The sequence below is a fragment of the Zootoca vivipara genome, chromosome 1 (genome assembly GCF_963506605.1).
Source record: "Zootoca vivipara chromosome 1, rZooViv1.1, whole genome shotgun sequence".
In the NCBI taxonomy this organism is placed as follows: Eukaryota; Metazoa; Chordata; class Lepidosauria; order Squamata; family Lacertidae; genus Zootoca; species Zootoca vivipara.
This window is the reverse complement of record NC_083276.1, coordinates 63,814,170-63,958,348: the sequence shown is the minus strand read 5'-3', so window position 1 is coordinate 63,958,348 and position 144,179 is coordinate 63,814,170. Positions and strand designations below refer to the sequence as shown.

The window sequence follows — 144,179 nt, the reverse complement described above, 5'->3', positions numbered from 1 at the left end:
CTACTTATGTACTTGCAAACACAAAGATCAATAACTCAAGGTATCATCATTCTAAATGAATAGTGAGTGCGTGATTCAACTGAGTAACTTTATACGTTTGTCTTATATGGGAACATCAGAAAATCATTTAAGTTATATTTCCATTTTCTATTGTTAGATGAAATGTACCTGATAACCTGTCCTACTTCAGTCTGGCTTACAGCACCATTCTGTACATGTCAACCCAGACATAAAAAGCATAAAAAGCCAACTTAAAAAACATATGAGCAACAGAAGATCCCTGCTGGTTCAGGCTAATAATAATAATAATAATAATAATAATAATAATAATAATGTATTATTTATACGATGCCCATCTGGCTGGGTTTCCCCAGCCACTCTGGGTGGCTCCCAACAGAATTAAAAGCACAAAAAAATGGCCCATCTAGTCTAGCATTCTATTCTCTCTGTCAGCCAGTGGTTTGGAAGATGTCCAAAATCAAGAGAAACAACTGAGGACCTTGCGGTATTAATGAGTAATTTCAAACTAAAGGTAAAGGGGCCCCTGACCATCAGGTTCAGTCGTGTCCGACTCTGGGGTTGCGGCGCTCATTTCGCTCTATAGGCCGAGGGAGCCGGCGTTTGTCCGCAGACAGCTTCCGGGTCATGTGGCCAGCATGACTAAGCCGCTTCTGCCGAACCAGAGCTACGCACAGAAACGCCGTTTACCTTCCCACCAGAGCGGTACCCTATTTATCTACTTGCACTTTGACATGCTTTCGAACTGCTAGGTGGGCAGGAGCTGGGACCGAGCAACGGGAGCTCACCCTGTTGCAGGGATTCGAACCGTCAACCTTCTGATCAGCAAGCCCTAGACTCTGTGGTTTAACTCGCAGCGCCACCTGGCTCCCAGTTTCAAACTAGTCATCCCTAATATTCCACTGATTAAGTTCTGAAATGTCCCTTCCATCTGCATGCATAATATTCTTGATTTTAGGAACTAACCTGCTCCTATGTGAATTTCTTGCAGAAAGGAATTCTAAATTAAACAAAAGAACTGACCAAAATTAGATTTCATTATTGCATTCATGCTCTGCAGTGGCTGAAAACATTCATAATCTCGAATTGCATTGGTCCATGGGACCTTTAGAGATGCTGACAATGAAGACATCAAAGGCTAATTGGGGGGGGGGGTTGCCAGTGTGGTTTAAAATTGCAGCTTCTTTAATTACACCTTCATTGTATACTTTACATTGTGAGACTCACAGTGGACACTGTAAACATATTTATTTCTTGCTTACGCTTTCCCTCTAGCCTCTCAGGCCATTCCCTGTGTATCTATTCATAATTTGCAGTCCAGTAGCACTAACCCCAGGCAGGTCTTTAGTAGGTTTGACTCCCTTCTCAAACTCTTCCTCCTCCGGGTTCTGCTGGTCATTCTCATTTCTCTCCTGATGATTTTGTCACTTCATTTTAATGTAAAACTCAGTGGGATCTATGAGACTGCACACTACTACGGCGCATCTGAAGTTGGAGTCACAGCTTGCTGTGGCTGCATTGTGCTTCATTTATCTTTCTCATTCCATTCATATCTCCCAGTAGGGCAGATTGCACCCTCTCCCCTTCTGATGACCACTGGGCTGACATCCCATCCATCAGGCTCTGTCCCCTCCAGCCCACTCCAAAATATGTTACCTTTCATTCTGGAGACTTCCTCAAACACCACTAAATCTTCTGTGTCTTCTCTAATTTTTTTTTTCTGAGTGCTACATGACCTCTAGTTGTTTGGAAGGCTAAAAATAACACCTCTGGACACACACACACAAACCCTTGGCAACTTTAAAAACTGTTTTCTGGTATCTCTTCTGTCAGCAGTTTCGCAGCATTTCAAGACCAGTTGGTGTCACAAAAGGGAAAAGGATTTCACAGTAAGGGTGAAATCCTACAGTCAGTTTCATAAACTCATTCCTTGAAAAGTCACTAAAGTGAAGTGTGATGTTGAATGAAGTGCTCAAGTGATGCTCTTTCAGATTTCTCCAGACTGAAATGGTCATAGGCCTTGACCGCTTTGTCATATGATGGCAGAGCCTCACACAGAGGTTCATGTTGGCCAAGAGGGAATCTGCATAATACCCAAACCAAGAACACCATTTTATTTATTGATTTTGGTTCTTGAAAATGGAGTACCATTTGGGCTTCATTCACCAGTGAGGTACTGTGGCTAATGTTCATCCTTATTTGCAGCATCCAGGTCCAAGGTCATCATATTCAGATGACTCACAGGCCACAGGAGGGTCCTCAGCACTTCCTTCTACCCCATTCTGGCCTGAGGACCTGGTTCTATTATCACCCTCTGGGATGCCCCCCCCCCAATAGCTTCTCTTCCTCTACAGGCGAATGCTCAGCTATGGAATCTTCAAGAATTGCAGGCAGCTATTTCAGTGGGGTAGAACTGCTGGAAGGGTAGGCTTGAGCTACCTTCTTAAACCTTCAGAAAAATTTGACCATTTTCTGATAATACCGTCTTCCAAAGCTCAGTCATTAGGACTCATTGGGAGCTGCCCAGGGTCCTGAACTGCCTAACCTGGCTCTGACTGGAATATGCTTTGGCAATTCCTGTTGGGGCCCGAGGAGAGGTCCAAGGACCTGATAGAGAGGCCTGGAGGACCACATTTGGCCTCCCAGCCTGAAGTTCATCACCCCTGCAGTAAGCCAGTGGAGAGGAGTTGAAAATAAAAAGGAGCTTTTCACCTGACAGTAGAAGAAATCTTCAGACCCCCATAGTCAAGATGTTCTACAAAGCAGGTACTGTACTACGATACAGAAAGCCTCAGTAGTCGTTTCTGTTAGGTGGTAACATTTCAGTAAATGGGGAACCCAGAGCAAGTCTACATGACCAGCTCTCAGTAGAAGAGGGGGAAAAGAGAGAGGCATTCCCTATTTATCAATGGTGACTTTAGAGCTTCCTCTTTCACTCATAACTCCGAAAGAATAGTCTTTGGCCAAGAGAGACATTATCAACCAGTGCCCTGTTGAGGAGCTACAAAGCACAGAACCATGCCTGCCCATCCAGCCCAGATCATAGTCATCCCTGCTGAAAAGAAAGTTCCAGAAACATCTTTCTGAGAGTGACAGATTCAGAATTGAAATGGCAAATGATAGCTTTGACTCAATCACAGTGTCTATAGTTCCGAGAGATTAATACCAGGAGACATGGATGATTCTCTTTCTCTCTGTTGATACATCTGCAGAATACCGTACATGCCAGTTATGTGACTAGGAAAGAAGGCATGTCAGAGAGAGACAGATAAAATCTCTAGCATGAATAAAAAGGCATCCTTCACACATTTCTTTTCCCAGCTCAGCAGTGGAGTGCATGTTTTCTATGTATGGCAGCAATGATGAACCTGTGTCCCTCTGCATATGGTTGTACTCCAACTTCTCTCAGTCCAAACCAGTCAGGAATGATGGGAGCTGTTAGTCCACCAACATCTGAAAAGCCCCAGATTGGGTGAAGCTGCTTTATGGCGTAGATGAGGACAGGTGCCTGTCAATGGGCTTGCCAATTGGAATTAAACACAAGGGAGGCAACAGAGGAGGGGGGGAGTTGGATCAGGGATAAAAGAGAGGAAATAATATTTGTGTGAGGATGTTAAGTAATACATTCCTATCTTAGATATGTGATATTCTTGGCTACATGTATTTACCAGGCTCCTGAAGAAAATGTTGCCCTTATTGTTAACATTTCCCAGTCACTTTGTACAAAACAAATGTGACTTGACAAGATAGAAAGCAACAAATAAAAGCAATTGAAAACCAGATTTTTCCTTTTTAAACAGAACAATACAAAATACATAAAATGTTCATCTAGTAACCAATTAATAAACACAAGCCCTACCCACCACCCCACTAAAAACTGAGCCCCACTGTAATTCTAGACATGCAGATAGCTTTAAATTACAGTACTTCTTGTTTGCATGTGGCTGGTTTCAGCCCAGCTTTATTCCACCAGCATACCAGAAAGTTCTTCCCATGCTGCCCCCCACTTTTCCAGGGTAGAGAAGAATTTGACTTCTGATGTGCATCACAACAGTAATAACCTTTTGCTTTACCATTGATCCATAATCTTGAACCTTCAAAAAGACAGACAGCAGTACCAGTGTGAGTGATAGGCCATTTTCAATATGAGCGACATGAATTGTCAGTTTTGGGCAGACTGTACAATACATTCTTTTTTCTTTTGCTCTCTTTTCAAGGCTAGTTACCAGGTTTGCCTGTACATGGTTCACTACAGCAGGAATTCAAGTAGATATTTGCCCAACCGTCCCCTCTGCTTCCCCTCCCCCTTTTGTAGCTGGTCACACACATTACTTAAGCTCCATTCCATCACACACTTCCTTTGAAAAATGACACTCTATTGCTCCACTGTAGCAGTGATAGAAATTTAATCAACACAAAATGACTTGAGTGAGCAAACAAGTGAGTGGAGCATGGAGTACTTAAAATAGTGCCATGAGGGTATTGTGGTCGAAAGCCTGTCTTTGTGGAGAGCAAGTTATTGATTTCTTTAAAGGATTATGCTCCTAGCTTTTGTTTTCTCTCTTATCCCTATTGTTTACTTTTCAAGACTGCAATGATATTCAACCGTAAATCACTATGCTTTTTGAGTTATTTTTAGCTACTGTGGCCGGTACACCTGCGTTAGAAAGACAAAATGGCACAGAAAGAGATGGGCAACCCTGTTTATGCTACAGAGGAATACAAAGAGCACATGTAAGAAGGGCAGGATGGAGCCCACCAACCATGCCTCTGCTCTCTGCACTTTCTGTGAAAAGTCTGAACGGAACCTAGACATATGCAGTTCTAAGCATATTGACTCTCTCCATGTAACCAGGAACCTTGTGTGGCTCAGTCACATGTACAGACCCTATACACATTCAGCTCTGCGTGTGTAGGCTTCTACATACCTTTAACTACATACATGGACCTTTAACTACATACATGGAAGTTAGGAGTAGGGCCAACAGGTATGATCCTCATCTCCTCTACACACACACACACAGAGAGAGGGGGGGCGTTTCCTGTACATGCTATGTCTTATGAATGTGGCTCTTGATTCTTGGTCAAGCTTCTCTAACCTAGTGCCCTCCTACTGTTTTGAACTGCAACTGCCATCATCTCAGAATGTTGGCCATGCAGGCTGAGATTGATGGAATTTATAGTCCAAAACATTGGCAGGGCCTCAGGTTGAATTATGGTGCTGGAGGAGACTCTTGAGAGTCCCATGGACTGCAAGAAGATCAAACCTATCCATTCTTAAGGAAATCAGCCCTGAGTGCTCCCTGGAAGGACAGATCGTGAAGCTAAGGCTCCAATACTTTGGCCACCTCATGAGAAGAGAAGAATCCTTGGAAAAGACCCTGATGTTGGGAAAGATTGAGGGCACTAGGAGAAGGGGACGTCAGAAGACAAGATGGTTGGACAGTGTTCTCGAAGCTACGAACATGAGTTTGACCAAACTGCGGGAGGCAGTGCAAGACAGGAGTGCCTGGTGTGCTATGGTCCATGGGGTCACGAAGAGTCGGACACAACTAAACGACCAAACAACAACAACAGGTTGAAAAAGCCTTCGCTAAGCTAAAATGAATAAATCAGAATCGGATTTGTGTTGGAAAGGTAAAGAAATGGAAGGAACCTTTTTTCATATGTGGTGGGCATGAAAAATAGTTAAAGAATATCAAGAAATGATATATCATGAAATGGAAAAAAAAATATTTAAAACAACATATCATACACACACACACCCCAAAAAACCCAGAGGCACTCTTGTTAGGAATGGGGCAGGCAGAGGTACCCAGGTCTCAGAAAAATCTATCTATGTATGCAACAATGGTGGCTCGGATCTTGTTAGCCCAAAAATGGAAGGTGAGGGAGGTTCCTAGTTGGGAGGACTGACAACTTAAGACGATAGAATGTGCAGAGTTTGCAGGTCTAACAAGTAAAATAAGAGAGCAAGAAGAACAAGTATTGAAAGAGGAGTAGGGATTTTTTGCTGAGTATGTATAAAATAATTGTACACAGTTGAAAATATTTGCAGTATTAAGGTAAATTCAACAGTGTAATATATTGCAAAGGGATGTAAGGTTGGAGAACTGAATTAGATGGATATACAATATATGCAGGAATAGTGGGTAAATTAAAAGAACATTGGAAGGGGAGGGAGGGAAGTCTTTGAATGTATGGTTATAATGAAAGATGTCTATTTTGAAATGTATAATCTGAAAATGTAATAAAAATTATTTTAAAATAAAAAAGAGAAAACCTTCTCTAGGTCATTCTGAACATCACAGGCCACTATACCCAGCAATACAACCAAGAAGAAGTGTGGTATCTGAAGAAATGTGCATGCACACAAAAGCTTATACAGTAACAAGAATAAACTTACCAGTAGTTGGTCTCTAAGGTGCTACTGGACAAAATATAATTATTTATTTATTTATTTATTTATTTATTTATTTTGACTGCCTCAGACCAACACAGCTATCTGCCTGAATACAACCAAGTGTACATCTGACAGCTGCAGGCAGCCCACCAGGCCTTAATGTACAATGCATCCGTTTGTCTCATTCATACATTACATTTTTAAGTGTACACTTTTAAACCATAGGTGTTTGCTTTTTAAAAAAAGGATTGTATGACACTTCTATAGACATATGTCTTGCCTCTGCTAAGAACCTTTCTGCTGGTTAAGGACATCTTTGCGTCCTTGGTCTGAAATGAACTCTTTATAGGAGTTAAAGAATCCATAAAAGGGTAACATGTCTGTAGGTTTATTTGTCTTGCTAGCCTGCCAGTCACCTTTGAGTTCTGATTGCAGAAATCCATTCACCTAACATGCAAAAGAGAAAGTTCTAATGTGCCCAATTTCTGTAGCCACAGGAACACACCCACCCAGTGAAACCATCTATTTAATGTAAAACTGCATACAATCAGTTTATAGTACAAACCTATGCATATTCACAAGTTCAATGGGACTGCAGCCTTATTATGAAATAAAATCCAGCAGCTGGCACTGAAAGCGGCAAATGTTGGTTTCTCTACAAATTCACTAGAAAACTTTAAGCTTCAGGCATGTGGGGGTGTCATATATCTGTATCCTGGCACCCCTTTAAACACTCAGTGCACATTAAAAATTAGCATACCATGGACAAAAGGTCTAATCTACCTCTTTCTTTGAAGTGATGCTTTCTATGATTAATAAATATTATTTATTTGTGGATGTGATCAAATAAAAAACCTGTCATTGAAACTAAAGAGTCCTGCAAGGACTTTGCTCTGTGATATTGTTGAACATATACCTTGGCTGTTCAATGAGCATGTGCTCAAAGAAAGTCTCTTCCCCACCTCAGGGGGAGGAGATATTGTGGGCGCCACGAGGCCTTCACGTGGGGGGGGATGGTTAGCATTCCCCCCCAGCCCATTGGCCAGTTCCCCGCCGCGGCGCGCCCCCAGCGCAGCCAATAGGGACGTTCTGGAGGGGCGTGGCTCGCCCATTTAAGCGAGAGCGCGGCGGGGACTCAGCCTCGCTTCCTGGATCCAACAGCTGCGTTTCTCCCTCCCACCTCCCCCACGTAGGCAGGGATCCTTCGTGACAGTGCTATGGACTACGGTTGATCGCCTATTGGGGCCTGGTAGGAGTTTTTCCCACTAGGCAAATTGGCTCTGGCCTAGTGGTTTTTCGCCTACCTCGTAGCTACTCGTCACAACTTGGGTTTTGGCGGTAGGCATTGGATTATCTCGTGAAGGTACAGGCGTGGGGGGAGGTTGCGGCCATCACCTCCCCAAAGTGCGGAAAGGTACTCCCTTAAGGAGTCTGGGGGCATTGCCAAGTCCGAAGCCGTGGTAGGTGAGGGCCAGAGGGCACGCCCCTAACGGTGGCCCCAGGATGAGCTCCTAGTTGATGTGCATCGCAGGACTCATCCAACGGTGGTTAACCTTTCACAGACTGCCAGCAGAGCGGGCTGGAGTCGGATATAGTCGGTTAGATCCAATGCCTAGGCCAATACCCCTCTTCATCCGTAATCAATAAAGTTGTGGCCTTTCATGCCCATTAACCTTATGCAATGTGTCTGGTGTTTTTATTTCTCGGGGAGGCATCGAGGTATCGCCACACAAATCCACTTTGCATATATTTCAGAATTGACCATAGACTATATAAGTGAAAACAAAAACAAAAAATACTACATGTGCCAATTCATAGAGAAAGTGAAACCAACTGTTCATCATGCTAAAATATTATATGTTATTCTGAGAGAAGCTAAAGCAGATTCAGAAAGAAAAATCCATTTTAAAAGGCCAAGTAATAATTATCATGTACAGTAGACTAGCACATGAAAAAATAGGCCATGTCTGGAATAATTTCTGTCAAATGCAGCTAAAGACTGTCCTCTTTAATATACGTGAAGCACCGAGCAGGTATTAAAACCTATAGCATATAAATCTGTTGTGAAAGTTTACAATTCACTGAGTCTCAAGTGTCGCAAAGTTGGTATGTGCAAAGGGAATCCTGGATTGTCAGCTTTAAAAATAGCTTCATAGAGCATCAGGTTCCTGGTGTGAAAACAGACATGGAGCATAACTACGTAGAGACCCTTGATTGTTACTAAATGTCTGGGGAAAATGATAGCTTCCTTCACAATCTAGAGCTCTTAAAGGTGTGCACAGATTCTTTTTCAGAATAGAGTGGAAAGTTAGATAAGCATCTGCCTCAATTCACTACAAAGCCCTTGGGTTTGAGTGTAGGAAAACATATGGTGCCTGGCAGGTGAGCCTCTGTTTCACCTGCATAGTGCTTTCCTCTACAACACATGCTACTGGCAAGCAATATGCACAAAGATAGCCAAAGATTGTAGTTTAGCATTTTTGATCCCCAGGTGAGTTAGTTAAAGAAGCATCTATATTTTCATCACCCTGGATCACTGGCATGCTAAGCTGTCATGGCGTCATACAAACTAAAATGGATTTAAAGTAATTGGTTTCAATAGGTTTGCTTAATAAACCCATTGAAGTCAGACTCTGTGTTGGGCTGTGCTCAGTCTTTAGCCTGCATGACACAAGCCTACAAAGTCTCAGCTAAGAGATGCTAGATGGCATCACTTAAATAACTCTTGAGAGAGGAATAATTTGGCATCCTTGGGTGGGGGGTGGGGATAGGGGCTCCCTAGTAACTTATAGCAGGGGCAGCCAATATACTGCAGATACTATTGGATTAAAACTCACATAATCATTGACCTCTTTTGCGCTCTCCTCTTTCACCCTCATTAAAAGGTTCTTTAATTCCTCCTCACTTTCTGCCATCAAGGTTGTGTCATCTGCATATCTGAGGTTGTTGATATTTCTTCCGGCAATCTTAATTCCTGCTTGGGATTCATCTAGTCCAGCCTTTCGCATGATGAATTCTGCATATAAGTTAAATAAGCAGGGAGACAATATACAACCTTGTCGTACTCCTTTCCCAATTTTGAACCAATCAGTTGTTCCATATCCAGTTCTAACTGTAGCTTCTTGTCCCACATAGAGATTTCTCAGGAGACAGATGAGGTGATCAGGCACTCCCATTTCTTTAAGAACTTGCCATAGTTTGCTGTGGTCGACACAGTCAAAGGCTTTTGCATAGTCAATGAAGCAGAAGTAGACGTTTTTCTGGAACTCTCTAGCTTTCTCCATAATCCAGCGCATGTTTGCTATTTGGTCTCTGGTTCCTCTGCCCTTTCGAAATCCAGCTTGCACTTCTGGGAGTTCTCGGTCCACATACTGCCTAAGCCTGCCTTGTAGAATTTTAAGCATAACCTTGCTAGCGTGTGAAATGAGCGCAATTTTGCGGTAGTTGGAGCATTCTTTGGCACTGCCCTTCTTTGGAATTGGGATGTAGACTGATCTTCTCCAATCCTCTGGCCATTGCTGAGTTTTCCAAACTTGCTGGCATATTGGGTGTAGCACCTTAACAGCATCATCTTTTAAAATTTTAAATAGTTCAGCTGGAATATCATCACTTCCACTGGCCTTGTTATTAGCAATGCTTTCTAAGGCCCATTTGACTTCACTCTCCAAGATGTCTGGCTCAAGGTCAGCAACCACACTACCTGGGGTGTACGAGACCTCCATATCTTTCTGGTATAATTCCCCTGTGTATTCTTGCCACCTCTTCTTGATGTCTTCTGCTTCTGTTAGGTCCTTACCACTTTTGTCCTTGATTATGGTAATCTTTGTACGAAATGTTCCTTTCATATCTCCAATTTTCTTGAACAGATCTCTGGTTTTCCCCATTCTATTGTTTTCCTCTATTTCTTTGCATTGCTCATTTAAGAAGACCCTCTTGTCTCTCCTTGCTGTTTTTTGGAAATCTGCATTCAGTTTCCTGTATCTTTCCCTATCTCCCTTGCATTTTGCTTGCCTCCTCTCCTCCGCTATTTGTAAGGCCTCGTTGGACAGCCATTTTGCTTTCTTGCATTTCCTTTTCCTTGGGATGGTTTTCGTTGCTGCCTCCTGTATAATGTTACGAGCCTCCATCCATAGTTCTTCAGGCACTCTGTCCACCAAATCTAAATCCTTAAACCTGTTCCTCACTTCCACTGTGTATTCATAAGGGATTTGATTCAGATTGTATCTTACTGGCCCAGTGGTTTTTCCTACTTTCTTCAGTTTAAGCTGGAATTTTGCTATAAGAAGCTGATGATCTGAGTTACAGTCAGCTCCAGGTCTTGTTTTTGCTGACTGTATAGAGCTTCTCCATCTTTGGCTGCAGAGAATATAATCAATCTGATTTCGATGCTGCCCATTTGGTGATATCCATGTGTAGAGTCGTCTCTTGTGTTGTTGGAAGAGAGTGTTTGTGATGACCAGCTTGTTCTCTTGACAGAACTCTATTAGCCTTTGCCCTGCTTCATTTTGAACTCCAAGGCCAAACTTGCCAGTTGTTCCTTTTATCTGTTGATTCCCTACTTTAGCATTCCAATCCCCTGTAATGAGAAGAACATCCTTCTTTGGTGTCATTTCTAGAAGGTGTTGTAGGTCTTCATAGAATTGGTCAATTTCACTTTCTTCAGCACCGGTAGTTGGTGCATAAACTTGGATTACTGTGATGTTAAAAGGTCTGCCTTGGATTCGTATCGAGATCATTCTGTCATTTTTGAGATTGCATCCCATTACAGCTTTTGCCACTCTTTTGTTGACTATGAGGGCCACTCCATTTCTTCTACAGGATTCTTGCCCACAGTAGTAGATATGATAGTCACCCGAACTGAATTCACCCATTCCCTTCCATTTTAGTTCACTGATGCCCAGGATGTCGATATTTATTCTTGTCATCTCATTTTTGACCACATCCAGCTTACCATTATCCATGGTTCTTACATTCCAGGTTCCTATGCAATATTTTTCTTTACAGCATCGGACTTTCCTTTCACTTCCAGGCATATCCGCAACTGAGCGTCCTTTCGGCTTTGGCCCAGCCGCTTCATCAGCTCTGAATCTACTTGTACTTGTCCTCCGCTCTTCCTCAGTAGCATGTTGGACGCCTTCCGACCTGAGGGGCTCATCTTCCAGCGTCATAACTTTTATATGCCTGTTGTCTTTGTCCATGGAGTTTTCTTGGCAGGGATACTGGAGTGGCTTGCCAGTTCCTTCTCCAGGTGGATCACGTTTAGTCAAAACTCTCCACTATGACCTGTCCATCTTGGGTGGCCCTGCATGGCATAGCTCATAGCTTCTCTGAGTTATTCAAGCCCCTTCGCCACGACAAGGCATTGATCCATGAAGGAGAGCGCAAAATATGGTCTGAAGCTCAACATCAAAAAAACCAAGATCATGGCCACTGGTCCCATCACCTCCTGGCAAATAGAAGGGGAAGAAATGGAGGCAGTGAGAGATTTTACTTTCTTGGGCTCCTTGATCACTGCAGATGGTGACAGCAGTCACGAAATTAAAAGACGCCTGCTTCTTGGGAGAAAAGCAATGACAAACCTAGACAGCATCTTAAAAAGCAGAGACATCACCTTGCCGACAAAGGTCCGTATAGTTAAAGCTATGGTTTTCCCAGTAGTGATGTATGGAAGTGAGAGCTGGACCATAAAGAAGGCTGATCGCCGAAGAATTGATGCTTTTGAATTATGGTGCTGGAGGAGACTCTTGAGAGTCCCATGGACTGCTAGAAGATCAAACCTATCCATTCTTAAGGAAATCAGCCCTGAGTGCTCCCTGGAAGGACAGATCGTGAAGCTGAGGCTCCAATACTTTGGCCACCTCATGAGAAGAGAAGAATCCTTGGAAAAGACTCTGATGTTGGGAAAGATTGAGGGCACTAGGAGAAGGGGACGACAGAGGACGAGATGGTTGGACAGTGTTCTCGAAGCTACGAACATGAGTTTGACCAAACTACGGGAGGCAGTGCAAGACAGGAGTGCCTGGCGTGCTCTGGTCCATGGGGTCACGAAGAGTCGGACACGACTAAACGACTAAACAACAACAACAATCATTGACCATTGTCCATGCTGATGGAGGTTGGAGCCCACCAACATCTGGGCATCTTCTACCCCTGACCTATGGGCTACAATATATTCAGTTCTTTCAAAGACTCTGATTAACCTAGCTTGTAGACAGTAGGCACTAAGAAATCTGACTTTTTGAAAACCAGCTGTTCTATTTTGCTCTAGCATAGTCCCAAGTGAGCACAAGATTTTGCACCTGCTGGAGAAGCACATCATAGTCATATTTATGTGCTACTTATGCCCAAGGGATAACATGGATGCAAAGGGAATGAGGGGGCAACACATTTAGCCCTGCCCCGTGGTTGCATGGCTCCTTTCAGCATCTCACATGTCAAGGAATAACGTCTAGAGGAGGGATCCTTTTTTTATCCATGTAGGCAACTAAGACTCTTAGGAACATGAGATTAGAGTTAATATTACAAAGGGGAAGCCCCTTTCGGTACAAAGTAGAAGCAGGGATCCCTTTAATAATCCAACCCACTGCCCATATGTGTTCTCGGTAAATGAAAACGCTGCTCCCTGAAATACATTATTAAGTTGCTTAGGAACTGGAAATAATTCTTTACTTTTACATTGTTTTTAGCACTTGGCTCAACTAGATTCTAACGATGATGCTAGAGCTCCGTCATCATTGCTCACCTTCCTCTGATGCCTTTCATAAATAAATTTAAAAATACAGATTTTGTAGCTTTGATAGTGCAATTCTATGGTGAATCTAGGCAGGCTGGAGAGCTTCAGGACACTGACTAAAGACCTCTGCAAATGTTTTCCTTATTTTGTTTTTGTTTTTTCCTACGGGAGGGGAGAGATACGTTGCAATTTAATTTCAGAATGTTGCATTTCATTTTATTACCGTGAGCCACCCAAAGAACTCATCTTATACAGAAATAAGAGAGCATTGTCTGAAAGTGCTGGCTATCCCTGCCCACAATGCTACACACATGTGTTGAGTAGCATCCACATCTATCATGCAAATGTCTGAAGGGAGGGAACTTCCATGCATATAGCTGTATCCAGCTTCCTATGTTCCTGTTTTTCTGTCAAAAGTTAAACTTCCCCTTCCACCTCCACAGTCCTGAGGCTGCTCAGCTTTGGCAGCCCAATTTCCTGCTTCATTTTATGACTGCATAGATAAGCTAAGCAACTGAGAGCAAAGGATGGAGCATCCAGAAAGATGTTGTGGATTGACTGCTTGTGTTTCCCATTAACATATCCTCTGGAACATATATCTTCAATCAGTCCATGGCTTTTTCTGCTGTTCCTCCTCCCTCACCCACTTCTCAGAAAGCCTTCCCTGTTTTAGCCTCAGCTCCTTGCAGGCACAAAGCATCACCTAATTTGGGCAAAAGGTTCATCAGACCATCATACAAAACCAATTAGCTTTTTTTAAAAAAAATGGATTTAAAACATGGTTGCTTGGGATTTTGTGCAAAACAAGAAGTAATGCTCTGTTCTTCAAGTTGGATCTGAAGCATTTGCAGCCTTGCCGCTGCACACCAGGTGCATATTAATACCAGACATCAATGCTTCAGAATCCAGCATCCTTGCTACACCTTCTTCTAAAGGCCACCATTTCATTTTTCCATCAGCTTTGCTGGCTGCCTTTGATGCTCTTAGAGTGTATTGAACCCTCTTTTGTTGCCCTGGCTCTCTTTTTTTTATCAAAACAGTCAGGCTAGTCCTCACAGTTGCTGTTTTTCTCACACGTCCACAGCATCATGAGCTATGATTTAATTTTCATATCCATTTTCTTGTTTTCATCTACCTTGTGCATGATTCCAGCTGAATACATTGCTCTTCAATCGGTGTCTGTTTTTGTCTCACTTTTAACATCTTATTAACTTGACGGTTGTTGTTTTTTTGCTTGCATTCCTAGGTAGCACCTTGCACGTATCGTCGTACTTCGCCATCATTCTGAATCTAACAGCCCAATTCTATGCTGCTGCTTTTAGGCTGTAGTAGCAGTATCTGGTGTGTGAGTCACTTCCTTCCAAAATGGAATCTGTACAAACCTAGTGTGTTTCTGCTGGAACCACATTGCATCACTAGCATAGCTGCCAAGTTATCCCCTTTTTTAAGGGATTTTTCCTTATGCTGAATAGGCTTCCTCGCGAGAAAAGGGAAAACTTGGCAGCTATGATCACTAGAGGCAAAGGGAGGCCCAGGCCCATCAGAATAAATGGCCTCCTGGCCCCCTTGTGCCTGAGCCAGATCCTATTAGACTCTATTTTTTAAATATATTTTATTCAAAGATGGGTTATTTTAAAAAAAAACCTTATGCAAGGCATGCAAAGTGTCAGCAGCCATTTTACGTCATCCAAATAGGAAGATAATCAATTTTTGGAGCAACTGAATTATATTTAAATCTTTGCTCACTCATAATACTGTTGTTGGAATCAAAGGCTCCACTCTCACCACTGCAATCACACAAATGGCCTGTGTCTGGTGCACAATCTCAGTGATTAAGTTCCACATGATTCAGTTAGGTGCAAAGTGAAAAAGTGCTAACCCTAGATGGGCCATGTCCTCTGGGTTATGTTCAGCTCAAATGTACTGGTCTTGTTATCAGAAACTGGCGATAAAAGAGATTTGTAAATTATGTTCCCTAGAGTTAGCCCAAACTACCTCACACAGGGATGTTCAGAATGTGCTGGTCTCTGGCATGGAGTGAGTTCTAATTCCACCAATCACTTGTAACTAGTCAAATTGCCCCAACTCTAAATGCATTGCATTTTAAATTCAGCAAACCACAGTCTTGAAATGAAGGCTGACTAGGTTCTGTTTTGTCCTTCGCTTGCTGCTGGTGGTGGTGGTGGTTGTTTTAAAGAAACCTTCAATTTTAAAATCACAAGAAAACATATTTCACACAAGTCTGCTTGCCCTCTGGTGGAATTGTTGTGAGATATATGTGTTTGCAAGTACTGTATGTCCTCCACTCGGGTCCAAGTAGATTCCAGAGTTGAAAAAGTAGTTTGGGGAGATTGTGTGACAGTTTTATAAAGGGGAAAAATATTTATTCCCCCTCTCCAGTCTCCTCTTTTCAATATTCCTCAGCCGTAGCCACAACTGATGCATTGCTATTTTTAACTGGAGGAGGAAAGAGTCCTGGGAGGGACCATACCTCAAAAAAGGCAGATACTGTACATGCATGCTTCTTTCAGTGGAAATTGTTACCGGCTGTTAGTCAGCCAGTAAATTGAAGGGAAATCCAGGCTTCCTAGATTTGTTAGAAATATTTGCTCAACATACCTTGAACCCAACATTATCTACGGTAGTACACTCCAGCCTCTATCACTAGCCAGGAGTCAAAGTGCACTAGGAAGCTGCACCTCCTGCCTCCCAGGACAAATGTCAGAGCAAGAGTGGAGGCCAACTTGGCCTCATTCAGTGTCAAGAAAAAGATCAGATGTAGGGAGATTGCACGCACACAGAGACACGCTTTGTAGCTACCGTAAGAACTAGGGCCCGAGTTTGCTTGTTCTCCGCCTCCTCCCTAACAATCCATTTTCCTTTTGCATCATGCCTTTTATATTGTAGGCTTATGGACACTAGTGACCATCTTATTAGTGGTCATTGTCAGACACTCTAGGAGCCTTTGTGGGGAGGCTGGAGAGCAAAGTCAATGTAGCCTAAATAAATACATAAATGGACCATATGATTGCTCTCTGCGCATGTTTTCATCCAAACTGCTCAGTTGAGGATCTGCTGCTCCTGATCCTTTGCCTAGCTGATCTCTGGTGCTAAGAACTGGAAAGTTCTAAAAGTGATCATATATTTAAATTGATTCTCATATATTCAAACAAACAAGGGGCTGTCCTTATTTTTACTAGATGTGGCATGGATGTCATAATGAGCCAAGAGGAATCTAGCAACAAGGCTACACTTTGACACCATTTGGTATGTGGTTTCCCCACCCCCTTCTTTTCCTCTTCTGTCTTTTATCTCTGCGCTATTTGCTTAAAAATTGCTTCAGATTTAATGTGAGAAGGAAATAGCAGGCAACTCCTCCTGGAAAAGAACTAAGCCCTCAAATTCCTTTTAGGCACTGTGTATATCAAAGAGCAGAAAAACTAACCTAAGGCTGCCCAAGTGTGTTTTGGAAATGCAATAATGACTAATTGACCTCTTTTAATGAGCTTAAATGCTATCAAGTAGATAATTACAATGGATATGACATTTTTTATCTAGAGTTCCAGAAACGCTCTGATAAAAATCTCCATGACAGGCTGTTCTAAAGATGAATCAAAAGCAATTGGGGAAAGAGGATGATTTTGATATGCAAACAAAAAACAAAAAACTATGCCTCTTCTTAAATTAATCCTTCATGGCCTGGAAGGAAAGAAATCAGAAATGTTTCACAAGGTTCATGTTATTCCTACCTTTTATTCCTACCTAAATGCAAAGAGCAACTGCATCCGTTGCTAGATTTGCTGATGATACCAAATTGTGAAGCACAGAATGAGTGGCAAGAAATATTCATCACAACTTAGGTCAGCTTCATAATTGAGCTGACACATGGCAAATTACATTTATTACACAGAAATGTGAAATAATGCACATTGTGTTCGGTATGGCAAGTATGAAATTACTGCAATAGAATATGACCCAAGAAAGCTTTGACAAAGGAGCTCTGTGTGTGGAATAGATCTCAGTCCTAAAGGGCCGGGCAATGAACAGGCAGTTATAAAACTGATTCTGGGGCTTCCAAACCACAACTGCACAGTGGAGACTGCTCTTCTAGGACTAATGGGGCACAGCCCTCCCAAAAATGTGAAGCATTTAAAAAAAACCCAAAAACAACATTGCCTCCAAAATCTGAAAACCACACACATACCCATCCCACATACATTTTATCTTCTGTTTGAACTCAGAGGAGCTAAGCAAACATGTCTGTCAATCTACTTTTCTCTGGCCAGTCAGGTCTCTACCATTCAGCCAACCCTATGGCAGAGGTCCCCACTCCATGTGTCTCTGGGCAGAAAAACCATGTGGCTGACATTTAAATTATAGGGAGACTGCCTCTTCTCCAACCCCTGCTCTGGAGGCTCCTTTACCAGGACGGCTGACCTTGAAGGGGAGTCTGAGCATACACAGAGCTGTTTTCTTGAAAGCCACACCTACAAAGAACATTCTCTGTAACTAACAAGGAGAATGGCGTGGCTAGTTTGAGCACTATTCCTTATTTATCAGTGTTACGTTTATATTCACTCCACCTTTCCTCCAAGATGTCACTCTCTATGTTATCCTCTCCACAACCCTGTGAGGTAGGCTAAGCTGAGAGAGAATGACTGGCCCTAGGATAGAGTGAACATCCCAAGCAGTCTGAGAAAATAAAATAGTAACCAGATTTCTGCCACCCCCACACCCCCGTTTTGTTATTCATTGTTTTTATGACCTAATTGGTTTAACTGAAATCACACTTATTTCTTTATGCATTTGTTATACAGTATCACCTTTTTCCCATTAATTTTTGCTTCCATCCATTCTCCCCTTCTTTTCTTTTAACTTTTGCTTTTGCCACTCTTATAATTCTGATCTTCAAAAGATCTGTCCATGACAAACTTCTTCATCTTTAAGGTTTTCCAGAACACTTTCGAATAGCATGTCTTCAATTTCACTAGCTAATTTTACGTATGTCTGAGGATGTTTGGGAAGGGGTAACACCTCTGGTGGGGGACATGTTGTGCTTTGGTCCCCACCTTGCGCCAAATTCTTATCAGTGGCTCCTAGAAGCTAGAAGCTGTCAGCCACAGCAGGTGCTGTGATTCTCCAGTGGTTTGACTTCACCCCGAGAGGTGCACTCCATTGTCTCTTGAGACAGATGGGTGCCAACAACAACAAGGTTTTAAGAAGTACTCATATGTGTAAATCTGGGGTTAGGAACTTGTGATTGAACTACAACTCCCATCAGCCCCAGCCAGTATATCCAATGGGAGTTATAGTCTAACACAGGGGTCAGCAACCTTTTTCAGCTGTGGGCCAGTCCACCGTCCCTCAGACCATGTGGTGGGCCCGGCTAAATTTTGAAGAAAAAAATGAACCAATTCCTATGCCCCACAAATAACCCAGAGGTGCATTTTAAATAAAGAGACCCATTCTACTCATGTAAAAACATGGTGATTCCCGGACCATCCGTGGGCCGGATTTAGAAGGCGATTGGGCCGCATCCGGCCCCCGGGCTGGAAAGCCTACAGGTTCACTGATATAAATAATGACTGTTTCTAGTTTATCAGCAGACAATATTTCTGTCCCATTATGAGTGACAGTGCTGTCAGTGAGGATAATGTCATTCCAATGCATTTTGTATTTTACATTCTGCAATGCTATTTCTGGCTTGTGTTTCCAATAAGATAAATTTCCTTGCGATTGACTTTGCTTTATATGCTATTTGTTGATGCATTATTTCCGCAGCTATATTATGTCTGCCAGTTAAAGTAAGGCACCCTGCTGGTAGATGTTTTATGGTCTCTCCTGGATTCGTACATAGTCTACACTTATCTGTGATATTTTCCCTCATTATAGGCTTCCGATAGATATTCGTCCTTATTACTTGATCCTGTATAGATACAGGGAAGCCCTCAGTTTCACTCCAGAGAGAGCCAGAAATCAGCCACTGAACACATATTACATCCAAATGCTTCCATGAAGTGCTTTGCCATCCCAAACATTTAACCTCTCCTATATATTTTTTCCCCCACTGGGTGATGCATTTTGTTTCTCTACATAATTGTTACAATTTGTCATCACTTACATCTGACATGGATAAAATGGATTGTTTTCTCTTATGAAATACTCCTGTACGTTGCCCCCCTCCAGCGATGATATCTCTTTGTTTGTTTGTTTGTTAAAAAATTAAACATACAACAGCAAAAATAGAATAAGAGAAACAATCAAAACTCTCTCCATTCAATTGCTCATTTAAGCTCAATTATCTCAGTGTAGTTTTTATAGGGTTTTCTATGAATTTCTGAAGTTGTCAACAGAAGGTGAAAATCAGCAAACTAGTAAGCCAACCTTAGGTAAGTGGAGAAAGAAAAGTCAGGATTGGGGCAAAAACAATGGACAAAAGGAGTTATAAAATTACTTAGAAGGGCAGGCTATGTACATACAACAGGAATACTTAGAATGGGATTTCAAATGTTGTACAGTACAGATGATGCTAAGAGAAGCTTTACAACTTTAGAGCTCTATGTGCAGAAGTGAAAAGTCCACTGGAACAGTCAGGGCCTCTTTATTTGGCAGCCCCTCATACTTCCTCCTTTAGAAAAGCGTTTTTTGAATTTATCACTGCCTGAGAGCCAGTATATTTTAGATCATAGACCAGGAATGGAGAGACTGGTTTTCATTAGTCATTAAACTTTTTTGCCACACCAACTTAAGGCAACTTGTAATATTTCAAGCAAACAAACAAACACATACATTAAAACCAGCATGGGAGGAAAAACTAAAAGACTATTATATGTTTTTAAAACTAGATTAAAACATCCCACCAAAGTCAAATGTCCATAAACAATTAAAACCCAATTTATCTCATTCCTGGTATTAATTGGTCAATCTCTGATCTCTCACACTGCCTTGCTGTCTTTTCTAGACTGAAAGCTCTCAGGGCACCAACTGCACACAACTAGGAAGTTGTACATTTAAATGGTAATAAAAGTAGTCACTATAAGAGCCCTAATAATAATGTATTTACCAAAATATTAATCTTTTGTTGTTATTAATTGTAGCCAGTGCTTTTTTCTTTAAGAATGTTTAGGGGTACTCTCATTTTGACTCAAGAAACTCACCATTTTATAGTTCAAATTGGGGGGAAAATAAATATAGTAAATGGACAAAAGTACAAAGATTCACAAAATGTTATGGGGTATGCGTACCCCTGCGTACCCCCTAGGAAAAAAGCACTGCTTGTAGCTATCCTCCAAGGGAGTGAGGGTGTGGTTTACAGGATCTTCCTTTGTAGTCCCACAGCAGCTGTGTGAGATCAGTTGCAGCAGTCAGCAGGACAACGCAGTGATGGCCTCCTGCCAACATCATTGCTGACCAAGCTTACCAAGACAGAGAGGGGCAAGGCAGTATTGAGGTCAGCATGGTGCAATCACACTGGCAGAGCTTATCCAGTGTTCCTACTGGTGCATCTGCACCATGTTGACCTCACCACTGCCTCTCCTTTCCCCTCACCCTCTTGGAAAACTGAAGTGACACCATTGCTAGAAGGTTAGGTAAGCACTGCTGCCCCACCCAACTCCTACTGGAGATGAGTTATGTTGAAAGGTAATGATTGGCCCATAGCCAGCCAGTGAATTTCATAGTTAACCTGGCAGAAGCTGAGGCAAAGCATCTGTTTGGCATGCAGAAGGTCCCAAGTCCAATCCTCTGCATTTCTCTCTATTCTGGAGAGCTATAACCAGTCAGTACCCAGCAAACCACACAGTCTTCCCCCCCCCTTTTGGGGGGATGTGTACTTTTTCTGATACACAGACTAGCCCAAAGCTAGCAAAACAAAGTAATTCCTAAACATTTCTAATAGTTCACAAGAAAGTCCTTTGGGAGAAAGGATGAGAGATGCATGAAATTAATAAACAAAACAAAAAAAATCATATCCCAGACAAATACATAGCTCCCTTCGGGATCTGCTTCCCCTCAGGATTCTGAGCCCTTCTTTGCAGGCATCCCGGCCTTCCGCTAGAACTGCGTTCTTCCATTTACAAATGGCTTGTTTACACAGGCACTGAGGTGAACTTAAATGTCACCTGAGAAACATCGCAAAAGGTAGGAGGCCTGTTTGAAAAGACACAGCCTCTTTTGCTTCATGTCAACACCACTAAATACACTGCTACAACCATGACTAAAACTGTCCAATAGTATCATCGGTGCCGACTGGTCAGTTAAAATGTTTGTGTTTTGTGTGTGTGTGTGTGTTTAATTGTGACTTGAATGTGCTTATCAGCTTCGCTTTGTGACATCGAAAAGACAGCGAGGGAAACACATGAAGACACTGTCCTTGAGGGAGAGGATTAATCATCAGTGAGTGAGCAGACCTAAGCAGATGGTCAGCCCTGCTTTCCTGAAGTCATTTCTTCTACCCACCATTCAGTGTCACTGCCAGATAGAAGAAGTGTTATCTTGACATTCAACATCTTTATAATAAAATCCCTAATTGGTGACTAATACCAAAAGTCTCCCCAGCTGTAAAATCTCAGCAGTGAGCTTTCGTTTAATAAATCCTACTTCCAAATTCTGCCCTTCCTCCTCGAGCCCTTAGGAATGTTATCATTTAATTATCATTTAGGGGATGTATTTTGCAGAACTTCAAGCTTTACACACACACACACACAAAAATGAAAGAAATTAACAGAGGAGGGACAGTTCTTAAAAGCATATTTTTAATTAAACTATTTGACTAGAGATTCCATTGGAGTTTTCGTCTCAGTTATTTGGCAACTCCGAAACATTTGTCAAAACAAATTAGCACTTTGGGCGGTGGAAATATATGTTTTATGAAAGCTGCAAATGTGTCAGCATTGGACGTTTGTGAACTTCCCCCTTCTTTATAGAGGGTTCTTTCTTTCCTCTTCTCATTTTGTTATTTCTAGCCAGGAGCATGCCATTACCATCAGCAGCTCCTGCGTTTTTTAAAAAGATAAATTCAGGATCTGCCTTGAAAAGAGTGACTAATTATGGCAGTGATCTGAACGTGTTTAATCACATAAATATAATTTCTTTCTTAATTATATTCATGCCATTCCCTCTGAGCCCTGCTACGACATATTTTCAGGCAGTATACCAAGGCGGCCAAATCCTGATTCCCATTTACACTGGGGTAACACTGAAATTGCTCAAGGATAAGAACACAAGAGGAATGGTCATCAGTGGTGTGATACTTCAAATGGTTACTACCAAGACATCCATTGGGCTATCAGCATTTAGTCCAACAGTGCTGAACTTTCTCCAAGCTCTATGTCAAGCTCCACGGAAGACAGGAGAGCATCTTCCATTCATTTTTAACATGCATTAGTGCACCCAATGGCTTCCAGATTCTCTTTTCCTCATGAGGCTTTTTATTTTTACCCCTTTCTCTTAATGTGTGGGGAAATTATATGAATATATTATGTCATAATATTATACATCCCAAAATGTTGGTAAATGGTTTTTTCCCAGAGATTAGAGCATTACTGGAAAAAATAATGATTAACCTTTAAAATCAGGTTGGCATTTCTTTTTTTCTCCAAATGTAAAATTAATACGCATTTTTTAATCATTAGTGTAATTTTCAGGATGATACTTTTGTTCTTTTGGCTGTTGAACTGTTACGGCTGCTAGTAACCCTTCAAATTGTTTGCTTCATTCAAGCATTCTTTTCTGAATAATTCATTAGGCATTATTATCCAAGCGTGGAACACCTCATTTAGCACTGGTGATCTTTTCCTTATGTGTAGCTGACAGGCAATCAAAGTTTTTATCAGTGCAGAAAATTTGCAATTCAGAAATGTAGTTGCTGCAATTAGTAGCTATCAGGTAGCATAGGAAGGACAGCTTCATAAAAAAGAGAGAGTTGAATGAGCTCAACTGATGTTCCGCACAAAAGTAATGGGTAAAACTAACCAGCTGTTTCTAAATTTACCAAATGGAACATTCCTGTCCCCCCCCCCTCGGTATAGAAGCTTTAATTAACTTTCTGCTATGAGGTGCTGCACAAAAGAAGTTACTAGGTGACAAGATGTTTGGTTTTCATTACCTTTCACTTAATAGTCTGATTTATTTGTGCGTGTTTTTAACAGAAGGGCACCAGACACACTGTGATATATCACAAGGATTCCAGAGTTTAAGCCTCGTGGTTTTTGGCCTGACCTCATTTGAGTGGTACCTTAGACTATGTTCTCAAGCCTCAGGACTCTTCCTCAGGTACAGAATGGAACAGACTTGGGCAACACTGGCCAGATAAGATCGGCTGGAAACATGAGGCCTTGTGGTTAGCCAGGCCTTAAGAAATATGTCTGGCTTTGCCTGGTCAGGAGAGCTTATTGCCACCTGGTTGTTGAACTTTAAGCTACACCTCAAGCCACTGAGCTCAGGGCCGCTGGCTTAGAAGGTCTAGGTTTTAGCACAGCCTTGCACTGGCTTTGATAGCTGGATTTTGTACAGGCCAAAGTGAAGGCATCAAGTACCAAAAGCATACAGATGAGGATTTGTTTGGTTTTCACAAGAGCTAGAAGAAGCCTAACCCCTTTCCTTACCTCTCTTCTCCTAAGACAGTTTTAGAAGCAGACAATACTCCTACTTATCTGTTAAAATTGCCAATTCTTTCCTAGATGGGACAGAGCTTCCAAAAAGTGCAAGTCTCCACTAAAGTCGTGCATAAAGTTTTCAAGATTACTAACAAAATATCACAGAATTTGGTATTTCATTCCCCTTTTGAAGCAAGTGCACAAGCATTCATGGGATTACAAGCATTCATGGGATTACAGTGTCCTGTCCTGAAACGCAGGTAAGTACTTAGCTTCATTTTAAGCAAGCAATGTCCTTTCCAAAGTCAGATAGCTCTAATGAACTAAGGTGTCTACACTACCTCCAACAGGTATAGCAAGTGCTGCCTTGAACCCAAAGCAGAAGACATAGAGAGTCACACACACATGTCCCCTTTGCCCAAAATTACCCTTGATAAGTAATTTGTTTGGGTGTGGGTGTGATACACACAAATACACATGTGCACTGCAGGTTGGGGGTGGGGGGAGAAAGGACAAATCCTGAAAGAAGCATTCTGCCTATTCACACTATTACACATACATACACATCTGATGTGAGTCACGTAAGTAAGGTTATACAACCCAATCAATTTTGTAAGTGGGCACCTTGTTGCATAAATTGGCTCAAACATTTCAAAATGTATTATGAACGCTACTGCTGACAAAGAATGGCAAACCGAACAAAAAAATGAAAACCAAAACTGTAGCAAACTGGGAGGGACTTGAGATTGCATGAAAGCCGAATGATCAAGCATGCAATATCAAATTATATCCCTTGCCGCCACCAATATACATAATACCTCCACTGTAGGAACCAGAATGCCTCTGAATACCAGTTGCTGGGAATATTAGGTGGCAAGAGTGCTGGACTGAGGTTCTACTTGAGGGCTTTCCCAAGGCACCTAGTCTAGTTGGGTGTTTATCTAGTTGGGCCTTTGGCCTGATCTGGCAGACCCTTCTTCTTGTTGTTGTTGTTTAGTCGTTCAGTTGTGTCCGACTCTTCGTGACCCCATGGACCATAGCACGCCAGGCACTCCTGTCTTCCACTGCCTCCCACAGTTTGGTCAGACTCATGTTCGTAGCTTCGGAAACACTGTCCAACCATCTCGTCCTCTGTCGTCCCCTTCTCCTAGTGCCCTCAATCTTTCCCAGCATCAGGGTCTTTTCCAGGGAGTCTTCTCTTCTCATGAGGTGGCCAAAGTATTGGAGCCTCAGCTTCAGGATCTGTCCTTCCAGTGAGCACTCAGGGCTGATAAACTGGAAGGACAGATCCTGAAGCTGAGGCTCCAATACTTTGGACCCTTCTTAGGTTAACCAAATTGGGGTATTGTGAATACAGTCATACCTTGGTTCTCGAACAGAATCTGTTCTGGAAGTCCGTTCAACATCCGAAAATGTTCAAAGACCAAGGTGCTACTTCCGATTGGCTACAGGAGCTTCCTGCACTCAATCGGAAGCCATGGAAGCCACGTCGGACATTCAGCTTCCAAAAAAAGTTCACATACTGGAACATTCACTTACGGATTTGCGGCGTTCGGGAGCCAAAACATTCAACTCACAAGGTGTTCAAAAACCAAGGTACGACTGTATAGGTATATGCTGATGTGGTTCATGATTGCTATGGGGTGTACCCAGGTTTCAGCTAAGCACACATCCACCTGAGTACCTTTATTCTTGTTTGTTTTAAAAGGTATTCCACACAACATACAATGGCAAGTTCAACAGTTAACAGAATATTCTTTACTTAGAAGTTAGTGCTGCTCCAAATGTTCTACCACAGTTCCACTTCAATGTTTGGGTCAAAATTACAGCTTTTTGAATGGACAGAATTCCATGGGTCGTCTGACACTGTAAGATGTCAACCATATTGTATAGATTACATTAGAAAGAGATTTCCAAATATGAATCGTGTGGAAGCTTTCTGGGTGGATAGGAGTTTCTGCCTATGTATCACATCTTTCTGCAAACACCTTTAGGTGGCTTAGGGGGAAAGAACCACATAAAAAACTTAACAACCAATATGTCAAATAAAAGAGCACTTATGAAAATAAAACAGCTAGGAAGCCATGGAATAAAAACAACAGTTAAAACCAAACAACAAACTTCATTGTATTACTAAATGGAACAGAATGGCATCCGGGGGCATGGTGACAATTGGCATAAACAGCTTCACTTCCAAGTCAGAAGTGTTCACATCAAAGGCGTGTATGTATGGAAAGAAACCCTACAAAATAGCTAATTATTTGCCCTCCTTCAAAATAGTCTGTGGCAGACAATTTCAATGCATTCTTCCCCTTCCTTGCTCAGATGACACAGTTTTCACTCTGTTGCTTCTTTGGGGGCAGGAGAAGCACTTCAATACAAAACATCCCCCCTTTTGAATTGAATTTAGTTTCTTTCATTCCACATGAGTGTTAAGGTGCAATTGAGATTCCTGGTCTTCTGAAATATACCCAAATATCCCCTCCAAACACACACACACAGAGAGAGAGAGAGAGAGAGACTATAATTACTATAATACAAATTATAGCTGGGTTGAGGAAGGAGAGGGGATTTTCTAAAAAGGTGGAAACTTTTTAACACCCACACTACATCAGAAAAAAGTTGTCACTTGAATAAACATTGCTGCTATATCATTAGAGATATGGCTGAATGAAGCAAAGCAATATTAGTAGGTGAGAAACTGCTTAGGCAAGCAGGTGAGACATCAAAATAATCCCTGAGCAATTTCCCCTAGTTTGTTGTTTAGTGGCATTTCCCACACCCAATAAATACTTTCGTATCTAGACTGGCAGATTCTTTTTTTAAAGGGTGGTTTCCTTGAGCTTTTCTTTTCTTTTCTTTTTTAAAGCAAACAAAGTAAAATCATACGACTTAGTCAGATGGTATTAGCTAGCTTACATAACAGGTTAATGAGAGCACATATAAAATTCACTTGGGAGGGGATATATTATGAGTGCTCTTGATATATAGAAAACATATGTCCTAAAAGAACACATTCTCCCATACAAGCATGCTCAGGTTTTAAGATCTTTCTGTATATTTGGAGGGAACTCAAGGTAAGAGAGGGCCTTATTGGTGGCAGCTCCCAGGCTTTGGAGCGCCTTACCAAGGGAGACCCATCTATAATGACATTCCACCAGCAGGTTTTTATCTAGAAAAGTCCTTAGACCATATGCTCATGTAGTGTGGCTTTTATAAATGTGGTGCAACTTATTTAATTTGTTTAAAAAAATTAATAGGAAATGTGTTTTACCTGCCTTGCTTTTATATTATGTTTAATGTTATTTTTATGAAGATTGTGATTATTTATTACCTGCCCTTCACCCTAAGGTTCCAGCGTTGCTTTAGTGATGTTTTATTGTAGTTTACCATTTTATTATTTTACCCTTGGGTCAACATCCAGGGTTCTAGGACAGCATCCATGGATTATTTTCCTTTTGTATATGGTTCTAGTTCAATTCCCCACTCCCAGAAAACCAGGTACAACCAATTTTGATGTCGTAGCAGTTTTGACCTGCCCCCCTTTCACATCTGTAAGGTAAAGGTAAAGGGACCCCATCTCGCATTATTGGCCGAGGGAGCCGGCGTATGGCTTCCAGGTCATGTGGCCAGCATGACAAAGCCGCTTCTGGCAAACCAGAGCAGCACATGGAAACGCCGTTTACCTTCCCGCTGTAGCGGTCCCTATTTATCTACTTGCACTTTGATGTGCTTTCGAACTGCTAGGTTGGCAGGAGCTGGGACCAAGCAACGGGAGCTCACCCTGTCACAGGGATTCGAACCACCGACCTTCTGATCAGCAAGCCCTAGGCTCAGTGGTTTAGCCCACAGCGCCACCTGGGTCCTCTTTCACATCTGAGATAGGGTTAAAAAACAGCACTCATTAAAGTTATCAAACAGTAGCACTGCCAACAAGAGAATTGTAACAAGGATGTAATCACAAGTTATCCCCACATCCAAAACTGCTCCTGGCTTCCCAAGGTCTAGAGCAGCATCCCCAAACTTTGGCCCTCTAGATGTTTTGGACTACAATTCCCATCATCCTTGACCACTGGTCCTGTTAGCTAGGGATCATGGGAGTTGTAGGCCAAAACATCTGGAGGGCCAAAGTTTGGGGATGCCTGGTCCACCCCCACCATGTGTGTTGACTGGACCAGAAAGAAGTGTGTCTGTCTTGCGCTATGCATAAACAACTAAAATACACCGAACTGCCAGATTCCTCAATTACGCTAGTGGAAAGTATGTTTACTGATTTCCCCTTCTCTCCTAGTTTTCATTCATTCCTTGTGCTGCTGAAATCATATCATGATGCTCCCTTTAATTTTTGTCTGCCTGCTCCCGAGCTCAGAACAAGATGTGCATGGATGCATTTGAGCTAAAGGCTGTTTGACACATTTGACAAGGCACGCACCATCACATGTGATGCTCAGGCAAGTGTCTGGTTTACCAAGTGTACACTAATTGGAAGGCTGTAATTGGCAGTGGGGTTCCCACAAATTACAAAACAGACAATTCTGTGGTCTTCACACATGGCAGTGTACACCAGCATACATACAGAGGCTTTTCTACCAGTGTACAAGCTAGGGGAAATTGTCACATGGGGAGCTGCCCTATATGAGGTGTTGTGAAAAGCAGACACAAACATCTGCAATGAATGCTTGCACTGTGTGCTGTGGTCTCCTAGATGGTATCCAACAGAAGCAACGGCCAAATTGTCATCCAAAGTAGTCTTTCAAACATCATGTATGGGGTTACAAAACACCTGGGCAGATATGGTACTGTTCTGTTTCTTAGGTGGATTGAAGAATACCCCAACACTGAGCTGGAATTAATGGTATCTAATTTGCTGGTTTGTCTTTTTAAATTATGCATTTAGAAGGTACAGCTTTTGAGATGTCACCAGGTTGCATTTCCAAGCATATACTTGTACTCACAAGGATTACACACATGCGTTTTACCATGAAAACTGTGGTCTTCAGAAAGCTAAAGCCTGCATCCAAGATCACATTTTGTACTGCTTCTTTTTATTCACTTGCAAGGAGTTACAGAATTCACCCAGCCCTGAATTTAGTCATCAGTTTCCATGTTAATACTCATTCTGCCAGAATGGTATCATGCCCACTGAAACCATCTTCATGGTCTACCCTTATCCTTCGAATTTCAAGCTGCCACTGTGAATTTTTTCCTCCAGCAACAGCAGACTCACTTGTCTTTGCAATTCCTCACATCTGACAATTTCAAGAAAGAAGGAAGCTTGTTTTTTTTATAACATTCTCAAGTATCAGTTTGACTAACTGGGACAATGAACATTGGGGATGTGCCTGCATGCCTCAGACATGCCAAATGCTCTTTAATGATCATATTCCTAATTATTAGTGTTATGCGCACCAAGTTTTCAAAGTTTATCTTGATGCTATAACCCTTCACCACCTACTTTGGGGATCACTGCACTAGTACCGGTATATATGGCGATTACATGCTCATAGTGATATGCCAGAAAGTGTGTGGACTGTCTAACTATCACCTGCTGGGGCTTTTTTAATCTCTTCTGGAATCTCTCCTGAAATTGATCCACAGGTTTGTAGGTTCTGTAGATTTTTCTTTCATGAGACAGTACTGACAACCAACTAACTCTACCATGTATGTCTGTGATTCTTGCTGTTGAACTCAGACTTTATTTTATCAGGTCTCCCACACCAAATATTTCCCACCTATAGTAAGATCAAATCTCTACTCCAATAAGTGAAACTAATACTGCATACAATAAATATGTGGACAATCTTCTTAAAAACTGATTATACCTCAGCCTGTTTAATCTCAGTCTACAATCATGCTAGGATCGATCTCAACTATCTGTCAAACAGATAATGTAATAAAGATATATAGAGTAAACTTTCTTTAAAGGCCTTGGAGGATAATTAAGTCCCCAGAAGGTGCAACTCTGCACTGCATTGGCCATAATGGTTCAGTTAGGAAAGGTGAACCATGGGCGACATTTGCATTCTAGCAGCTTACCATCCAACTAGCATAACTACAAAGTAAAAAAATATATAAAAGTATAAATATGCCAAATTGATGTCTTCAGTGGCTTTCATTCAGCTTTCCTACATTGGTAGGACTATAGTAAAACAACATATGAAGGGGGAGACTAAGGAGGGAGGGAGAAAAGAGAATGTGGTATATTTTCAGATTTCTAGCAATCTGTCCTTCAAAATTTAGGCCAGCCTATTCAATGTGACAGCCTGAAGTTATACACCTCTATCCATAATCAGCTACCTAAAGAAATGACCTAATTTTTAAAGGTCTTGAGTTTCAAGGCAACGAGGAGGTGCTCAACACTCTGAGAATCAAGCTTCTTGCAAACCTATCTTTGCTTATAAACACCTTCATGTAGCTCAAAGTTATTGATTCTTTTCAATTTACTGCAATTGAAAAAAAATCAGAACCACAGCTAATTAGTCCCAGAAGCTTTGCTCAATGTCATGGCTGAACTCTGGAAAATGTAAAGTCATAGAAGATAGCACATCTGAGCAAACACAGATTGCCTTTCTTCTACCAGTGAGAAAACACAGCCTTGCTTCATGTATCTGAAATTAGTAGATGTAGCTCCAGATCAAGCAGTATATTTTGCAAGAGTCCCTGTTTCTCTCCTTTTATAAATCAATTCACTGATTGGCCTTCATAAAATTGGAGTGGTCCAAAGTTGGAAGAGAGTTGGAACTCACCACACAAAGTCAGAACTCTCTAATAATAGTCCCAAATGGATCAGCCTGTAAAACCAGACCACAGTCTCCCCCAAAACAGAAAAGATGTACATTGCAAGAGCCTTCCAAATATTTTGGACTACAACTCCCGAAGGTCAGGTATAATAGGAGTCATTGTCTAACAACAGCTGGAAGCTGTCACACATAAAGTTCAAGGACTGTAACTCTCAAGAGCTGCTTGAGCTAAACTGGGAATACACAGGTCCCACCACTCAAGTCAGCAGTCTGTGGACTGGAAATATATGTTGCCATGCACAGACACACCAACTGATTCCACCGCCACCCAAAACTATTTTTTGAGCATCAGTCACCAGACCATGTTTATATATGCCTCTCCCAAAAATTCTGAGATCAGTTTTCTTATGAATGAAACTGGAGTATTTTTTCGCCAACCATACTTTGATTAAAATTTGTTAGGGCTGCCAGGAGCAAGATAAAATTGCTTCATGGGCCACTAGTTGGTGTAATTAAGTACTTAATTAATCACTTAAAAGCCATATGGTTAGTCAACTAAAAATCTTTCATCAGTGGTGAGTCCTACCGTGTTTCTCATATTTTAAGGCATCCCCAAAAAATAAGCCATGACAGGATTTCTAAGGGTTGGTGAAAAATAAGACATACCCCGAAAATAAGCCATGTCGTGTAGCCCCGACCGAGCGAGAGGCGAAGGCGCGGGACCCAGCAGGAGCTCCCTGCCTGCTTCCCCGAGCCGTCGCGCATCGGGGGACAGAGCCGAAGATCGGCGGGCGCTCCTTGCTGGGCTTGACAAGCCCGGGAAACAGCGCCCGCCGATCTTCGGACCTGTGCTGTGTGACAGACAGGGGTGGGGGGAAGCGGAGATCGTTCTCCGCTCTCCCCCCACCCCCGCCTGTCACCAAAGATCGGCGGGCGCTCCTTGCTGGGCTTGACAAGCCCGGCAAACAGCGCCCGCCGATCTTCGGACCTGTCCTGTGTGACAGGCGGGGGTGGGGGGGGAAGCGGAGATCGTTCTCCGCTCTCCCCCCACCCCCGCCTGTCACCAAAGATCGGCGGGCGCTGTTTGCTGGGCTTGACAAGCCCAGCAAACAGCGCCCGCCGATCTTCGGACCTGTCCTGTGTGACAGGCGGGGGGGGGGGGAAGCGGAGATCGTGCTCCGCTCTCCCCCCACCCCCGCCTGTCACCAAAGATCGGCGGGCGCTGTTTGCTGGGCTTGACAAGCCCGGCAAACAGCGCCCGCCGATCTTCGGCCCTGTGCTGTGTGACAGGCGGGGGTGGGGGAGAAGCGGAGATCGTTCTCCGCTCTCCCCCCATCCCCGCCTGTCACCAAAGATCGGCGGGCGCTCCTTGCTGGGCTTGACAAGCCCGGCAAACAGCGCCCGCCGATCTTCGGACCTGTCCTGTGTGACAGGCGGGGGTGGGGGGGAAGCGGAGATCGTGCTCCGCTCTCCCGCCACCCCCGCCTGTCACCAAAGATCGGCGGGCGCTGTTTGCTGGGCTTGACAAGCCCGGCAAACAGCGCCCGCCGATCTTCGGCCCTGTGCTGTGTGACAGGCTGGGGTGGGGGAGAAGCGGAGATCGTGCTCCGCTCTCCCCCCACCCCCGCCTGTCACCAAAGATCGGCGGGCGCTGTTTGCTGGGCTTGACAAGCCCGGCAAACAGCGCCTGCCGATCTTCGGCCCTGTGCTGTGTGACAGGCGGGGGTGGGGGAGAAGCGGAGATCGTTCTCCGCTCTCCCCCCATCCCCGCCTGTCACCGAAGATCGGCGGGCGCTCCTAGCTGGGCTTGACAAGCCCGGCAAACAGCGCCCGCCGACCTGTGCTGTGTGACAGGCGGGGGTGGGGGGGAAGCGGAGATCGTTCTCCGCTCTCCGCCCACCCCCGCCTGTCACCGAAGATCGGCGGGCGCTGTTTGCTGGGCTTGACAAGCCCGGCAAACAGCGCCCGCGTGCACTTTATTAAAAAATAAGACATCCCTCAAAAATAAGCCATGTCGTGTTTTTTTGAAGAAAAAATTAATATAAGACATGACTTATAATATGAGAAACACGGTAATAACAATCATAGTGAGATACACTAGAAGTTTTCCTTTCATTCCCATCACCCCATTTTAATTTATTCTTTATCTTTATTTTGCTCTTTCAATATTTTATTAATTCAACTTTCAATACAGAAAAGTTTAAGTAAGTTGCCTCCCAAGCTACACTACATCCCAGACCCTTAAGATATCAAAGCAAAGCAAACACCTTCAGATTAATGAATACTGTGATGTTTCCATATGTTGGTCCACATGATGTATGTCATTACAACTGTTGTAGAAAAATGACTGCTTATACATTAAAAGCGTGTTTCAAGATAGCGTGTGGGTGAAGTGTATAAAAAGCTTGCATGAGAGAAAGATCGTCATCTGTACTGGATCCTTGCATGTGCTTGTAAGTATTGCAAGAGCAAATATGAGGCATGGAAAGTGAAAGAAAAATAACATTATTCAAGGCATTGTTTTCTCTGTGAAGGCTGTTTAATGAGCCTGTCATTATATTACTTAGATGACATTAGCAAGGCAACAAGCTCACAAGCCCCTGTAGTAATTGCTTCAGAATTCATGAATGTCTATGTTTTACATCTTCACCTTTTAAAGAGAGGAACATCTCACTTGAAGAACTATAATGCATTCTCTTTCTAGCCACATATTTTATGTCAACAATTATAAAGGTAAACTATGGCATTTAAATGATCTGATAAGATAACGCTGAGGTTTATCAAAACAAGTCTCTCATATCAGGAGTCAGGCTGAACAACCTCCATTTTCTCTGTTGCCAGCATTACTGTTCTGCAGCATTTTTAAGATCTTAGGATTCACTAGCAAGAATAAAATGAGAACGTATTCTTGGTTGCCCGTGTTAATCTCCATATTTTGTTCAATGTTCTCTGGACGATAATTACTGAAGAGAAACACCTTTGAGGTTATGCACCCAACCCAGGACAAAAAAAGAAGACAAATCAGGCTACAACAATCCTATACCTCCTTACCTACCTAGGAGTACTGGATTGTACAATACCATACAATAAATAAAATATACAATAAATAAACAGTACAGTGCCTTGAGAGACATTGTGGCTCTGAAGCACACCTCTGCAATAACATTCCATCTCTGCCTCACCCTTTTAATGTGACAGCAGCAAACCTCTAGCATACTCAATATTGAGTCGTGCTGTGCCAAAATCTGCTCTTCAATTTCTTGATGGCTTCCTTCCTCTGCAAAAGAGGTTTCCCGCTTTCTTCCTCATTCTTGGGGCACTTGAGAACTTTTTTATAATTACTCTGCAGCCCATGGTTCCTCATCTGAAAAGCAGTCCCATGGGAGACATTACCTTATGATGTTTTCTCCAGTCCTTTAAATGAAGTACGGGGACCCAGGAAGACTGCAAAGCAGCAACCATTGATGAGACGATTTGTAGAATGAAACAAAAAACACTCACAACTAGCCATCAGCCACCTCCAAAATAAGGTGGCAAAAGTCCTGCAACCTACCCATGACATTTTCTCTTTGATCATTTCCAAACGCAATTTCTTTTCTCATTAGCTGATGGAGAATGGTTTTAAAAAACTGTAGGAGAATTTTTTGGCACAGCAATAACATTGGCTCACTTAGTATACCAGCCATTGCAGGCTAGCTGAAAGATGAAAAAGTAGGCCAGCGATGGGGAGGTGGATCCTCCTGTAGACCAGCTTTGACATTTGAGCACTCCCCTGACAATCAACAGTTGTCATTATGAACATCAGGTGACAACTTGATAGGGACTCACCTTTGAAGTCTGTTTGTGGGCAGTTTCAATACAAACCACATGAAAATGCACTTCAAAGTGACATCCTTAAGGGCCCATCAGCTGATTAGTGCTGAGAAACACCACCTTTGAAATCCATTTGCAAGGGGTTTTGCAAACATGCTTCAAATGTGAATGGATCGTGGCCAAGGTGTGGGGGTCAGAGGAGCCAAGCATAATTGTTCAGAACTCAGATAGAATGCAGAGCTATGCTATTATATGCCCTAGACTTGGATCTCTGCAGCTGAATCCAAAGAGTGCATGGAGCCTCTTTGATGTCCCCCCTGCATCTTGGACATAATCTAGTACTGACACCTGTGTGGGCCCTTGTAGTACCATCTACATGCCTTTTCGAAGTGTATTAGAAAGCCTGTGGAATTTGGCATCCATTTCTAATGTTAATATATTGTCAAACCTTTTGTCTACATTAGAACATCTCTTCCCCCACTGGTGCCAGACATTTTTAAAGAAGCAAATTTAGCTAAGTAACATCTTCAATGTCCATGAGGAATTTTTGAACTGATTACCATTCTGTATCACTTTACTAAAAGTGAAGATGTATTTTAGCAATATATGAAGCAGAAAAGTAGGTGCTACATTTTTCTATGTCACAATTTACCTCCAAATGGTTTTCTGTTTCATTAGCTCCAATGCAGGGCTGCTGCAAATAAATCATAAACTATTACCCAGACTAAATTTTCAAGAAGAAGTTGAGACACCACCTCATGAGACTGCCATATGTTTTTATTGACTTATCTAAAACACACTCAGATCAGTCCTGATAGTTCCATTAAAAGAACTTTAGATAAGCCATTTGAGTTATTTGTGCTGTGATAAAGAAGGGCTGACAAAAGGTTTGCCTTGAATCTTTCAGCTACTGTAGAAATACCTTTTTGACCCCACAGATGAATGTTGACAGTGAATTAATTTGCCTCAGTTGATTGGCAGCAAGGATATGAGGACTTTGGGGGGGTCTGCTCCCCCAAACACCTCACAACTATTATTTCAGTGTATTTTATTGTTTCATGAAGTATTATTATTATATGTGTTTCATTACAAGCAAACACATTTATACTATTGAAACTCACAACAACCGAGTGAAAGATAGATCACAATTCAACAGAGTTCTCTCTAATTGTTCTTGATCAACATGGTTCATTCCTTCTTACCCTTGCCTGTCTCATTCCTCTATTGCCTCCTCCGTTCACTTGCCTTTTGAAATGTTAAGTTCCTCAGGGCTGGAACCAACCCTCTTTGCTTACCTTACAACGATGTTAGTTACTGGACAGAAATAGATATTTTTGATACTTATCCAGCAATGATGAAATAAGTAATAGACAGGGTACCTCCATTGGTGTGATCCATGTTGCCATTGGCTCCTGACAGGGAAGAGGGGTGGTGCCAGCAACAAGCGATTCAATATCTTCCCATTCCTCCTGGTTCAAAGAGGTCTAACTTCAAACTGCATCAAACTGGGCTACTAAGATCAGGAATTATTTGCAGCCAGTTTGGTAACATGGAAATTAGCTGTGGCTTGAGATATGAAGGGACGCAGGTGATGCTGTGGGTTAAACCACAGAGCCTAGGGCTTGCCAATCAGAAGGTCAGAAGTTCGAATCTCCGCAACGGGGTGAGTTCTCGTTGTTCAGTCCCTGCTGCTGCCAACCTAGCAGTTCAAAAGCACGTCAAACTGCAAGTAGATAAATAGGTACCGCTCCGGTGGGAAGGTAAACAGCGTTTCCGTGCGCTGCTCTGGTTCGCCAGAAGCAGCTTAGTCCTGCTGGCCACATGACCTGGAAGCTGTACGCTGGCTCCCTCGGCCAATAAAGCAAAATGAGCGCCGCAACCCAGAGTCGTCCGCGAGTTGACCTAATGGCCAGGGGTCCCTTTACCTTTACCTGAGACATGAAGGCCTGGGGGTAGACCAGAAAAAAATGCAGGAAGACCATTTTTTGCTGGTTATTGTGTGTTTTCCCCTGTTTTTAGGAAGAAATAGTAAAAATTAGGGGGAATGGAGTAGTTGAAAAATGGGGGAGAAATGGTTTTTCTTTTCCCCAAGGCTTTCACATGTCTAACTATGGCAATTGTCATTCACGAGAAATTAGCCATGGTAAGTGCAATGTGATGTCATATGAGTGACAAGTGGGTGTGGTTTGCTGGGACAGGTCTGGTGGGCCAAACAGAGAGGTTAGGTAGGCAGAACAGACCCATAAGCCAGTGGTTCCCCACTGTTGCTCTAAAAGTACAACATAAATGTTTATTGTTCTTCGAGGTTGTGGTGTTGAAATGAGGGTTTTGCCGATTCAGAAGGTCGTCTACGGAGTTTTTAAATTCAGAGGAACTGTTATTTATATTCCAAATAACTCTGCCCTTAGTTACAAGCCCATATTTGTATTTTTTCTGGTCATTACAAATTTCTCATTTTCCATGGGAAAAGGGTAAGTATACATTTCAGCACTTTTGTTTTACTTTTTTTGTCCCTAGGCTTTCCAAGGATACTACTTTCTTTAAGGTAGCAATGACAGCTGTTTGTTTACATGGCAAAATCTGTTTGCCATTTCCAGCTGACAGCAGTGACTTAAGGGGTATTTATATGAAAGCTATAGCAACCTACGGCAACTTAACTTGAGTTTCATCCTGACAAACCAGGGGAAAAATAGAAAGCTATCTTTTACCTTTCCCTATGGTCCCTATCATGGTAACTTATGAGTAACTAGAACAACCCAAATCAGCCAGTCCCACACTCATTAATGACACAATTTACACAACCCAGAAACAGGTTTCCTTGAGAAGCGTTAGAACCAGCCAGGCAAAAATAGTTGATGCTTGTCCAATGATGGAAGCCACTATCTTCACAATGAATATGACCCAAGTAAAGAAATGTACACAAACTTATGTTTGCCTAATTCCTTTCAGATAATAGCTAGATGGTTCAGATAGGTGTGTTCAGTATAAACTACATAAATTGTCCCATCTTACAGTGAAATGGGAAGTGCTACCCTGCCCTGCTGGTGCCACCACTGCTGCCATTCCCATCCCTGCTATATATGCTGCTAACCCTACCAGGTAGCTCCAATTTCAGACAAGATTGCACCCCATATGGACACAGCCTTGACCTGAAATTGCCAGTGGAGGTGGAGGGAGAGGCAGGGCACCTGAGGGCGTGCCACCTGGGGGGTTTCTGCCGCCTGAGGCAGAAGCCTCACACTGCCTAATGGCTGGGCTGGCTGTGGCATAGGAGGGATGTGTGTGTGGCAGTTGTGTAGCATTTGCAAGATTACAAATGAATCTCAAAAACCGCATAAGAAGGAGCAAACCTAGCAGTGTGCTACTACCAAACTGTGTACAAAACAAACTACAGTATTCAGATCTTATCAGCTTTCCTTTCCCCGCTGGTCTCACCCAGAATTGATTCTGCCCCACCCCACATACAACCATTTCTAAATCACTTTAGTTCCTGCTCACATTCCAAGAGCCTCCAGTTCTACCCCAACCTTTCCTTGTTGTTCTGAAGTGGGATTCTAAGTGGGTTCAGCGAAATACACTTGGAAGCCTACCCATGATTGCGAATCCAGGTAACACAGGGTCCTCAAGTGGAAGTAAGCTTCCATGTGTGTTCAGCTGGAAGTACTTAAAAGCCCCCTTCGGACAGTCCTGCTAAAGACAGATAGATCAGAGGTGGCGCCAATGCACATGGGCTAAGGTGGCATCCATGGTAGCATGCATATAGATCACTGCAAGATCAAGTGAGGATTCACATATTTGAAACAGCTATTACAGAGCAAACACCACAGATAGGGAAACTACATGCTTTCTCCAAAGCAGAGACTTTTCAGTGGATGCAACTTACATAAATGGTTGTGTCTTACGGTTGGACAAGAATTAGTAAATACATGTAACATGTATTTAAAGATACCCATGCATGTGTGCATATAGCGCCCATATGTTATAAATTTTCTGCGAGAAACACTAGTATAATACAGATCTTTCCTACAGCTGGGCAAGCTCCTTTGAATAACCTACTTGAGTAAATCACTCCTTGGCTTTACTGCTTCCAAGTAAATAGATTGTAGCCAACACTGCCATTCTGCTTCGGCAACAGACTTCCACCTGTTCAATGGAACCACAACCCATTCTCTCTCCTGCAGCCCTTCGGCAAGGGGAGAGGTGAGCAGAACAGCAGCACTGATTATGTAACTCAGGGCCCAAGGGACAGCCTCTTTCTTATGCCTCCTGACCACTGACCACTGCAGGTAGTGCAGCACGTACATCTTACACTGTATAGTTGTTAGAATTTTCTAAACCATTACAGAGTTCTAAAGATTCTTGGCTGGAAATGTATTTCTTGAAATAGTTCAGAGATCAGGTACTACGTATCTAAAAGAATTACTTTGTGAAAGATTCGGACTAATCTATGAAGGAGAAACTGTGTGCTGGGAGAAAGTTTCAAACCATTTGTTTCACCAATGAAATTCTTTGAATAAACAGCTTGCGGGTCTATTGCGGGTCTATTGGCCTATCGCCTACATTTGTAATTTAAAAGGGAAAGAAGAACAGTGTTTAATTTAAAAAAGAGAAAGAAAATTATTTTCAGCAGGTTGGCTCATTTCAGTGAATTGGGCTTTGTTATAGTGGATGTATCTTGGCCTTAAATGTTGTGAAAGGTAGAAGAAGACTGTGGAGAAAAATTGAATGGGGCAAAACACATGACTGTTAGCCCCCTCCTAATGTGGTCTCTCAGAATGGATAATAATATAAACATTCATCCATTAGAAAAAAATCCTACCCTTTACTGCCCCCATTAAATACATTGGCAGTCTTATTAAAATACAAGTCAGATTTGTGTTTAATGATCTTGAAAGGAAAGTAATTGCTTGAGTATTACCATTCAAATGTTCTTACAGGGACATATAATATTTACTGTCTAAGCACCACTTCTGAATGCTATAGACTCCTGCAGTCTCCCCCATCTTTTCAAGAAACCCCGAGTGAGGGTACCTGGAAGTTTAGCTAATGACTTGATGCAAAGGGGACATTTCTTTAATATAACATTCAAAAATTGAAATTATTTTAAGATGCAATTAAACTGAAAGAATGACAGTAATCAAGTACTGCAAGAAAGAACAAAATTAAGGCTCAGTGGTAGAGCACCTGCTTTGCATGCAAAAAGTTCCAGGTTCAGCAATTTGCATCTCCTGTTAAAAGGAACAGGCAGCAGTGTATAGAAAAAGTCTCAACCTAAGACCCTGTCAGTCAAAGTAGAAATATAGGAGTAGATGGACCAATCTAACTTGACACAAGGCAGCTTCCTATCTTCCCTGTATTCACTGGCCTCAGTTCAAAGGGTTCAGGGAGCTCTGTAGGGGCTCTTATCTTCTATGACAAAGGAAATAGTGTGCTTTCAGGTGCACAAATCACAAAAAGGGTCAGGATTCTACACACATAGAAGAGGTATCCTTGGCATGTATGGAGCTCTGGGTCATAGCTAAGGTGCAGAGAAGTAATGAAGGTGAAGGGTTGGATCCAGGATTCGCAGGAGCAGAATTCCATCTCTCTCCATTGTCTTTTTTCCCCCTGAGACTGATAAAAAGGAATCTGGATGTAATGAAACAAAATCAACTGCTTTTTTTCACTGGAGACTTTGTGGATTACTGACTTGGAGCCATAGCAGAGTTTCACTAACCTCAACTTAAACTTTAATGCACCATCTCCCCCCAAATGGAGAAAATCAATTATGAAACTTTTAAAATATGCTGACTATAAAGCACTCAGGGCCAGGGTGCCACGATTTTGCTTGTCAAGCTGGTGCTGTAAAGCATTTTCTTCATTTTAATTGCATGTTACAGTGCTAGGAATCTACGTGATATTTTTTTTTACTTTATTAATAATTTCCATCAGTTTAGAAAGCAGTAGCTAAATTTATTGTGTGACATATTCCACAAGCAATCAGTGGTGGGGACTGTTGCTATTCCTTTGGGCAATGCTACTTGATTTGTTCAAATTCAGACCTGAATTCCAGCAGCACCTGTGCATGAGAGAGTACAGATGAACCTGGGGTTTCACTACACTGTCTTTGGCAAACTATAAACTACTTTTTTTTTTAACTCCCCAGGTATAAATGAGGATCTGGTGGTTTGGGGCTTGGAACTGCGGTAGATGAAAATAATTTTACATCCTGAAGGATGCAAATGATTCAAACAGATATGCTGTTGGAGAACGTCGCATGGGTGCTTTTTCATCTCAAGTTCATTCAACAATAAGACTGAAATCGGGATACTAAACCCATAACATGAAATGAATCACTAGAACCAAATCAGGGCCGTCTTAAGCGTATCTGGCGCCGTGGTGTGAAGATCCCTCCGGCGCCCCCCCCCCCCAAGCCATTTCGCAGCGCAGGTGTCTGGCAGGTGGAGCATGGCTGCCGCAGGCACAGCTGCGAGGCGCCCCCCTGGCGCATTGCGCCATCCAGCCTTGCCTTAGAGCCAGCCCTGAACCAAATAAACTCCCATTCACATGCTGGCTGTATTTCAGAGCCATCTATGGAACTCTGTAGAAGCTCTCTGACAGGATCAGTAATTAAGAGTGTTCCAAGATTTGACCATTTTCTTCAACTTCAACTTGCCTTTGGAACTCTTTGCCTCCAGGGAGTCATGGGATTCAGTCCCTTTCACTCTTTAAGAAGCACCTCAAGCCATTTCTGCTTTCCTAAACTTTCTCTAATCTGCTGGCATTTTAATTGGGGATATAATCCTATTCATGCTAACTTGAAATGGGCACAGGATTGCAATTAGATCCTACACACAATTACCTGGGAGTCAGTCCCATTCTGCAATTTAGGGGATTTAGGGGAGCACGACTAGTTGAGTCACACAGGATGCAGAGCCTTGGGGTGCTGCAGGGGGCGCTGCAACTATGATGCAGGATGGAAGGCAAGAGGCAGGGGGCGCTGAATTTGAGCGCAGCACAGGATGCCGCTGAAATTTGAGACCCCAAGGTAAACATGAATGCCTTCCTTTCCTCACATCTGTTTGCTTAGCTTGTCAGCCCACAGGCAGGGTTTTAAGGCTTTCAACAACTCTGTAAGGTAAATCAATATTATTATCCTCCATATTGCACTTAGAGGAACTCAGGCTAAGAATGAATGACTGGCCTAAGGCCTCATTTGCAGGCTGAAATTTGAACCAAGAACTTGCTGGTTTGTAGCACAGTTCCCTTAACCACAATGCTTTGGATTAGTGCAAAAGGCTGTCATAATAGCATGGCTCATTATCTTCTTTTGTGTAAAAGAAAACAAAAATAAACAATAAGCATGACTACCATTAAACTCTCACAAAGCCTTTGTATGTTTACAGGATGCCTGCCTAGGATGGCAGCATTTTTGAACTCTGGTCCTTCCCCTTTAAGCACAGCCTGGCATTTTGAAATCAGGCACGACAACCTTTTCCTTTCATGTGCATTACTGGCACATGAGCAGCATCAGAAAACCATCTGGCAACCCTGTTCCAGGCCTTACTCATTTTAAAACTAGATTTCTAAACACACAATCTGAGTCAGAAAACACTCACACCCATAAAAATGAACACGAGGGAAAGAGATTACACCAACTCTGGCTTGATTATTACTGGTTTTCCCCCTCCCTCCCTCCCCCCCCCCCCGGTGTTATTCTAGCTTGATGACCAACTGGTGGTACTAATGCTTCATTGGACAGGAGGTGAGAGTTCATTACCTCTTGCTAAATACGTACATGCATTACACAGGCCCTGCTGTTTCCACCCCACCTTGCAATTAAAGGACTCAACTTTTAAGAACAATAGTTCATAATGTTTTATTTCACTTTTTTCACAGGGTGATGTATGCAGGTCAATCAAATAGAGTCAGTCCTGCTTAAGATTCTCAACATGTCCATTCCCTTAAACTGGCAATGCCTTGTTTGTTTAACTTCAACACAATACTTACATTCTTCCTGGTCCATGATGGCATGCTTTTCAAAGGCCAAAGTATGTAAGACATCCTTGAGAAAGTTGGGTATATTCTGTAACCTGTTCCCAGGAAAAAGCCCAAATTTCAGGCAACAGCAATAGTAATGGCATGCTACACTTTGAAGTGCTTGAAGCACTTCACATAAATATCCTCACAACCACCCTCTGAGGTAGGTTAATATTGTTGCTCACATTTTTTATTTTAAAACATATTACTGCTGGGCATGTTCCCTTATTTCACACACTCAGAGCTATCTTGCAGATGCTTAAAAGAAACCTACAGCTGTGGCTTGGTGACAGTCCCAACAACAGGATGTGACCCACAGTGTCTGCATGTTGCAGATGAGAGACTAAAGAAGGGAACACTGGTTTGCCTAGAACCATCTAGCAATTTATAATCTAGCAATTTGGACTGAGTACTTTCAAGCTTTAACTAGGGTTGTGTGTCTGTGTTTGTTATATTTATGTGGAATAAACAGCTTCTTCCCTAGAGCAATCTATATTCTACGCCAATAAAAACTGGATTCTGTGACCATTATAAATTGCGTGTTCAGACCCAGAGACCTTCCCCTAAATAAATTCACACTTCACTCAAATTTTGGTTTGGTTTTTGGCAGAACTTTATTGTTTACAGAAAGTGAGTGGTTGCATAGGCTCTGGTTCGACTAGCTCCCTGCACCCTTGCAGGTAGCACTGACCCTGGGCACCAGCATAGGTCAGCCAAGGGTGAACACCTGGATAGGCAGAAAGCTGGGGACAGGCTATGTCCACCACCCAGATGTCCCCCTGGACTCAGACACGGGCACAACCCCCTCACAGGGTTGACCAAACCATTTGAGTCCCTGGATTCCTTTAACGGAATACCCTTCACATAGGGATGGCAAGAGTGTTCTCCCATCCCTATCACCTGAAACAGTCCTTATCCGCAACCTTACAAGTTGTGACAATTTGCTACGCGGCAGGTAAAACCCAAATGGCACCAAGCAATCAGCCAAGTGGGGAAAATTCCTGCCGTGCCCAATGACAGACGACACACGACGGCATAGCAAGGTCAAGCGCAACAAAGCCCTAAAAGTAGGGAGAGGTAGGCGGGTGTTCTGAATGCACGCACCAAAAGAGGAAGATCTGGGTCACGTGCATGGGTATGTATAGGTCCCTCGATCCGTTTGGACTGCGCCCCATTGGCCAGATTGAACCCAACATTGAGGGAGCTACCAATCGGGTGTTGTGGCTGACCAATCTTACCCACCCACAACACAGGGGATCAGTCTCCAGGTCTCACCACAACGTGTGCCCTCTTTGAGGGAGGACACAATTTATGGAAATAGCATGTATTTGTGTGATTTCATTATTTTGCACACACACAAAATGCGCATATTCTGGTTTCACCACTGGTGGGAAAAGAGCAAATCTACTCCCAAAGACTGAAAACCTTCTTCAGCCAGCTCTCCCGCCAGCCATTGTCCACAAAGGAACAAATGATGCAACATTTACAGTAAAAAGCAAAAATAACGAAAGATCTAATGAGACTGAGGAATGAGGAAGCAAGAAGCACTGCCAGGGAGGATCTGCTTCCCTTTTTCCCTGCTTGAATTTGTGGCATTCCAGACGCATATTTCAAATGTCCTTGCCCCTCACTTTCAGGTGTAATTTTGTAGCCATAAGGACTAGAATCTTGCTTTTAAATATATTTTTAAATGAATTCTGAGGGTTTCACAGAATGGGTTCCATGTTTACTACCACTCTCTGAGCTTTTCTGCCATCCCACAGAATCACTACACAATACTCTCACTCTTGCCAGTGCTACACTAGACCTTCTTCCCTTTACTGAAGCGCTATACTGAAGTCACATGCCATACTGGCAAAGTCTAGCAGTACTGTATGACTCAAGATGCCACTGAAATAGTGGGCACCATTTGATTGGACAAGATCTGTGGCAAGAGGAGAACTGGCGAAACTACCCCAAGGATGAGCATGCTCTTACTTGTGCAGGAAACAGCTGCTGTTTATGCTACTTGAATGCTTGCTGGTGCCACTGTCTCACGCGTCCTGATGACTAACTTCTCCAAACAATTCATGATTTATCTTTGTTAACAAGGGTAGCTCAGTTGAAATGAAATGTTGCTGCCATTCATGATTTGGCAAATTTTGTACGTTGCCATACAAATGTTGACAGTGGAATGCTGAAATTCAGGCTCCTTTTCAAATTCAGGTTCTTTTCTGTAGACAACAGGATGTTTATGGGGAAAGGTAGAGTTGCCCTCTTTTTTTCTGGCAGAGCTTCTTGGTTTGCTCCCCTAGCAGGTTCATGGCAACTAGAAATTCAGCAGGTAAATTCACGAAGTCTTCATCAGTTGAACTTCTGCTTCTTGCATACTGTTAAAAACGTAGGAGCTCTCAGCTTGAAATTTCAGGGCTCATTGAAGGAGAGAGATTTCTAGGAACAGGGATGGGGGAATCTGTGGCCCTCCCAAGGTTGTTGGACTCCAACTCCCATCAGCTGCACACAGTGCAGCCAATGAAGGGATTTGTAGGAATGGTGGGAGTTGTAGTCCATCAATATCTGGAGGCTACAGATTCCCCATGTCTGCTCTAAATGAGCTGGTCACATATCCTTCTGATGTTGAGTTCCTGAGTTATGATTTGAGGGAGGGAATCTTGCCTGAAGCTCTGTATGAAACACCAGGAACACTTGCAAGTTAAGAGATAATTCTTGCAAATAATTCTAAGATTAACCATATTTTTCACTCCATAATACACACTTTTTCCCTCCTAAAAAGGAAGGGGAAATGTATGTGTGTCTTATGGAGCAAAGGCCCACTCACAAGAGCAGGCTTGGTAGCCGCTGTTGGGAGAGGCGCAGCGCAGAGCCTCTCCCAACCACGACTACCAAGCCTGCCCCTGCGAGAGGCGGTGGGATCAGTGCCCTGGAAGGGCTCCTTTCAGGGTGCTGATCCCGCCGCCGCTCGCAAGAGCAGGCTTGGTAGCCACAGTTGGGAGAGGCGCAGTGCCTCTCCCAACCATGGCTACCAAGCCCGCCCCGCTTGCTTTGCGGCAAGCCGGGAGGAGGGGCGGACGGGAGCCCTTTCCGTCCCTCCTCCCAGCTTCCATCATTCCTTCCATCCTTACTTCCTTCCCTCTCTCTCTCTCTCTCTCTTTTTCTCTCTCACACACCCCTTCCTTCCTTCCTTCCTTCTCTCTCTCTCCCCCCTCTCTCACACCCCTTCCTTCCTTCCTTCTTCCTTCCTTCCTTCTCTCTCTCTCTCTTCCCCCTCCCTCCCTCCTTCCTTCTCTCTTCCTCTCTCTCTCTTTCACCCCTTCCTTCCCTCTCTCTCTCTCTCTCTCTCTCTCTCTCTCTCTCTCTCTTTCTCTCTCTCTCTCTCTCTCTCACACACCCCTTCCTTCCTTCCTTCTTCTGAGTCGTTGAAGGCTTTCTCCATTAAAAGCAGCCATTGGAACTGGGCCCAGCTGGTGCTGTCAAGCCAGGATCCTTGTCATATGCTCAACCCGTCTTGCCCCGGTGAGCAATCTGGCTGCCAACTTCTGCACAGGCTGAAGTGTCCAAAGCGTCTTTGGAGGCAGCCCTCCGTAGAATGCATGGCAGGATGCGGACCTTGAGGCTGTCCTCAAGGTCTGCTTGCTTTACAGCGAGGCGAGAGGAGGGACGGACAGGAGCCCCTTCCTCCCCTCCTCCCAGCTCACTGTGAAGCAAGCAATTGGAGAGCCGCTTACATGCTCTGCATGGCTCTCACTAGAAAAGAGTGTTTTTTTTCTTGTTTTCCTCCTCTAAAAACTAGGTGTGTCTTATGGTCAGGTGCGTCTTATGTAGCAATAAAAATGGTAAATACTATTGTTTCCCCCATCCCATCTCCTCTCTTTTTTTAAAGGATTGGCTTAAGCTATTTGGAGAGTGAATAGTAAGGATAGTTTGAAATGAGGTGGCTGGTTGTGTATCAATTTTTCAGCCTGAGAGCCAGCCAGAGTGGGGATAATTTTGTTTGCCTTATGAAAAAGAATAAATATTCAAGTGACAGTTTATAGTTTTCTTTTTTTAAGTATGAATATTTATATGGATACCTGACAATATAAATTTATTTTTCCTGTGTTGAAATCAATTCTGTGCAAAGCTTTTTATAGGCAGAGTGACCCAGTGGAAGGCAGCCAAATTAAGAGGGATTTCACAAAGTGCTCACGTCCTTTCCTTCTTGCAACATTTCCAGAACTCCAGTCAGGCTACCACCTGGTTGGCTTCCCCACCATCTGGGAACTTTTGTTCCAATTCAGCTTCACTACCATGCAACCAGCAACTTTAAAATGTGAGCACAGGGCATATCAAAGCATTTTGGTTTGTCTTTGGTTTGTCTTAGCCTCGTTTTCTGATCTTGGAGTTCCTTTGCCATTCTGACACCCCTCTCCCTGCTTTTCTGATCCCGTGTGTTTCCTTTGGGCTCTGGGGACTTTGGAGAGCTTTCCTTCCTGGCTTGCTAACTCTGCATAGCTGCCAAGTTATCCCTTTTTTTAAGGGATTTTCCCTTATGCTGAATAGGCTTCCTCGCGAGAAAAGGGAAAACTTGGCAGCTATGTAACTCTGGCAGATTAGCTTCTGCAGCTGCCCTCACTATCTTCTGTGATGGGTCTGCCTAGCGTTGCTTGGCTTTCTTTTCTAAGATCCACATGCTATCTAACTGAATCATTAGAATCGAATCTTTATTGAAAAATATACTTCCAAGTTGCAGCATAAATACCTTCCCTTTGTCTTTAAATCTGCTGCTGAAGGATGAGGTGAGCCAGTTGTCCCTTCATCCTGTTTTCCCCCCCTGGACTATCTGCTCTTACCTACTGAGTGGACCGGTACTTGCACCAAGTACCAGCCTTGCACATTAATATGAGTGGCAGAGGGGAGGGATACACTCCCCCCACACCTCCCCCCCCCCATATAAAGAGGATCACTGACCCAGCAAGTGTATGAACTGGGCCTAAGTGGTGTAAGGATTGTGACCATGATGCTAAAATTATACTCTTATTGATTTCCTTTTACTAAAAATAATAGCCCACTTGCTCAGCAGATTGTGAAATGATATTTTTCTTCACCAGAGTTGCTACTCTCGGCACTCTACGAGGGTCTTGCTCAGCACTTTCAACATAATGTGGAATACTGTAGAACCAATTTTATTTTCATTTGTGTCCCAGTGTTAAAACTGAGAGAGCCATCATCCACTAATAGCACAGCAGGCAAGTCTAAGTGTTTTTTAGCTCAAAATATGGCAATCTATCAAAGAGGAGCAACAATAAAGCACTAATGAGTGGAATAAAACCAGATAGTTAAAAATGATGTGAGGTGCAGTCTTAATTTTTTATTATTAAATTCACAGGACATTAAATATTAAGACTTCATAAACTTTGTTTTGTGCAATGATAAATTAATAATATCTACATAGACATGTTCTTTTCTAACAGGGATGTCGGGAAACATGGTACCCCAAGGGCTGTCATGTTTAAAAACTGTAGTTATCCGAAGTTAGTCCCTAATCTTCAGTCATAAAAAAGGTAGATAATGTTATTTCTTATTGCTTTTGAATGAAAGTATCTTGCAGGATACCACACGCATAATTACTGAACACAAGTACTAGGGAATATGTAGAACTGCTTAGAAATAGATGTTGCCAATTTAACATACAGTGATAAATTCACTGAAAGATTCTCAGGTGCATTTTTGCCAGCATTAAAATTAATGTCTGGCCATTCTGTCAGTGCTTTCCGTAACTTGAGGTTCCTGTCCAAGTATAATAAACTTAAAATAGATGTACTTCTAGTCTGTGACTAGTCAAAAAATGATCTCTGACAAATGACAATTTAAGTTCTCTTCTGTGTACTGAAATAAGGTGACATTTTCTCCTCTATGGAAGGCAGGCCTGGGTTCTAAGTTCCTTCTGCTTTCACCATATCTCACCCATAAAGTCAATGAGTAAAACAAAACCTTATCCCACAAAATAAGCACAGCTTATCAGCGTCAGCCCAATACTTTTTGCTGCCTGAGGTAGAGCAGGAATGATGTGGGCCCTTTCCCCCAAGTCAAGGTCCATAGTGCTTAAGACCCCACCATGTTATTTTAGTGCCTGAGACTGAAAACTGGCAGTAAAAACACACTGCAATGCAAATAAATCACAATTTGTTGTCCTTTCATGACACCCAAAATAAGCTGACAGAGTAGTGACAGAGTGCCACAGTAGGGCTGGCCTAGGCCATATACAGTGGTACCTTGGTTTATGAACTTAATCCGTTCCGAAAGTCCGTTCTTAAACCAAAGTGTCCTTAAACCAAGGTGTGTTTTCCCATAGAACACACTCAACAGGATGTGAAACATGTTCTTATTCCAAGGCAAAGTTCACAAACCAAAACACCTACTTCCGGGTTTGCAGCATTCTTAATCCAAATTGTTCATAAACTAAACTGTTCTTAAACCAAGGTACCACTGTATCTTAATACTTGATGTATCCACCCTAGAAAGGTGGCCCTGCCACTGAACACTGTTCAGTGAGAGATAGGGAAGGAGTATAACGAGGCACTGTAGACTTCAAGTGTAATCCCTTCACTTGGACTGGGGACTGGTGGCAATCTGAGAATTTTGATTTGATCTGGGCATTGTTGCCCATGGCGTACCAAGACACATCTCTGTGCCACTATCATTTCTGATCAAGCAGGTTTTTGAAATAAACCTGTATCTCTCATTTTAAAAATGTACCGGTAGCAGTAGAATGAGTATACTTGCCATAAGCGTATGTGCAAGAGCCACAGTCAATCAGGATTCCTGAATTCTCAGAGAAGCCCAATGCCTGTATATTGGTATGAGCAAAATACACCCTTCACACTACCCCCAGCCTTGCAATCTAAGAGATGTAGCTAGTCAGTGAGTCAGAATCAGCGGGCAGGATCCCACATCCACCATGCATTTATTGAAAGGATTGAAGAGGAATCCCTGACCTTCAATGCTCTGAGGACAAAATGATTGCAATCTGGCTGTCTCCTGTGTGCCAATAAGCTCCATGGCACCCCCTTTACAGAGATAACAAGGGCAAGGGTTGTAACTCAGTGGCAGAGCATCTGTTTGGCATGCAGAAGGCCCCAGGCTTTCAGTCCCCAGCATCTCCAGGTAGCATCGGGAGTGTCCCCTGCCTGAAACCCTGTAGAGCCACTTCCAAGGACGTTTGATAAAGAGTACCCAGAACAAATTATGTGAGTACCATTGCCTTGGATTGGAAGGCAGGATTTCTGCAAAACATATGGTATGTCAGGCAGCAAGCTCCAATTATTATTATATTTTATCAGCATGAGGGGGTGCCATTTGGATTTTCTTTCTCAGGCACCAAAACGCCCTTGGCTCATCCCTGCTAGGCAGCCCATCTTACGGTAAGTGCAAAGAGCTTCCAGAGTGCTCTTCCATAAACTGTCCAATGCTGTGCCATAGACTTGCCCCTCAGAGGATTCAGGTTTGGGTCATCAGAACAGTGGCATAAAAGCATTTCCGCCCTCCCCCTTGAGCTTTGTCAAGTGCAAATCAGATACAATTTAGGACCGAGCTCTGGATTCAAAACATTCAACAGCTCCCTTAAAAAAAAAAAAAAAGCTTTAATGCTTGGAAAATGAGATAAAGTCGCTGGAAAGGCCACATGCTGTTAACTTGGCATTTTATGGGGAGTGGGAAGTTTTAAAATTGTCACTTTTACTCCTTCATCCCACTCACCCTGTCACCCCTCACTCCCACACAGCTGCCTCTCTTCATTTCCCATAGCCACAGGGAGCCTTTATTATCTGTGTCCCCCATTAACTTTCACTCTCTCCTGTTTAACATAATGGGCATAGGAATTGTTTGTTTTACATCTTGGTGATGAGGTTCCAGCTGTGCTCCTTTGAGTGCTGTTGCGCAGCTGTGAGATCATCAAAATGGACCTAAGTGGTCAAGGCCAGCCTTGCTTTGGACAATTGATATGAGCTATTCTCCTCATACAATATTGTCAGTGTTGCATAGGTTGAGCTTATGGTAGCCATTGACACTTTAGAGAAGAATGGCCCATATACCGTATATCGTCCCAAACACTAAATAGGCATCTGCCAAAAGCTTTGGAGCAAAATCCAGCTATGCACACTTGAAACCACCAAGAATTTAATGCATGGAACTGTGTGCAGGATTGCAACTATGTCGTTTTTAACACTGAGAATTATGTGTTTAGATTTCTTCCATTGTAACCTTTTCCTCCACAAAGGTACTTTTCAAATTAATCCTCTGGTAGAATATGTGTGGGAAACATAGTCATCCATGTGGGCTTTCAATTCCCACGAAACATTTTCTGCTTATATTCCTCTGGATGAATAATTCAAAAAGTTTTCCAATGAAGTAAAACATTATGTCGGAGGGAACCAGCCATTTGTGCCATTGGTTGGACTGGAACAGTCAGTCATTCACAATCCAGACAGTAGTGAATACTTACCGTATATCCACAGTGCTGTGTGACTCTGTGTTGAATGTGTAACAAAGTACAAAGTTGGCACAACAGTTTATTATTCTTCAATTCTACAACTGTGGGATTTGTTTGCTCTTTTAAATGCAGAGCAGAAGTAGATCTGTTAGTGATTGCCCTCATCTTGTCTGTGAGTCCCGGAAGACCTGCTCCCTGCCTTGCAGGCCTTTTTCTACCTGGCCTGGGAGGGCGGGGCCCTGACTGACTCCAGCTACAGAAGCTGAGGCTGCTGAAGAGGCCAGACCACCTTGGCTGTCTCTTAGTGCAGACTCAGGTCATGAAGCCTGAGCTTCCACAGCTGCAGCCTGCCATGACCCATCATAGGCAGGACTGGCAGCCACAAGAGCATATATGTTCTATGCTTATGATGATATTTTATTCTCTTGCTAATTATCCTGTTCTAAATGTACATTTTATATATGATTTCCTTTAGTAATGTTTTGTTTTGAAATCTTTCGAGATAATATTGTAGTTTCTGGTTAATGATGTTGCTTTGAATGTATACTTTATGTTTGACTTTCTTCAGTAATGTTTTATTCTGGATTGTTTTATTTGATGTTTTATTGTCGGTTGTGAAGAGGGTTTTTTTTTCTTTAAAATATAAAGCGGTATAGAATTAAAATGATTAATAACAACAATTTGCTTACAAGGAAATGAAAGATTAGAATGATCAGTTAAGGCTATGTTTTTACACGATATACCAGCTTAGAAGCATTTTATCTCATCAAAATGGGTCTAGAACTGAGAACACCTGCAAGTGGTTTATGATCTCACTTCAATAAAATTGCACCAATATCGTGAGGAGCAAATTTTTCACAAAAGGGAACTCTCTGTGAACCAAAATTGTGTATGTAAAGAAATGCCACAAATTCAGTTGGTGAAAGGATTTCTTCTTCTGATTTAGGATCTTATACCAAGGGGCTTTTCACCTCAGTTCTGTTCAGCCAAACTGAGATGCCAACATCTCTTATGGAAAGGTCCAGAAGCATGCAGATCCAGAGGTTCACATTGGGAGAGGGGGTGTCAGGGGTCCACATCTCAGCCACCTCTGTGCTGGTCATCCCAGTGTAAAAGGTATTATTTAATTATCCTTTCATGCTAAATGTCTATGATTTGAGTTCATAGCCAGCCACATATGTTAAATCCTAGTGAGTTTTTTCCCCTCCTTATCAGCCTTGATTTTGGTGTTCCTATGAAGAAGAAGGTGTCTAAGCACTCCATCATTGAAACAAACACTGATTTAGCATTCTGAGCTACCCTGTATAGCACAATAGTAAACATGTCTACTTAGAACTAGGTCCCCCTGAGTTCATTTAGTCCTTCTCACCACCACCAATGCTGACTGCTGATTGGTTGCTTTGTATTTCTGCTCAGTGGGTGGCAAGAACAAGAAACTCCAAGGAGCAGAATTAAATCTGCCTCTTGCTACTCAGGGTATGGTAGCTTGGCAACCACAGAACTATGGGCAGGTGCAGCATTTTGCCCTTAAGTTTGCAACCTGGCTATGTTACTAAATTGGCCACCCAATAAGATATTTGACATCTTTAAAATACTATATTTAAATCTGCTGCTTTACGCCATTAGAGTGGTGGTTTGATTTTTCTGAAACCATCGACCCTAGTTTAGCTGGATGTTTCCAACAGGATAAAATTATATCAGATTCTTGTTTCCTTCTTGATATTAAAAGTATATGTTTGGTCAAGTATTTGTATACATAAATGCTTCATTTCCTACACAGCACTTTGAGGGGTGCTTTTGTTCATGCACAACGCAATTTCTTTTTCTACCAAAGGTTTGAAAAGAGACTTTGGGGGGTTAACTGGTAGCCCTGGGCAGCTTTGAAGCATCGCAAGTGGAGATTGCTTTGTCCCTTAAAGATTTACTAGCCATGATCTTTTATTTGGTCATTTTATGAGCCTTATTTTACATATCTATGGAGGGTAAGGAGAGAGGGGGCTCCCTTGCTGGTGTAACGCAGAGTCTATTTCCTCTGTGGAATTCACAGAACAAAAAATGTGAAGCCCTGGGCCTCAGCATCTCCTGAAATCTTGTGCAACATTGTAAGTGTGTGTTGTTGTATTTTTTTTCCAGACACTTGAGGCCTTCTCTCCTTGCTTCCTTTTTCTCTCCCCCCCCCCCACTATGCAAAAAGGTTGACACCAGGGTAACAAATTCTGCCACGAGAATAGAGGGCTTGACATTGGCTGTAGTTTATGACTGCTCAGATAAATCTGTATTCGTCCCTGTCCCCAAAAAAGAAATCGGAACAGTTTTCACCAGCTTGGTAGGATCTGACAACTTTACTTGGACGTTCTTGTGAAGCCAAGCCCTGTTGCATGGACAAATGGGATGAGTTAAAAAACAAAACATTTAAATGTTACCACTTTGGCTTCTCCTCAAGTGGTGCTGAGCACAGATGCTTGAAGGGGCCCTCATGTCCCACTAAGAATGGGAGTATTGTGTGGCTAACCTTACAAAGGGCAGAATAGCCCTGCTCTGCTGCCAGGCGCAGGATCATCCTATCTTTACATGTTGATTTATTAGGCCAGGGATGAATGAAAATGTAATTAATATTACTGGAGCATTAGAGTCTATTTAATTTAAATGCCACTGAATATTTCACTTTCAGTTGGGAGTGACAATGTGTTCGGGACTGTCGGTGAAAGCCTCAGCCATCTGTTACCCCGACTAAGACAGGAGAGACACAGGGAAACAGAGAGCATCCTGCTTTGTGGCTTTTCGGAAGGCTCCGGGATCATCATTTAACGCGAGGGCAGCCAAGAAGCATTCCTGTGCATGGGACCCTGGGCGTTTAGGGAGAAAGCAAAAAGGGTTCAGGGGCAAGCAGTGTACAGAAATCTAGTGCCAAGAAAATAGAACAAGGATGGATCAGGAAGCAGGCCAAGTTACAGTTGGTCTAGTTTTCGTTTTGTTTTTGAAGCAATAAAGGAATCAAAGCTTTTCTTCTTCTGGTGTTGTTTTTAATTAGTGACAAATCAGGCTAGTTCTGTTCCAGAGCAATAAATATTGATGGTGAGATTTTGACAGGCATTCAAATATTGGTTGGCGTGATGCTTTTGGAGATGTTGTTTCAGAGCTCTGCAGCAGAATGCCCCCATCCCCCACCCCAAACGAAACAAAGTGGGAAAGTGATGCAAAAGCTGGAATTCTTATTGTCAAAATACAGTGTCACCTGGTTGAATATCAAACCTGGGCCTGTGCTGCAAATGAGGAGAAAGGGGTTTCGGGGGTGGGAAGTAAGGAATCCTCCTTCAATGAGATGAGAAAGTCCAATGAATGAGAAAGTCCAGCTTGCAACTTGGTCAAGGGACTCTCCACAGCAGTTCTGACTGACTGGGTCTGCAGGCAAGAAGAGGAGAAGCAGGAGAGACTAGAGCAAGCAGGAAGGGGGGAGGCTCCAACCTTCGTGGGATGATAATTAGCACAGTGGGTTTTCTTATAATTGGGATCATTTGTTCTCCCAGTTTTTCTCCCACAAACTGATTTCATGCCCGGGAGAAGCTGTGTGACTCACACCTTGCCATGCCAATTAGCTGATAAACATCAAATGTAAACAAAGATGGTCTAATTAAGGCTAGTCACCAAACCTCTCTGTGCAGCTTGTCAAAATTGCACTAACATTTTGCATCCAGGTTTAGTCTCTTGATCACAAAGAACTGAAATGAGCTGTTTCTATGCGTGGTCTCTTTATTCCCCCAGAGATGTAGACACGGCAGGTAACGAAGAAAATTGAAAGAACACAATGCAAAGGAGATTAAAGCCTCTCATTCATCTGAAAGGGGATGCTAGAACAAGGCTATTTCAGTGTAATTTGAGACTGGAAGTATGGTAGGCCTGCAAGTCAGGTAGGCCTCTAGTTGACTCCCAGGAGCAGGGACATTAACAGTGTGGTAGGATGGAGAACAGTCTGATTCATAGGATCCCTTAAAGCACATGCTCACCCTTCCAAATAATCCTGGGAACTGTAGTTTGGAAAGGGTGCTGGCTCTGTAAGAGGTAAAACTACAGTTCCCATGATTCTTTGGACAGGTGAGAATGTGCTTTCAGAGACCTTGTCTTTGAATAGTTCTATTGGAATCACAGTAGGAAAACTGCAAAGTAAGAAATAGTAATAACAACATCCATCTGTATTCTTTAAACACTTGGAAGATTGGCAGCATTTAGGAAAATGTTTTGTTATATTTGAATGACTTTTTCACCTCTAATTTGAATGATTTTTTCCACCTCTAATTGTGTTTAAATAAGTCACTTTTACTCAGTGTATCTGATGAAGTGTGCATGCACATGAAAGCTCATACCAAAATAAAAACTTAGTTGGTCTTTAAGGTGCTACTGAAGGAATTTTTTTATTTTGTTTCGACTCAGACCAACACGGCTACCTATCTGTCACTTTTACTCTCTTACTCAAATATAGATATACAGACATGTCCATTATCACTAATGAGGGGAAATTATCAAATAGTCTGTCTAACTGAGTGACTTTAGTGTTAAGTACTACACAACCTTAATGACCATTACATATATTATTGCTGACTGTCCCAGTACTGGAATAATGTCTGCCCAGATAACAGGGTTTAATAAGAAAAAGGGAGAATAATCATCTAAAAAGAAGCAGCACTTGTGTGTCTTGCATTTGGGAAGAAGGACAAGTTCCCCTTAGCACCTCATTTAGAAGTGTGAAAAGTACAAGTTTGGATCACTCACACCACTTTCCCCTTGCATTAGTCGGGGACAGAATCACCTCCTACTACCATTTTCCCAGCATGCCATGGGGTATTTTGGCTCATAGGAGCCATGACACTTAGCACAAAGCTACACCACTTTGCAGTGTTGAATTCCATAAGGAGAGTGTAACACTCTTTTATTAACAATGTCATCCAGGGCTGTCCTGCTTTTGAGACATTGGATTGTGCCTCACTACTTCTTGTGCCACCTCAGATTAAGATGACCCAGCACATCAGACTACCCAGCGCCCATCATCCATCATGTTTTGGGTCTCCTGAATCCACAAAATTGTTGCTGAGATGGTGCTCTGTTGCACTGATCAGAGATTGCCTGTATGATGCATAGAAATACTACTCAAATTTGTTTTGTTTTCTTCTAAACACCAGTCTAGCCAAAATAAATAGTTTGTTGAATGTATTGGAGATTGCCCAAAGGGATGTAGTTTAAGAGGTTTTAATTGGCAGGAGTTTAGATTTCAGCTTAGTCACATGAGCATACACAAAGCATACACAATTACCATCTGATTTTTTTCTGTGAGTCAATAGGTGCTTTCTCACTGCCTGTTTACACTAAATCTAACCAAACTATGTCTCTCATATTATGCTTAGCTAATGTAAATGACTGATCCCTTATATGTGTTTATTGCTTTAAGTGGGTTTGTTTCCTAATTGCAGTGACTTTTCATGCCTTGCTGGTGACAATTTGAGTTTGGAAAGTGTAACTTGATTTCCTGCAGGCAAGTCATGCCCTACATAGTGCGTTTCTGAGGTGTGTGTGTGTGTGTGTGTGTGATTTGTATCCAATAGCACAAACTTGACACTTTCTACTCCGCAAGAATTAAATCAAAATCTGTATCCAACAGTGTAATAATATGTAGCTACTACAGTATTTGCATTAAATTGATGTTCTAGTCTGGAGAGCCAGTTTGGTGTAGTGGTTGAGAGCGGTAGACTCGTAATCTGGGGAACTGGGTTCGCGTCTCTGCTATGCAGCTGCTGGGTGACCTTGGGCTAGTCACACTTCTCTGAAGTCCCTCAGCCCTACTTACTTCCCAGAGTGTTTATTGTGGGGGAGGAAGGGAAAGGAGAATGTTAGCCACTGTGAGACTCCTTCGGGTAGTGATAAAGCAGGATATCAAATCCAAACTCTTCTTCTTCCTCTTCTAGTCTATTTCATGTCAAATATTATTTTGATTGTGACTTTATTATTTTTAGATAAAAGAATAAAATCTTGAAAAGCTGAGATACACCAGAGATATATGAAAAAAAAAAGCTGGCAGAAACCATAAATATATGCAAGAAATCAGCAGGGTCTCGGGCAGCAGGGTTGGTGATCCACTGCTATTCCAAGTAGACTATACCCATATGGATATAGACCATACACAGTAAAGAATCATAGCCCAATGGTAGAGCACATGCTTTGTATGCAAAAGGTCCCACGTTTAATCCAAGGCATCTCCAGGTAGAACTAGGAAGAATTCCTGCTTGAAACACCTGAAAAGCCATTGCTTGTCACTATCAACAATACGGAACTAGATGGGCCAATGGTACGTCTTGGTATAAGGCCGTTTCCGATATTCCGATGTTCCAATTGATCCTTGACCTGGGAAGAGGGGCGTTCATGCTTTCACGGGTTTCAATCTTCTCTGACAGTCTGCCTCTAAATTCATGCCTACTTTCCCATCTCCCTCCCCTTCATAATGTTGGGTGTTGGGTGAGTGTGGTTTGGGTGAGATTGGCTTTCCATTTACGTTGGTTTAACAGAACAAAAAAGTTAACAGACTTTATTAATTAATGATTTGTTGGTTACAATAGTACTTGACGTTCTCTTACATAGATAATCATAATAAATTGAAAGCATCATATGTAGATTACAATGGGACTTGACGTTCCCATATTTAGAGGATTAGAATAAACTGAAACATTAAGAACATAGCCCATTTTTCCTTAAAACTATTTGGCTGATTAACTTGCATTTTCTTATATTTAATCAGTAACCTGATGGACCATATTCTATCTTTCCAATGAATAAAGGATGGTGCAGTAATCTTTCTCCCATTTTAGCCATAGTTATTTTTGCAGTTGCTAATAAATTAATTGCTACCTCCAAATCACTTTCTGGAAGTACACTCTTTCAATATTCAAGCACAGCTATCTTAGGTTCTTGTGGTATATAATATCCTAACATTTCTGTAACCTGTATTCCAAAACATCTGGATTTGACTTGATTTATATCATCTGCCATTCCTCATCTACATTACTGAAATTATCTCTCCAGCCACTGTTTTATTTCAGTTTAAACCTACAGCAAATCTTTGTGAATTTGCTTTCATTTTTACTTCTTCCACGATTACTTGGACCTCTGTTACAAATTCAGAGCCAGGAACAAGACTGTAAATAGCCTATTGACTGTAATAATGTACTTTGATGCACTTCGTGTTTTCCCCCCTAAATCAGTTTAGAAACTGTGTTCCAGAGCTTGATCTGAGCCAGAGTTCCCAACATGCACACAGACACACCCTCTACAGATCTAAATTTATCAGGCATGGCTGCAGGAAGATTTGAGACTCAGCACCATGGCTGGAATCATTTATTTCACAGTGTACATAGAATGAGATGGTAACAGCACAGAACATTTGGAAAAATACATTACTCAGGATAAGACCATTCTTACTATTAGACAGAGTGAGGTGACCACCTCAGGTGGCAGGTGGCAGGGCAGAGAGAAGTTACAAGATGTTGGAAGACAAAGTTATGCATGCTATGAAGCCAGTCCTGGGCCCAGAAAGCTAACCTGCTGCCCTCAGGTGTGGTGGAGGACCTTGTCCAATCATCATCATTGAAGGAAGATGCAACTGTCTGTACAGTCAATTGCTCATCAGTGGATGATGGGATGGGATGGCATTATATTCTTTGCTTCCCAACACCAGTGTTGTTGCCAATTACCGAGGTGGAGCGGGGAGAAGCAGTGGGGAGGTCAGGGTAGTGTGGGCGCAGTGATGAGGCCAATCTACCATTCCTGCCCGCCCTGTGCCAACCTCCCCACCCCTCATCCTCTCAGTAAACAACAACAACCCCAACATTGGAAAGTCAGGCAAGCAATGCCACCCCATCCTGCCCTGCTGCTTCTGTACAGGAAATGGGGATGGGGGTTGCCTTCTAGCCCTTTGAAACAGCAAAATGCCTTGGGCCAGTCCTGCAGCACATGGGCTAGAACAACCTATACAGAGCAGTCTCTTTTCACAGGCGAAACAGGAACAGGAAAGCTGAAGAATGTCTGGGATTCTTGTGTCTCCGGTTTTTGAAGTAATGAATCAGCAAGCTCTTCAAATTGTATGGTTGGAGTCTATTGTCTTATTGGGAGCATCCACTGGAGAAAAGATCCCTCACTGCTGGAAGACACAAAAGAAATATAAAGATAAATATAAATAAGCATTTAGAAATAAATAAGCATTTAGAAATAAATAAGCATTTAGAAATGCAATGTTTTTCTTCCGGCTCTCAGACAAAAGGAATGAAACTAGATACACACACACACACACACACACACACACACACACACACACACTAAGAATTAAGATTTTTAACATGTATTCCCTGAAGTCCAAATTCCAAGGTAGAATGGGAAAATAAATATACAAAATTCAAACTACTGCAAATTTGGAAATGTTGCCGAATATTGTATTCTTGTAAATGAAAGCCCATATACAGTATAATGTATATATGTTTTGTTAGATTTTTGTGATTTTACATTATTTGTGAGCACAATCCATACGCACCCAGATGTTGATGGATGGAATGTTTTGGATGGTGTGTGGGTAACTCTCTGTTTTTAACTCTCTGCTCTCACCTTTTAATGAGGGTGAAACAGGAGAGCGCAAAATATGGTCTGAAGATCAACATAAAAAAAACCAAGATCATGGCCACTGGTCCAATCACCTCCTGGCAAATAGAAGGGGAAGAAATGGAGGCAGTGAGAGATTTTACTTTCTTGGGTTCCATGATCACAGCAGTCACGAAATTAAAAGACGCCTGCTTCTTGGGAGAAAAGCAATGACAAACCTAGACAGCATCTTAAAAAGCAGAGACATCACCTTGCTGACAAAGGTCTGTATAGTTAAAGCTACGGTTTTCCCAGTAGTGATGTATGGAAGTGAGAGCTGGACCATAAAGAAGAATTGCCGAAGAACTGATGCTTTTGGATTATGGTGCTGGAGGAGACTCTTGAGAGTCCCATGGACTGCAAGAAGATCAAACCTAACCATTCTTAAGGAAATCAGCCCTGAGTGCTCACTCGAAGGACAGGTCGTGAAGCTGAGGCTCCAATACTTTGGCTACCTCATGAGAAGAGAAGACTCCCTGGAAAAGACCCTGATGTTGGAAAAGTTGGAGGGAACAAGGAGAAGGGGATGACAGAGGACGAGATGGTTGGACAGTGTTCTTGAAACTACCAACATGAGTTTGACCAAACTGTGGGAGGCAGTGGAAGACAGGAGTGCTCTGGTCCATGGGGTCACAAAGAGTTGGACACGACTAAATGACTAAACAACAACAACAACTCTCTGCTGGCCTCCACTGGCAGAGAGGTGCTGAGGGGAGGACTCCACACAACGCAGGAGGCCCCAAGCAGTTGCAAAGCTATCTCTAGCAGTACTAATGCCAGCAGTAGCAAGCAGAAATGGAGCACTTTGTGATTGTGGTGGGGATGGTACAGCAAAAATAAAGGAAGAACCAATACCATCCACCTTGGCTGCCTTGGGATGTGGCCATGAATCGATTGTTCTGCTCTGATCCTCCTCTTCACAGCTCCAAGTTAGGATTCCTTTGCCAAATAGTTTATCATCCAGAGAGAACTTTTATTATGGAGCAACTAGTAAATTTAATCTACTTATACCTGCAAGTTGGAGGCTGAAACTGAACACAGATGTGTGGGAGGTACCACAGGGTAAAGAGAAACTGGCAAAAATTGTGCACTTCCTTCGGTGGTAGCCTCCACTGTCTCTCTCAGTTCCTTCCATGAACAGAAATAGCCCTTCCATTAGTAAAGTGCAGGAATTCAATGGTACTTACCCCATCAGGTGTGTATGCACAGGATTGCTGTCTTACAGTGAATCATAACCAGAAATTTCTACTCCAAAATAAGTCATATTGGATTCAATACAGACTCCCGACTCCCATCAGTGGAGCTTTGCAGAGTGGCAAGATTACTGTTGCACCCACAACCCTGCTGCTCATGGCAGCCATGGTGAATGAAGATCAGAGGGCAGGATGCTCAGCCCCAAATTAAGCCAATGCCATCATATGAAAGCCCTGTTTCAAGACTTCTCACTGGTGGGAGAGCTAGAGGACCTCCTGCTTGCCTACATGTTCAGGCCATCACCAGAACTTGCAGCCGTGAATTCCATAAATTCATAATGCATTGTGTGAAGAAATAGTTTGTGTATCCTCAGTCTACTGCCAATAAATTTCAGAGGGTGAAAGGCTTTGATCAAAGGCTCTTAGAAAGTCTATGTATGGAAGGTACCATCTTCCATTAGCTACAGTCTCATTGTCAATGGTGAGGGGTGATAGGTGTTGCAGTCCAACAACATCTGGAGAGCACCAGGTTGGGAAGACTGGTCAATCAGATAACCCAGCCCACATCCTTGTTGACACCGCCAAATAATTCCAAACAGTTGTGAGACAGGACATCTGTTTGAAGAAACCAGCAAGGCTTGTTCTTTAATATGCTTAATAATTCTGACATTAATGTTTTTATGAAATGTCTGTGTGGGTTCTATAAAAGAAATGAAAGCATTGAAAAATAATTATTATTTTGACATTAATAATGCTTTTCACCAATTTACCTAGAACATACACTAAGATAACTGACCCGTAATTTCCTGGTTCTCTCCTGGATCCCTTTTTAAACTGTCATTACATTGGCTATTTTCCAGTCATCCAGTGACAAGTAGCCTGTTTTAAGGTTTATGGCATTCAGACCCATTGACTTTAACATATATATATATATTAGCCCTAAGAATTGACTTTTTACCTCTGCTTTATTCACATGAACTCCATAAGGAATTCCATAATATGAAAAACTCAACTCAGACCTGTTCAATTTGTATATGCATCATGCGAACTGACTGTGTGGATTGCTTTTCTGAGGTCTATTTTCTCTTCTTTTAAAGCCCAGACATGTTTGTCTTATTGTGCCAACCCAAAGTTTTCCATTTCACCCTAGTTCACAATTAGTTCTTCTGCAACCTCTGGAATTTAATTTCATAAGACTTTGGTGTTTTAGTCCAAAGTAACAGATGGAAGGACAATATGAAACGGATTTCTGCCTCATTTGTACAGAATTATCCCATTTGTGGCACACTTTTCAGTGTTTTCAAATCTGATCTATCTTCAAAAACCATCCTAGCACATCACATGTTTTTCGAAGCTACTTTCAGGATGTTGAAGTTCTAATGTCTAATTAGTGACCTAGTAATAAACCATTGAAATCAGTAGGAATGTTACGGTTGACTCCAGTTGGGGAGGATCAAAACCTCAATAATTTTATTGTCACTAATGACGAGCCATTTTTCACAAATGAGTAGGCCCCATCCTGAACTCTGGCCTCCTGGGTGTAAACAGTTCCCCTTTATTACTGGATTGTGCCCCAAGTGGGATATTTTGTGCATGGTTAACTTAGCCAGGGCTTTAAATGCTTGCCAAGTGGTTTTAATAACAGGATGTTGTTTAAAAAGATTGGGAAGGATTGTGGGCAGTCACAGAGATAATTGCCAAGGAGGGAGAAATGAATCTTCAATCTAAAACCCACTTGGCTTTATCTTTGGGTCAGGAGGAAAGATCCAGAAAATCCCCTAATGATAGTTTTGAACTCAGAGACGTTGGCAGCTCTCTGGATTTTAGATCAAAACATCTTGTAAAGGAACAACACAGACAGGTTTTCTATTTCCATATAAGGGCATTTCTTTTTCATTTATGTGGGAAAAGGAAGATCACAAAGATGTAAAAAGTAAAAGCACATACCATATTAGATAGACAGACGAAAAGAAGAAAGAAAGAAAGAAAGAAAGAAAGAAAGAAAGAAAGAAAGAAAGAAAGAAAGAAAGAAAGAAAGAAAGAAAGAAAGAAAGAAAGAAAGAAAGACAACTGACAGTTTAATGGGAAATTACTTCTTCTCTGTAGTCTGCAAAGGACAGTGCCAAAAGTTCAGTGGTAATAAAGACCTGAGGAGCTAATAGCTATGCTTTTTGTTTGCAGGATGAATGCTCTTATAAAATACATATTTATTAGAGCTACAACTCACTTAAAGAAATGTTACTTAATTAACCATCAGGTTTTTAGTCAATTCATTGATCTTATCTATCTGTTAAATGTGCACATGATTAAAGATATAACTGAAGCAAGAAGCAAAATAAAAAAAATTCTTTCAGTAGCACCTTAAAGACCAACTAAGTTTTTATTTTGGTATGAGCTTTCGTGTGCATGCACGCTTATACCAAAATAAAAACTTAGTTGGTCTTTAAGGTGCTACTGAAAGAATTTTTTTATTTTGCTTCGACTCAGACCAACACGGCTACCTACCTGAAGCAAGAAGCTTACTTTCATTCTAGACAATTGGATGTTTGTGTCATAGCATCATATCAAAAGGAGAATTCTTTTGTATGTGAGAAAAAGGGAAGTTCATATTTTAAGATGGTGCTTGCTTTCAGAAGTCTTTGTAAGTACTTGCATTTTTAAAAAATAATAATAATTTGATGCCAATTAATTTAGTTGTTTAACCTGAGATTCAAGGTTTAACATTTTTTTAAAAGATTCTTGCATCTAACCTTCTTTCTGGGAACAGAACCCCCATTTGAATGTTTTTCAGGTCATCTGTATGACAGAGGGGAGGAACTCAGCTGTCTTTCCCACTGTATACTGATTCTAAAAATTGGCATGTGTTTAGGTGATGCGGTCAAGGTTGCCAAACAATGCTTTGCTGATTAAGCAATGAAACTTTGCAGCCCTGATCTATTTATAATATGTTCCCTATGTTCTCTCGCAGCCTCATGTGAACAACAAATGTAGCAAATAGGCAAAGGGGTGGCCCTAGGATGCATAGGTTCCTCTTTCACATGTAACTCCCTACTAGCAGGGGTATAAAGCAGGGGATCCCAAACTAAGGCCCGGGGGCCGGATGCGGCCCAATCGCCTTCCAAATCCAGCCCACGGGCGGTCCGGGAATCAGCATGTTTTTACATGAGTAGAATGTGTCCTTTTATTTAAAATGCATCTCTGGGTTATTTGTGGGGCATAGGAACTCATTCATATATTTTTTCAAATTATAGTCTTGCCCCCCACAAGGTCTGAGGGACAGTGGACCGGCCCCCTGCTGAAAAAGTTTGCTGACCCCTGGTATAAAGGGACACCCCTTGTCTCAATAAAAAATTGAGTGTTAAGAGTAATAGAAAGAGACTGACATAAGCAATCACAGCACATCAAGATGTATGCAATCAAAACTGATTTTCAAAATATGTAGAGAGTTCATTTTCCAAAAGGGGGATTTCGTTCAAAGTTTCACAAGAGCCATTAAGTAAATGTCTTTTAGTCAATGGTCTATTTGTCTAGATTTTATATGACTGGCAGATCATGTGTGTGTGCAGAGGTATGGATGGTGGTCCATAATTTCCATTAAATGTAATATAACTTATTTTTTAAAGTTTTCACACATTCTTTAAAGAAGGAAATATTTATTTTCTGAAAGTTGTGAACCTCGAAGATGTATGAATCCTTTCAAAATGGTTTTAGTGTCATCACTGTAGACTGTGTTTTGCTAGTAGTAATTTTCAGAATAGAAACAACAACTGCTTACTGGTGATTTCCACAACTAACTGGTATATATTTCTTTTCATCCACCATTCAATCCACTTTATTCTGCTCTGGTCAGACCTCACCTGGAGTACTGTGTCCAGTTCTGGGCACCACAGTTCAGGAAGGATACTGACAAGCTGGAACGTGCCCAGAAGAGGGCAACCAAAATGGTCAAAGGCCTGGAAACGATGCCTTATGAGGAACGGCTTAGGGAGCTGGGTATGTTTAGCCTGGTTAAGGGGTGATATGATAGCCATGTTCAAATATATGAAAGGATGTCATATGGAGGAGGGAGAAAGATTGTTTTCTGCTGCTCCAGAGAAGTGGACACGGAGCAATGGATTCAAACTTCAAGAAAGAAGATTCCACCTAAACATTAGGAAGAACTTCCTGACAGTAAGAGCTGTTCGGCAGTGGAATTTGCTACCAAGGAGTGTGGTGGAGTCTCCTTCTTTTGAGGTCTTTAAGCAGAGGCTTGACAGCCATATGTTAAGAATGCTTTGATGGTGTTTCCTGCTTGGCAGAGGGTTGAACTGGATGACCCTTGTGGTCTCTTCCAACTCTATGATTCTATGATTAAAACATTCATGAATTAATTACACTAATTTGCAGCCAATTTTGCATCACCTTGAATGTCAGGAAGGGAACCATTCTGTGCAATAAATGGAATGTAACTTTTTGTTTAAAATAACTGCTTTCTGCAAAGTTCATGGAATCACAGAGTGGGAAGAGACCCCAAAGACCACCAAGTCCAACCCCTTGCAGAATCTGGTATTCCAGAATTTCTGAAAATGCTTCACAATCTATGTTGCCATTCCTGTGTCTTCTGCACCAGGCATGAGCATCACCAAAAGGAGGTCAGTTTAAACAGAGACACCCCAAGGCATTCTGGTGCCCAAGGCCAAGTAATCCATATGGCACCCTTATGGTGGATTGGAAATCTAATACTAACCTAAATAACTGCCCATTTGTTTCCCTTTATTTGTACTGGGAAAAGAGCTGATGCCTGAGGTGAGTTTAATCACCTTGCCTATTTGGGCCAGGGACCCAGGTGGCGCTGTGGGTTAAACCACTAAGCCTAGGGCTTGCTGATCAGAAGGTCAGCGGTTCGAATACCTGTGACGGGGTGAGCTCCCGTTGCTCGGTCCCAGCTCCTGCCCACCTAGCAGTTCGAAAGCACGTCAAAATGCAAGTAGATAAATAGGAACCGCTACAGCGGGAAGGTAAACGGCGTTTCCGTGTGCTGCTCTGGTTCGCCAGAAGTGGCTTTGTCATGCTGGCCACATGACCTGGAAGCTATACGCCGGCTCCCACGGCCAATAATGCGAGATGAGTGCGCAACCCCAGAGTCGGTCACGACTGGACCTAATGGTCAGGGGTCCCTTTACCTTTACCTAATTGGGCCAGAACTGCATTTCAGTGCTATAGCTCCTTACATGCAGGCTCTCAAAAACACTTGTCCATGTTGGTACTTCATATATGGAAAGGCATAATCTTGGAGATCTTCTTACCATGATGTATCGCCTCATCCACATGCAAGGGGGGTATGCCAGCATTGTATATTCCTGCCACAGTAGCCACACTGGCATGCAGTTATTGTACATGTATTGCGCCATAGGAATTGCTGCTTTTCCACAAATACTATGGAAAGCTTATGCAGGTAAGTTCTTGCCAGCATCTTTCCTATATGGGCCATAGCATATAAATCAGAATACGGTAACAGAACCCAAAAGCATTTTAAAGATGTAGATTTCGTTCCCTTTCAAAGAAAACGGGAGTGCATCTCAAGCAATTGCATTCTCTCTCCCTCCGTCTCTCTCATATTTCATACCCTTAGACTTTAGGTCCCTCAGGGTTCTGTTCACAGCCCACTTCCCTTTATCTGTGGCGTGCTCACACTTGGTGCTGTTATTCAGAGATCTGAATTTGATTATCAGATTTATATGGTGACACCCAGACCTGCTTGTCTATTCCTGCAGATTCTACTGAAGTGCTGTCATGCCTTATTACTTTCTACCTGAGATTCAAGGTTGGGCATTTAAAAAAAAAGATTTTTGCATTTAACCTTCTTTCTGGGAACAAAAAACCCCTTTTAGATGTTTTTCAGGTCATCTGTATGACTGAGGGGAAGAACTCAGCTGTCTTCTCCACTGTATACTGATTCAAAAAATTGGCATCTATTTAGGTGATGCAGTCAAGGTTGCCAAACAATGCTTTAGTTTCACCTTCTGAAATTATTCCATTTTAGGTAATCAGGGTCAGGAGATCAGAGCTGGTGCTTTTGGCCTAATCCAAACTTATCCATAGCATTTCACTGATAACTGGAAACCTTTCTCATTCCGGCATTTTCAGCTGCTGTAAAATTCTGCAGTTAATGTCATAACAAGAATTAAACTGTCTCATCACATTACACCCATCTCATCTGACTTCGCTGGCTATTAGGGTGACAGGGCATTGATTGAAATTTATGTGAATTGTTTATAAATCAATGCTTAATTTTCCTTCAGGTTCTTTTAGCCACTCTGTATCTGCAGATTAGCTCTGCCTTCCACAATATCAGGATGGGTTGTTTTTTAAAAAACAGTTTTGCTTTGTAGCACGTCTCTGTTGGACAGGAGGGGAGGAAATAGGGGAAATATTGAAAGCATCACAAGGAATTATAATCACAAGGAATTTCAGATTGAGAGGTCCTATGAATTCCTTCCCCTCCCCCCCTTTTTTAAATTATTTGACAGGAAATATATGTGCAGAACTAGCCTTCTATGCCCTTTGCTGGTACTCATCTGTGTGAACATCTCCAACCATATCACAGTGTTCATCTGATCCTGTTTGAACTTGCTGGATGAAAAATGAGGAGTACATCTGCACTGGGGGGCAGCAGTTACTGTGCATAAATAGCTATCTGTAACTACCTCAGGGCCAATCTTTGTGAAATTCACAGGCTGATGGACACAAGCAAAAGGCCTTTTGCATAGCAGCCCCTTGCTTGTGTGATGACTATGGCCTGACCTATCAAAAGGCAGAGTGAGGCAGCTGCCTTAGATGGCAGGTGGTGGGTGGCAGTGATGAGGTATGGAGAAGAGAGCTGTGTGTGTCAAATAGCTCAGCCTGTGCCCCCTACACTAGACTGCTCCACTTAGGTGTCGCGGAGAACGCTGTTCTGCTATTAGCATTGAAGTAATATTCAACCACCAGGCCAACTGGCTTCTGCACATGTAATTGGGAAGCTGCCATTTTTGTCTTAGGCAATAAAATGTCCCGGGCCAGTCCTGGGCATGATCTACCTAAGGTAAAAGTAAAGGGACCACTGACCATTAGGTCCAGTCGTGACCAACTCTGGGGTTGCGGCGCTCATCTCATGTTATTGGCCGAGGGGGCCGGCGTTTGTCCGCAGACAGCTTCCGGGTCATGTGGCCAGCATGACCAGAGCAGCGCACGGAAACGCCGTTTACCTTACCTATTTATCTACTTGCACTTTAACATGCTTTCGAACTGCTAGGTTGGCAGGAGCTGGGACCAAGCAACAGGAGCTCACCCTGTCGCAGGGATTCGAACCGCTGATCTTCTGATCGGCAAGGCCTAGGCTCTGTGGTTTAACCCACAGCGCCACCTAGTATCTAATATAATATTGTTTTGGTACCTGGCAAAGATATTTTTTATTCTCATAGGCCTTTTAAATTTGTTGCTTTATCCCAGGAATGTTTGTATACAGTGATTGTTTGTTGCTGCTGATACAGCTTTAGTTTTCTGTCTGTTTTATATTGATGACATTAATGCTGGTTTTTTACCATTATGTTTTGTTTTCCAGTATTTGATAGTTTTTGCTATGTTGTACATAATGCCCTTATTTACCGAGCAATTTTAAAAATGCAGTGAATAAGTAATAAATATATAGAGGGGTCTTTACGATGCCTTATACCTGTAAATGGATGTCTGGCTCTGTCAAAGGAGCAGTGATCCCTAGCTGCTTGGTGCCCCTGTATTCAGTTCCCAAACCAAACAGGACCTTGCACTGTTTGATCACATAAACAGACCTCAGAGAGCCCATTAATGTCCAAGTCTGGAAGAGTGATCAATATGCAGAAATATGTTTCTACATGCAGAATGCTGTCCCTGGATTGGGATGAGAGCCCAGTATAATAAAACAAAAAAACAGCCCTGTTCCATGTAAACTTGTGGAGCCCTGCACAGTCTGATATATTGTAAGAATATAATAAAAGTCATCCTGAAACAATTTAAAATGAGGAGCAACAATTTTCTCTATTTTCCTTCATCCCCCACTTTCCCTCCTTCCCTCCTGTCACCTAACACTCTTTTAATCTTATTTTCTTCTACTGGAACCTCCCTACGTATTAAGTCAGCACAGACGCGATGCTTCTTTAAAATATAATTCCCTTGCAGCATATCTTCTTTTTCATTTATTTATCTCCACTTTGCACACTATTAGTGGTCATTTCAATTTTTAGTGTTCAGATCTGGCAGAAAGTTAACTCTCCCAACCACCATCAAAGGCCATTTCATTAGAGGAAACATGCACTATTTATATTACATTTTTGGAGCAGAAATGTGCCTCTTGCTTTTATGAATAAAGCATAGGCTCTTCCAGTCCATTTATGGCTGTTCACTGCACACAAGCGGCCCTCTGCTAGCTTCTGCAACCAAGCATCGCTGGATTCCAACACAGAGAGGAATGTATTTTAATACCTCCTGCAACTACCTTTGCTTCTGATTTAGTGAAGAAACAGATAGATAGAGGGACTGTTTTCTTTTTAAAAGACAATATTTAATGTTGGCACCTTTTTCCAAAGTAAAAATTAAAGCTTTGTCCCACCATTTTGGGGCAGTTGTGCCTCAGAGGCTCCCTATTACTATCATATTAGCCACTAATTACAGTAATGTACAAGATAGTTGGACTATGAAGAAACAGAATCTTGTCCTTCCCAAAACTTGCTGTGCCAGTATATCTACACTCAGGCAACAACAGCTATCGCAGCAAATCATCTTAAAATATACTGCCATATTTCCGCAAATCGAATGCGCCATCGAGTCTAATGTGCACCTTAATTTTCAAAACTTTGAAACCCAAAAAGTATTTGCTATGTCAGTGGTGTTTTTCCAGCTTGCAAATAAATCTAATGCACTATCAAATCTACTGCGTACCCTAATTTCCGCAATGTAATTTGGCAGGGAAAGGTGCGCATTGCATTTGAGTAAATATGGTACTTTTTCTCCTCCTCCATTTTTTTCAGTTTCATGGTCAGATCTTCCGATCTTGCGGCAAATTCACCACCACCCCACCACAACATACCGGTATTGGCATCTCTCGGCCCTTTCCTGCACTGAATCCTAACATGGCAATCACAGACCCTGGCTTCCTAGGGCATCAGCTGACAATGGTGGTGATCAGAAGAAGCAAGTAAGAAAAATTGATTCTTCTAGCAAACATAGTCAGTGGTTCCATACCAGACATTAACAGAATTGGGATGTCAGGGCGGAGGGTGTCAAAAGGAGCTCCTAAAATACAGGGCGCCTAGGCCAGAGTCTGGGCAGATGCCAAAAACAATGTTAATCCATTTCAGAACTGGATAGATATAGACTTCCCCATTCAGAGCTCTTAAATCCCCAAGGCAACCCTCCAGCTATGCCAGAGCAACATCAAAAAACATGAACGAGTAGTACAAACATCCCAAGCAAATACAGCGATGCAAATATGTGAGGCAGGGTCAAGACTGATGCACTTGCAGACATCATCATAAAGGGAGGTGGGAAGAATAAAGTTGAGTTATTGTCCTAAGCCTAACCTCAACCTGCTCTGCACAAGAAATGACAACGGTCTTGTTTCAAGAATAACCAAAACAGGCCCACTAAATCTGATCCTTCACTTTGTGACCTGGAGTGGTAATTTGTGCTTTGAGCTGCCTCTTTCCTCGCACAGCAACCCATAGGTTTAAATCTCTGTGGCCTTTATTTTTTTACAGAGAAAGAGAACCAACATTGCATTGGAGGTGCTGTGCCATTTTATTCTGCCAGAAGAGAGAGGCATTTTTCATCTTCAGGGAAAGACAGAAAGGAACAAATTAAAGGTAGATCTAAATGTTTACTGGTTAACCAGCTTCGTCTGGATTCCTGGGAAAGGTCACAGAGCTTTGAAATCCCCATAGGTCTAGGAATAGGTCTTTGTCTCAGCATATCTAAGCAGAACTCAATTTCATTTCAAAAAAGAAATATCCTCCATGATTTTCAGATATTAGCACTCAGCAATAAACTGCTTGCGGTTTGAACAGCAATCTGAGAAGGTTGCATGACTCACAGGAATGCCTTTGAATTAGTGCTTCTCTTGGGGCTATCCTCAAGGTGGGGCAGTTTAGCATTTAAGAAAGGTATTTGGATCATAGTGGTTTGTAATCGTATGATGGATGCCACAAAACAAACAAGGGGTGTTTGGGTTTTTTCCGCCAAGCCCCATTTTATATTCTGCTCTGATCTGCATTTAAATAAGCTTATCTTTCCAGGTCACTAACTATTTTGGATTTCAGACACTTCAAAATGTGTTTTCTTATCAATCTCCTTATCTTCACATGAAGCTTTACACATCTTTCACAGCTCAGCCCACAAACCCGTTAAGCCAAGTACTTGAATCCAAGGCATTGGGAACCCCTTAAGTCTTGGATGCAAAGCTTCAACTTAAACTTAAACCCAGTTATGATGACTGGGTTTGTGGGTTTCCATTTTCGGTTTTAACCTGCCACACTTACTGTATGGAAAGTTCAATAAAACAATTGTTGAGTCCAGATAACATCTGGAGGCCTCCAAGCCAAATCTACCTCAGGACTTCTCAACTGCACACTGGATCTGCAGCATAAGGACAGTAGGAAAAAGGGGATCGTCCTAAGGTGGTAAAATAGGCTGTATCATTTCAGACAGTAATTGAGGAAGTGTATGCTTAATGTACACATTTGGGTTTTTTAAGCTGGAAACTTCCTCCCTGAGCTAATTTGCCATTTGCAGAGAATATTATACCTGGGAAGAATCATTCACTTGAAGTAAAGTGGCATGGTCCACTCTTCCCCTTTATTCTGCTGTGTTGAATGCCTATGATTGGGTTAGGGATCCTGATTAACTGTTAGTGATTAACATGGAACTATGGGACGCAAGTAGCGCTGTGGGTTAAACCACTGAGCCTAGGGCTTGCCGATCAGAAGGTCGGCGGTTCTAATCCCCGCGGCGGGGTGAGCTCCCGTTGCTCGGTCCCAGCTCCTGCCCACCTAGCAGTTCGAAAGCGCATCAAAGTGCAAGTAGATAAATAGGGACCGCTCCAAGGGGGAAGGTAAACGGTGTTTCCGTGCACTGCTCTGGTTCGGCAGAAGCGGCTTTGTCATGCTGACCACATGACCTGGAAGCTGTACGCCGGCTCCCTTGGCCAAAAACGCGAGATGAGCGCCACAACCCCAGAGTCGGTCATGACTGGACCTAATGGTCAGGGATCCCTTTACCCTTTATGGGACGTTAGTTATTCCAGATTAATTTATATGCAGCATGAGTGTGCGTACTTAAGAATTTTGTGGTATTATGTTCTTGGTCACTTGAAGGCAAGAAGTGAATGCTCTGTGCTTGGGTCATCAGTTCCCCAAGAGAAAAATAGGAATATTCTGTTGTAGAGCACTTTGCACACTAAAAATGCAATTGTGAATTGCATTTGAAGGTGACATTATCTCATATTTGCTCTACAGGAAAAATGTAGAACAAATTTCAGCTTCATTTCTGAAGCCTCACATACAAGGAACAAATGGATATTTAAACGCATCAGAACTCTCAGTGGTTATGATTACCAGGTATTGCCACATATTCTATGTCTTCATTTAAGAACATCATACAATCACAGCACAATTCTGGACAGGTACTTTTCGCTCAAATATACTGCTTGCTATTTATCAGTGAATCATTTGACTGGATGTTTTCAATTAATTCCAGTTTCAAAGCAGCAAAAACAACAACACCTTAATTCTCTGTTGTAGATGTAGCAATGCCATGAAAGAATTATATATATCAAAAGAAGTTTATACTTTCTGTCATTCGACCATGCTGAATTTCTCTCTGCACACCAGAATTTCTAGTGAACCCTAACAGTGGGAGGCCTGAACTACCTATTGAGGAGAGAGAAACAACTTGGTTGGGCTGGTCTTGGATCAATGTGTGGCCTGTGGAAAGGGGGCTGCCAGTTATAGACTCTTTCGCATCCTCCCTGGACCAAAGATGGGCTTTGTCTACAAAACAAATAGAAGGTACTTCGAAATTGTACATGGCTCTCAGTTTCAATGCTAGGAGAGGGATGACAGGAAAAGAGGGAAAGTAGCTAGGGTCTCCTTGATGTCCACAACACACTTTAGAAAAATAATAATAATAATAATAATAATAATAATAATAATAATAATTTATTATTTGTACCCTGCCCATCTGGCTGCGTTTCCCTAACCACTCTGGGCAGCTTCCAACAAAGATTAAAATACATTAAAATGTCACACATTAAAAACTTCCCTAAACAGGGCTGCCTTCAGATGTTTTCTAAATGTCAGGTACCGGTAGTTGTTTATCTCTTTGACATCTGATGGGAGGGCGTTCCACAGGGCGGGTGGTTCCCTGTAGCTTTGCTTCTCGCAGTGAGGGAACCGCCAGAAGGCCCTCGGTGCTGGACCTCAGTGCCTGTTGTTTGTATTTTACTTTATTTGTTCTGCTGTACACACCATATTCATCTCTTGAATAGCTCAGAGGGGTTTTTGAATGGTTCACAAATTGGTCAGACTTGTAGACCTACCGGTACCTCTACCTTCAGAGGTAGAATTGTGTTATGAGTCTTTTTGTGGGTCTGAGAAATGGGAGGGCAGACTAGCAGCTCACAGTCTCCTTGCTTTGCAATGATTAATTAGATGAAGGTGACATCTTCTCTTGTAAAATGGCAATACACCTGTTGAAAAAAAATGCCTGAAAACTTGTGCCACCATGAATTTGATTGAGACTTTCAGTTGCCTCAGAACCCATGGGTAGTTTTCCTGCAACTGACTAACAGAGCTAGCATCCTAGAATGTTGCACTCGTTGCTATTAATTAGTCCTTCCATTCAAACAAGACTACTGTACAGTGTATTATATCATAACGTATTCCATATTTCATAACATAATACTTTGGGCCAGAGATTGAAACCTTTGTCCTTCAGATGTTGTTGGTCTACAACTCCCATCATCCCTGACCATTGACCATGCTAGCTGGGGCTGGTTGGAGTTAAGAGTGTTGGGATCTGGTACTTATGGGGAACCTACCTGGAAGAGGGGGGACTCAGGCAAGAGAAAGGTTTTGTCCCCTGTCCCTTTCAACCCCTTTGGCTTTTTCAATCCCTCTGCAATTCCTCAAATACAATCCAATTTCAAAACTAATAGAACACAGAGGAGAGCAGCAGATAAAACCAACAATAAAAAGAGAGCCATTATATAATTCTGCAGGAACTGGTCAAATCATGAGTATGCTGGAACAATGAAGTTTTCAATTTCAAAATGCCATTGCAGAAGGGGGTTGGGCAATTTTGCAAGGTTAGGGTTTCCATTCTGTTGCCTGGGCACCATGCCCCCAGAAGGCTGTTTCCCATTTTCCTGCCACCCAGACCTCAGACAGTGGCAGGATATGAAGGAAGGACTCCTCTGATCACCTGCACTGGATGAGCAAGATCATATGAGATCATAACAGTCCTTTAAATATCCTGGCGACTTGGGCTGCGCACACACCATACCTTAGTTTCCCACCTCACAGAGCTAAATTCCTAGCACCATTAAACTACAGTTCCCATTATTATTTGGGGAACAGCAATGGGTTTAAATATATGGTATGTTTCCCAAGCTGGTCAGGGCTTTGCACCTTCCAACCTTGCTGTATTCATGACAGGGGCAGATCTCCATTTGAAGAAATGTATCTGCACCAATTGCATTAATTGGCCCATAATGTAATGTGAGAAGTTTCTCTTAGGCTAACTGCCTGATCTGCAGTCCATTATTGGCTCCAGACAGGATGCTGAAAAAAGGAAAAGCAGATGTATGAATGTCAGTTTGAGTGTGAGAATATTCCAGTTTGCTCTTAACAGGCTTGTAACATATTTCATGACCTATAACACTTCTGTCTCTCACAGGCTAAGTTGGGCTAGCGGTGGTACATCTGTCTGGCCCTGCTTACTTTTTCAGTTGCAGAATAAATGTCACAGTTCATTGGGATATTCGCCATGGAAGAAATCTGGATTGTGCTCAAGTAAATAGAAAAAAACTTTCACAGATTTCAGTGAGGTCAGAATCACCCTCTGAATTGGTTTGCAATGCTGGCACAACAATACTAGTTGTCGTGGTAATTAATTACATCCCATTCCAACTGCTTCTTTGCTGGTTCAAGTGACTCTTCAGTTAACCAGCACTGGATTTCCCTGTTCAGACTGCAACTTTTATCCAGAAAGGCACTTTCAGAAGAGAATGAGCTAATGTTTTTATGACCACACTCCAAAATAGCTGGCTGGCAAGTTTTGCATTTCTTTTTTCCACCTCCGCACTTTTAAAGTGCCATCTACACTTGAAACAACCAAGGTTAGAAAATACACCCTTGATTCCATTTTTGGGCAAAAATGGAAATAAGAAGAAGTCCCAGCAAAGGAAGAAAGGATATAAAAACGTATGGAATATGCAGAAATGGCGAAACGTACCAGAATAAGAAATCAAGATAACAAACTTTTAATAAAAAGAATGGAAATAGTTTGTTGAATATTTACAGATAAATTGTAAACAGATAAAAACATTGGCAAGATTATTGCAATAACCTGCAGTTTCATAGGAGTATACATTTAAAGAAGATGAATAAATAAGCAAATTAAGGTAATTTGGATATGCAGAAGATATTAAAAATAAATCTAAGGAACCCCAGAAAGAGGGGGGAGGAAGTCAAGTTTTTAAATGTCAAAATGATTGTAAAATCTGAAAAGTATAAATACAAATTTTAAAAAGAAATAAATGAATAAAATACACCCTTGAATTACTCTTGATTGTGACAGGACTAGCTGAGGGTGATTAATCTGCATTAAATTTATCTTGAATAGGTGCCCCAGAACAGGTTTCATTTTCAGGTTCACAATGTCCACAGAACCATACCAGATTGATGGCTTCCTACCTTTTGTGTATATGCATAGTTTGCCCAAGGAAATAATAGGCAGTAATAACTACAAAAAGAGTTTTTAGGAAGACTTGTAAATCTTCATTTATTAAAAACACACAAACACATGCTTATGGCATTTGATATGTAGCTATTCCACATCTGAAATATATAATAGCTAGCATCATCACTGTGATCACTTTCACATAACAAAACAGGCTGTCCTGGATAGCTAGATAGAAGACAGATAGATGATAGACAGATAGATCTGGCAGCTCAGATTGCTTGAGTTGAACAAGAAACCTAGTCCCTAGGAAGGAAGTTCCACTGATTTCAGTACAATTTATTTCAGTACAATTCAGTACAATTTATTTGAGAATATTGGAGCTTTATGCAAAATTAAACATACTTATGTAAGAACTTGTCATTATAATACATCACAGTGGACCCAATCCTATCACTCTTAAGTGATCCAGCACTTAAAAGCAACTCAGTCCTATACATGTCTAAAAGGTAAATGGACCCCTGACCAGGGGTCCAGTCCTGAACAACTCTGGAGTTGCGGCGCTTATCTCATTTTATTGGCCAAGGGAGCCAGCGTACAGCTTCCGACTCATGTGGCCAGCATGAATAGCCTGGAGAAGAGAAGGTTAAGGGGTGATATGATAGCCATGTTCAAATATATGAAAGAATGTCATATGGAGGAAGGAGAAGGATTGTTTTCTGCTGCTCCAGAGAAGCGGACACGGAGCAATGGATTAAAACTTCAAGAAAGAAGATTCCACCTAAACATTAGGAAGACCTTCCTGACAGTAAGAGCTGTTCGGCAGTGGAATTTGCTACCAAGGAGTGTGGTGGAGTCTCCTTCTTTGGAGGTCTTTAAGCAGAGGCTTGACAGCCATATGTCAAGAATGCTTTGATGGTGTTTCCTGCTTGGCAGGGGGTTGGACTGGATGGCCCTCGTGGTCTCTTCCAACTCTATGATTCTATGATTCTATGATTCTATGATTCTATGAATAAGCCGCTTCTGGCGAACTAGCTGCATTGTGATCTGTATTATATTTGATAATTCTCTATTATTCTGTGAACCGCCCTGAGACCTGTGAGTATAGGGCAGTATATAAGTTCAGAAAGAAGAAGAAGAAGAAGAAGAAGAAGAAGAAGAAGAAGAAGAAGAAGAAGAAGAAGAAGAAGAAGAAGAAGAAGAAGAAGAAGAAGAAGAAGAGGCATGCTGGTTACAGCCACCTTTAGCAGCTATACCAAACCATCTAGGCCTGAATGTACACCAGAGCTCAGCCCAAGAACCTGTTTCTATAGTCTGTGCTTGGCCCTGGAATTTGAGAAAACATAATAGAGAATGCATCTGAACATGGACAGAAAGCATCCCCACATCTCTCTGCTGAATATCTCTGTCCACATATATGGAGAAATGAAGCAGGGCTTCTGGATTTGAAAGTGTGGCTTCTTCCAGGCAGGGCTGAATAGCTGCACTTCCTTACTTTGGATATGAAGCACTCCCGCCCTGGAGTCTCTTCCTTCTTTTCTTTGTCACACAGAAACCAGAGAAAAGTTGGAAGGTTGCAATAAAAATCATATTCACTGAAGATCCTGTCACGGAATGGCTGCATGTGGCAGAATGCAGCAGAGGGGAGCGGTTCTGAATCCACATCCTTGACAATAAGTTCCATTGAGCCCAGTGGGGCATACTTCCAAGTGAATGTGTTTGGAAGTGGAAGAAGAGACAAGGGGAGAGCTGTGTCTCTGGGTAAGTGAGCAGATATGTTTGCATTATCCTCCTGGCACATTAGTTAACACATACAATCGCTTGTCACTCCTGTTTATTACCTTCTCTTTTGTGGCTCTGTGAGGATTGCACACAAGGCAAGGGCAGTCTTGTAGTTTCAGCTAAACTGCCTTCAGTGTAGATTTCACCTCTGAGGGGGGGTGCTATCGTGGAGGGGGAGAGAGAGAGAGAGAGGTTTGGAATGAAAAGAAGATTTCCCACTTAGTTCCATAACAAGGTTAAGCCAAGGTCTTTGGGGTTTAAGGCAAACTTGAATGAGATTTGTAGTGATGTAGCCTGGTTTAGCTGGCGAGGGTATTTGCAAGTGGAGGAAAGAATGTCCAACTGACAGAGATCTTTTATTTTCCCTCTGTTTGTGAGAGAGTCATGGATACAATAAAAGCTCAAGTTCTTCATTAGACCAGTTAGGGTATATTTGGGTCCCCAAGGTTTCTCTGGTTCATCTTTGCAACTGGGATATTTGTAACCCACTTCAGGGGGTCGTTTTTGGGGCGGCAGGATAAAGCACATCTGAATGATATATATCAGAGATGGGGAACCTCCAGCTCGCCAGATGTTGGACATCTCCCAGCAGCCCCAGCCAGCATGGCCAAGGGTTAAGGCTGATGGGAGTTGTAGTCTAGGTGTATGGGCATGTTTTAACACTGTTGTGGTCAAAGGAGGTCTGGAAGAGAACCTCTTCTGAATGCACTCAGAGCCCTCAGGCCCAGAGTTTATTTTCACCCTGAGATAGTGAATATACAAAAGGTGTCATCTAATTCTAAACATGTGTAGAGTGCTGTTCTCTCAGCCCAGACCAACCCTAGCTGCAAGGAATAAAGCCTTACAGGTAAGATGGACAGAAAGTCAGCATGGCTTAGTGGTTACAGCGCTGGAGGAAAGCAAAGGGAGACCAGGCTTCAAATCCGCATGGGCCATAAAGCTCCCTGGAAGGCCTTAGGTCAGGCACAGTCTCTCTGCCTAACCCACCTCACAGGGACAAGAGGAGGAAGAGGAGAGCCGCAGAGGCCACCTTGAGCTTCTTGAAGGGAAGGCGAGGGACGAATGTAATAAGATATAAATAACTTTCAGGCATCCTCAAGCCAATTCCCCCCGCAGGGCACCTGCAGAGGGCATGGCCCCCAGTGCAACGCCTCTCCCCTCCACCTGGAGACGCCCAGAGTTCAGTCAACTCGACGGAGATGCCACAGCTCGGAGCTGCAGAAGGAGAGGAAAGTGGTAGGGATGGTGAAGAACAGGTGACTCTCTTAAACCGGACTCCCCGCCCCCCCCCCCGCCGCCGCCGCCGCCCTGCTCTGGTTCCTCGCGTGTCTCTGATTCAGGGATTCTTTCCACCCCTCCCTTTCCAGATTAAGCACAATGACTGCTTTTAATCACCAGCCATAATTCTGATCTCTTGCCCAAACCTGCTCGAAATACTTCCATCTACATACAAGGCAATGTGGAAATTTTGGAAGGAACAGAGGCGCGGGGGCGGGCGGGGGGATGGAGCAAAAAGACTTTGAACTGATGAAAGAAGGGGGAGATAAACGACCTCTGCGTATTTATTTATTTTGTTCAATGTCTTTGTCCGTTGAACCAGAAGTAGATTTTATAAACCTCTTGGTACACCCAAACTTTTTTTAAAAAAAATAATCTCCTGATTCCCCTCATCCGCACCCAAGCAAAGAGCGAATCAGGCTGGTTTGAAGTGTGAATTGATCATTAACAGCCCGGACTATCACCCTTTGGGCTTGAACCTATGGGATCCGACACCTCAGTCCTCTGCAGCCGGAAATGTGTAGCTATCCGTATCAATGGACCTGATTCTCCAGCTACTCAATATTACAACATAATACCCGCTTTCCCCCTTGTTTTAGCAAGATTAAAGGTTATCTTACAACAGTTAAGGATTCAGTAAAGAAATATGTTTAATGGATTTATACTGTGTGCTGTCTCAATACACGAAACTTCATTAGGATCGGTGGCTCAAAAACAACCAATTCCACCAGCGCTTCCCAAACCCCGAACCAAGACGCTATTCAGCCGAGGGGCGTCCAAATTAAGAGCCCTCCTGATCTCAGATTCAGAATGAAGCGGGAGTTGATTCCATAGAATCATTGAAACAGGACTGACTCCCTTTTGCCCAGCACCGCGGCAGGGAATAATCCCCTGCACCCCAGTTTGATTCCACTAAAAATAACCCGTGAGGAGAGTCATTCTGACTTTAGGATCGGAAGTATTCTTTCTTTCCCAAGCAGATGAGGCTGGTGGAAATAGGAGCGCGCGCGCACACGCACACACACACACACACACACACACACACACACGAAACTCTGCGGCATTCGCCTCGCATCTGATGCAGAAAAGAAATTTCGAAATACAAATTAACACAGAAAATCCCGGGGAAGGCGCCTGGGAGAGCTACTGTCTCGGCTTCTCTAGTGTTGGGAAATTAACAAGAGTGTTGCCGCCGTCGCCATGGTCTCTCTCTCTCTCTCTCTCTCTCTTGCCCCCACCCCCTTTATTAAAAAAAAAGATTATTATTAAAAATTAATTTCTTGATTTTGTCGGAGGGCCCCAGCCTTGGGTCACGTGCCCCGCTGCCGCGCTCCCTCCCGCTCCTCCTGGTCTTTGAGTTATGCCGTCAAGCTAATATATTGTGACTGCTCTTCTCTCTTGTGACAAACCCTCGCAGCTGCCTCCGAATCAATAGATGTCAAAGAAATATGAAAACAATCATGACAGAGAACTTAAATCCTGGCGAGAGTCTGCATAATAAAAATAATTTCTAAAATGTGCTTCTGTTCTCAGGGCAGAGGATTTTAAGGGGGGGGGCGATCCCAAAGTTTAGTCCGTTTTATATTCCGGTATCTTCTCCCTATACACACATATATATACACATACACACAATCCCAGCAGATACATCTACATCTGTTGAATTTGTAATGTAATTTGTAATTACTGCCCTTCATGTGGTCCAATTCCTTGAACCATCTTTAATTAAAAGCATAATTAAGGGAAGATCTAAAGAAAGACAATTACCAGATGGTCTTTCTTTTCTTCCTTTTTTTTAAAGTCTGTTGAAGGATGTATAGTGGTCCTTCTCTAATTTGGATTAAGAGACACGTTGCCCGCAACATGCAATGGGTGGGTGGGTGAATGTTTTGCGTTCATGCCATGAAAAAAGAAACATCATTCCTCTCTCCCCGCCCTTAATGCAATGATTTGTGTATGATCGATAGACTAATGAGGGGGGAGTATATGGACTTTTTTATATGGAATAGATTAAATTAAATAAGATGGTGACGACGTTTTCATTTCTTAGACACCCTCCCCCCAATAAAAAATAAATAAAGCCTCAGAGTTCAAGACCTTTTGAACTTTGCGCTGATCTAAATGTTGACTAAGTCTTCCCAAAAGAGCGATCAAAACAAAACGCGCGTCTCCGAAACTGCGATCCCAAACAAATTTCCTTCAAATGAAAGAGTTCTTTCTTTCTATCTTCCTCTGTATATGTAGACTTTCTTTTTTAAAAAAAAAAATCAAAATAAAGAGCGCAGGTCTTTCCATTAGAACGTGAATCGAGCTGCAGGTTTGCCAGATAAATTCAGTGTGAAAGTACTTATTCTAGAGGCAGTTGATAAGGCATATGGATTTCTAGACCCGGCTCAGCTTTATTATGGAATTTATGGAAGGGAAACCCATAAATAAGCCTTTTCAGGTGGGGAAATGCGGTCTTCCCGCCGCTTATTCAAGCTCACAATCAGTTCTGCTAGAATATTCTGCTTTTGATGCTTTTCGGTGGTAAGGAGCTGCCCTGACTATTTCAAGCAAGTTATTGTTCTATTAACTGTTAAGAACAGTTTTTTATATAGGCTATATAAGACGATCCCTTTACTTCAAGGAAGATCAAAACGAAGCTGGTTTTTTTAAATAATATTATGGGTGGGGATGCAAGAAGTTTGGGGGGAGAGGTTAAACATTTGTTTTCTTTTTCATATAAATATATAATCTCTCTGTGTGTATCTCTGATCAGAAGCTGATTTGCTCCAGTCGCTGTGCATTTGCATCCCACCCCCACCTTGAAGTTTCCGAGGAGGCCATTTACTGGGAAAGGAAAGGCGGAGAAAATATTACCCCCAAAATATGAATAATGCAACGAAGTACAGAATTATGTATTATCACAAAATTTTCTAGGGGAAGCTGGGCATAAAAGGAGAGCCTGAACAATGCTGTAATGCAAATTAAATTTTGGCTGTATTACTAAGATTTCATTATTTGACTGCTGATATTCAAAGTAATGCAGCAATGAATTGTAATCATTTCAATTATCTTCAAGATAGTTTCTTTAGGACACAAGTTGTCAAAGAATTTTTTGTTTAATGGGAAAAATAAAATAAAAAGTACATTCTTGCTGCTCCGTAGGTCCATTTTCCAGACGGTTTGTCCTTCTTGCTGCATGATTTAGTTCGAGGCTTCCCCCCCCCCCCCAATTCTTTTCTCTGCATACATGGCTTATTTTACATTTACTCCAACGAAAGCCTTTCGCCTGCGTCTTCTTCTAATGCAGATCGACAAAATTGGTGTCGAATTCATCAGTGGCCATTGCGCTCTGACGCCTTAGTCGAGACTTTTTTTCTGTTGGGGGGGTTGGGGGGCGGAGGAGTATTTTGTTCTTTTGTTTTGTTTCTGCTGTTTGCTGAACTTAGACAGCGTGTTTTATTTTTAATTTATGCTTTACTTTTTTATTATTCCCGCTTCCTTTGGGCACGATTCAGAAAAAGTCAATAACTTTTCAGCCGCAATAGGAAATATTTCAATATGTTCTTAAAACTCTTCTCATGAAACCAGTGGGATGGGGGGGCCCGCTTTTTTATTTTAATCAGTTTTCAAAAAGTAGGGAACCCAATGGAAGAAGAGATGGTGAATATTTCAAAGTTACCTTTTAAATAAAAAAAATTAATCCCTGTTCACAAACTACGTACAGTAAATTTATCCGCAGAAGGAGCTGCTGCTTTACTCTGAAGTCTCCCCAACATGCCTTCTTGCTAGGAGCTGATTTGTAAATTATATCTCTGTTCCTCTGCAATAACACTACTCTTTGCATAGCCCCACTTCATTTCCTTGGGACTTGCGCAAGAGAACTTCCCAGACTCCTAATATCTTTCCTAATAACTGCAAGAACTACCAAAAGCATCACGTTCCTCACTCCTCTCTAGCGTGATTTCCTGAAGTACCTTTGCTTCGAATGCAGGTACTGTTGCTCATTATTAGTTCCTTGCAGCAATTATATTTTTCTCTCTTTAAAAAAAAGAGCCCCATTTTATTGTGTCGATTTTCTATTTTCATTCAGAGAGCCCATTCTTGAGGTTTAAAAGGCTCCCTGTTTAAAACTCGTGCTGTTTTGACGGACTTTCAGATCTTTCCCCCACGACCCCACCCCTCACTTCTCCTTTTTTCCCAAACCACCCGAAAGACTCAAATTCACCATCCAAAGATATTATATTTGTGAAATGTCCCCCTTTGTTGGAGCTTTTAACACCTTCTTATAACGAATCATTTGTTCTTTTCTCTTTAATTTTGATAGACAATTAGCCTTCAAATATACACCAGTTGACTGTAGCCGAGCATTAAACTCGCCTTTATGGAACGCTAATTTAGCATAGCTGCTTTGTTTAACTTTGCCTCATAAGAACCAGGTTTTGTAGCAAAAGGGGAGGAAATAGGTGTAATTTTATGTGGGGCTCCATTTCTTTTGGCCCTCTCCACAGCAAGCGCTTCCCCCCTTTGTAAGCCGTTGCGCTGGGCAGGCGCACCATCCCCTCCTTGCCCGGCACCTGGAGTCTAGGGGGGAGAAATTAGCATTGATATAGATTTAGTTGCAATGTAATCTCTTAAATCTGTCCAAGATTCGGGGAGATAATTACACTTTCACTGAATTGCCAGGGGTCAGCTTCTCTGTGGACCTGAGGAGTTGATTTACTAACAATAGTGTTACATAAAAAATGGTGTTTGAGATTATAATGCTAATAGATGCAGTCACTGGGGAGAGCAGGCGGACTAAAACTAATTCGATGGAACTTCGGTTTTGTCCCTCTCTTGTTTTGCTTTTTTATTTTTTATTTTTCCCTCCTTCTCCTCCACCCCCTTCTCTTACTTTACCAGAATTCAAATCACTTTCAGAATTTTAATTTCTAGGAATGAGCTTGGTAGCAATTACATAGAACTGGAAAGGTCAATTTTTGCTGTTTGGGGATAGGGTGAATCTCGTAGCTTGTCTGTTCCCATGATAGGTAAGCAGCAAGAAATATGCACCAAATATACTTCTTTTATGCTTTATAAACTAAAATTAGATTGATTGGAGTGAGAGGGTGATAAGACAGTATTTTTAAAGGGTATTTTCCCCCAGCTGAACAATTCTGGCTCTTGACAAAGGACAGATCCTAACTAGGCCTGCAGAAGCACTGCTTCCTATGTTGGCAGATATCTGGAGTCCTTTGGCTGGATTTGAGCTTTTTGTGATCATTGACCAATGTCTTTTCCCACTGAGGAGTGTGGTGGCTAGGGAATCCCTCCATTTGGCTGCATTCCTTATCCCCATCCCACCCACTCCTGACAAGAAAGTTCACTTCCAAGTAGCTGCTTTCAAGCAAACTGGGCTGCAGATTTATCTCCTAAGTCTTTGCTGGAAAGAATAAAAAAATCAAGAAATCCAGCCAAGTGGATCTATAGTGAATAAAATAAGAAACAGACTTCCAAAACCCAAATATGTAGTCATCCCAGTAGTCCAGCCTTCCTCCAATTGCAGCCCATCAGATCATCCAGCCTGGCCAGTGACCAAGGATGATGGATGGGTTGTCATCCAACAGATCTGGAGGGCACCAGGAAGGATGCAATCAAATGACATGCCTCGAGACCGTAAAGTGAGCTAGGTGTCATTAGCACTGGCTCCTTCACACATGTATGTCCATTAGATGGAGGCATCCAGTGATTTTGACTAGGTAAATGCACCATCACAGATCTAACCCCGAGAGCAAGACTTTCTCCTATCACCCAGCATTGGGGCCTGGCTATTTTGCAAGGTTAATTACTTACACATACACCCCCAAAAAATTAACCTTAATTTTCAAAAGCAGATGTCATGTAGAAACGATAATATTCGTCAAAATATAAAAGCAAAATATTTTTAAAAGTGTGTAAGGTCTAACAAATATAATCTGCATAAAACTGTGTCCCTCAAAGGCCTGTATTGCACCCCTCTGAGGCCTATGCCCTAGGCAGCTGCCAATATGGCCTAATGATGGCAGCGGCCTTGATATCCAGTCCAGTGCCAATCAAGGTTGAGCCAAATACAGTATAGAGAAATCAACTTATTTACATGTATGTTTGAAATTGGCCCAATGTTGTGGGCAGCCTTCCAAACAGCACCGCAGGAAGCAGTGGGTGTCATTAGCTGGCCAAGGGGTCATATATTTGTCCACTCTGTGTACATGATCATAGAATCATAGACTAATGGAACCGTAGAGCTGCAAGGGCTCCTGGGGGTCATGTAGCCCAACCCTTGCAATGTAGAAATCTTAACTAGATCATACATGATGGATGGCCATCCAGCCTCTGCTTAAAAACCTCCAAGGAAGGAGAGCCCACCACCTCTCCTGGAAGTCCGTTCCACTGTCAAACAGCTCTTCCTGATGCTGAGTCAGAATCTCCTTTCTTGTACAGTAATCTGAAGCCATTGGTCCATGTTTTCCCCTCAGACATCAAACCAATAGGCCTCAGAGCGATTTACTGCCCAGGACATCACAAAAATGAGTCCCATGAATTTCAGCTGAACCTACTTCCTAATGGGAATCATCATCAGTTTCATCCCCTTCGCAGTAACTGCAGCCACTAAAACGCTTCTCCACCATGTAGCTCAAACTAATTCTTCCTTCTCCCATAGGCCACAAAAGCACCCAGTTTACCCCATTACTGGTCCTCTTTTTGCTGCCCTCTTCCACCGACAACCTCTGAAGGACTCCCCATTTCACTCAACCGTGATGTGGGCTGCTGATTAGCATTGGAAGAGTCCCTTCAAATTGTAGCCCACACCATAGAAGAGCAGGAGATGGAGTCTGGCATTACCTTTTTAGGATCCGTAAAGTCCATTCCTGTTTCATTCAGGGAAGAAAAGGCATTTTGTACTTTATTGTCTGCATAGTTATTGGCTAGAGGTGTAATGTCATGCACATTGCTATTTAATCGGACCATGAATGTCTCCCTTTTCCATACCAGTGTCACTTGGTGTGTGTGTGTGTGTGTGTGTGTGTGTGTGTGTGTAACGCAAAACAAACAGAACTTTGTAGGCCGAGGGAAAGGCCATGAAGATTTAGAGCAGGCATCTCCAAACTTTGGCCCTCCAGATGTTTTGGACTACAATTCCCATCATCCCTGACCACTGGTCCTGTTAGCTAGGGATCATGGGAGTTGTAGGCCAAACATCTGGAGGGCCGCAGTTTGGGGATGCCTGATTTAGAGCCATGAAGATCAACTTCACTCGGCCAAGTGTGCCCAATGATAAGTTTTAATATGGAACAGTAGCTTATAGTAAGCTAAAAGCCTTATTCAAGATCACAGGAACATATAAGAGACAGTGGCTCATCTAGCTCAGCACTGCTTACACCGGCTGGCAGCGGCTCTGCAGGTTTTTCCAGACCAGGCGCCATTCCCGGGCCTTCTGCATGCAACACAGATGCTCTGCCATCGGAGCCACGACCCTCGCTGCCACTGTACGTTAGCAGGCCGCAGGAAAAAAAGCATCAGTGAGCTGGCGAGGAGTTTAAAAGTACAGTATCCCTCTCAGACGACCGATTAAAAGCTTTGCACCGTTTCTAATCGCACGCCGCTGCCAAAGGTGCAAAGCAAGAGACTCTCGCTCAGGCCTCGGGACTAGAGGTTGCAGTTTCAAGAGACATGGGGAGATCTGGGCAGTCAAAGGCATCTCCTATGCTCTTGTGAACAAAAGAGCCACTTTATGGGCCCGGCTAAAAGCCGCACCTTCGGTTTCCCGCACTGCAGGTGAATGAAGCAATATCAGGGTGGTGTTAAGAATCGTGAATAAATAGCTTGCAGGAAGAGTACTTATGGCTGGAGAAGCCCACGTGGCAACCTTCGGACCCGGCGAACTACAATTCCAATCAGCCCACCCAGCAAGGGCAAAGCTCAGGGATCATGGGAGTTGTAGTCCCTTGGTATGTTGTCGTTTGAAATAGGGACCACTTGTTGGACTGGGGAAGGGCCTCAGTAGGATTCCCTCTGGCGTTTGGGAGGCAGAAATTAGGAGACACCCAGTAAGAGGCCGCCGTCCGCCACAGGTTGGTTGAGGCCGAGGCGCTTCCAGGCCCAGCAGCAGGGCCTCCCCGGCCTTGCGCCCCGGCGCCTCTCCCTGCCGAAGCGAAGCCCTGAGCTGCCGCTTCAGCCACGAGATTTTAGGCGCCTCCATTTCCCAATCGGTTCCCCGCCGCGAAATCGGCGCCACTTCGCTTCTGCCGGCGAGAAGGAACCCCGATCTCTCTCACGAACTTGCGGCCCGCGAGCGGCTCGCTATGGGCGCGGGGGGCCTGAGCCAGGAGAGGAGAGGCAGCAGCGCCCTTTCCTTCCCGCCTCCAAGACTCGGCGGGATCATTCGGGAGGCGCAGGGGCCTCGGCCTGGTCCTGCGGAGAGAGGGGACCTTCGGGGCTCCTCCAGGCGCCTCCCTTCCCCGTGGCTGTCCTGCGCCTTCTCCCAACCCCAGCAGGGCCAGTGCCCCGTTGCTGCCTCGGGGAAATGCCCCGCCGCCGCCCACCCCACGGAAGCGAAGGAGGAGCGACTTTTCGGCCGCCTCTGCTTCCTCCGACGCGCGCAAGGAGCCATGTTGGAGACCAGCCTCTCCGCGCTCCGAGATTTTCCTCGGCGACTTGCTCCGCGCGTGGTAACTTTTGGAAGCCCTCCTCTCTCTCGCCCGAGCAATCTATATGTTAATGGGCAAACTTTGGGGAGGGGGGGGCGATTTAAGGAGGTTGTGACAAGGGATCATTTGCCGTCAGCGGCTGGCCTCGCTGGCCTGAGCTCTCCTGCACAACGTGCCCGCTCCGCTCTGGGCTGTCAGCGAACAGCTTGCCAGCCACGCTGCCTCTTATGGCACGGAAATGACAAACGCGCCGTTTTTATCCATACAATTTGTTTCATTATTGTTGCCAGCACGAAGCATCACAATCAATCATAAGGAAGCCCAGTTGGCAGGTGTCAATCTTGGTCTGTTTTTGTACGTCTCAGTCTATATTTAATCCAATTACAAGGGTCAGGGAGTAAGTGCAAATCCCCTTGTTGCAACTCACATCTTATTCAAGATTTAAAGTAAAAAAGTCAACTGGATCACATGGGCGCTTTGGGGAAGCTCGGATACGTTTGTGGAGGGCGGGGATCCTGGACACCCCACTTTTTCTTTCAATGTCCTTCCTTTATGCAGCAAGACTTATCATTATTAGACTTATCGAGAGTCGAGGTGGCGTCTTCTGTCTTTATTTTTATTTATTTTTTTAAAAGGGAGTGTTTGTGTGCAAATGAAGTATCTTGTTATTTCGCTAAAGGAGAGGAGAAGCTTTAATGATGGGAGATCTTTCCGCTCGTTGCCCTTTCAAATACAATTGTAGATCGAACTCAGCCTTGTCACGTCGAGGAAAAGTGAATTTCTAACATCCAGGACGTGCCTGTCGACTTTCAGCGAGCTGCATCCAATCACCCCCAGGGAATTCAGCTAATGTCTCAGTCGGGGGAGAAAAAAGGAAAGGGGGAGGGAGCTCGGAGATGAGGGGTAGAAAAACAAATCAAACAACATTGGCCAGCATCACGCTTATTATGAAAATGTTTTATAGGAGGGGGGAGGGGGGGCGAATAATGCAAGACAAGCCGGGATCATGTCGGAGCCAAATTAATACCATTAAGAATCCTGAAGGGGGCAGGGGAGAGAGAAGGAAAACCCAGCTTAGGGGAGTCGGATCCATCTCCCCCTCCCCCATATTTTTTTCCTTACCTTCCCCTCCCCAGACTATCTTAAATTAAGGCTGTACTTTTACTTCTGAAATCAATAGGATCACACTATGGCTCTTTGGAACTTTTTCCCCTTTCTTCTTTTCAAACCTTACAAGGAATTTCCCAGGATCGATCGATCGATCTATCTACCTACCTACCTACCTACCTACCTACCTTCCTTTCCTAGGAGCGCCTGACAAACTAGAAAGGGAAAATCAGGGCGCTGCAAACCTTCCGTCCTTGTCAGAATGACAGCGTTGCGTGTAGCTTTTGGATCTTTCTGTTCTGCAAAACTTGAGCGCTATGGCACAAGCCTTCTGGCAATGCCTGAGATTCTGCCTTTGGCTCGCAACAGTCGAAGCCCCCTGAAAAATTTCGCCTCCCGACTGGAAAGTCTGGTCATCCAATTCCAAGGGGGTTGCTTTCATTTGCAGAGGGAACCAACCTGGACATGTTTACTCAGAAGCCAGTCCCAATGAGTTCAACGGGACATGCTCCCCAGGAAAGGTGTCTGTTAGACCTTGCAGCCTTTTTACCGCCTGATCGGCAAAACATATGAGAGCCGGTCCGGCAGATATCAAAGGGGCTGGACTTGCCTTCCCATCATGCGATGAGGACAGGGGTGTCGGGCAATACTGTGATTTGCAAGTACTGAAAAATGCCAGGCAATGTTTTCGGAGGGTATGAGGAGGGAGAGCTGGTTAACAAGGTATCATGAGACCCAGGAAGAGAATTATTTCTCAGCTTGCCTAACCAGGCAATAGCCAGGGCTTGCCGCCGGATTCTTGATGTCACCTATACCTGCCCTGACCAGGTGCAGTCAAGGAGGGCTTTTGTTATCGATTTGAATCCGAGCTGGATCCCACGTCAACACGGGCAAGCCCACCTAGGCATGATCTATCCGATGACAACCCATTTCTCTTGTTGCAGACACAGCTTTGCTTACATCGGTTTAAATCATCTTAAAAGTTAGCCTGAAAGGCAGGTAGGTAAGGGACAGATAAAAAACCAACAACAAGACATTCATCTCTGAAATGGAAATGTGTGCGAGAAAAACTAAAGACCAGAAGACAGCAGGGAGGGGGTTTGAGGTCGCCCCCCCCCAGTTCTGAAATCAAAGTCCAATGAAACCCAAGGAAAAGCATTTACTAAGTAATCGACTAATTTGGGGGAAAAAAACATACCTTGAGCAAGAGCACCAAATCCCTTCTACCGAAGCATTTCCCCCTTTTGCCTTCGATTCAAGTCACTTTTCTGCTCGCAAGATTTTTCCCTCCTCTGGGAAATTTAGGTTAGTCCCTAGCTTGTTTTATTTAATTTTTTTTTCCTCCTCCTCTTTTTATATATATATATAAAAAACAATAAACACCCTTTTCTAGCAGCTAGTCCTTCTCGGACCTTATTTTGCCGTCTGTGCGATGCCACAGTAAACAAATTGTTCTGATGTGCTTATTATTATTGCTCAAGTTCTGCTTGGGTAGAGAATTAAACCTCATTATTACAGCGCGTGTGTGTGTGCCCGTGTGTGTGTGTGTGTGTGTGTGTGTGTTGCGAATTGCTCCATCTAAGCGAACACACGGGGGTTTGGGCCATCCTGGTAGAGAGAGAGAGAGAGAGAGAGAGAGAGAGAGAGAGAGAGAGAGGCTTCCTATCACTGTGTAAATCAAATATGTATAATGCTTATAAATTTGTAACACATTATTGTTGCCTCTTGCCTGCATCCCATTCAAAGTGGCTTCACAGCTTTCGAGCCTCCTGCCCATCAGAAAGTCTGAGCGGCAAAACGCCTCCATTGAAGGCAGGGCTCCGCTCCTTGCCAGCTCAGCGCCCTCATTAGCGCCTTATCTACCTCGACGGCATGTTAATTTCCCCTTAATGTTACTCTGAGAGAGAAAAGGGAAGTTCCCGTCCGCGTTTACACGACGACAGCTTTTTAGATCCTTGGACGACGATTCCAGCAAGGTGAACGACCTGCGAAGCTGGGAGAGAGGGGCGATCTCTACCTCTACACAAACACACACACGTATTCCAGACCCAAACATTACCACTTCAGGTGATGTTTATGCTCACTTTGAAGTTTGTGGGATTTCTTCCTCTCTCTCTTTCCCGAATAAGTTAGGAAATGATGACGGGGATTTCAGATCTCTCTCTCTCTCTCTCTCTCTCTCTCAAAAACACACACATCTTAGACACAGATGCACCTCTTTGTTTACTCCTGTTTTAATTTAGAAGGGGCTTAAGGGGCTACCCAACTGATGCCTGGAAGAAACGGAGGGGAGGGGGTCTCCTCCCAAAGCCATGTCACTCCACGCCGCAGAGATGCGGAGTGACTGAGATTATGCTCGCCTGAAAATTTGTTCGAGGGGGGAAAGAGCGAGGAAAAGGCAAGCGTGTAATTAAACTGCCATCTGATCCGATGGAGGTGGCTGCGCTGTCCGAAAGATTGGGGGGGGGTTTCGCGCGCGCGCGCCCCAGCCCAGCATCCAGATCGTGCCTACAGACTGGTTTCCCTTTTCAGATCCGGATCATCCAGCCAAGCTGCGGCGTTTATCACTGTGTGTGTGTGTGTGCGCGTGCGCTTGTGTGTCCTGACTGCCTTTTTATGTTTAATTCTCTCTCTCTCTCTCTCTCTCTCACTCACACACACACACACACACACACACACACACGCCGCCCCCGGAGCTCGGAAGGCAATCCGGGCAACACTCGGGCGTTGGCCGGGGGACTGTTTGTCTGCTCGCTCCGAAGGCCTGGCCAAGCAGACTTGGCTTCACGCCTGATCAGTTTCTGAAGAGCCGCGCCGCTTGGAGAGAAGGCAAGGCAGCACCTGGCCCTGCTTTTCGGAGCCATCTCCTTTTATTGACAGCCAGATAAGCAGGCGGGAGCCGTGGCGTTTCCAGCGCTTCCTTGGAGAACCCTGCTGGGTTGCAGGGAGCCCGGCTCCCTTAATGGCAGCAACTCCAAACAATCAGGCAAACACACTTTCTCGCCTGACAAGCCCTTGGCCACGGCTCCCTCCCTCCCTCCCTCCCTGCCCGCGTCAAGAGACTCAAGAGACAGGGCGGCGGCGGCGCTGCTGCTGCTGCTGCCCCTTCTAGGCCAACCTGACCTGCCGCAGGGCCGTCGGAGAAAAGCCTTGGCTCTGGGGGGAGGGAGGAGAAGAGGAGCCTGTAATAAGAGGCAGGGAGCGGGTCATGGGGGGTGAGAAGGGAAGAAGAAGCAGGACCGTCCTCCCAACCCCCTCCCCACCCCACAGCACGCAAAGCCAAGCGGGTCAGAGTAGCCCAGAGGACGCTCCGTCTCCACTCTTACTCGGGAACACCTCTCTCTTCGACAAATTGAACTCCACTGAGACCCGCCGGCGTTTTCACGTGCGCGCCTTTGAAGACTGGGGAGAGAGGAGAGATTCAGGCGGTTCCCTTTCCCCTTAGTCCCCAAAAGGACTTCGTGGCCTTTGTCCTAACTATAGGATCGCCCTCTTAGCCTGATCCCGAAACAGAAGCGCCACGGGCTGACCTTCCGTGCACCTGACGGGTTGGCTTTCTATTCGGCCGCATTTGCCCTGAAGCTGCAGTCTGGTTTAGCATTGCAGGGCTTTGGACTAGATGACCCTTGGAGTCCCTTCCAACTCTACAATTCTATGTGCGTGCACCTACACCACTCCTAAATCGAAGCGCATTCGTCAAATGAAGTTTCGCCCAACCCACACGAACTTCTTTCCAGTCCCAACATAATCGATATGTTCAAGGGTCCTTCTCCCAGCAATATGTGATCAACCCGGGATGCGAGGGATTGATCCTGGCGGCCCATGGGCTGCCTGTACCACTGAGCCCAGCCTCCACCCCGGCCTTTATAGCAGGACAGAAATCCCCACCAGCTCGGCAGGATTCGCTCCCAAACATTCTTAGGGTAGCACCTTCCGCCGCCACCCGCAGCCCAAAGAGCACGTGTGAAAAGGTGCATTGGGCATCTCAGGGCGCTGGCAGGAAGGCCTAAGGGTTCGCCGCTGGCCAATTCGAAATCCCCCTGCAGCTGCGATCCGATCTGAACTGCGTTGCATTCAGAACAGATTGCTGGTGCTTTGGCTTGGATCGGCTGCGTGTCCTTTCTTCATTCCTTTTTCTGCTCTGGAAATCTTTATGTAACGTTGGGAGATAGACTTCCTTATAAGGAACCCGACTAATCCCTAACAGAAAACCCCAAAGAAGTGTCACAAAGCTCTGAAGCAGTTTAGAGCGTCAGGCATAAGTTCTAGGTCAGGAGTGGGTGGGTGGGTGGGTGCGCGCGCATATACATGTACACACACACACACACACACACACACACACACACACACACGTATGCATATATGTATATGCACCAGGGAGCTGAACGAAGCTGGGGGGTGCGGGTGGTAGACAGCCCTCCCTCGCCTTGCCTGTTAGATCAAGATCGGACTCTCTGGCTTGCATCCCGATTCTCCATTTATTCATTCAGAAGTTAAATGGGTTTTAGCGGGACTTGTTCCTGGGTAAGTATGGTGGGGGTCGCAGCCATAAGTGTACCAACGGGGAGACGGTCCCTAAGAAGGAGAAGTGGGGAGCAAGGCAGCTCCTGAAAATCATGTAGAAAGATAAGCTATCCTTTCTCGGCGGTGGGCGGTCTCCCCGACGGGTATTTCTAGATGTGTGGGTGCATCAAGGACGACTTCTCCCCAACGCCTCCCTTTTAAGGGATCCGCCGCAAACAAAGCCCAGAGAAACCTTTGCCAGCTCCCGAGAGACGGACGCGCGGTTCAATCAAAGCTACAGCGACTTTCGGGCGTGCGCGCTTCTTTCCTGACAAACAAATGTATTCACTCCGACAAGTGTGTTCCCCCATCCCACTGGTCCTGGTGTTTCTGTCTTTAAGGATGAAGGCGTCGAGGGGACACCCACAAGTGTGTGTGGGGGGGGTTACTATGCGACTAAAACTATTCTGACCCTTCCCCCCCTCCCCATCCCAGACCACGTTACCTGCTTGATGTTGCCTGCAGAGAGAACTCTGCCCCGGTTTCAAAGGAAAGAAGATCTCCACCGTTTTCTCTTAAATCTCGTGGGTTCCTTCGGAACATAACTCACCTTCCCAACTCTCATTGTTTACTCAGGAGAACTATCCAGTCAGTGGATTGTGTCATCAAAGGTGTGAGCAGGGGGTAGCTTCCCTGCCCTTCAGAAAACATTGCTGGTCGAGGGAACACTATTAGCTGCCTGTAGAAAACGTCGTTTTCCCTCGAACTTTGAGGAAAAGGGGACATGTTCGGTGCCGTTGTAAGAAAGGGACCTTAAAGCAAGATGTTGATGATTATTCTAACACCCTCTGGGCCAAAAAGGCGCGATGCGGCCTGGTCTCTGAAAAGGTTGTGTCAGCCCTCTGAAATGAAAAACAGCGCTATGGTCTAGGTCCCATTCATTTCTGTGGGAAGGAGAGATGAGCGAGGGCGCTATTCTTCCATTGAAATAAGCGGCACTTAACTTGGGGCTTAACTTTAAAACGAACGCCCTTCGTTTTAAAAATTGATTAGAGAAAGGTGGGGAGGGGAGAAAAGATAGATAGGAAGGACCCACTGGTCTTCTTTTGAATCGAGCTTGGAAGAAAACCTCCACAAAACATCAACTCAACTCTCACACCTAAGTGTTTGAGGTGTTCAATGATTTGAAATGAAAGTCCACGCGCAGTTTGAATTTCTCTTTCAATTTGTTTTAATTATCGACTTTTAATAACTGGACAGCTTTACACACTTATAAAATAAAATTTAGATCCAGACCCCTCTGAAAGCAGCATTCGCTTGGGTGCGAATATACCGTATAAGCCTCGTCTTCGCCAGTGCTACAACCCAGGTAGCCATCCAAAAGTACAAATTGGATTTTCCCCCTGACTGGAGCCCTTCCATAAACAGAAACCTAGGAACCAAGTGATAAAGGTTGATTTTATTGATAACTGAGCCGTGGGCAGAGTGGGGGTTTTGTGTGTGTGATCTGGAGCCTCAGGTAGAAAGACCCAGGCTTCGACTTTGGACGGTCACTGAGAGTCGGCGGCTCTGCTCCACCTGGTAGCTCTTCTCCAGAACTTTAAAAAACAGTCCAGGGACATCTCTGCGCCCGTGGTGCTGAAGATGCTGCGTCATAATTAAACCTGCGGATTTTCCTGTATACACAGAAGGAAAGAAAAAGGAGAAAAGATCTTCCTTTTGTGCGGGTGAAAGACCGGGGGGGAAGTGAAGGGCAGTCGTAGTATGAGGATCCAAGAGGAATACAAAGGCAAAAGAACACTCAGAATCACAAATCATCGCTGTGTTGTTTTAAAGAATTGTTATTATTATTATTATTATTATTACTGCAAGGGCCGTCCTTTGGACAACACTCCACAGACCAGATATTATGGTAGAGCCGCTTCTATGGATCAGCCAGGAGGACCTTGTTTGATAGTGGGATCTATTTATAATGAAACATATTTCTTTTTCTTTTTCGGGTGGATGGATAGAGGTAGATAGGCAGGCAGGAGCGAACAAGCCAGCATGGCTGGCCCACGTCCGCGTGCGCCTCGCCTCTCAGCCCCTCCAGTGGTCACGGGAAGGTGAATTATCTCCCGGCCCCGGTGAGCTTCTTGTTGTCTAAAATTTCTTATGAGCTCAGCTCTAACTACTGTCCGCCGTGACGTCACCGGGGCAGCCCAGCCAATGGGAGAGGCGCTGGCGCTGATATTAAGGGAAAGTTAGTGCAAAGCCAGGCACCCTCTTTTTTATTGTCGTTGACATTTAAACTGTGTGGCAGATTCTTATGTAGAAATTGGCGATCAAACCTGCCAGTTACCGACTCTCAGAGGCGCAATTGGGAACCCGCGGATCATGAGCCTCTGCCTGCCCTCTGTCTAACAGGTAAACATTTGATGCTCTTTATCCAGGCGTCGGGGGGAGTTGCCGGATTCCTCCTGAAACAATTGCCGCTGCGTTTGTTTCTCCCCTTCCTTCTCTGCCTCGTCTAGATTTCTTTTTCTTCCTTTCGCGTTCTCTCTCTCTCTGACCTCGTTTCCATTACCAAGCCCAGGATCTTTTTTTTTTAAAAAAAAAAGCAAACTCTTATTTCCGCCCCCCTGCTATCTCCCCCCCCCCTCTCAGCCTTGTGCGGAGTGTTAATTACAAGCGGCATAAAAGGGGGTCACGCTGGCTCGTGACCAACTGCCAGGTTCGACGGGGCGCGCACGGAAAGCGCAGTGCCAACAGGTGGGAGGGAGGAAGAGGGCGCGGGGCAAAGAGTTGGGCTTTGGCGTGGCTAGGCAGACGCGAGGCTTGGAGCAGCTCTGACCTCTCCCCGCTTGGACAACCGAGGCGCCTTGTATGGAAACACCGGCTCATGTGCTCGCAGCCACCGGTTTGGAGATGTGTGGGGTGGGTGCGCGGGGGGTGGGTTGAGAGAGGAGGAAGAAGTTGGTCCTTGAACTCGCCCACGGCCTCCAGCCCTCGCTAGGGCGCTCCCGAGTTCAGGCAAGGGAACGAAAGAATGCGGCTCGCATACTTGGGTAGCATTTTCAATCCCCAGACCGTGTGATTTGAGCTTTCCTTGGGAAGACCTAATAATTAACGATTTCCACTGAGGTAGAACGAAAAGGGGCTTCGGATTACGCACGCCCGGCTCGCCTTGAGCTTCTGGGCACTTCAGAAGGGACTCTGCAACTCAGAGACGTCGGGGGAGTTTGGTGCAGACAGATCCTCGGGTCCGGTGGATCTTTCGGGGTTTTGCGGAGTTTAGGGCTGGGTGTTTTTTTTTCTTCTTCCCCCAGTCTGACCCGGAGTCCTGCTGCACTCTCCGGTCAGTTCACTCACGTGCCTGGTAACCACTTGCCAATTGGGGTCTGTTTGTGAACCGGCGCATATCCACATCACTCCCTCCCCGTCCTGGATGGCTCTGCTCGCTGCGACTTCTGTGCTTAGGCGAGCCGGGAGGGGCTGTCCGTTGGGGCACTCACTAACTCTAGGGCGTCCCCACGTTTCCAGCAAGGTAATGTCTCTGCTAGATCATTGTTCCCAGACTGAAGCTGTACCAAGGAAAAAATGAGCGGGAGGGGGTAACGAATCTTTTACTAAGGCAACCTGCGAAGCGCGCTTTTTCGCGCCCGATCCACAAACCACCTCAGCCGAAATCCGAAATCGATACGTCTTCCGCTGGAGTTAAAACTGACGTTCTTTTCTAAGCACAGGTAAATGGGCCCAGTAAGACTTACTCCAGAGTAAAGGAGCTTTGGGGCCTTAGCTGGAAACCTCCGTGTTTTCAAGGCAGTCCCTTAGAAATAGGATTTGTTTCCAGGTGATATGTTTAATGCTAGGCTGTATGTAAACGTATACTGCTAAGTATTCCTGGTTTGCATAAAAATGCAGTCGGTGCATTAAGAAGGGGTGGAGAGAGAGAGAGAGAAGTGCTTTCTATTTTCTGTTGCGCCTGTCATCTGTTGCCGTCGGGTTAACTGTCTCAACCTTTTTGCTTTGGGAACTGCTTCCTGGATCCGCGCGTTTAACTTCCTTTGAGGTTGCGGCGTGGTGATGGTTTTCTTTTCCATTAGGTTGCTCAAACGACTGAAAAGGTGTGCGGAAATACCCTGGTTGGTGCCTGGTGGAGCCTCTCGTTGTGTTTTTGTTTTTGCTTAACTCTGGATGGTTCGTTTGTTAGTGGAAGAGAAAGCAAGGGAAATTGTAGGGTGCATTTAAGTTCAGAAACGCAACTTCAGCCGCACAATCTAAACTCCAATCTTAGGCACCCATTATTTGTAAGGAAAAGTTATGTTTCAACCGGTAGGACTTGCTCCTGAGTAAACAGAGCTTGAACTGCGCCGGGAGAAATCAGCACCGCACTTCCTGAGAAGTAAAACTCTGTATCCTGCGCAAGGGCGTACCCACCATGGGGCAAGTTAGGGCAGCTGCCCTACTCTAGAAGCCAGCTGGCAGCTGCCCCTCTCTAGAAGCAAAAGGACGCAGCGAGGGAGAGGAGGGGAGAGAGCGCAACACCCTCCTGCTGGAGCTCGCCCGGGCTGCCTCCCCACAGCCTTCGCTCGTTCAGCTCATTCTGCCGCTGCTCTTACTAGAGCAAACAAGGAGGGGGGAATGGAGAACCAGAATTGGAAGAGCTGGGGTGTGGATTAAAACACTGTACGTAAAACACCACACTCACTCTGATGTTCCTCCCAGGGATCGCGGTGGGAAGGAGGGGGGAAGAGAGAGAGAGAGAGAGAGAGAGAGAGAGAGAGAGAGAGAGAGAGAGAGAGAGAGAGAGAGAGAGAGAACTTGAAGCTGGCTGCTGAAGGATTGAAGTCTCTCTCTCTCTCTCTCTCTCTCTCTCTCTCTCTCTCTCTCTCTCTCTCAAAGAGAGGAGGCTGGACAAGGCGAGCCTTCCAAAGCTCCTGTGCCAGTATTTAAGATACAATTTGTTTCCTTGTTTCAGGTAGCAAATGGTCGGCACCACAGCTTTTACTCTTGTCCTTGGGGAGGGGGGATCTTTATCAGTTTAATGAAACCTCCAGCGATAATGAGGTGTGAAAGGAGTTCCGTTTTAACTGGGTGGTTTTGCGTAAGGAGGCTTGGAAGGCATGGGAATGCAATGGTGTTATATCTTTCCCAATTGTCCTCCCTCCTTTGTGTCTTTTATCATCCAAGCTGTTTGGGCAGCCACTGTGTGATGTGATCTTAAAAGATGTGTGTTAGAAAGGGTGGGCATGGATGTCTCAGTTTTCTCTTTCAGCCTTAAAGGGCCAGCACCCCTTTATTGCTATAAAGCAGGCATGTCCAACAGGTAGATCATGATCTACTAATAGATCACTGGACGTCTATGGTAGATCACTGGCTCCCCCCAAAGAAGCTCAGCAACTTTGGCTCCCCTAAAAAAAGCTCTACATCTTTGCCCTGAAGCCCCCAAAACAGGGCTTTCCTTCCTAAAAAAAGCTAAACTTTGACCTGAACCCCCTAAAACATGGATGGCTTTCCTTCCTAAAAAAAAGCTCAACAACCTCAACCTGAACCCCCAAAAGGAGGTAGATCAATCACTGCCAGTTTTTAACTCTTGGAAGTTGGCCACCCCTGCTATAAAGAGTCTGCATGTAGCTTCATTGGAAGCGATGGTATGTTGGCATTGACAACAGATATTTTTTATGTTGTTATGTATTACGGTTTTTAGTTTCTTTGCTGTCTCACCAATAGAAAAACCTGGGTGGTCACTGTTAGGGAATTTTATAGGGGGGGCACCCAAACGAGGCTTCATTTGGGAATCAAGATTGGCACAAATGCCCTCAAGGGGACCCCATTTGATCCTACAACACCACTCTAGTATCGCACCAACACGAACCCCCTCAAGATCAAGCCCTGTGTAATAAAGGCTCCCTTTCCTACCCTTTCTCTGTTGCCTGAGACTCTATGTAACCATATTTCTTTATGAATGAATACCGTGTATCTTTATTTCTAAATGAAACCCCCTTTTGCTACTCTGGCCAAGGGCTCTCAGGGATGCAGGGAACAGCCATAATCCTTTAAGCAAGAGGTCAGGTAGCCAGGGTGGTGCTCCTCTGCATATCCATAATCCATTCAGGTACCATCTCCTGCCATTCCCAACCCTCCGAAGCCAGAGGCAATACTCACACCTGGACCCATTGCCCCCCCCCCCCGCCAGGTACTCAAGGATCCCCTCCCAGATACTTACTGGTACTTGCTTAACAATGTCCTGGGACATCGTGCATTGTTACCTTATGTTAATCCTGTTTACCTCCTGTTTACCTGTATGCTAATGCCCCTTGCCCCTTCCCCTTTTCTGACGTTTTACCCTGTCACAAGTGATGTATGTATGATGCTTTCGATGTACATTATGGGATGGTGGTGGGAACTTTTAAAAGTTCTTGCAGCCCTGTTCATGGTGTTCAGTCTGGCATTGAACCTGCTGCGCAGTAATAAACCTTGCTGTTTGCTCCGGATCGTGGCTGGACTCCTTCCTTTTATACTCTGCAACGACCACAGGCCCTTGCCTGATGAGCTGGGTGGCTGAGCATTCTCGCACCCAGAATTTTGCCCTAACAGTCGCTTTTTATCTTTGGGCGATGCTCAGAACAAAACAGGAAGAAAGCAGGTGGTGGACTTTTGGGGGAATTGGAGTCCTTTTACTTCTTCTTCTCTCCTTTAGGAGGAATATAACTTTCCATCTCCCTCTCATAACGAACTTTGCCACTGTTTGCCATGTCTTCAAACTTGCCTATTTGTTTTGCTGACATTGTCCACCATTCAGACGATTGGGTTGCATTTCGCAGGGCAGAAGAGTCCGGACCTTGGTGTATTCAGCTTGCTAGGCTTACAGGAATCCGGACGTATGAAAGGGGTCGGTCTCGCTGTGGGCAGGATTCCTGCATTACCGGGGGGGGTGTTGGACTAGATGACCCTGGGGGTCCCTTTCAGGCCAGCTCTACAGGATTTCTGTGAGGGGTTCAAGTGAAAGGAGCGGCTGTAGATAGTTTCTGTGCTTCAGGCTGCTATCCTATACAGGCTTACCTAGGCATGGATTGATTTCTTAAGATGGTTGTGTGAAAATTATTATGGACAAAGTATAATTATGTAGCGCCTGTATTGTAGGCTCAGCTTATAAATATGTGTAAATAAGCAATACATCATAAAGACACCACTATCTCCACTGTGGAAATATGAACCCTGGGTAAGTGCCTTGGCCCCTGGAATCTCACTGTTGTGGATATTGGGGTGGCATGGAACAATATTAAAACTTGCAGTTTGCCCCCCTCCTCCATTCCCTCAATACTTTTCATATAATCATAGAATCACAGTACTCCAGGTGAGGTCTGACCAGGGCAGAATACAGTGGTACTATTACTTCCCTTGATCTAGATACTATACTCCTATTGATGCAGCCCAGAATGGGATAAGGCAAAATATGGGATAAGGCAAAAGCAGGCAAACTTTAATTTATTTCTGTACAGCAGGCTTTGCTAAGCTGATTCCCCTCCGTGTGCTTTGGACTACAACCCCCATCTGCCTCTGGCAGCGCAGTTGTGGTCCAAAGCACGTGGAAGGTGCCAGGCTGGCAAAGGATGCTGTTCATTCATAATATGAGTGCCCATGTGCGTAGTATGGGATATGCCTTGTCCTTGCTCTTGCGTAACCACAGCTGGTCCTCAGCAGGCTCATTGAGAATGTCCCTTTTTATAGCTGCTTGTCCTGACCTTTCTCTGATCCTCCTTATTATTTCCCTGGATTTCCCCCCTTTTGGTGTTATTAGACTGGAGTCAGTTTCACCTGGGCTCTGTAGCCCCACCCACATCCCCACTTTGTGACACCTCCCCTCCTGTGCCTTGGCCCCGCCCCTTGCCCCTCCCCTCCCATGCCTTGGGCCCACCCCTTGCCCCCCCCTAGTTTTGATCCTGGGTACGCCCCTGATCCTGCGCGCATGGTTGCTTGAGAGTAAATTCAAACGGCTGAAAATAGGGCGTTTAGGATTGCAGCCCAAGGCAGGTAAATTATGTTTTAGATTCTTCCTTCTCCTTCTCCTTCTTTGTACTTAATTAGAAAAAGGGGATTAGTAGGATAATGGCTCTCCCCTCCCTCTCTCTCTTTCTCTCTCTTTTCCATTCACTCTCCTGGATCAAGCCGTAAGACTTCGCCTTCCCAGCCCCTCAGCTCCTACACCAAATCCCTTAAGGTACTTTGGCACCAAAAAAAGGGGGGAGCCCACTTTAATCTCCACCGGTAAATGGACATTCTGGGTGAGTAATAAATCAGACACCCAGCCTCGCAGGTCCTCCTCCCTAATTAGAGATGTTTATTGGAGATTGTGTTTATCCAGCTGTCACGACGAGAAAAAGCTGTGACATAATTACCTCTGACCACATAGTCTTTTATACGCATATCTCGTTGACATCCAGCACCATCGGTTCGCATTAAAAATGACAAGATCAAAATGTTGATTTTCGCAGACGCGATAATATTTCTCCACTTTTACCTTTATTGAATGAGCGTTGGGCCAGTCCATTAAAAAGAACAAAAAACAACAACAACCCCACATTCAACTTTTCCCCTTCAGGATCGTTATTATTTTAAAAAAATATTTTTAATTAAAAAAACCTGAGTGAGGTGGTGTTGGGGAACATAGCAAATTCTTTCCGTCCGTTTTGCCTGCAAACCCACTCCAAAGTGCCTTCGCAAACAGGCACAAGGGGGTGGGGGGAGAGAAACGTGAGGAAGAAAGGATGGTTTAAATTGGCATAGGCTTTTCAGGTGTTGCCTTCCACTCTCTCTCGAATTCCGGTGGTAAAGAGAAAGGCAGCGGGGGAGATGGAGAGAAATAATGGCACTGTTTTTGCTTTGAGGTGAGCGAGTGCTCCTTTCTAGGCGCGCAGTGCCGGGTTGGGTCCGGCGCGAGGTTTTCGGAGTCTGCAGTTCTGAGGCTCTCGCTGCAGTTGTTTCTCTGGCAGCGTTTGTGAAACCATCTGCGTGTTTCTGTTAGGGGGCGATGATAAGCTAAGAATTGCTCTGTAATTGAAAATATATTTTTTGAGGGGGAGTCTGTCTTGACAAATATCAAGGGGGTGAGTCTTTTGATCCTTTCTGCCGCTGTGTTCTCTAGTCGCTAATAAAACTCGCATTGAGCTCCTTAGCGCCTTGATTAACAGGCAGATTAACTGTTACTGGGGTTTGGAACAGCTTGTCCCAATCAATAGTGTTTAAAAAGCCCGTCAGGATGCGCTTTGCCGGCGAGTCCCCGCTCCCTTTCTACTTTTTTTTGGGGGGGGGGAGACCTTTCCAGCAAGTCCCTTCGAAAAATCTACTAGACCAAGATAAATATCAAACCTTTCCTGGATGAAGGAGGGGAAAAAACATGGATGTTGCCTTTTCTTTCAGAGTCCATAAATTGAGTCCTTTTCTTGTCCCCTCCCCTTCGCCTTTTTTTTTTAATCCTTCCACACAAAAGGTTGCGCCTTCTTGCAAAACGCCCGACGTAAAAGAGGTTAAATCGATTCCAAACTTTTTGCAGATTGCTCCTAAACTCGCCAAAGCTCCATTTAACTCAATGTCCGGCGCATTAGAGGTTTCAAGCGCTCTTTCTCCATATCCGACTCGGCATTCGGTGTCCGCGAGGCAAACGCATTGTAGTCTAACACGTCAGGGTTTGTGTATCTCTTCAGTGGGAGACTGAAGTGGACAAGAGGACTTTAAGCATTTTTCTGGGTATTAAAAAAAGGAGGTTCGCGAGCCAGATATTAATACAACAAGACGATCCAGGAGCACTGAACTGTGCGACTCCTGTTCCTAAGGAAGCGGAGAAGGGGAGAAGGGGAGATTTTTTTATTATTATTTGTCCCTGACAAATAAATACCTACTTCTGCAATCAATGGCAGTATCGGGAGAATGAATCTAATTTAGTCACATTTCCTTGATATGTTTGCTTTCTGTGAAAAAGTAGTAGAGATGTTTGCTGTTTCTTTTAAGGGGGTGTAAGGGTTTGGGTTTTTTTTAAACTGCAAAGGATTATAATTTTTCAGTTGTAATTCTCTCATCTTAATATTAACTTTCCGAGTGTGATTTTGAATCCACTTACTAAACATCTGTGCCCTTCACACAGGCGCGCGCGCACACACACAATATTCCAATTCAAGGTAAAGAGAAGTTTAATCCAAAGGCAGAGTGACTAACGTACCTCACACGGGTACATAAGGCGAGGGAGAATTCATCCTATTCTCCCCATTCCGTCCCAAAAAGAAAAGAAAAAGAAAAGATATAAACCGGAATCCCTCAAGTTATTTCCCACCGCAGGAGTATTCCTAACTGCTCAAGACATTTCTGATCACTCCACTCTGAATCCACCAGACGCTCAGAAGAATGAGCCAGACTCTGTTGTAGTAAAAACAGGAAGTGGCACCTTCGAAATAAAGCCTAACAGACGGACCGAGGCATAAGCTTTGGTGGTGCAGATCCCTCTTCCTCAGAGGCAGGAAGTGTTATCCTCAGTTAGCACTCAGTTTACAGACAAACACGTCGTGCATCAGACTCCGTTGGCTCCCCTCCACACAGAGCTTATGCCACAATAAATCTGTTTGGCTTTCAGATGCCACAAGACTCTTCGTTGCTGTTGCTGCTCGTCTGGTGTTCGTTCTTGCCAAGTTAGAAAAGGTGCAAGCTGCCATCCTAGGTGCGCATCTTTGGGGAGTAAATAAGCTCCTCCCCCCATCTATCCACGATGACATTTCCGAATCTACGTGGAGAGCACGTGTCTACTTAGAAATCCACTTGGGATCCGGACCCTTGCTTCTCAAGTCCTCTGCTGTGGCGATCCCTCCAGCTCTGGTGGGCAAGGTGCTAAGGTGCCAACCTGGTGAAGCATCAAATGCATTTGATTCTCTGTCCAGCTTTTATTTTCCCTCCTGTGGTCAAGAGAAATCCCTGGAGAAAAGGGCCATTTCTTTCCCCCCGCAGCCAGTCTACCCTGGCGCGTTCATTCCTCATTTCCATTTCACATGCAAAACTGGTGGGGGTAATCATCCCTTACCCCCCCCCCCCAAGAAGGACGCTTGAGCTTGCCACCCCACTCGCGACCGCATCCCCCCTTGCTCCATCGTGTGCCTGCCACTTTAAGCAAGTTAATTCTCAAGTTCAAAGCTGCTGACAAAAGACTATAAAAAAGTAACAGGGCAGAGGAGTTTGGGGTTTCTCCTGTTTTGTTTACGCCTGTTTATATATATCTGGGGGAATCCAGAACGTGCTTTTTTTAAAAAACGAAAAGAAAACACCAACTTGGGGTGTTGTATAAAAAACAAAACAAAACAGAGCAACCTAGAGTTAAAATGGCGCCCTTCGAGTTGTGGCTCAACTTGGCAAGGACTCCCCCCCCCCCCCGGTCGTTGGAGAGCAGGTAGGCCTACTACGTATTTCAAAGGCTCCCGGGGTTATCGCTGGCAGCGCTCGCCCCCAGACGCTGCTTGCGAGAGCAAGCTGAGCCTGCCCTGAGCTCGGCAAAGGGCATCTCTTCCCTGGCAGACGTGTGCTCTCGCTGCACGTGAGAACCTGCTCCCCTCGCCCGGATCTCCCACACGTGCGCCTTCTTCCATCTCAATTCTCCCAGCCGGATCCGAAGCAGGCTTCTTCCTTCCACGGCGCCTACTCCTAAGCAAGCGCGCCTGGTCCCATTTCCCCCCCCTCTGCCCCGCCTCCTTTACTCTACTCCAGGACTCATTCCAAGTTGTGCTTTTTTTCTCACACAATTTTTACACTTTTCTCCCTGGCTCTTTAAAACACACACACACACACACACACACACACACACACACACACACACACTTCGCCCGGCCCGGCCCTGCTCTGCCCCTCCTCCCCTTTTCTCGCCTTTCCACGTCTTCGCAGAAATCCCACTTTCTTTTCTCACACCCCCATTCTACACGCCTTGTCCTCTTCCTCTCCTCTTTCTCTTTCACACATGCACATTGTCATACAGGCCCTCCGCTTCGCTCCTGTCTTCCTCCTCCCTCCCTCCCTCTCCCCGCCCCTCCTTCCCTTTCAACTTTTGCTTTCCTTGCTTCGGAGGCTCCCTCGCCCGCCCTCGGCCTCCCGTCTCCAACGTCCTGATAAATCAGCAGCAAAGCGAGGCACCCAATCTTTTTCTTCTTCACCTTTTGTGGCACTTTTTTCTCTCTCCTCCCCCCTTCTTCTTTTCTTCCCAGACTTACTTCCTCTCTCCTTCATTCCCATCTCTGCAATGACGTCAGATTATTCACCATTTCCCTCCCCTCATTACCCCCCCAGTTAAAAAACAAACAAAACAAAACTAGCGGGGGGGGGGTGGAGAGGGAAGGGGCACAAGGCCCACTGTGCCCTGGGGGAAATAGCAACAAGATTACGGCTTCTTTATTCTGAAGGAGCAGCATATAAAGAGGTGGTAATCCAAACGAAAGCTAATTGAATGGTTGTAAAAATGAAATTTGCCTGAAGATCTGGACCTGTCCGTCCGTCCCCTAAAAACAAGCGTCATGAGTTCTTCATTTTATTCTATTTTCCCCAGCTTTCTACCCTGCTGTTTTGCCCTTTTTTGCGTTTCCACTTGATGGAATTATTTTTTAAAAAAAAGTTTGTTGGACAAAAAAAGAGAGAAAAGATTCGTCTGATTTTCAGAGGACTAGAAGCCACATTAAACAAAACAAAAATCCCCAGGATCTCGGGGATTATTTTTATTATTCTTATTCTCTCTGCGATTTTTTTTAAGAGGGAGAGTTTTGTTAGACGAACGGAAGAAAAGAAAAGAAAAAAAGTTTTTGCAGAGGACTAACTTGAAGGAGCGGGGTCCTTTCAAGACACTTTGCTAAACTATCCCGCAGCGGCAACTCTTTGCGGTGAAACCCGCGAGGCAAGCGAGACATTGGCTTGGTAATCTATGTTTTCTTCCCATTTTGATCTCTCTGCAAAGATCTCCTTTGGCGCACTTTGAAAAAGCTTGCGCCCGCTGAAGTCAACAGCTAAATTCCCATGGAGTTGAATGGAGCAGGACTGCCGTGTAAGATTTAGCCATTGATAGCGGGGACTTTGCAGAAATTAGCAGGGTTCCAATGTATGGGAGACACTTCAAAAATAATAACAGTAGGGCAAAATGAAAGGATAATAAATTTAAACACAGAACTAAAATCGTCCAAACACCACACACACAGAGCCCTATACCTCTATCAGTAGCAGCATCCTAGCTAAGAGAATTCTCAAGTTTCCTACCTACCTTTTAAGGGGAATCCTATTAGAATGTCCCCGTGTGGTTGTTTTTTTCACCCCAGCTTTCCATCATAGTTATTCGGCTCCGATTACATTGAAATAAAAAGGATATTTCCAGCAAGGGTGGAGGGGGGGTGCAGTTCGCTTTAGGCCTGAACTATTGTAGCTGGAGGTAAATGATTTGTCCAGCCCACCGGATCTCTTTCCTTCAGCAAACTGAAGTGGCCTGGGTTATCGATGCGGACTGCAATGTGGGATAGAGAAACACATAAAGGGGGGGGTAATGCCCGGGTGGGGAAAAATCTGGATCAGCAAAGGAAAGAAGAAAGAGAGGGAGGGAGGAGGGAGGGAGGACAGAGAGAGAGAGAGAGAGAGAGAGAGAGAGAGAGAGAGAGAGAGAGAGAGAGAGAGACTGGTCTTCTTGAGTGGCGTTTGCAGAAGAATGTTTCAACCCTCCCAGCTAGGCTGGGCAATTCTCTCTGACTCTTTCCCATTTGCTGCAAAAAAAGGCACCAAAAACTTTGGAACCGGAGGCCTGAAAAAAAGAGGGGACCGAGGAGAAAGTCCTGATTTTAACAGCCTTTCTTTGCTGCAGAATCCTCTCTCTCCCCTAAAAAAGAAAAAAAAAGAAAATAGAAAATAGAAAGCAAGATGCATAAAAGCGCAGCCACACATATTAGTGGTAATCAGCATCAAGGCAAATTGGCACAAGAAGGAAGGAGTTTGCAAGAAGATGAAGAAGGAGGGAGAGAGGGAGGGGGACACCGAGAGCGAGAGAGAGATCCACACGCATCCCAGAGAGGAATCGCCCGGTAGTCTCTTAAGAGCCCATTTTGTGCTATTAGGGGCCGCGGTAGCTTCTCTGCAGGGCTGGAGATGACAGTGCATGACGGCCTGGCAGCCCATTATCCAGCTCCTATTGAGGCGTCCTTTCACTCCCATGCAAACTCCTTGGCAGAGTCGTTTGTCTCCTCATTGTACTTTATTGAAGAATGCAATGGTTGTCAGGGCCCTCATTCAATCGCCAGCCACTTTATTGATGAGCTCTGACTTTTAGCACTTTTCACATGTCAAGAGAAGTCAAGTGTATGCGGGGCTACGACTTCATTTTATGCTTGGCGCGTTCGTGTCCCACCCACCCCCACCAGAAACCCTCCCCCACTTTTTTGCCTCTTGGAATTCCTGGTGCTTTTTGCCTCCTTTCCTCCTCCTCCCCCCCCCCCCCGTCGCCTCCCTGCCCACTCCCTCTCTCCTCCTTTCCCCCTCCCTCTTTGTGCAGAAGTTCATCTCCCCTACCCCTCCCCACTCCCCGCCTCTCAGACCACTCGCCATAAACGATCGGAACACCCTGAGCTCAAACTGGTGCTGCCAGTGTCACCTTAAATGCAGGCGCGGAGGGGTTGCTTTGGAGTGTACTGAGGTGTGTCTTAATACTCCGCCATTCAACAAATGAACTTGTGGTGGTGTGTGGTCAGAGAAGCAAAGTCATTTGCTTTCCTTCGGCCCCTGATTTCCCTGGCAGGAGAGAAAGAGAGGGAGGGAGGGAGAATCGCCCTGCGCACATGAGTGAGCTAAATCTGGTGAGAGCAACACGCAACCCCCCCTCTCCAACACACACACACACAAGCCGACCCTTGCGGTGGAGATATTTTAGCACTCCTCCCTCCTCTCTTTCTCCCCCTCCTTGGAGTGTCTGCTAGAGAGAGGTGGGGGGGGGGAGAGAGAAACACAACAGCACTTAGTCAACAAACGGCACGTGGAAGAAGTTTGGGTGTTTGGGAAAGGACTCTTCAGGCCCCTTCACGAAAGTCCTCAATACACAAAGTAAAGTGTGTATTTGCTCTGCACTTTCCAGGCAGCGGGGAGAGAGAGAGAGTTTCCTTTCTCCATCACATTTGGAGGAGAGAGGAAAGGGGGGGAGAGGAAAGGAGGGGGGAGGGGAGGGGGAAATACTCACACACCCAACTGTGGACTTGGCTACCTCCAGGCGATTCCCAGTTGACAAAGCGCCTGTCTCCCAAATATTTATGTCGTTACCATTTGAATGTTATTTTTTCCTTATCTCCATTGTCTGCTGGGAGCGAACTGTTTAAATGCAAATGGTCCCCCCCCCACTTTTTGTCTCTCCCATCCCACCCCTCAAACACACACACACACACACACCCGCAGAAACCTAGATCGCCTTGGAAAGCAAAGGGCAGTCCTAGTTTTTATTTTTCCGAAAGACGTTATTTATTTACTCACTCCAGGCCCTATCTCGGAGGAAATGGGGCGAACAGAGGGGATCTCTGAGGTGGGGAAGGAGGCAGAGGCAAAAAATAAAAATAAAAGTTCAGCCGGGAGACATGACTGAACCCTAACAAGGAAAACATTGTGCCCCCCCCCCAAAAAAAACACGAAACCAGCAGCGGAGGGTGCCTGTCCGCTCACCGTGCGTCCCGGAGCCTCGCATTTGAGCCCAGGGATGGTGGAAAAGGAACTCAGGGCAAAGAGTGCTGGAGATGGGGGGGCGAGTGTACGGGGGAGAGAGAGAGGTCGGCGGAATCTAAGCGAGGAGGAGCGGGGAGCTGGGGGGGAGCAGGAGAGAGAGAGAGAAGAGAGAGAGAGAGAAGCCAGTGCATTCATATTCAAACAAATGGGCCAATTGAACCAGGCAGTGCGAGTGAGCGTCCAATCGGCAGCTAGGAGGCAATGGCGTTGCTTTGCATAAAGCAATATTTTGTGTGGGAGCGAGCGGAGCATTTGCATGCGTGGAGTGATTAGTGGGTTTGAAAAGCGAGCCCTGGCTCAGCCTCATTTCCCGCTCTGGTTCAGGCGCAGGGAGGAAGTGTTTTGCTGGAAGATGATGACAGAGGTCAGGCTTTGCTAATGGGCCAGTGGGGAGCAGGGGAGGCGAGGCAGAGACCAGGCGCACACATACATTAATACACTTGAACCATCACCAATCAGCATAGGTGTGCTCTGTCTCTCCCTCTCTCCCTCCCTTTCTCCCCCCTACTTCGCTCACATCCTCTTTCTTTCTCCCTCTCCAGTCAGTGACAGCCCATTTTATTGTCAATCTCTGTCTCCTTCCCAGGAACTCAAGATCACACAACCAGCAGCTTCAGTGGAGAAAAACTCTTTTACTGGCAACCCTTTTTAAGGCACCATCATTTCAAATCAGGGGCGCTTTTTAAAACTATTGACAGGAGCTTTGACAACAAGACAGGATGCCTCAGAAAGGTGAGTCTGCTCGTTTCTTCTCCTTGCTTCAGTTCATTTTAATATTTAGACAGGTCTCTCCCTCCCCCCTTTATCCCTCTCCCCCCCCCCGTTTCGCTCACATACACACCATTTCTTACATTCCGGGAAAGGATCTTAGGCGAGATGCCACTCTCAAAGGCTTCCAAACTTTGTCCTTTTCGCTCCAGCCTTCTTTCTCCTCTTCTTCTTTCTCCTCCTCCTCCTCCTTCATGGACCGACCCCCGCTCCTGTTTTCTGGGAAAACATCTCTCTCTCTCTTTGGATAGCAACAGCAGCAGACTCGCACGGCCTTTCTGCTAGACAGAGCCCCACGAAAGGGTTGCTCCGTTTGGCACAGTGCGATAGGGACGCCCAAAGCTGTAGGGATCATCTGAGCGCACACACACACACACGAGAATGCATCACACCTGGTTCCTATGAGGGGCATTTGTTGTTGCAGTTGTTGTGAAGAAGGCGTTATGGACCACACGGCGTTGCTTGGCCACTTGCTTTCTTGGGAAGCTGGGTCGATCCAAGCTCAATGTCTTTTCCCCCCCCCCCCGCTTCTTTTTCCTGGTTGCTTTGTATCTCCGTCAAGCTGAAGCTCTGTGTGCGTATGCGCGTGTGTGTTGATGAGGGACTTTCGTTTAGGCAAATCTCGCTTCTCCCTTTATTTATGTCTATATATCTCTTTTTTCCCTCGAACTAACCGGCCTTAAGGAAATGGGGAAGAGAGAGACACGCGGGCCGGCGGGAGGGGGGGACGGACGACGACACACAGAGTCACATTCTAGGCCAAGTCAGGTCTCAGTAGTTGTATCCGGGAAGGTCTGAGCGGAGCTGAAGGACTGTCACTCTCAATCAAGCAGCCGCGAGATCTCCCCAAACTTGTCCACGACGAGACTGGGAATGTGCAGAACTTTCTAACTTGATCACTACCTGGTTCGAAGTACAAACTGTTTAAACAAAAACAGCCACAAAAAATAACATTTCTCTCTCTGCGCTCTTTGTCACTCGCCCCCCACCCTACAGCACTTCACTCAAATCTCCGAGATCGTTTAAGTCTCCCGAGTTTAGCGCTCCAAAGAATCTGCGATCAAAAGCTCCCCCCACCCCATTCGCCACAAGTTTCTAAGCTAGAGAATGTTGTCTGCTTCCTTTTCAAGTAGCAATTTTTGTTGTTGCTGCTGCTGTTGTTTTGGTTTGTTTTTGGATTTTCGAAATCTCATTTCCTTGTTAGGTGGATGTTTTGAAGTTTCGCCCAGACTCGCGGAAAATGCAGGGCAACCCCATAAAAAGTTCATTCCCCACCTCCTCGATTCTTCAGAGTTTCCACCTCTACCGCCATATATTGAGGCTGAGATTTTACGCACACTTTAACGTGAGAATAAATGTCACTGAAACAAAAAGCATTTCTGAGTGAACTTGCATAGGCAAGGGCTGCACAAGTGATCGCTTCAGGAGTGCAAGAATAAACTTATGTCTGTTTTCTTTAACTCTCTTTAAACTAATCTAACTGGGGGGAGGGAATAATAAAGCACTGGCGTCTTCAAATCAGGGGTTTAAAATAAGAGGGGAGAAACTCCTGATGCGACCAGGCTTACAAATAAACTTTTCAGGCCCAGTCGAGAGCACCGAGCAGTTCCTTCTAGAAAGTGAAGCCATTCATTATGGCTGGAGGCTGAGCGTCTTTATAGGCCTAAAATAATAATTGTGGTCTTTGGCAATAAATTTTTATAGCCGGTGACCTTTAGCAAACGTCTCCACGCCAATGGATTAGCGTTTATCTTTTGCTTATTCGGCCCGGGATTGTAAACGTTTGTCATCTTAATAGCTAATTATGTTTGCCGCGGAGGGGAGGATCAAATCTCAAAGACGATCAGATTAGATCCAGATTTGGAGATTTAAATAGGAATTTGCAGATTAGGCCTAGCCGGGACATAGGGAGACGTTGCGTTTCGCGTAGGGTTTGTAAACTCACCGGGAAATTCGGTCGAGGCTGCTCTCTGCCTACCTGCATCTCTTTGTGAATAATTTCATTTTAAAAAAATCAGTAAAAAGGAGCTACTTTCTGCCAAAGGGGGGAACTCCACCATTATCGCGCTTCCGGGTGGGGGAAGGGAAGAAGGGTCGGTTTTGCTGGTGGGTTGCAGAGCTCAGTCCACCTTGTAATTAAAATAGCTCAAAAGCCCAAATCTCTCTCTCTCTCTCTCTTTTTATCTCTTCACTCCCACCCACCCCAATTTTGCTATCACGGATTCGTCAGAATAACGCCTTGGTTTGTTTGTTGGTGCCTGAAACCAACTAGCCGTCTTTGTTTGTTAACATCCAAATAAGTGCCAAAGTGAGTTCCTTAAAATAAATTTCGCCAGTTGGTATAGTAGAGACTGGGAAGTGTTCACAATAACAGTCCCCCCCGCGCCTGTACGAAAATCTCTCTCTCTCCCTCTCGTTGCTTCTCACGCTTCGGCGTCTTTCTGTCTTGGAGCGGTTGTCCTGCGTGCAAGCGTGTGTCCCGGCAGACGTGTTTGGTGTGTTAAAGGGGTGCCTTCTGGAAACTCTGGGCGACTGGAGGCACCGGCTTCTCCCGGAGAAGGGTCCAGGGCGCTTGGCTCGGCTGCTAATCAGGTGCCTCTCCAAAGAGGAGTAAATATTTACCACCGCGCGCCTCATTCACGCTGCGAGAGGAGTCCTTGTTCCATGTTGATTTTATTTTCCCCCCTTTTAATGGAACGTAGATGGCTTTGGGGAAAAGGCACTTTAAAAAATCATACCGGAGTCATTTTGGACCCGGAAGAAGAGGCCTCTTTTTCTATGTAGAAATAATAAAATTAATATTCATTATAGCCTGGAAAGAGAAGAGATTTTTTTAAAGCTTCCAAAAAAATAAAGGGGGGAGGTTTCGGGGGCGAATAAAATGAAGGCTGCCACTATTTCATTATTTTACCTCCTCTCTCTCTCTCTCTCTCTCTGTCTTCTCCCCCTTCTTTTTTTAAAAGCAAAACCTCTTGAATAGGTTCTTTATTGTAATTGTCTCACCCCAATTGAGCACCCCACTGCGCTGTTGTATCTTTTTACAACCCCTAACAACTCACACCAGTAACATAATTACCTCCAGATATTTATAACGAGAAATTACTTTTCTATTTTCCCCCTGCTAGGCTGGGAACCTAAAAAGAAAGACCTGGGACCCAATAAATAAATACATGCAACACAGAACATCAAGAACTGCAGAACTTCTTTTGTTGTCGCATTATTCCTCGTCTTATTTCTCAAAAGGCCGATTTAAAAACAAAAACAACCCAAGGCAGGGCTTGGGGCTGGCCAGGCTGCGTGGGTCAAGGCGGGCCCTACAGAAGGGAGGAGGAAGGCCGCTGTGTGTCTCTCCCCCCCCCCGCCCGCTCCTTTGTAAGTTGGAGGGGTTGTTGGGAACGCGGAGTTGGGAGGCTGCGCCGCGGCCCGTTCCGGAGGAGGCTGCCTGGCTGGGGTCTTGCGCTCGGCGTTTGGGTAGGGGAGTAAAATGGAGGCCATTGTTCGCCTTCTGGAGGCTTTGTACTCCCAGCCCTCACCCCCTCCTGGCCTTACTTTTTAAAGCACTGAGGCGAGGTAGACAGCGTGTGTCACAGTACAGTGAAAAAGGGGAAGATCTAAAGACCAAAAAAGAAGTTAATCACAATAAGTGGATTTCTCTCTTTCCCCCACCAGCGCCTCCCCACTTCTTTCTCCCTCTTCGGGTTTTGTTTTTTAAGGATGGTTAGTAGTGCCCCTAAAAGAATCATCACAGTGAAGTGACTCCCAAACATGTGTGGTTTAAAAAGGAAAAGTGCACCAGCACAATCGCCCACCCAGACCCCATACAACAGATTTGGATTTGCCCATAAGCAACCTGGAAAGGTTGCAGCGGGGGTGGGGTGACCCAGGGGGAGAAAGTGCCAACAAACTCTGCTGGCCACCTCTTTTCAGAGAAAGGGTCCTTTGGCCCCAAAGTGCAGCCCGAGACAAGCGCAAGGACGCCACGCCGGCTCCCTTCAGCGAAACCAAGCCCAACCAAAGTCGAGGTCCTGTTTGTAAATACGGACACAAAAGGTGTCACAGATCAGAACTCTTTCCTATGGACAGGAGGCGCTCCAGTAAGGCGTGCTGGGAAAAACTTGGGTATCTTCTCTCTCTCTCTCTCTCTCTCTTTCTCTCTCTCTCTCTGTGTGTGTGTTGCTGAATCTGTTGAACTGCCTTTCTCTTCCCACCCCCACCTCCAAATGCGAGGCGGCTATGACTGGGGGTGGGGTGGGGGAGGTAAGGGAACGCAAATGTAAAAGTGCTTAATATACTTTTAATATACTTTTCCCCTCATCCTAGCGGGAAGACTTTAACAAGCGCTACGCAGATGTGCGAGTCGTTAAATCGCCAGAGAGGAGAGTCCGCTCATAAATCAGGCAAGTTGGAAGCACCTTCATATATATATATATATATATATATATATATATATATATATATATATATATATATATATATATATATATATATAATGTCAAATATTATATATAGTATTTGACATCATTTGGGAGGCCAGCAGAAAGCAACGAGGCCTTGGAGACCTGGGCATTAAGTGCAGCGCAACTACCTGACCGCGAGCTTCCCTCCCCTGATTAAAGCCTGTTTTATTACTCATAGAATCTTATCCGCGAGCCACGTGGGATCTTGCTCCATCAATCCACCATGCAGAACAGTAAGTGACTCTCCTTATTTCACGACTCTGCCGGCTTGAGGATGTCGATGTATTATTGGGGTGGGTAGTGTTTGTGTGTGTTGGGCGGGGGTGGGGTGGGGGTAGAGAGGCGGGGGAAGGTATAGAATTTCACATTTTCAAAATACTAATCATATCAGAAGTGGCTCCTTCTGGAAAAGGGGGGTTGTGAAGCTTAGGAGAGTTACAACACCCAGCGCTTGTTGGCTGCCATTTGAGTCCTTCGCCTAAGAGAGATGCAGCTGGTAATTCTTGCAACAGGAGACCGTGCAGCGACGGGCTCCTTTTCCCGAATGGAGATTTCCGAGGCCGTGATCCGAAGCACCCTTACTTGGGGAGGAGATGTAAGTGCCCTTCTCGTTTCCATGGGACTTACTTCCAAGTAACTGTGCTTGGGAAGATGGAGGCGTGAGCGAGCTGCTTTGTGGATGGCGCGTCTGGAGCGATTGGCCACCCATTGAGTGTGGAATTGACCACTCCAGAATCCCACTGCTCATGGATCGGATCTGCAGCCACTGGAGTAAATCGGTTCTTTGTGAGTGTTTGGGGTTTTTTTGGGGGGGGTGTCGATGTAAAGAAAGTCCTCTGAATGGGAAGGGAAAGGAAGACATGATCTGATCGTTTTCTTTGGTCTTCTTTTGGTTGGACTCTCCGCACAAAATCTCGCGGTGATGGAGTCTCGACGACCTAAATGTTTGGCGCAAAGTACTGGCGCAGGGAAGCTTGTGAAGATTTGAAAATTCTTGGGGCGAAAAATGTAGATGGATTTAAATAGATTTGTAACCCAGGACGAGAGATCTACTGGGTTGCGCGAGAGGTGACAATAAGGGGGCAGTTTGTTGTGGTGCAGTTGAAATAAATCTGAGTGGCAGCGGGAAAGTCCGTCGAGAATGCAGCTCAATTTAGTGCTCCCGTGAGAAAGCGCAACTTTTCTGGAAGCTAGTCTCATTAAAAATCGATCTGATTTGTGCAAGCGTGTTTAGGATTGCGGCGATGGGTGCTGATAGATCCATCCTGTTAGATTTGTAGAGGCTGGCAAAGCGGAAAGGTTGGGAGAGCCCCCCAATAGCTTCACAGTTTGGATGTGTTGACATAATAAACTCCAGCGCCGTCCAGGAGGCAGGGCAAGCGAGGGTCACCGAACCCGGATTCAGAGGACAGTCGTGTCTGTCTGTGGTTGTTTCGTTGCAATCAGTTCTAACATGTTTCGAAGCCAAGGCGACCTCGAACTGGAATTAACTGTGCCTCGATCGGATTTTTTAATTTTATTTTAAGAAACCAGAACTTCCTTTGATTGCACACAATCGTCCGCCAAGCAAGTTGCAAACGGGCGAGAAGTTCCCACGTCACTAACCGTGTTCTGTGTTCTTCTGGCTGGAGGAATGTGGGGATTTGCAAAAGAGAGAGAGAGAGAGAGAGAGAGAGAGAGAGGGGTGAATGTCAAAGCGATCGAGACTGAAGGCCTTGGCTGAGAAAATGTTGGTCACTTGTGGTGGTCTGGGGCCCGGGGGGTTGGGCTGGGAAGCGAACCCTGGAGCTGAACCCACAAGACTTAGTGAAAGCTCAGGAAGATGAGAGATTTTGTCCCTTTCAATCGTCTTCCAGACCAGCTTGGCAGGGGCTGCTTAACGGCTTCCTAATAGAGCTGTGCGCTTGGATGCCAAATTAATAGAAGGGAGACCCTTTGCTTACAGTAGGATTGACTTCCGATAGGACTTGGTTTGGTCAGGCTGCGTGTGAGGGACGCCCTACATAGGCCCGTCTTGCTATCCTCTCCCCACTCCCGAGAGGGAATCCCCAATGAAACCGGCTTCTCACAAAGCGCCCTTATTTGGACGTAGATTCCTCTAGAAGCCAAGGGACCCGACGCAATCCCGCCACACCCCCAGCCCTTTTTGTGTTTGGGCGAGCCGGACGGTACCCACAGTGGATCAGCCCACTGGGAGAAGGTGTCAGTTGCGTAGAACTCGCAAACAAAACAGTCCTTCTCAGAGGGGGCCTTGTCCGATTTCCAAGCGAAGTCTCGCAAGGTTGCGGCAGTTTGACCCGCACTCTGGACCGGCAACTCCACTGATTTTCAGCATATTGGTGGAAAGGAAACCTGTGACACTTCCTAATATCAGCCGCCTTCCCGCAGACTTTGATTGGGAAATTTAGTCTCGCCGACTTTCCTGGGTGTAGGGAGGTCGGATGGGCTATGGGACAATCCAGCAGTCACAAGGGATGCACTTTTAAGTTCTCAGGAGTCCACCAGAGAGTTGCCGCACGTGCTTAAATCTCTCCTGCTGGGGCCAAGAGAGACTTAAAAGTATATAGCTTTGGTTGGATGGAACGGGGCCTGGTTGCCCAGAAAATGCCCCTTCCGTGAGATGATGTTGAGCTCGTTATCGAGTTTCTGTCATGTTTAAAGATGCTGCCTTTGAAATCAAAAGCCGGCCAAGTATTTCCTCCTAAAGCGAAGGTACTTCAGAGTTTAGTTGACTGGGCCTACCCTTTAATTCTGGCCTTACGCGCGGGATCCGAATTACCAGGATTTCTTTAGCTGCCACTCTCTTTACTTGGGAGTTGGCCCCATTGAACTCTGTCAGGACTTTCTTCCGAGTAAGCGAGGCCGGGTCTGCAAGGCGGCGGCCTTTCTTCGTCTCCGTTTGGCCGCCAGTCGCGTTGAAATCCTTGGCGGGGATTCCCTAGCCAAAGCTGGCGTCGGCTTTCCGAGGCCCCACTCGATTTCCTCCAAGGAAGGGCTTGGGGGTCCTTGCAGGAAGGTTGGTGCCCTGCCCTCAGCTCCTGGGTGGATGCATTTCTACCGGTAAGCATACAAACCGGATTGTGGGGATCGAGTGCGCCTTTAAATTGCCCTGTGTGCTGGGATTCTTTCCCCGTTGCGGACCGTGGCAGCGAGATGGTATACTTTTCCGGCCGGGAAGGCCTGTATTCATTCTGTTGCTTCCTTCTCCTGGGATATCTCTTAAACCGACGGTTTGCTAAGCCTTAGCGATGATCAGAAAGAGACGCGGTCAGGGTGGAGCAGGGAAAAAGGCACGGAGGCCAAGCCCTCCTCTCTCCTAGCCGGGGTCCTTGGCCTTGAGGCACAGCTCATCCCAAAGTGTTCCTCGGAGGGCCGGAAAATGCCTCGACGCCGGCCCTTGGCGCTCGCTTTTTTCTCCCCCTCCCTTTCAGCCCGTGCAGGAGTGAAGCGAGGAGCTCCCATCCGGGTGAAGCCCGGGTTTTGCGCAAAGGTCGCCGCCGGCTCTGCAGGCTTTGTGCGAACAACTCCTGGGTGTATGTGGTGCCGGGGCTCCAAATTGACACCATATGCTTTCCTATTAGAAGCCTCGCCCCAGAAAGGCGAGGCGCTTAATCGTTGCCACTGGGCTCGAACTGCCTCCCCTCTCCAGGGAAATTAAGGCATTGATTAAGGCTTAACCTTTTTACGCGCAACTTGGGAGTTTGGCATTCCTCGTTGGGCCGCGCTCAGAGATACATTTCTGGCGGGGCTGCGTGCAAAGGGCCTCTTGTCCACAGTCGCATGTGTGTTTATGAGTGAAAGAGGAAGAGGGAGATCTTGCTCCGTTGATCCCCAGGCCCCAAGGAAACATCATAGCCACGGGATTGGGAGTCCCATTGGTTTCCGTGAGAGAGAATGAAGCACGTGCTCATCTCTCTGAAACACCCCCCCCCCGCCCCACCCCCCCTTTGAGAAACGATGGGCCTCTGATAAGGGCTTGCCGAGGCTGGATCGGGTCCCTGAGAGACTGGAGAGGAGAGCAACCCAGAAGGGCAATGGAGAGGGAGGATGAAGGTAAGGGGGAGAAACAGGGAGTTGGGTGGGGGAGGGGAATGTGTCCAGAACCACCTAACCTAGGAGTGGTGATTGGGAGGATTAAAAGGGGGGCATTTGACGCCCCACCTCCGCGACCCGGAGATGGAAGCTCCCTCCCCTTCTTCACATATTTGGGGGGGGGAAGAGATGAGCAGGTCCATCCGAGAGGCAGAGAGAGAAAAGAGAGGATCTGTGCCTTGTGCCCCCCCCCTATATTTCTTAAACCGCACACGTTGGTCGGTTCTCTAGTAGCTTTTACGCTCAAGCCTCTCCCCCCCCCGCACCCCTCCCCTCCCCCTTCACCCTCCCTCCCCTCCATCGCTCTCCAAACCGCATGTCACTTCGGATCTATCGAGGAGGCAGCGCGCCCCCTCGGTTGTGTCCGTACTGGCCCCGTGGCTACCTTAAAAAGTCGCTTCCCCTCGAAGGGGAAACGAGTAGAGTTCAATCTCGTCGGAGTGATACCCAAATCCGGACAGAAAGGGTCGTTTTTATCATGCTCCTGTTTGTCGTGACGATGCAATTTTCAAAAGCGGAGCACTGTCATAAAGTGACACGTCTGCCACAAGTGCTCCAACTGATCTTTTCAATTAGCCTTCCATGCATGATCCGGGGCGACTTCCGCCTATTTCCAGAAATTAAGCTCAAACTTGACGTGCAGCTAGTTTTATTTTAAAGACAAATGTCAGAGAGACTCATCATATTTTCCCCCTCTTCTATATTTGGAGCTTATTTATTGCTAAGAAGCCGAGGCTCCTGGAGTCAATTTAGCAGGAGGCTCCAAAGAGAGGAGGAGAGCAGAACAGAGAGAGACACACAGAGAGGGAGAGAGGGAGAGAGCCCAGACCTTCTCCAGGGAGCCTTTTGCCTCCAAAGCCTCAAGCTGCAGGTTGGGGAATTATTTTCGAACCTTTTTTTTTTTTAAGAAATCCATTCGCGTTGCTTTTGGCCAAGTGAGCTGTAGCTAGGAGGATGCTTAGGCACTGTCGCAAAGCTCAGAACAGACCACTCCGATTTATTTTCCTTTTAAAATAATAGCAACCATTCCCTTTTCCCTCGCCTTCTTTTCCAGACGAGGAATTTGGGGTGTGAGGATCTTGGTAGCATTTAGGGAGTTAAGAGAGACGGAGGGCAGGAGGCGCCTGTTTTTGGCTTAGTCAGTTTCTGATCCAGGCAGGTTTTGTGCTTTTGGTGGTGGGGTGGGCGGGCGAGGTGGACCTTCTGTGGACTGCTTTGGGTCCATGCGCTGCTGCGTCTCGAAAGGCATCTTCCGCCCCCCGCCGCCCCATGGAAGAGAGAGGGGACGGTTTTTCCTTCACCCCACCCCCAGCCACCCCCTTTCCCCCACAGTCGGCTGTGCGCCCTTCACTCGCTGGCTGGTGCCAAGGCTGCTGAAAGGATGTCTCTGAGTGAAAGTGTGTAACCAAATGTTGCTCTTCTGGGCTTGAGAGGCAGAGCTGGGACTGTGAATGGAGCCTTAGAAAGGAGTCAGCGTCGAGCTTAGAAGGGGGGATGGCGGAGGATTTGGGGGGGGGGGAGGAAGGGAAGGAGACCAGTTCAAAGGGGAGAAAGTCTTTGTGGTGATGGAATTTTCATTTGATGATCATGTATGTATGTATGTATGTATGTATGTATGTATGTATGACTTTCCTGTATAGAACGTGCTTTGCAACTGGTGAAATAGATGGTTGTTGGAGTAACGGTGGCTACTTGGCTGCAGTGCTTTCGTCTAGAGACGTGTGTGCGTCTTTTGTGTGTGTTTGTGTACAGTCTTCATACCTGAGATCCGCAGCCATGGGTCTGGCTCGCCTGTGCCCGCGCTAAGTGGGGCTTTTCTCTTTGCAAACTCCAAAGCAGAACCAGAAAAGCGCCTGATTTGGGTTGTTTGGTTGTTGATCTCGCTGTTCCCCACCGACCCCCCCTCCATCCCGACCCCCTTCCCCCCCCACTCTGTCTCAGCAGCAGCAGCAGCAGCAGCAGCAACAACAACAACCTGACCGGGGAGGAGGGAGCTTGGGCGCCCCAGGTCCTCCTTCTCCAGCTCAGGTAGCCGAGTCTTCCATTGTCCTTATTTTCCTCCCCCCACCACGCAGGTCACAGCGGCGTCAACCAGCTCGGCGGCGTGTTTGTCAACGGTCGGCCGCTGCCAGATTCAACCCGACAGAAAATCGTGGAACTCGCCCACAGCGGGGCTCGGCCGTGTGACATCTCCCGAATCCTGCAGGTGAAAATGCGCCTCGCCTTCCCAGCTCCAGCAACCCTACGCCAGCCTGGCTTGGGGAAGGAAGGAACAAACCAAAGCAAAAAAACAAACAAACCAAAAAAACCGGACACAGCCTATCCTGGGGGTGGTTGGTTGAGGGAAGGGTATTATTCTGGAGCTGCAACCTTCCCTCTCCAGCCTATTTGGTGCGGGGGGAGGGGCAGAGAGAAGGATTATTTAAAATAAATAAATCACCATCAATCAATCTGCTTCTCAAAACCACGGGGTTAGAGCTATCTATTTTTTCCTTAAGTCAATGGCTGCTTGACAACCTGATGCCTTATTTCCATATGTACGCCTGTATTCTATTGGCGAATATTAGTTGGCTGGAGTGACCTGACCGATGCAATGCGCCCGATCCTAAGGACGCTTCTTTGGAAGGCAGAGCCCACCGATTGGTTAAGGGACTTCTTTCCAAACAAGCGTGTGCAGGTCAGGGGGGGGTGTTAAACTGTCCACTTCCCCCGCCATGTAACTGAAAGTTTCTGCATGCAAATTTATGTATGTGTATATATATATATATGTGTATATGTGAATAAGCAATAAGCAACGTTGGTTTCTTTTGAAATTGCTGCCTGTTTATCCCTAGAAGCTCCTGAGAAAACAATTTGGCTGGGGATTTGGCTTAGGGATACAGTATCATTCCCGTATTATAACCCACCCACACCTTCCCAAACCTTCCCTCTTCCCGAAATCTGAGTATTTTGGAAACTGAGCTGATGATGTTTATATTAACATTTCTTCCAATATCTGACATTTTTCTCCAGTTTTTCTCCCCCTTCCCCCTTCAAAGTGGGTTTTAAATAAAAATAAAAATAAAAAAATCTCACCTTTGTAGCGTGTAGGGCCACAAATGTAATATTTTTTAAAAAAGAAAAAGAAAGAAAAAGAAAAGAAAAACCTCTCTAAGTAAGTTCTCATACCATTTAAGGTATATTTTTGTGTTATAGACCCATGCAGATGCAAAAGTCCAAGTGCTGGACAATCAAAACGTAAGCTTGTCATTGTTTAATGCATACTTAAACAATTTTATTTTTGTCTTGAAATTATTAATAATGTGATTTTCTGTCCGCTTCCCTGATGCAGGTGTCGAATGGCTGTGTGAGTAAAATTCTGGGGAGGTATTACGAAACTGGCTCCATCCGACCGCGGGCAATCGGAGGTAGCAAACCGAGAGTAGCGACTCCAGAAGTTGTAAGCAAAATAGCACAGTATAAACGGGAGTGCCCCTCCATCTTTGCTTGGGAGATCCGAGACAGATTACTATCGGAGGGGGTCTGTACCAACGATAATATACCCAGCGTAAGTTCATCAATAAATCCTTTCTCTCTCTCTTACCTAGAACAATAGCAGGAGACCTGTCGCTAACCCCCCTTCTCTTTGATCTTCTAGCACCCAGGAGCCCCTGCCCCCACAATTCCCCCCTCCCTCGCCCTTGGGTAAGGGCAACATTTGGCACGAATCTTATGGGGTGCCCTTAAAAATTGCTCAGGACTCATCCTTGGCTTTTGAGCTAACAGGGCTCCGAAAATCAAGGTGGCTTTTGGAGGCTAAACACGCCCCCCCCCCCCAAGGTGGTGGGACCAACAGGGAACTCTCCTCGAGCGAATTGTGAATGTACAAAGCAATGCAGTGGGGGATTTATTGCTAGGTTGAAAAACACAGGGCATTTCTGCCCGGGTTGTGCATTTTCCATAAGGTGCAGTTCTCCTGAAGAAGGAACTCTGCTGAGCACAACCTGCTTAAGTTCTAAATAGTTTTCAGAGGATTGCTGCTCTAAACGCGTTGGCTGGCAAGAGAACCCCACGCATTGCAGGGGACACGTCCTGGCTTTCAAGGGCGACCACAGCCCTCTCACCTCCCGCCTCGCTTGTCCTGCTGAACACGCGAGGCGGCTTCCATTCTCACAGCCCATTTGCTACAGAGTAGTCCTGCGGGGCTGTGCTGGAGCAAATGGTTTCGATCTGTGGCCTGTTTGGAAGCGACTCCCGTAGAAATCGGTGGGAACGGTTTCTTTGTAAATAAATTTGGGGGTGGGTGGGTTTTCTTTCTTTCTTTTTAAGTCCTCTTTTACACACACACACACACACACACACACACACACACACACACACACACACACGGTATCCCTCTGGGACTGACAGCAACGTCCCAGTGTTTAGTGGGTGGTGGTGGGGTTGCTCCTGCTGTTGTCGCCGCTTTGTTTCGAAGGCGGCTCCTCTCCTTGCTACCAGCGCGTTGAATGTCGCTTCCTTTTCAGGTATCTTCGATCAACAGAGTCCTCCGCAACCTGGCTAGCGAAAAGCAACAGATGGGGGCAGATGGAATGTATGACAAGCTAAGGATGCTGAACGGGCAGACCGGGACGTGGGGCACGAGGCCGGGGTGGTACCCGGGGACATCTGTGCCAGGACAACCAACGCAAGGTAAGCAGAATAGAGAGAAAGAGAAAGCCGCCTCCTCTTCTCCCTCCTCTCCCTCCCTCCCTCCCCCCACCCCACCCTGATCAATCCGATTTCTCTAATGACCCATCAAAGTCCAAAGTGGCAAAGCGCGACACGCTGGTCTGCCTCGTGTCCACCTCCTCCGCAATCTCTTCTTCTTCTTCTTCTTCTTCTTCTTCTTCTTCTTCTTCTTCTTCTTCTTCTTCTTCTTCTTCTTCTTCTTCTTCTTCTTCTTCTTCTTCTTCTTCTTCTTCTTCTTCTTCTTCTTCTTCTTCTTCTTCTTCTTCTTCTTCTCCTCCTCCTCCTCCTCCTCCTCCTCCTCCTCCTCCTCCTCCTCCTCCTCCTCCTCCTCCTCCTCCTCCTCCTCCTCCTCCTCCTCCTCCTCCTCTATCTCGAGGTGGTAAGCGGTGGGGTGGGGTGGGGTGGCTGGGTGTCGTGTGAATACTCAGGAGGGCGACAGGTCTGAGAGGCGTTTGAAAGGCAGCAGCTTTATTTTAAACCCGATCCTTTTGGCAGCCCTCAACCCTACCCTTTCCCTTGGACACACATTGGATCGAAAAACGCCCTATAAGCACTCGCGCAGATGATTAAAATGGGCTTTAGTTCACAAACCAGACCAACAACCACCCTCTCCTTAGAGTCTGAGACGCTCAAGCGCTGACGGATTGCGAGGAAAAGACCCTTGTATCAGATTGCGCTTTCAGGGTAATTGACAAATTTTGTGACTCTGTGGAGGAAGCACCTAGAAAGATGGACGAGGAAGCAAGAGAAGCTTCTTCCAGCTCTGGTTAGCTGGTTGGTTTCTATCTAGGCGTGTCTTTTCTTTCATTGCAAGGGTAGTAGAGGGAATTAGGACGGAAGGACAAACGTAATAGCCTTTGCAGGAAAAGCAGGGGAGAAGTGGGTCGCTTGGATTTTCCTCCAGGTTGCGTGCGTGGAGTCACTGAAAAGGTCAAGCTCCAGGCTGGAGCTGGTTCTGGATAGGTTTTCGGTGGCCCGCTTGCTCCCGATCCAGGGGCGCCTTCACTCCTCAGCTAGACGTGCTCCCACTTGGCCAATGTGGGGCCCTGTTTACGCGGAAGATTAATAGGTGTTTGTTGTAGGGAATGGCGAGAGGTTAATGCGGAGGCTCTGGGGCGGGTTGCGCTCCTTCGCTCCTGGAGATGCTGTAATAATCGCGACGGGTTTGTTTTTGTTTGCCAAGGCGGCCTCTCGGTGGGCCACGAGACCTTTCTCTGGCTCTGGTTAGTCTCTAGGGAAAGGTGTCTCCCCAACAACCTGATTTTTTCTTTCCATCCCGAAAAGGAGGTTAAGATATGAGAGAAAGAGAGAGAGAGAAAAGAAAGAAATCAGTAACAATATGCGGAATATCTGGTACAAAGGATGTTTCTGTCACACGCAAGAATTTGTTATGGGAACAATTCTGTCGCTATGTAATTGCTCATTAGAGATCGTTTTGTTTCTCATTAAGGCGACATGAATAAGCGTCTAGTTGAAGGAGACAGCTGTAGAAATGTTCCACAGGAGACCTCTGGACACGATATGGCACCGCTTGCCAATTAGACATGTCAGTTTTAAGAGAAGGGAGCAGTCTAGGAGGGACCCTGGAAAGACAAGAGCTTCGGGGCATCCTATTACCGTCCCAACTCTCAGATCTCCCATTGGGGAGGAAGAATGCTGTGGGGCTGGAGGAGGACGGGGAGCCAGCCTGCTCACTGAGACCCCCACTCCACCCCCACCCGCCGGTTAGCACCTTTGACACTTCAGTCCTAGCTAACCACACTTAGTTGGAATTGAGTTCCACTGATTTCAGTGAACCATCCTTTTTCAGAATGGTGCTCTGAGTGGCTGGGTAGGTGCGCCCCTGGGAGGGATGGAAGGGTTGGGAGACCTGATCCGGCACTCAGGTCTTTTAAGACCAGATATTGCCGACCTCTTCCAAAGGGAGACTGGCGTCCGTGTGGTGTAAGGAACGAAAAACAAGCCCACAGCCAAGAAGAGCTTTGTGGTACCTTCAAGGCTGTTTATGGTGGCATCAGTTGCCCTGGGACTTGTTCTGAGTCACGGAGGCCATGAAACATATTAGTCTTTCAAAGTGCCACTGGACTTTTAGTGGCTTATTCCAGAACTGGACACCGGCCTCTGGGACTCTAAAGCAGCACCCAGGTCTTTCCAATTCGTTAGAGCTGCGAAGTTCTGGAGTAAGGAGAGGGACACGCGAAGCGAGGAAGGGTTCTTTCCTTGAGGATGGAGGCATGAGGAACCTGCGCCTGAGCTTCGCTTCAGGATGCGGACAGAGGGTAGGCAGGGATGGTTGTTGAACAGTGCCTTCCCCTGAGTAACAGCGCCTTCCCATTACCTGAACTGTAAGCTGCACGCCTCTATAGGCCGCGTTATATATAACTTAGATGGTCCCAGGCGCAAAGATTCAGTCACAGTTCCTGCAGGGCAATGGAAGAATTTTGATTCCAGGCGATTAAAATTAGCCCTGAATGTCAGAAAGGCTAAATCGGCCTTTCTTTTTTATTTCTTTTTGTGTGTAGAACTCGGACTCATAAAGCTAGGAGATTCTCAACACTGGCATCCCGGCTCGTTTTTTTTTTTTTTTTTTTTTTGCTATGGCGGTAAACGGCCTCGGGCACGATCCACCCTGGATTTGAAATTAATAAGGAAGAGAGCCAGGGCAGCACCTGGCTCGTCGAGGGTATTGCACGGGGAATTTTCCTGGTTGTGTGTTAACTCTGCAGTTAAACCCCACGACGTCTAATCTCAGGCTGACACTGCCACGATCCTGAGCGCATTTGCCCGGAAGAAGATAAAAATGATTTACAAAGTCCCAAGTCAGGGTCTAGCTAGATGCAAAACTCAGTATCCTGTCTGGGAAACACGTTGAACTGCAGTCCACAGGATTTCTGCGGATACTGTTTTAAGGTTGCCGGTGTAAGGATCCGGCCCTCAGGCTAGGGCCCTAAACAGCCCGGTGCTAAGAATGGCTCCAATGGAACTTGCATCCCAACCTTTAGTCAACCCCGCTAAAGCCACCTAACACGGGATTCTCTGACTTCCTATGTTCTAGACTAGAATAGCAACCTTCGCTCTTCTTAGATGGATGGGACTTGCTGTCAGGATCAGGGTGAGCACACTGGCGCAGATTAGCTCGTCCTGACTCGCAACGTACAAGTCACAATTCCAAATAAGAGGATTATTTAAATAGATCATATAGCCTACAGATCGTGTGTGTGTGTGTGTGTGTGTGTGTGTGTGTGTGTGTGTGTAAGAGAGAGAGATCGTTGGCAATTAATAGGGTTCCAGATACTTCAGATCTCTTCAGAGAGGGAAGAAGAGAGCCTGATCACAAGAAGCTGGGAAATTCGGCTTTATTTGAATGTTATATCGGATATTACACCAAAGCGGATCATTGTAATGAAGCAGAGTGTAGGAACATAGGCAGCCCCACCAAGTGTAAACGGGTGTGTGGCGGCGGGGACGGGGGGGGGGATAGTCAATAAACTCTCTCTCTGGGTGTCGGAAGTTTCAATTTTGATATCTCACCCTCTGTTTGTTGGGCTCAATATTCCTGCCTCCTCTCTCACACACCCCGGTTGGTGCGTCCGTGTTCGCAGTGAGATAACAGGTTGCTTGAAGTCCGTTGCTGTATAACCGAATATCTGAACCGAGGGTACATTTCATCGCCATGCGCGTATTTAGTTATTTTAAAATCGGGATTCTCTCCCTTCCCAGATGTTGTTGTTGTTGTTGTTTTGAAAGGAACTAAGATCTGTGGCAGAAATAATTGGGAATCGGGCGTGAAGCCCTTTCGGAAAAGACGCAATGTCTTATTCCTCTACAGTTTCCCGAAACAGCAGCCCCCACCCTCATCCTTTAAAATTTAAACCGAAGCAAGCACCTTCCCCCGCAGAAAAACTGGGGAGATCCTTGGGGTTAAAGATTAGCCGGTGCGGGACAGGGCGTGGGTTTGCTCTCCAAATTCCCCAAACAGGAGCGCTGGATCCAAAGAATTTTGTTTTCGGTTTTTGTGCTGGATTTCAGGAAGCATTTGGCTAGGGCCCGTGGAGGGAGACGAGGGGCAGGATTCAGCCACTGTTAAGCCCTTGTAAATCCCACCGGTTTTAATAGGAGCGCGCGGATCAATCCATCCCATCTACACCAGTGAGATCTGCTGGTAAGAGGTTTACTCAGAATAAAAGCCTCGTTTTAGACAATTAGTCCAGCTTCCCATTAAACGCCCATGGGACTCCAATCTTAAAAGTGCTTAACTGTGGCTGGATCGTTTTCTCCAGAGCTCTCCCTAAAGCACATTTACATGGAAGTAAGGCCCACTGGTTCTCTCCTTTTTTCAGTCAACGTGTATAGGATCGGGGTGCCAGGGTTTCAGAGACCCCCCCATTAATCACCAGTTGCCATATAGTTAAAACAAATGAATGGGAATAAAGCTTGCGGATGGGGGCATGCTACTATATTCTTGGCCCTGAGTCAACCTCAAAAAATGTGGACAAGGAAAGCGGGGGAAGGGGCGTATAGGCCTTGGCTGAGGCGCTGGGGGGGGGGGGAGAGACGCGCACTTAAAGCCTCTGCACCACTAAATTAAAATTAATAAAATGCCTCTGTCCTGGAATATTCATGCGGGGGACTCGGGTGCCCCCCCCTCGCTGGGCTGCCTCTGTGTTCCTGGATTTTAAGAGTCCATTACTCCAAAAGCATAAGGCAAGGTTAGGTCTCAGAGGGGGACAAATATGGTCTCAATCTGATAAACGCCATGCAGCAGTGAATAAAATAATGGATACATGAGGGCTGACAGAACAAAAAGAGACATCTCTATCCGGGAGAAATTCTCCAGTGATTTAGCGGTTTTAGGGATCACTGAGACACTGTTTCTTATCTCTCCCCCCCCGCCTCCTCTCGCCCCTCCTTATAAGACTAAAGCCTTCTATAGGATTTAGACACTTTCTCTTTCAACAGATGCTACAATGTTTTGATCCCAGCTCCACAGCTGAAAGGTGCCGCAATCGGTTTGCTATCTTTCTTTCTTTTCCCCCTCTCTGCTAGTTTTCCGCCTCACTGATTAAGACACTAAGAAACTAAGGAATGATTTTATTTCCCAGCGTCTTTTATCCCCCCCCCCGTTTTTTCCCCTTTCCTGGAAAACAAATCCTATACCCAGCGTCAGATGGTCTAGCTATAGGATAATAGCGACAGCATATTCACTCTCTTTTTCTTACGGATTAGGTCTAGAAGGTGGAACGGACTATTGAGTTCATTCCTTTATAGGCTTCTTCTTTTTTTCAAGTCTCATTTTAAAAGAAAGAAAGATATCTTAATTGTCTGGCATTTCTTTTCCCTTTTCCTTAAAAGCAAACACACACGCACACATATATCTGTCTTTCCAAAGCAAAACTTAAAATAGTTTTAACAGACACCGTTTTGAGGGGCAAGGGGGGCAGGGAGAGAAAAGGGCCTTAAAACAGCAGAATGAAGACAAGCGAAAACTTTGCCATAAGTGGTCCTTAAAGAAAACGAAGAGCTCTTGATTTCGGGTGCAATCGTCATTCTGTTGAAGTCAATGGGGACCATCCCATTGATATCCATGCATGGGGCTTTGCGGGTCATTAGAAGTGGAGGTTGACTGGAGAATGGATGAGGAGCGGGTTGAGGTTGCTTCCTTTTTCGTTTTTAAATCCCCCTTAACCTGGAAAAAAAAGAAAACAAATCCTGCTTTGGGGCCATTTTCGCCTTGCAGGAGGAGAAAATTCTCCCTGCTTTTCGTGGATTGTATCTGGTTCCTTTAGTTTTAACGGCTCCTGCCATTTCTCCAAAACTGCCTTGGCTAAGCGGTGAAAGAGGAGCTGAAAAATGACTCCACGCGGGCCCTTAGGATCCCAAACCGCCACCCTGGAGAGGTCTGGCAAGCAGCTGGGCTGGGGGATCAAGCCGCAAGCCTCAGCAGACGAAAATTTCCTGCGCACCCGCACGGACCCATCCGCACGTGACGCACCCTCCAAAGGCGCGCGCCGAAAACGGGCAGATTTGGGCTTTTGCCCAGCGCTGCCACCACCTTCGAGGGAGGGCGCAGCAATAAGGAATGGAGTTGGAAAGATCCGAAAGTGTTGCGTGCTTTTCGAGCACTCCCTTTGGCCACAACTACAAAGTAGCCAATTCCCACCCACCCAAAAAGTTCCGATTATACCGAAGGTTGTTCCTCCTGGGTCACTGGGACTTCGTTGCCGCTTGCAGGTTTGGTTGGGTCCCGCGCTAAGCACAAACCGTTGGAGTTTCTTTATTTCATTTTAACTTTCGTTCATATAAGATATCAGTGGAACAAAACGGTTGAAACCCAGTAATCTTTTAAGCCAGGTGGCCAGAAATGCGATTTGACCGGGGAACTGGTGCACCGCGATCCTGCGAACGGCTGCTCCGAATTAAGTGCCGCTGAGCTATATTTTACAATGAGCTCAGCGCTTCTCTTGCGTTGGACAGCCTGATTCCAAAACTGGTCATAAGCTGCAGCGTGTGGATTTCAGGCCATATTATCCCATGGGTTCAGGTTGCATCGCACGGAAGGAATTATCCCCGACCACGTAGGCATTTTTTACCCTCGGCTAAAGTCCGCGCAGCAAATGCGCCTCCTGACTGGATCTCGCGCGCGTAATGCCCAGTCATTTCAGAGCAGGGAATTCATCTTGGGCTGAAGTACCCGATGCAAACCCCGGTGAGCCCAAGCACTCTCACCTGAAGTGCTGTGAATTACAAATAAGCACATTGGCTTCAGTTTTGAACGGTACACAGTGCCCCTTCCTTTAAATCCAGGAAAGGATTAGAGCCCCTGTCAATTTCACACGTGCATCATTGACTAAGGCTGTGTTTGCCTGTGTTGCGCTCAAGTACCTCCTCAAGTACCTCAACCTGCGTGCAAGGCCTAACGTAGGGCTCAGATCCCATCAGCCTTGCTGAGAAAACGCAGAAGTAATTAGGGCTGAATATCTGAGTGGGCTGCCTTTCTCCAACACGGAGGACTCCTGGAAGAGGCTCCTAGCAGTGCCCTTAACTTAAAAAGCCAGCCACCAACTCTAGTTAGTAAATAAAAACAGGGCCCTTGTCCCGGACTCTCCTCTGCTAGTTGAAGCTTCTCTAATCTTAGCTAAGTAGTTCTCTCCTCTAACCCCCACCTCTTTCCCCCCTTCCTGGTGTTGAGTAAACAGGCTCAGTGTATGGAACTGGCCTATTCACCGGTTTAGGGGTGTTCTTTCTTTCTTCCTCAGCTCCTATAGAAAGTTTTTTAAAAATCCTAAATAGCATTGAGTAGCCCAGCCCAGGGGACAGTGATTAATGATAGTAGTGCCTAAAGGTTAACATACTTCACTGAAAAGTCTGTTGACTGGGATCCTTGTGATACAATGTGGGCCGCTGCACGCCTCAAGAGAATCCTTTTGTTGGGCCTGCCTGATTGTGTCCTCAAAATTCTGCCCACGAAAGTTTGCCAACCCTCCTCCTTGCCCCAAGAGTTTAATAGTTTCCCTTACTCTGCGGGCATTGTGTCCTGGTGAAAAGCAGCCCCCTCGCTATTCAAGTGTTGGTGGTCATCTCAATAGATCTCCAAACGCCCATATGGTGACCACTGGAGATGAATCCAACTGTTTAAATGGGGGAGAAAGTTGGGGTTTTAAAACATTTCAAAGTGTTTGAAAAGATCCCTACCAGATCCTGTCACAATTCTCTTGAGGCTTTGAAGGCTGGGCCCCATTGTGAGCCGATTATAAACGATATTACTTTAAAGTTGATTTCCCACAAATATATATATATATATTTCCAGGCTTAGGAGAGAGAGAAAACTGCTGGTTGGTTTTTTTTTGTAGCATAACTTTTCTCCCTCGCTTCCTTCCTAGTCCAGAGTGTTAGAATCAAAAGAATCCCTTCTTCTATTTTTCATTTAGCAACATCAAAACGCTCCAAATTATTCTCTGAAAGGAAAGGGAGAGTTAATTTACTGACAACTTCTCCTTTGCCTCTACAGAAATGTCCATTCCTTTTGTAAAACACCCTTCTCCCCCCCTCCTTTCCCTTTTCCCTCAGTGTCTGCAGACACTTTGAAAGACAGCTAGACCACGAGCATATCTTTACCTCCAGCAGCAATGTGAAAACAATAAAACTTTCTCTTGTTTAATGATAGAAATTACATTAAAAGTGTTGGAAATGCCCTAATTAAAAATGTACCACTTAAATGATATGCCAGGCGCTCAGCTGCAGAATAGCATATTTAGCTACTTAGCAAACTCGCTACTATTTCTTTTTAAAATTACATGTTAAAATTTTTAAAGAAATCTTACTTTTCTCTGGTGCAACACATTACAAAGAATGGACAGTCCTTTTATCTAAATATAAAATTCCATTTTCAGCAATTATAGCCTGTTCTTGGTGATGATATAATTACAGCTGTGCTCTGTAATAGGTGTCAAGGCAATGCACACTCATACAATAGTTGAATAAAACTGCAGAACAATGCAGGCACTTCTAAATTCACAACCTTTAAAATGAAATTGACTGTGCAGAATTCAAATCAAAACTAGATAAATATTTTTTTTTAAAGATTACAAGCTTGGTTTGGTTTCTTAATAGCATTTTCTGCAAACCTATCAACATCTAATTGATTAGATAGGAATTACTGATTATAGATAATCTGAAATACTGAACAGCACTATTTTAAGTGCAGCAATAGGTAAATAAATTCCATACAGAGAGGATCTTTTGCAGGGCATTTTCAAAAAGTTACAACCATCTCCACTTGAAATAATTTTATTGGATTGTTGTATTTGTATGGGAGGGAGAAGTGATGTCTTATATTAATAGAATTAAAATGTATTATTAATCTTTAGTTCATACAGTGGGAATATGTTGTTATTTAGATAAGCTGAATCTTCTTTATTTGAACATGATATATTTCCCCCATTGTTACATACTAATTTGTGTTTTGTTCCATATTCATTTGAACTCCTCTGTATTGCAAGTGGGAGGGGGATGACCTTTTTCTTCAGCCACTATCCCACCCAAGATTTCAAGACTGATAAACCTTTTAAATAAGGCATTGCTTGTCCTTATATCACCAGTCCCACAGTAGTCCATGTACTTCAGTATGGACCAAGGACTTAAGCCCCTCACTCTAGTCCACAAACCATTTAAAATAGAGTACTGGGGCTTCTGATCCCCAATTCCTATTACACCAATCTCAGTTTGAAACTCCACAAGTGTTGCTATGCACACTCAGAGCCTGGAAGTGCAGATTCCCCTCTGCCTTTTGTTTAGATGCCCACTTTGTGCCCATCCTTTGGGTATAACAGCTCCATGTCCCACAGCAGAAGTTGGATCAAACTGATTATGTGCAAGGAAGTTTCATGTAACTTCAATGAGATACAAGTACTGCAGAACTATCAGGTGGCAGCAAGTTTTGGGTCTGGGCATACGTTGACCTCAAATATGTTTGGTTTAACTGAGAAACAACTTGACCAATAAGAGGCTTCTCATACAATTTATCACAAGGCCTCATCTCACCCCCAAGTAAGCTGATGGATAGTTGTAACCTTGGTCATGGCTGACTTTTTGTGCTAGAACATAGCGGTCCAGCTTGGTCTTTCTCAGGATGCCCTCCTCATTCTGTTGCAGATGGTTGTCCACAACAAGAAGGAGGGGGAGAAAACACCAATTCCATCAGTTCTAACGGAGAAGATTCAGACGAAGCCCAGATGAGGCTTCAGCTGAAAAGGAAGCTGCAAAGAAATCGGACCTCCTTCACCCAAGAACAAATTGAAGCGCTTGAGAAAGGTATGTTGTGTGTGTCCGAGTCAACACTAGGGAAGGGCTTCACACCCTCTGCTCTCTTCTGGGGCATCCTGACAAGTTCCAAAGAAATTCTTTGATGGACATTGATGAGGATCTCACATGTTTTTCCTACCAAAGGCATCTCTTAAATGCTTGGAGGTGACATGATAAGGACAGCATTCTAAACTGACAATCCACCTGCTCCACAGTGCCGCAGTGTGGGCAGCGCATATTGGCTGAGTCATGGTGATGAGACTTCCGACTGTAGCCAACCTCGCCCTTCTCTCAGGTTACATTATATGCTTGAAGGGCTGCTTTCAGGATCCTGAGGCTTCAGTTCCTGTCCTGGCATCACCAGTTGCCCCAGAGGACAGTTGTCCTTCTGCTTCTTTTGATGCACCTCCGATACCAGGCCCAGATTTCAAACGCATTGCTTGAAATCCGATTAGATTATCATGTATTAACTTACTCATGTTCAAATGAGTTAGCACAGGAAAAAGGAGGCCCTCATTTTTAATACATTGGCTGCTCTAAATACATCCAAACAGAGAGGAACTCTGGTCAATTCCTTCTTAACAAACTGCTCCTATAATTGCATAGTCTGGTATTAATCACATATTTATCTAGCAGGGTGAGAGAATGTGTGTGTGTGTGTGTGTGTGAGAGAGAGAGAGAGAGAGAGATCATTAAACAATGACATCTCCCTCTTCTTAAAGAAAAGGAATAAAAATCATAGGAGCACTTTGGTGGAAATATTCCTCATAAAAGATTGAAAGCATAAAGTGCACTCAAACATAGACAGCTGAAAGCAGGAAGCGGCCGTCCTTTCTGAGATCTGTTTTTAAAACTAACTCCGCCACGTTTCCTTTCTACCAGAATTCGAGAGAACTCACTATCCTGATGTGTTTGCCAGAGAGAGACTAGCTGCCAAAATAGACTTGCCTGAAGCAAGAATACAGGTACTCAAGTGACTATGTAATGTTTTCTTTCCTCCCCTCCCATCACCCTGTAAAGGGGGACACTGATGTTTTCAGGGGAAAATACGCAGTCTCCAACAAAGCTGTCCATCTGCAGCCTGATAGGAACATATGAAGCTGTCTTATCCCGAGTCAGCCCATTGGTCCATCTAGCTCAGTGTTGTGCACATTGTAGCCCTCTATCAGGCCGGGGCCTCTCCAATCCTCCCTGGAGATGCCAGAGATTGAACCTGGGACCTTCTGCATTCCAAGCTAGATTCTCTCCTCCTGGGCTACAGCCCTTCCCATGCATGAGGACAGGAAAGTCCCAAGCAGTGCTTGTTGTTCCATCTGGATCTTGCCTAGATAGCTATATATGTGCAGGCAGGGGCACAAGGGAGGGGGCAGGGAGGGGCAGCTGCCCCCCAATCAATAAAAATCAATAAAAATACATAGCAAACTGCGGTTCTGCCCCCCGAAAAGGCCTGCCCCTGTAACAAAAACCCACGTGTGCAGGTGTGTAGTAGATGTGCCTCCAATCTGCCCAGTGGAAAGCCAGTCACACATGCAGATGACTTTGTAGATCAGTGGTTCCATGTTTATCTCCAGTCATTTTGTGAAATAGATAATAGATAGATATGAAGAAAAGGTTGCAGTGAGGCTCTGTCTTTATAGAGGCTTCCTATGAGTAGCTCTAGAGAAGTAGCTGGGTCATCTGCTCTGAATGATGCATGATAGGACACGGCCCTCTTTTCACAGTGCTAACGGAAAGGCTCTTGCGTTTTGCAGGTGTGGTTTTCCAACAGGAGGGCAAAATGGAGACGGGAAGAGAAGCTAAGGAATCAGAGAAGACAAGCCAGCAACACCCCCAGCCACATTCCCATCAGCAGTAGTTTTAGCACAAGTGTCTACCAACCAATCCCGCAACCCACAACACCTGGTAATGTGCTTTCAGAAATGTATCGATCAGTCAGTCACCCATTTGGGGCAATAGAACAGAACGCTCTGTACAGTAATACAGTCATCTGATTGAAGCGTAAACTAATACGTCCATCCTGTCTATCTATCTATTCTATTATAGTTTCCTCTTTCACATCAGGTTCAATGCTGGGCAGAACAGACTCCGCGCTAACAAACACATACAGTGCTTTGCCACCCATGCCTAGCTTCACAATGGCTAACAACCTGCCTATGCAAGTAAGTATAATCCACTAATATGCTCTCTTTCTTTCTTTCTCCCCCACTTTCTTGTTCTCTCTCTGAGCTGGGCAGAGCCTTGCCCATTCGATTTCTGGGGTGGAGAATGCCAATTCCAGGCCAAAAGAGGTGGTTGTCAAAGGTCAAGGGGATTTCTGTTATCACACCATTATGAAGTCTTCAAATTTTTGAAGTCAACATGGAAGCTCCTTGAGGATTATTAGTCTAATGGAGGTGCTTGAGCCACTTATCAAGATTTCTTCCTTGGGCTAATTAACCTGGAGTAGCTCTCAGGCCTGGCTCTATGCTAGCAGTCTACAGTGCTGGCCAGAAGTTCCACTTTATCCACAAACAGGCACCAGGACATCATTTTTGCCAAGTTTTAACCACCTTGATTCTGACAGAGAGCCAAAGGGTATTTTGAGAACAATTAATCAGAGTAATTTTGGGTGTGAAACCCTGAAAGGACCAAGGAAGCAGCCTCCAAATTGGCCACTGCAAAGCAGGGGTACCAACTTGAATAAAATATTGGGGGGTGGGATAAGTAAGTCCTGCCCTGCATAATCAACCACAAACTTGGTGGACAGACACCATTTGAATGGCAATGCCCATCAACTTTCAAGGGGCCTGGCCCCCTCAAATATTTTATGGGGGGTGTGAAGGGACCTCGGCCCCTAGGAGTTTGCTTCTATGCTGCATAGTTTTCTCCTTTTTATTTCAACCAGGTCACTCCTGAGTAAAACATCAATCGTTTAATCTAGTCATTCTGAGCTTTCATAGGGATGCCTAAATTTGGTGATTTCTTATGTTTGCCACTCTGTGCCTTTGGTATGGGCAAGACGATCCTGTAGAAGCCACTGAATGGTTGTTGTGGATAGCAGTTGTGTGAGTTAGGTAGTTTTAGAAGAAATTATGGCTTGCTCTCTCTCCCTCCCCCACCTCTCACCTCCAGATGGTAAGGTGCATTATTTCAACGTGTGGTAAGCCAGCCCTATGGCATTTTTGGTGGGTCCTCCTGCTCATTTTGATGACTGGGACCCTGCACTTTCTCCCCAAAGCTATACCTTGACAGCACCACTGGTGGATAGTGTTTAGACGTGGTTCAAAACCCTATTCAGTATGAAGCTCACAGGGTGGCCTTGAGCAAATCACTATCCCAGGGACCTTTGTGAGAATAAACCAAGGGAAAACTGTAATGCTTGGGAGTGAAGGCCAGAATAAGTAAATAAAAGGACTTTTTAGCACTGTTCCTTTGGTACTGCCATATGCAATAAACATTTTTTTTAAAAGTCCTATATTAGTGTGACATGGGGATTTTCAAACCCGATTTACAATATCTAAACTGAATTGAACATTGGGCAAGATGGCAGGAAGCTGCTGGCTAAGTGGTGTTGCTCTGAGTTGCTCTAGAGTGATCTCCACACTGCTGAGCATCATAATCCTGACCCCATAAGTGGCATTGGGAGTCTTAGCATTAACCCTATCCACAGCTAACTTTTTGCTGTGTGGAAGCAAGGCTGGAACCTGCTTCTAATTCGCAACAGGTAGTGTTCAAGGACAGTTTAGACACCTTCTAATGCCCACTAACCTTGTTTATTAACTCACTATTAGATTCCCACACATTTTTTAAAGAAGACTTGCTTTTGACTACAGCATGATTCTAAATGGTGTCCATGATCACTGATATACATTGGCCACTGAGATAACAGGTTACTGAACTAGATGGGCCATTAGTCTGATCCAGCACACTCTTCTTATGTTTTACTGTAGAAAAATGTGACAGTGGTTAATCCAGAATAATTTAATTTGTAATTGATGAACATTAATTAAAAGAATGGGACCATACCTAGGATCTCTTATGAACTCAATTTAATAGGCTATGAGTCAACTAAAAGGCAGACTTGTCAATATTCTTGGGTATTCCACTCCTGGTAAATATACAAGTTGCATAATACTCTGATTTCAAAGAGGCAAAGTTCCCAGAACAATAGGAAAATTATAGTCAAAGGGTGCATTAGGAACATCCAGGTAATTAATGGGAGTTTGCCCATTGGGGTATACAACTGGCACCCTGATCTTGTATACTTTTCAAGGCAATCAGTAGACCTAAATGCCACCTAAAGGATACAGTCTTGTGCAGAATGAAATATGCATTAAATCTATATTGAATCATGGTGGTTGGTCCTGATCCAGTTAGAGTTGATCATGCTTAAGCCCCATGGCATTTCAGTCAGTTGTGATCAGTTGCCTCACTGATTTCAATCTGTTTGAGAGTTCTTTACATGAGTCTGATGCATTGTGTATAAATGTTGTGGATCTCTTTGAATATGCCTGCTATATCATAAGAAAATGTTATACATTGCTTGATTGATTTCCATAGAACAAAAGTGCAGCGAACTTTTTCTGAATGAATGCTAATATGTTTAGACTTGGGGTATATGACTAGTTTTTCCAGTAGGGCACATGTGATTTCAACTGAATCAGGGCTTCTAAAGTGTCTAATTTGTTCAAGAAAGGCACTCTGATCCAGCAGATATTTTTGTGAATGGAAGGCGGGGCATTGTGATATCCCCCTTTTCTCCAATTTCCCCTAAAATGGTTGAGTACCCTCATGGAAGATAGTGCTGGGGACTGCTGGAGAAAAGGGGAAATTGCAAAAAAAAACCATCTCCCCCTTCTTTCCATTCATGGAAGCCTCCACTGGATGAAAGAGCCTTCCATGAATAGGAGGGCAGCATACAACCCATTGATCTAAAAGTTGTAGAATGAGCCAACATAAAAGGACCGTTGCAATGGAACATGATAGTTAGGTACACAATAACTGGGAAGAGCTTTCCAAACCTGGAATGTGATCATCTGGACTGGAAAAGAGGAATAAAGGACTTGATAAAATTGTGAAAAATATGCGTAGTGAGTTAATTGGCGCTCATGGATTTGAATTCATAAAGCAAAAGTTTCAGAATCTGTTTAAGAAAAAAAGTGTACCCAGCCAGAGAAACTCATTAGTATAGCATTGGTGAGGAGAAAAGGCTTATTAAAATGCTAGCAGGATTACACCTTGGCTGATGAGACACTGTGGCTATTGGCACCCTAGAAATCCCCAAGGGGGAAGAGGAGGATGTGAACAGCACCTGCAGTTCTAAATAGCTGTGTTAAAGTGAACAGAGCTGCCAACCCTCCTGCTTGTAAGCAGGTGGATAACTAGCTGGCTGAGGGGGGGGGAATACAATACTAGGGTCCCCAATCATTATTGTGCACATGCGATGGAGCTCATAGGAAGATACAGAAGCTATAGGTTTTCCATAGCTTTTCATGAAGCATTGACTGTTACAGCTATTTCAGACTGGAGCTTGGAGAAATCAGATCATAGTAGAATTGGCTGTAATGGAATAGGTTGCTATGTTCTTTATGACCCCCCCACCCCCACAATCAATCAAATACAAATACATTTGTAGTAAATACAGTATCTATATATGGCATGCCTCTTGAATTTAGAACTGAAGCTAGTATATTAATACATAAAGGTAAAGGTAAATGTTGGGAAGAGGTTTATGTTGGTTATTTAATTGGCATGTGTGCATCTGAATTGTGTTGTGGACCAGAGCTGAATTTTGGGTTGGGAACTCTTTGTTAATTGAACCCAGGATTATTGGGAGTGGGAATCTGAGCATGCCTGGTAAGAGTTCAAAAGTAATCCAAAGATAATATATGAAAGATAAATTCTGGATAAAAGATAAATACAGAATGTTTCAAAATGCAGTCCTTTAAGAACCTGACAGTCGTGCAAGCAAAACAATATTCTTAAAATAAAGGCAATTGTTATTTCTGTTGTATGTGGATTGCTGAGGAAGAAGCAGCACTTCTACACAGATAGTCAGAGTGCAACTGTAACCTAATATCCACAAAACTGTAACAGCAGTACTTTCAAAGGAAAGACAGAGAGCTAAGAGAGATTAGAAAGTAAAATATCCAAATCACAGGGGATGGTAATGGGAATTAGGAACCTAATTACTTTTAGCAGCCCCTCCCCCCCCAAAAAATAATTCAGTCCAAAGAACAATCAGTTTGGGGATAAATACAGGTATAAATTAGTGGATTGTATATTATTAAGGTTACCATTGGGCCTGTTGTATTATATCTGTTTCTATATCCATGCCGTTCTGAATAAATGTAGGTAAACAACGAGAAAACCAGGCCAATCCATAACCCAACTAAGATAAAATATTTAGATTTAAGTTGCTATTCCTCATAGGATTATAAGTGGTTTGTCACCTTGATGTCTAACATATTCACTGAATCCCAGAAATGGGACTGGGATGTCAGAACTAAACCATTACATTGCCAAAAACTGAGAGTGATGTCAGTTCTTATAAGCAATATTTGTCTTCAGTGATGTGGCTTTCATGCACACCCTTATTTATATTCTGCACCAGTGATTCCCAAATGGTAGAACAACTTGTGGGAAGCTTGTGGACAAGACCCAGAGAGAAAATGTTTTTGTTTTGGTGTTCACTGTAAGGCTTATAGATTGGTAAACTGATCCAATTTCCTGCTACAAACAAGCAGATAGATGATTCCTACTGAATTTGAGAAAATCATTAGGATTGGCACTTCTGAGAGATGCCGTTTTTCTCAGTGCCCTTAACATGTATTCCAATATAAACAAAAACATAGCCCAAGTCACAGTTAATGCTTCTGAGCAAGGATGCTCCACTCTCAGCTCCCCAACCCAGTGACAGATCTGAAAGTGCTCAAATCTGGGGAAGCGAAGTGGGTGTGGGACTTACAGTGCTCAAAGAAAGTAGCCCCTTTTTGTATATAATAAGTAAGACTTAAAGTGGAAGGACCTGCTTTCTGCATACCATGGAATGTAGATGGGGAATCATTTGCCCTCTTTTGGGGGAGGGAACCGTGAAGACTGAGCACTCCGTGGAACAAGGCACTAAATATGAATGTTTAACTTCTTTCTGTGTAGAGTATCTACTGTCTCTAAAAGGAAACAAGAGCTATATGATGCTGCTGAAATTCACAAGCATTGCTTTGTTCTTCCAGCCCCCGGTACCCAGCCAGACTTCCTCTTACTCTTGCATGCTGCCCACAAGTCCGTCAGTAAATGGGAGGAGTTATGATACATACACCCCTCCTCACATGCAGACACATATGAACAGCCAGCCAATGGGCGCCTCTGGCGCAACTTCAACAGGTAAGCATCCATTTGTTTCTTTGTCAAAAGTAATTTAAAGGAGTTGTTTCTCCTGCCAGTCTGATCCCAACAATTTATTCAGAAAGTTATTGCTAATTTTCTATCCAAATGTGATTGTTAGTTACTCAGTCCTAGTAGCAGTTGCTTAAACATAGTGGCTCGAATCTTTGTGTATAAAATAGGGAAGCCATTCCTGACTTGTTTTGGGGGGCTGCACTTGAAGGAAGGAAGGAATGATTAACAGAACATTGTTTTGTTTCTTCCTTCCAATTTATATCTTTCCCCCTCTCAGCACTTCTAGATAAAGATGGAACATAAAATACTGCATCCCATTACAATTTGAAAATGTTAGAACAGACTGACTGGATATTTAACTGTGGGGCCAAAAAGTATTTTCTAATAGGTCAACTGATTTCCTAAAATTAGGAAATGATCAAACAGGGAAAGATATTATTGACTTCTTTAACAGAGCTCTGGAAGCTTTAGAAGAAAGCCCCTTTTTAATAAGGGGCCACAGAGAAGCTGAATATATGTGTGTTTGTTTCTATAAAATTTTTCTTCTTTATCTTTTAAGGTCTTATTTCCCCTGGAGTGTCAGTTCCTGTTCAAGTTCCCGGCAGTGAACCTGATATGTCTCAATATTGGCCAAGATTACAGTAAACCATGTGTTGATTTTGTAAATGGCTCTATGGACAACAGTTGGAGGTTTGGCTGTGTTTTCTAAAAGAAGAACGGCTTTCAGAGTACGTCTGTACTGCAACTGTGCCCTACGGCATAACACATGGAGAAAGACTTTAACATGGACCTTTGTATACATGAAGGCATTATATCAGTTGGAACAAATCTTCATTTTGGTATCCAAACTTTTATTCATTTTGATGTATTATTTGTAAATGGGCATTTGTATGTTATAATGAAAAAAGAACAATGTAGACTGAATGGATGTTTGCTTTTGTGTTGGTCATGAAGTTGTGTTTTTTATTTTATTTTTTAAAAAGGAAGCCATGATCAACAAGCTTTGCCACGAATTAAGAGTTTTATCAAGCTATATCGAATACTTCTACCAATCTGTTCATAGATTTCAGACTGATGCTCCAAGTTTGTATCATTCCATTGCATATAATTCAACCTGGAACAATACGGCATTAGATTTCTGTAAGAAAAATATCTGTTGGGATTTCCAAAGGTTATTAACAGATGATGCTTATGTGCAAACGAAGGATCAAGAGAGAACTTCAAAGAAGAAAAGTTTGATAGGAAAAGGATAGATTGTGTCTTCGATATAATCCAATTTGTTTTATGTCAAAATGTAAGTATTTGTCTTCCCTAGAAATCTCCCAGAATGATTTCTATAATAAAGTTAATTTCATTTATATTTGACAAGAATATTCTATAGATGTTTTATACACATTTTCATGCATCAAACGTTTCTTTTTTGGTCAGCAAAAGTTAATTGTTCTTAGCTGAAGTTGTACTACTGTTCACAGTCCAATCATTTTTGTGCATCTAGAATTCATTCCTAATCAATTAAAAGTGCTTGCAAGAGTTTTAAACTTAAGTGTTTTGAAGTTGTTCACAACGACATATCAAAATTAACCATTGTTGATTGTAAAAACCATGCCAAAGCCTTTGTATTTCCTTTATTATACTATTTTCTTTTTAACCTTATAGTGTGGTGTGGCCAATTTTTTTCCCTTGTTAGGTTTTAATATATATATATTTTATACAGACAAGTCTTATTTTGACATTATTTTCTGTTTTTAAATATTGGAGGTCCTCAAGAAATCACTTCTATATATTCTATAGCTTGGTTTGGAATCTTAGCTGAAAAGTTAACTGATTGCTGGAACACCAGAGCTGTATATGGAAGTCTCTCTATAATAGCTATAAAAAGGAAAGTTTTTTCTGTTGCATGGAAGTGTATGCAAGGAAAGTGTTGTTTAATAGGGCGAAATCTAGCTAACTTTTAAGGAAGGTCTGCATTTTGAATTATGCTGCATAAATGTGGATTTATAGAAAGGGTTAACATTTTCTACTTACTTCAGTGCTGCAGCAGTCCTAAAGTAATCTATCTTCAAATAAATCCAGGTTAAATCAAATGGGATTAAGCTGGAATATTTGGTTGCAAGACTGCAGCCTCAGACTTTTCCCTTTTAAATGGTTAAACTGGTGCATTATAACAACAGCAAAGCTCTCTGAGGAAACGAATCTATGTGCCTTCTCAAAGCACATTCTTAGTGTAATTTCCCAATGAACTTCTAACCTGGCTAATATTTCAATGCACTTTGCATGAGTGTGGGCGAGGGGGGAGAGGTGCATGTCAAGAAATAAAGAGAGAAGGAAAATAAACAGGCAACAACAATGCAAACTGTGACTGGCTAGTGAAAGCTGAAGGACTTTAGTCTTTGGCAGCTAAATATAAACATTCCCACATCTATGGAGGAGGTTCATTGTGGTCCAGCTGTTACTTGCAATGTTGCAAGGAAAAACAGATCTGATGATGTATGAAAGCACAGGGAATTTGGAATCAAAGCGAAAGCACCACAAGCTGTACTCACAAAAGACAGAGAATAACATTTCTCTTCTGTTCAGTGTGCCATAACATAATCAAATGCTACTTTTCTATAAGTTGGAGACACTGTGGCTGCTTTGAGACAATTTGCTGATGCCATAAAAGCATCCAGATGCATAATTTTCTTTCGTGACAAATGCAGGAATGCATAACCTATAATAATATGGCTTTAATTAAAACACACACACACACCATGAGTTTAAAATGAGCATGGTGGCTTTTCTGAAATTGAAATATCTATAATACGGTAGTGTGGAAAACCCAGCCTAGGAATCACAACTAATAGAGATGTTTTGCATAAAAGTCAGTTGTTTATTTCTGCTGATCATTTTTAATGTTTTTTTCAGAGGGTGAGAAAAAGAGAGAGTACACATTTTATGCATAAAATAATATGACATGCATGTAATTGCAAGCATCAGGAAAATCAGTCCTATTCAAACAGCTCAGTTTACTGCAGGAGGTTAGAGGAGAATTCTGCTTTACTTGATTCTTCATAACACAATATAATCTCTCCTGAGGATCAGCCATCTTCCAAGGAATTCCCTTCCTTGTACATGACTTAACATGAATATCCGTATCAGATAGGCATGAATATGACCCCTCTCACACTTATCCAAATCAGACAGCTATACCCCTTTTCAACCTAAGTAATATTTTGATCAATTTTTAAAATACTTTTTTACTCCCACTCGTTTGCAGCAACATGGGAGCCAAATCATGTCCTAGGGCACATCACAAGATCACACTCTTTATTCCAGGTTAATTAATCTAACTACCACCTCCTGGTTCTGTACCCAGAGCATCACTGAAACAGATTATAGTCATCAGCATGGAAGATCTGAATAGAAAGTGAAAGTGTGTGTGTGGGAAAACCTACCCTAAGTTTTAAACCATCTTGATTGCAGGTTATTACAATGTGTTAAGGGGTAACATATGTTAAATGATCTTAAGAACGTGTCATCAGAATAGTAGATAACTTCAGGGCTCAAGTTAGAGAAAACTTCAGTGGGGCAGCATCCTTGCCTATACAGTACTGTAGTTACAAAGAAACTCCTTCCTGGTGCTTTCACCCAAAGGAGCTAGTGAAAAGAGCCAGAGATAAAGGCTTTCTTCTTCTTCTTTCCTTTGTCCCCCAATAATTTTGCTTCTTTCTACCCTAGGCAGGCATTCAGTTTTTCTCCTGCAGGTTGGATCTATACAGTAACAAGGCTTATCTGCATTACCTAATTTTTTATTTCATTGATACTTTGTTCTTCAATTTATACCCCTGGACAAGGGGCAATCTACGATCGTCATGTACCAGAGTGGCAGTACATTCTCTGAGTTTATTAAGAGCAAGGGAGGCATTTATGGCTCACTGGCTGGTGATCCCTTTCCTTGTCAAAGGGAGAGAGGCTGGGAAGAGTCCTTGGCTCACTGCTCATTAGGCAGAAGAGAGGCCACTTGAGCCCCTGAGCGCTGCCTGCTTGGAAAAGCTGCGGTTCTCTCAGCCACAGGGCATCTTGGGTTAGAGAACACTAGCTGAACACAGCGTTGTGCTGGAGGACTCCTGTCTAGAATCCTGACAGGGGTCTATCGCCGGGAGTGGGATGGCAGGGAGAGAGGCTGCAACATCTCAACATGCCTGCGCTCGCATGCCAGTTCCTGGCTCCTGGCTCAGGGGCATGTGAGATTCTGCAGCAACCCAAGCATCTAACTGGACACAGAACAACTTCCAGGGTTTAAAGCACGATGAGAGAAAGTCTGTGCATTGGTACT

The 144,179-nt window shown here is 44.4% G+C and overlaps 1 protein-coding gene and 1 long non-coding RNA gene across 3 annotated transcripts; both read left to right on the top strand.

The window, feature by feature from the left end:
• Positions 1-95,199: 95,199 nt before the first annotated feature.
• Positions 95,200-113,823, top strand: LOC132592701 (uncharacterized). The gene is made up of 3 exons (XR_009558233.1): positions 95,200-95,327; positions 109,246-109,391; positions 113,748-113,823. It is a non-coding gene; the product is annotated as an uncharacterized LOC132592701 (long non-coding RNA).
• A 243-nt stretch (positions 113,824-114,066) lies between these two features.
• Positions 114,067-141,589, top strand: PAX6 (paired box 6). 2 transcript variants are annotated; one of them, XM_035117980.2, is made up of 11 exons: positions 114,067-114,117; positions 120,052-120,182; positions 121,172-121,213; positions 121,308-121,523; positions 122,482-122,647; positions 132,338-132,496; positions 133,370-133,452; positions 134,239-134,389; positions 134,531-134,646; positions 139,699-139,849; positions 140,424-141,589. In XM_035117980.2, exons 1-11 carry the CDS (start codon positions 114,108-114,110, stop codon positions 140,507-140,509), a joined length of 1,311 nt encoding a protein of 436 aa, XP_034973871.1. In that variant the 5' UTR covers positions 114,067-114,107; the 3' UTR covers positions 140,510-141,589. The 2 variants fall into 2 exon arrangements, with proteins under 2 accessions (XP_034973871.1, XP_034973878.1); XM_035117987.2 differs by lacking the exon at positions 121,172-121,213.
• The last annotated feature ends 2,590 nt before the right edge of the window (positions 141,590-144,179 follow it).

Coding starts and splice junctions, on each gene's coding strand:
- PAX6 (XM_035117980.2), top strand. Junction 134,647..139,698: donor CTAACAACCTGCCTATGCAA/GTAAGTATAATC, acceptor TTGTTCTTCCAG/CCCCCGGTACCCAGCCAGAC. Junction 139,850..140,423: donor CTCTGGCGCAACTTCAACAG/GTAAGCATCCAT, acceptor TTATCTTTTAAG/GTCTTATTTCCCCTGGAGTG.